The sequence below is a fragment of the Delphinapterus leucas genome, chromosome 13 (genome assembly GCF_059928025.1).
Source record: "Delphinapterus leucas isolate spDelLeu-1000000601 "Yukka" chromosome 13, BTC_Dleu_Yukka2, whole genome shotgun sequence".
Lineage (NCBI taxonomy): Eukaryota > Metazoa > Chordata > Mammalia > Artiodactyla > Monodontidae > Delphinapterus > Delphinapterus leucas.
Genome location: NC_143141.1, coordinates 25,901,210 through 26,045,388, shown reverse-complemented (window position 1 = coordinate 26,045,388; position 144,179 = coordinate 25,901,210). Strand labels below are relative to the sequence as shown.

Below are 144,179 nucleotides of genomic sequence, written 5' to 3'. Positions count from 1 at the left end.
CTGTTCATTATTGACATTAAAGAGGACAGAAGTGAAATCAAGACGAAGGAAGGCCATCTAGGTGCTGAGATCAGGGCCCCAGAGGTGTCAGGCCATTATATTCCTGGTTGGGTCTTTGCTTTTTTTGCCAGAAATTCAGAGACAGTCTCAGAAAAACCAAGTCCAAAGGAGATTTATGCATATGAGCACTCCATACCCCTGCAAGAGTGAAGACCTTGAAGATTGTCCCTGCAGAGGGCTGTGGACAAGGATGAGTGTCAGGTGCAGTCCATTGCCACTGCTGTGGCCCTTGGTCTACCTCTCCTTGGTCTAACTGGGGCTTCCTCTGTCTGAGGTCCCTGGCTGGGCCATTTGAAGAACCTGTGTCTTCTCCTTCATCTCAAGTTTCTGTAGCCAGTGTTGCCTAGGTTTCCTATCAGAATCTACCCTCTGCGCCCCATGCCAAGAATTCCAGATAAACATGCTGCCTAGGGGAAGATGTTCCCAGATATAAAGGGAAAGAAGTGACCTCTGTTCTGTTTAGGACTGTACAATTGATCTGGTGCTCCCTCCTGAGCTTGAGGCCAAGGTTATTGGCAAGTCATCTGCACTTGCTCATGGAATGGGCTCATCAGGCTTTCCCTCTCTGCTAGTCAAGATGCTGACAAGGTGTGGGAGCTTCCTGGTTAGTTGAAGGCGTCTAGTGATTCCTGGATAGGCTTCATGAAAATTATGGTGTTTTGTTCCTTACTTTCCACCCAGTCTTCTCTTGTAACCAAGATCCTTAAGAAAGAAAAGGTGGTGGTGGTGGTGTTCTGCAGTTGCAAAATTCTAGTGGCCAAGACAGCTGAAAACATACAGATCTTCACTAATTCTAGTTTATCTGATCCCACCCAGGCTTGCATGGCCAAGGCCAATGCCCACAGCACAGCACTGGGAGCCATATTATCAAGGGAAATCTCAGGTCTGGCAGTCTCTGTCCTGTTGCTTCTTTTCTTGGGAGCTGGTCCTGGTAGAGGTCAACCATCTGGTGTGGGGCTGAGAGTTGCTCACTATCCAGCTTGCTTCCATCTTCCAAAGAGTCTACCTTGAGGGTACCTGAACCATGTAAACTGGGAGAGCCATGCTGGATATGGCCACAAGTTACAAGTCTTAGTTTCTTGAGTTCACTCTTTATTATTTGTGTGTATGTGTGTGTGTGTGTGTGTGTATATATATATATGTAATATGACATAGTAAATACAGCCTATATATTATATATAATATATACAGTATATATATATATAAAATATATTTGGATAGTGAGGTTGTGAGAGAGGAGGGGAAGAATGCAGGTATACACTGTGTATATGTTATCATCTTATCTGAAATCAAGGATATGTAACTTAATGTTTTTATTTATTTATTTATTAGTTCAAACAAGTATTTATTAAATGCTTGAAAGTGTATAACACTGTGCTAAGAATGAAGGTGGGATACAGGACTTCAAAAGGTAAAAACGACATGTGTCCTGTCTTCAAAAAGCTCAGCATCTATGGGGGAGACAGGCATGTAACTTATCAAATTTTACATCTTACAAAAATTAAGTATCAAAAGAGAGATATAAACTAAATATTGTGGCAGTTTTGATGAGAAAAGGATCAATTCTGTCGATGGGGATTAGGGGCCATGTTCCTGAGGAGGTAACCTTTGAGGTGGCCTTGAGAATATGAATAAAATTTCATTTCAATAGTTATGAAAAGAGTTAGTCTTGGCAGCAACACTCTTAACAACTTGTGTTTATTTAGCAGTTCCCCGCTGACTGAGTAGCCTCACACACTTTGTTGTATTCAATTAGAACAATAACTTTGCAAAGTTAAGTAAGGGGATATTATTATTATTTTAAGGTCAAATTTTGGCTTAGAGAAGTTCTATGACTTGCCTACGAGGACACATTATTTAGTCGGGGTGGGGAAATGTAGATGTGGAACCAATATCTTCTATCTGCAAGTACTGTGAGAGCCCTTCCCCTGCCCACCCCTGCTTTTAGCAGGCTAACTAGAGGTGCATTCCCGGAGTTTACCAACTGTTGGTCATTCACAGCCTTACTAACTAGCCTCAGCAACTACTGATGGTGCACAAAGTGTGGTCGCCAGACAGCAGTATCAACATCACCTGGGAACTTGTTAGAAATATAAATTCTCAGACCCCTTCCATACCTGCTGAATCAGAAATGCCAGCAATGTGTTTTAACAAGCCCCGCAGGTGATTCTGATGCAAGTTTAAGTGTGACCTAAACACTACACATTTGAGGATTCTTTTAACTTAAAATAGATGATATGAAACCATGAGAGCTGACTCTAGAAGAAAAAAAAGCCCAATTAATCCTTACAGTATCTAGAAATTAAATTGTGTTCTCCTTTTCCTTCTGAGGATTGTTATTGAACAGGATGATGTGGCATATAGGGCTGGAATAAATTTGGCATTAAAACTGCATTTACTTCTTTCTCATTGAGAAAACAGATACATTCAAAGCCACAGGGAACATGGGACTCAGCCTGCAAAAGTCAAGGGCTCCAAGAGCTGAAGTACAAGGTCACACATTGCTTCAGAAAACAAAGGGTTAGATTTCTGACAAGGGTTACCCACAAAAGAGAGGCCTTAACCCTGAGACTTCATGAATCTGCTCTTGCGAACATGCAGTTTCCAAAGAAATTCAGCTGAAAATGGGAGATAGGCTGGTGTCATGGCATTTCATTCCTTTGAATAGTTTGTGAGAAAAAGCAAGAGAGATAAAGTTATTCTGTTACCATGACAACTTGGAGAGGCCCAGGCTGGATAATGATACAATGGAGCTGACAAAGCTTGGCATCCTGATTCTAGATGAGAAAAATGGGGCTGTGGAGGCCTGGGGATTATGTAGAATGAATATTCTTTTCTTCCCTTACAGTTCTGCCACATTGCCTGATTTTAAAAAAATAACCCATTAAACAGTGCACATAGTGACTATGACTGATGTACATCTATTCATGTGTTTTCCTGGAAGGCACTTCTCCCCTTTGTCTTGTTTCTATCTATCCTTTGCTGCATAGCTCCAAACGTGCTTCCTTAAGGAGGGTTCCTCATTGACTGGCCCTCAATGAACCACAGCACTGAAAGGCTCAGTCATGCATTTAGTCCCATTTTGCAATTTTTTTTTTTAACACATACAAACTCTTTCAGGGGAGAGAAAGACAATAATGTTACTTCCTTGTGACTTCAGGGTCTAAAAATAGCAAAACTGTCTATAATCATTTTTTTTTCCTCTTTTGTTTACAATAAAAATAGCTAAGAGTTATTGAGTGCTGATTGTATACCATTCCAGTACTACTTAAAGCGTGGTTGAAGACCAGCAGCAATAGCATCACCTGGGAACTTTTAAAAATGGAAATTTGAGGGCTCTACCCCAGAACTGCTCAATCTGAAACTCTAGAGGGTGGGGTCCAGGAATCTTTTTTTAATAAACGTTTAATAAATACCAGGTTTTCAGAATCACTGCATTAGACGCATCTAAGTGCATCATATTTTTTCTCACTTAATTTTCACAACAACCTGGGAATTAGTATCATCTCCCTGTACAGGTGGGGGAACTGAGGCACAGAAAGTATGAGTAAATTGCTCAAGGTCCCTGTAGTGTATTGTTTCCAAAGATTGTGGCAACAATCTCTTCTACTTTTTCAAAGTGACTTTGTCACTTCTATCAAGAGGTGTAGTCTATTTCTCGTTTCCTTAAACTGGACTGGTCTGTGACTTGCTGTGACCAGTAGAATGCAATGAAAGAGATATGGTACAACTTCTTTTTTTTTTTTAATTGAAGTATAGTTGATTTACAATGTTGTGTTAGTTTCAGGTATACACCAAAGCGAATCAGTGATTCACTGTATATATATATTCTTTTTCAGATTCTTTTCCCTTTTAGGTTATTACAAAATATTAAGTAGAGTTCCCTGTGCTATATAGTAGGTCCTTGTTGGTTATCTATTTTGTACACAGTAGTGTATATATGTTAATGCCAAATTCCTAATTTATCCCTCCCCCCATACTTTTGCCTTTGGTAACCGTAAATTTATTTTCTATGTCTGTGGGTCTATTTCTGTTTTGTAAATAGGTTCATTTATATCATCTTTTTTTTAGATTCCACATATAAGCAATATCATATGATATTTGTCTTTGTCTGGCTTACTTCACTCAGTATGATAATCTGTAGGTCAATCCATGTTGCTGCAAATGGCATTATTTCATTCTTTTTTATGGCTGAGTAATATTCCATTGTGTACATGTACCACATCTTCTTTATCCATTCCTCTGTCAATGGACATTTAGGTTTCTTCCATGTCTTGACTATTGTAAATAGTGCTGTAATGAACATTGGAGTACATGTATCTTTTCAAGTTATGGTTTTCTCTGGATATATGCTCGGGAGTGGGATTGCAGAATCATATGGTAGCTCTATTTTTAGTTTTTTAAGGGTCCTCATACTGTTTTCCGTAGTGGTTGCACCGATTTATATTCCCATTGGCAGTGTAGGAGGGTTCCTTTTTCTCCACACCCTCTCCAGCATTTATTATTTGTAGACTTTTTGATGATGGACATTCTGACTCATGTGAGGTGATATCTCATTGTAGTTTTGATTTGCATTTTTCTAATAATTAGTGATGTTGAGCATCTTTTCATGTGCCTCTTGGCCATCTGTATGTCTTGTTTGGAGAAATGTCTGTTTAGATATTCTGCCAATTTTTTGATTGGGTTGTTTTTTTGATATTGATTTGATTTTTTTTTTTTTTGCTATGAGCTGTTTGTATATTTTGGAGATTAATCCCTTGTCAGTCACATACTTTGAAAATATTTTCTCCCATTCTTGTGGTTGCCTTTTCATTTTGTTTATGGTTTCTTTTGGAGGCCTTGCAGAGTCTGTTTTCATTCTCCTACTAACTTGACTCCCATGTAAAGTCCAGGCTGCTGGAGACAGAGGCCATATGATAATAGGGACCATGTGGAGATAGAGACCATGTGGAGGAGAACTAGAGTGTGCTAGCTGACAGCCCCACCTAAGCCTTGTCCTGTGGGTGAAGCCATCTTGGACCTGTTAGCCCAGCCTAGTCACTAGCTGAATGCAGCCACGTGCAGGGACCTTGCTAATGCCACATGGAGTAGAGACTTGCTTGCTGAGCCCTGCCCACATTTCCAACACGAAAAATTGTATGCAATAAAATGGTGGTGTTTTAAGCCACTGACTGTTGGGATAATTTCTTATAGAGCAATAGATAATGGAAATAGTCATATAATTTGTCAACCATAGATCCTGGAGTCTAACCCATGTACCTTTAGTTTTAGAGCTATCCATCTTAACCATTGCTCTTTTCTTTTAATTTAAAATTTTAAATAAATTAATTAATTAATATTTTGGCTGTGTGGGCTCTCTGTTGCTGCATGTGGGCTTTCTCTAGTTGCGGTGAGCAGGGCCTACTCTTCGTTGCACAGGCTTCTTATTGCAGTGGCTTCTCTTGTTGCAGAGCACAGTCTTTAGGCACATGGGCTTCCATAGTTGTGGCATCCGGGGTCAGTAGTTGTGGTGCACAGGCTTAGTTGCTCTGCGGCATGTGAAATCTTCCTGGACCAGGGCTCAAACCTGTGTCCCCTGCATTGGCAGGTGGATTCTTAACCACTGCACCACCAGAGAAGTCCTTAACCATTGGTCTTTGCTTTGTTTCATTTTTTAAAAATTAGAATTGCTATTTTATTAACATATCAGGTTTTAAACTCACGTTCCAGGGCAGACAATCTGGTAAGTTTCTTTCAGTAAACCATGTAGCATATATAACACCCATTTTTACCCTAAGCTAGGTAATAATAATAGCTAACACTTTATGGTATTTGCCATATACCAGGCTAATCATGCTTTGATTATGTTTTAATTTGCTAATTTTTCTCTAACTTTTGAAATACATACTTAGGTAATCAATTTTCAGCCTTTTTTCTAATGCAAGTATTTAAAGGTCTACATTTTCTTCTAAGTACTACTTTAGCTGCACCCTAAAATTTTTGATATGTTATATATTAACTATCATTTCATTTAGAATAATTTTTTTCCATTTAGAATAATTTCTAATTTCCATTGTGATTTTTTTGACCCAGGAGTTTTGTTTTAGAAATATATTGCTTACTTTGGGATTTTTCTTACTGTCTTTTTATTAATTATTTTCTTCCTAAAATAATTCCATTGTGGTTGGAGGATATATATTCTATATGATTTCAAACATTTAAAATTGATTGGTGGACTTTCCAAGATGGCAGAGGAGTAGAAGGACATGGAGTTCATCTCTCCCCACAAATGCGTCAAGAATACAACTACAAATGGAACAATTCTCACAGAGCACCCGCTGAACACTAGCAGAGGACCTCAGACACCTAAAAGGACAAGAAAGATCCCCATGTAACCAGGTAAGATGAAATAAAGAAGAAAGGAAAAGGAAGAGGAGAGGAAGCAGGATGGGACTTGAGCCCCTGGCAGAGAGCTAAAGGTGAGGAGAGGTTCCTGTATCTGTGGAAGCCCCCTCACTGGTTGGGGGATCAACTGGGACAGAAGGGGAGTTTCAGGGGCTTGAGGAGATCCTAGCAACCAGTCTGTGGCAGGCAGGACAGAGTGAGACCTACCCAGATTGTCCATGCCACAGCACTGCACACCCCAGGCTGAGACAGTTGTCTCCCACAGTGCATGGGGGCTGAGTACTGGAACATGGGGTTTGGAGAGCAAACCCAGGGAGGGGACTGCCGTTAGCTGTGAGGAGACAGCCTGAGGGTATGGTAGTGAGGAGCTCCACAAATGAGAATGCTCGTGGAGGAAACCCAGACTGCCACAGAAGAGAAGTGCCATCATTGAGTGATGTACAAAGGGCTGGGCCACCATTGCAGCCTCTTTCCTCACATGCTGGCCCTGCCTCCATGGGCACTAGGGAGGGCTCCCACCAGAGCAGGCTCATGTTCCCCTGCCATTGCCTCCTCTGCCCCCACCTGCCCTGCCTGGGTGACCCACTCACCCTGATTGCCACCTCAGGTCCTTCCTGCCTGTTGGGCTCGTGTGCTCCAGCAACCTCTGGAGCAGACTGTGGTGGGAGGAAGACATGCAGAGGAAGGGCTGAAACCAGGGGTTGGCCATGTGACTAAGGAAGAAGAGCTAGAATCTCTCCTCATGGCTGTGCAAACTGTGGAGTTACACCTCCACTGACGGCTTCCTAAATTCAGCGCCTGAGAAATATTGAAAAGGACAACAAGTGCTCCAGCAGCTGGGATGGGTCTGGCTTTAACAGCTGTGGGCTTTGTGGGCACATACATACAGGGATTGGGCTAAGCCAGAGTCTGAGCTGCCTCCATAGCTCTCACAGCAGGTCCAGATGCACAACTACTGCAGTCCTGGGACCTGATCTCAGTGTATCTGTGCCAGTGGCCTGGTGAAAACAATGCCTGAGAGACACCAGGGCCAATTGCCGGCACACCCACAGTTAAGGTGGGACCAAGAGCAGTGCCAACAACAGTGTAATTTTTGAGCCCACACAGTGGGTGAAAGGGGACACAACAGAGCACATTCACAGGTGAACAGCTACAGAGGAGGAATACTCAGTGGCTTCTTACGCAGTGGAAGTACTGAAATACCACCTACCTCACACGACAGATCAGAAACACAATGAAGACACATATCTGGGGGCCTCTACTCCAATAACCAGAGAGCAGACCCTGACCCTGACAGGGCAGGGACAACCACAGAGCAAAGGGGAGGCCCCACTTAATATCCAGGGCAGACTCTTGTAACCACAATACCAGTCAAACCCTCTATCAAGGGGTTAATGGCATAAGCCTCTGGACCAACCTTACCCACCAGGGGACAGACACCAGAAGCAAGAGGACCTATGATCCTGCAGCCTGTGGAAAGGAGACCACAAGCACAGTAAGTTTGACAAAATGAGATGACAAAGAAATATGTTGCAGATGAAGGAGCAAGGTACAAACCTACAAGAACAACTAAATGAAGAGGAGATAGGCAATCTACCTGAAAAAGAATTCAGAGTAATGATAGTAAAGATGATCCAAGATCTTGGAAAAAAAATGGAGGCACAAATGGGAAAGCTCACTGGTAAAGGATTGAGAAGATACAAGAAACATTTAACAAAGGCCTAGAAGAACTAAAGAACAAACAAATAGAGATGAACAATACAAAAACTGAAACAAAAAATACACTAGAAGGAATCAATATCAGAATTACTGAGGCAGAAGAACAGATAAGTGAGCTTGAAGACAGAAGGGCGTAAATCACTGCCATGGGACAGAATAAAGAAAAAAAGAATGAAAAGAAATGAAAACAGTCCAAGAGACCTCTTGGACAACATTAAATGCACCAACATTTGCATTATAGGGGTCTCAGAAGGAGAAGGGCCTGAAAAAATATTTGAAGAGATAACTGCTAAAAACTTTCCTAACATGGGAAAAGAAACAGTCACCCAAGTCCAGTAAATGCAGAGTCTCAGGCAGGATAAACCCAAGGAGGAACACGTTGAGACACATAGTAATCAAACTGACAAAAAATTAAACACAAAGAAAAAATATTAAAAGCAACAAGGGAAAAATGACAAATAACATACAAGGGAACTCACATAAAGTTATAGGCTGATTTCTCAGCAGAAACTCTGCAGGACAGGATTGGCACAACATATTTAAAGTGATGAAGTGGAAGAACCTTCAACCAAGAATACTCTACCCAATAAGACTCTCATTCAGATTCGACAGAGAAATTAAAAGCTTTACAGACAAGCAAAAGCTAAGAGAATTCAGCACCACCAGACAAGCTTTGCAACAAATGCTAAAGGAACTTCGCTAGAAAGGAAAGAGACCAGCAACTTAAAACAACCCTGTACATATATAGACTGCTATAGCAAAACCTCTTTGGAACAGCAAACCCCAGAACTACAATAGATACACACACAAAAAAGAAAAATCAACACCAACACAACACTAAAGATGGTCATCAAACCACACGAGAAGAGAACAAGAGAGGAAGGGAAGAAAAAAGACCTACGAAAATAAACCCAAAACAATTAAGAAAATGGGAATGGGAACATACATATTAATAATTACCTTAAAACAAATAGATTAAATTCTCCAACCAAAAGACATAGACTGGCTGAATGGATGCAGAAAATAAGACCCATATATATGCTGTCTACAAGAGACCTACTTCAGACACAGGGACACATACAGACTGAAAATGAGGGGATGGAAAAAGGTACAGTAAGTCCCCTACATACAAACATTCAACTTGCAGACTTTCAAAGAGGCAAACGTGTGTTCACATGTCCAATCATGTAAGTTAGTTCATATGTCTGGTGTACATTGTCATGTGTGTGCATCCTCTACAAATGGTTGTGCTTTTGTGTACTTTACTGTACAGTACTGTATAGACTACAATAGTACAGTATCTTTATTTCAAGCCAAGGATGTATGGAAGCAAGTGTAAAAGCAGTGGTGATGTAGTTGGTACTGCTAAGAAGCACCGAGTACCAAGAAAGGATGAGAGAGACAAGAGGAAGAAGAAGTAACTGAAAAAAGAAGAGATTCATGACACAGAAAATGGCAAGGGGATTTTCTTTATTTGAGGAGGCACTGTTAGTTTTTGAGGCACCCAAACATAGAATGGTACACAAAGGTTGCAGCAGCTGTTCAGAATGCAATCCAGTGCTACCATGTCATTATGATGAGACAAAAAGATCTACTACCCAGACATCACTGGATCATTTTTTCAAGAGGGTAGATAGAATTGAATCCAGCAAGGAACCAGAACCTGTGCCATCAACGTCAGGTATGAGTGAAATTTCAGCTTGTCCTCCATCTCCTATTGCTGATGATCCTTCAGCTCTACCACCTCCCACCTCCTCTCCCTTCCAGTCAGTAACTCTTCTTGCCTGTTCACTCGATGCCAGCCCCTGTATGCCAGCTGTTGTACTGTACTAGTCTACTTTTCAAGGTACTGTACTGTAAGATTTTAAATGTTTTCTTTATTTTTATCTGTTTTTTATGTATTATTTTGGTGAAAAGTATTATAAACCTATTACAGTACAGTACTATATAGCTGATTGTGTTAGTTGGATATCTAGGTTAACTTTGAGGACTTATGAACAAATTGGACTCATGAACGTGTTCTCAGAACAGAACTTGTTCATATGCAGGAGACTTACTGTAGTCCATGCAAATGGAAATCAAAGGAAAGCTGGAGTAGCAATACTCATATCAGACAAAATAGACTTTAAAATAAAGAATGTTACAAGAGACAATGAAAGGCACTACATAATGATCAAGGGATCAATCCAAGAAGAAGATAACAATTGTAAATATATATGCAGTCAACACAGGAACACCTCAATATATAAGGCAAATACTAACAGCCATAAAGGGAGAAATCGACAGTGACACAATAATAGTGGGGGACTTTAACACCCCACTTTCATCAATGGACAGATCATCCGGACAGAAAATCAATAAGGAAACACTGCCTTAAATGACATATTAGACCAGATGGACTTAAATGATATTTATAGCGCACTCCAACCAAAAGCAGCAGAATACACATTCTTTTCATGTGCACATGAAACATTCTCCAGGATTGACCACATCCTGGGCCACAAAGTGAGCCTTGGTAAATTTAAGAAAATTGAAATCATATCAAGCATCTTTTCTGACCACACCGCTTTAAGATTAGAAGTAAGCTACAAGGAAAAAAAATGTAAAAAACACAAACACGTAGAGGATAAACAATATGCTATTAAAGAACCAATGGATCACTGGAGAAATCAAAGAGGAAATCAAAAAATACCTAGAGACAAATGAAAATGAGAGCACAATGATCCAAACCTATGGGATGCAGCAAAAGCAGTTCTAAGAGGGAAGTTTATAGCAACACAATCTTACCTCAGGAAACAAGAAAAATCACAAATAAACAACCTAACCTTACACCTAAAGCAACTGGAGAAAGAAAAACCAACAAAACCTAAAATTAGTAGAAGGAAAGAAATCAAGAAATCAGAGCAGAAATAAATGAAATAGACATGAAGAAAACAACAGCAAAGATCAATGAAACTAAAAGCTGGTTCTTTAAAAATATAATATTTATAAACATTTAGCAGGACTCCTCAAGAAAAAAGGGGGAGAACACAAATCAATAACATCAGATATGAAAAAGAAGTTACAATTGACACCACAGAAACACAAAGGATCATAAGAGACAACAAGCAACTGTGTGCCAAAAAGATGGACAACCTGGAAGAAATGGACAAATTCATAGAAAGATACAATCTCCCAAGACTGAACCAGGAAGAAATAGAAAATATGAACAGACCAGTCACAAGTACTGAAATTGAAACTGTGATTTAAAAACTCCCAGCAAACAAAAATCTAAGGCCAGATGGCTTCACAGGTGAATTCTATCAAACATTTAGAGAAGAGCTAACCTTCTGAAACCATCCCAGAAATTTTCAGAGGAAGGAAAACTCCCAAACTCATTCTACGAGGCCACCATCACCCTGATACCAAAACTAACCAAAGATATCACACAAAAAATTATAGGCCAATATCACTGATGAATATAGATGCAAAAATTCTCTACAAAATACTAGCAAACAGAATCCAACAACACATTAAAAGGATCATACACCATGATCAAGTGGGATTTATCCCAGGGATGCAAGGCTTCTTCAACATATGCAAATCAATCAATGTGATATACCATATTAACAAATTGAAGAATAAAAACCATATGATCATCTCAATAGATGCAGAAAAAGCTTTTGCCAAAATTCAACACCTGTTTATGATGAAACTCTCCAGAAAGTAGGCAAAAACGGAACCTACCTCAACATCATAAAGGCCATATATGACAAACCCACAGCAAATATCATTCTCAATGGTGAAAAGCTGAAAGCATTTCATCTAAGATCAGGAACAAGACAAGGATGTCTACTCTTGCCACTTTTATTCAACATAGTTTTGGAAGTGCTAGCCTTGGCAATCAGAGAAGAAAAAGAAGTAAAATGAATCCAAATGGGAATCCAAACTGTCACTGTTTGCAGATGACATGATACTATACATAGAAAATCCTAAAGATGCTACCAGAAAACTACTAGAGATAATCAATGAATTTGGTAAAGTTGCAGGATACAAAATTAATACACATAAATCTCTTCCTATACACTAACAACGAAAGATCAGAAAGAGAAATTAAGAAAGCAATCCCATTTACCATTGCAACAAAAAGAATAAAATACCTAGAAATAAGCCTACCTAAGGAAGTAAAAGAACCATACTCTGAAAACTATAAGACACTGATGAAAGAAATCAAAGATGACACAAACAGATGGAGAGATATACCATGTTCTTGGATTGGAAGAATCAATATTGTGAAAATGTCTATACTACCCAAAACAATCTAAAGATTCAATGCAATCCCTATCAAATTACCAATGGCATTTTTCACAGAATTAGAACAAAAATTTTACAATTTATTTGGAAACACAAAGCACCCAAAATAGCCAAATCAAGCTTGAGAAAGAAAAACGGAGCTGGAGGAATAAGGAATCAGGTTCCCTGACTTCAGACTGTACTACAAAGCTACAGCTATCAAGACAGTATCATACTGGCACAAAAACAGAAATATAGATCAATGGAACAGGATAGAAAGCCCAAAGATAAACCCACACACCTATGGTCACCTAATCTATGACAAAGAAGGCAATAATATACAATGGAGAAAAGAGAGTCTCTTCAGTAAGTGGTGCTGGGAAAACTGGACAGCTACATGTAAAAGAATGAAATTAGAACCCTCCCTAACACCATACACAAAAATAAACTCAAAATAGATTGAAGAGCTAAAAGTGAGACCAGACACTTTAAAACTATTAGAGGAAAACATAAGCAGAAAACTCTCTGACATAAAGCACAGCAAGATGTTTTTTGACCCACCTCCTAGAGTAATAAAAATAAAAACAAACAAAAGGGACCTAATTAAACTTAAAAGCTTTTGCACATTAAAGGAATCCATAAACGAGACAAAAAGAGAGCCCTCAGAATGGGAGAAAATATTTGCAATCAAAGCAACTGACAAGGGATTAATATCTAAAATATAGAAACAGCTCATGCAGCTCAATATTGAAAAAACATACAACCCAATCAAAAAGTGCACAGAAGACCTAAATAGACATTTCTCCAAAGAAGACATACAGATGGCCAAGAGGCACATGAAAAGATGTTCAACGTTGCTAATTATTAGAGAAATGCATATCAAAACTACAATGAGGTGTCACCTCACACCAGTCAGAATGGCTATCATCAAAAAATCCACAAAGAATAAATGTTGGAAAAGGTGTGGAGAGAAGGGAACCCTCAGACACTGTTGGTGGGTATGTAAATTGGTATAGCCACTATGGAAAACAGTATGGAGGGTACTGAAAAAGCTAAAAGTAGAACCACCATATGACCCAACAATCCAACTCCTGGGCATATAACCAGAGCAAACCATAATTCGAAAATATACTTGCACCCCAATGTTCATTGCAGCACTATTTACAATAGCTAGGACATGGAAGCAACCTAAATATCCATCAACAGAGGAAGGGATAAAGAAGATGTGGTACATATATAGAATGGAATATTACTCAGGCATTAAAAAGAATGAAATAATGCCACTTGCAGGAACACGGATGGGCCTAGAGATTGTCATACCGAGTGAAGTAAGTCAGACAGAGAAAGAAATATCATATGATATCGGTTATATGTAGATTCTAATAAAAATGATACAAATGAACTTATATACAAAATAGGAACAGACTCACAGACTTAGAGAAGGAACTTATGGTTACTGGGTGGGGGAAGGTTGGGGGGGAGGGATAGTTATTGAGTTTGGGATTGACATGTACACACTGTTATATTTAAAATGGATAACAAACAAGGACCTACTGTATAACACAAGGAACTCTGCTCAATATTATATAACAACCTAAATGGGAAAAGACTTTGAAAAAGGATAGATACATGTATAACTGAATCACTTTGCTGTACACCTGAAACTAATACAATATTGTTAATTATACTGCTGGGCTTCCCTGGTGGCTCATTGGTTAAGAATCCACCTGCAGAGGGGGAGACCTTCAAGATGGCAGAGGAGTAAGACGTGGAGATTACCTTCCTCCCCACAAATACATCACAAATACATCTACATGCGGAATAGCTCCTACAGAACACCTACTGGACACTGGCAGAAGACCTCAGACTTCCCAAAAGGAAAGAAACTCCCCACGTACCTGGGTAGGGCAAAAGAAAAAAGAGATAAGAGAATAGGGACAGTACCTACACCTCTGGGAGGGAGCTGTGAAGGAGGAAAAGTTTCCACACACTAGGAAGCCCCTTCACTGGCAGAGATGGTGGGTGGGTGGGGGAAAGCTTCGGAGCCAGGGAGGAGAGCACACCAACAGGGGTGCAGAGGGCAAAGCAGAGAGATTCTCTCACAGAGAATCAGTGCTGACCAGCACTCACCAGCCCGAGAGGCTTGTCTGCTCACCCGCCAGGGCGGGTGGGGGCTGGGAGCTGAGGCTCAAGCTTCAGAGGTCAGAGCCCATGGAGAGGACTGGGGTTGGTTGTGTGAACACAGCCTGAAGGGGACTAGTGAGCCACAGCTAGCTGGAAGGGAGTCCGGGAAAAAGTCTGGACCTGCCTAAGAGGCAAGAGACCATTGTTTTGGGGGTGTGAGGAGAGGGGATGCAGAGCACTGCCTAAATGAGCTCCAGAGATGGGCTTGAGCCGTGGCTATCAGCTCAGACCCAGAGATGGGCATGAGATGCTAAGGCTGCTGCTGCAGCCACCAAGAAGCCTGTGTGCAAGCACAGGTCACTATCCACACTTCCCTTCCTGGGAGCCTGTGCAGCCGGCCACTGCTAGCGTCCTGTGATCCATGGAAAATGTTCCCAGGAGACCACACAGCATGCCTCAGGCTGTTGCAACGTCACTCCAGCTTCTGCCATGGCAGGCTCACCCTGCATTCTGTACACCTCCACTCGCCCCACTTCCCCCAGACTGAGTGAGCCCGAGCCCCCTAATCAGAGGCTATTTTTACCCCGTACTGTCTGAATGGGGAACAGATGGCCACAGGCAACCTACACGCAACGGTGGGGCCAAACCCAAGGCGGAACCCCAGGAGCTGTGCGAACAAAGAAGAGAAAGGGATATTTCTCCCAGCAGCCTCAGAAGCAGTGGATTAAATCTCCACAATCAACTTGATGTATGCTGCATCTCTGGAATACCTGAATAGACAACAAATCATCCAAAAACTGAGGTGGTGGACTTTGGGAACAACTTTAGACTTGGGGTTTGCTTTCTGCATCTAATATTTTCTGGTCTTATGTTTATATTAGTTTAGTATTTAGATTAGTATTAGTATTTTAGTATTAGTATTTAGATTTAGTATTAGATTAGATTAGTATTTAGATTAACAAATCATGGGTAGATTTGTTTATTGATTTGGTTGCTCTCTTCCTTTTTTAATATATATATAGATATGTATATATTTTTTTCCTTTTTCTCTTTTTGTGAGTGCATGTGTATGCTTCTTTGTGTGATTTTGTCTGTATAGCTTTGCTTTTACCAATTGTCCTAGGGTTCTGTCTGTCCTTTTTTTTTAGTATAGTTTCTAGTGCTTGTTATCATTGGTGGATTTGTTTTTTGGTTTGAGTGCTCTCTTCTTTCTTTTATTAAATTACTTTTTAGTTTTTTATTTTTAATATTTTTTTATTTTAATAACTTCTTCCTTTCCTTCTTTATTTCCTTCTTTCTTTCTCTTTATTCCTTCCTTCCTTCCTTTCTCTCTCTCTTCTTTCTTTCTTTCTTTCTTTCTTTCTTTCTTTCTTTCTTTCTTTCTTTCTTTCTTTCTTTCTTTCTTTCTTTCTTTCTTTCTTCTTTCTTTCTTTCTTTCTTTCGCTATTTTCTCCTGAGCTGTGTGGCTGACAGGGTCTTCTTGATCCAGCCAGGTGTGAGGCCTGTTCCTCTGAGGTGGGAGAGCCGAGTTCAGGACATTGGTCCACCAGAGACCTCCTGTCTCCATGTAATATCAAGAGGAAAAAGCTCTCCGAGAGATCTCCATCTCAATGCTAAGACCCAGCTCCACTCAACGACCAGCAACCTACAGTGCTGGAAACCCTATGCCAAACAACTAGAAAGACAGGAACACAACACAACCCATTAGCAGAGAGCCTGCCTAAAATCATAATAAGGTCACAGGCACACCAAAATGCACCATAGGACAAGGTCCTGCCCACCAGAAAGACAAGATCCAGCCTCATCCACCAGAACACAGGCACCAGCCCACTCCACCAGGAAGCCTACAACCCACTAAACCAAACTTAGCCACTGGGGGCAGACACCAAAAACAATGGGAACTATGAAGCTGCAGCCTGTGAGAAGCAGACACCAAACACAGTAAGTTAAGAAAAATGAGAAGACAGAGAAACACACAGCAGATGAAGGAGCAAGGTAAAAACTCACCAGACCAAACAAACAAAGAGGGAGTAGGCAGGCTACCTGAAAAAGAATTCAGAGTAATGATAGTAAAGAGGATCCAAAATCTTGGAAATAGAATGGAGAAAATACAACAAACGTTTAACAAGGACCTAGAAGAACAAAAGAGCAAACAACCAATGATGAAAAACACAATAAATGAAATTAAAAATTCTCTAGAAGGGGGCTTCCCTGGTGGCGCAGTGGTTGAGAGTCTGCCTGCCAATGCAGGGGACAAGGGTTCGTGCCCCGGTCCAGGAAGATCCCATGTGCCGTGGAGCGGCTGGGCCTGTGAGCCATGGCTGCTGAGCCTGCTCATCCGGAGCCTGTGCTCCACAATGGGAGAGGCCACGTACAGAAAAAAAAAAATTCTCTAGAAGGAATCAATAGCAGAAATACTGAGGCAGAAGAACGGATAAGTGACCTGGAGGATAAAATAGTGGAAATAACGACCACAGAGCAGAATAAAGAATGAAAAGAATTGAGGACAGTCTCAGAGACCTCTGGGACAACATTAAATACACCAACATTCGAATGATAGAGGTCCCAGAAGAAGAAGAGAAAAAGAAAGGGATGAGAAAATATTTGAAGAGTTTATAGTTGAAAACTTCCCTAATATGGGAAAGGAAAGAGTCAATCAAGTTCAGGAATCACAGAGAGTCCCATACAGGATACATACAAGGAGAAACACGACAAGACACATATTAAGCTAACAAAAATTAAATACGAGGAAAAAATATTAAAAGCAACAAGGGAAATACAAGAAATAACATACAAAGGAAACCCTATAAGGTTAACAGCTGATCTTTCAGCAGAAACTCTGAAAGCCAGAAGGGAGTGGCAGGACATATTTAAAGTGATGAAAGAGAAAAACCTACAACCAACATTACTCTAACCAGCAAAATTCTCATTCAAATTTGACAGAGAAATTAAAACCTTTATGGACAAGCAAAAGCTAAGAGAATTCAGCACCACCAAACCAGCTTTACACAAATGCTAAAGGAAATTCTCTAGGCAGGAAACAAAAGAGAAGGAAAAGACCTACAATAACAAACACAAAACAATTAAGAAAGTGGGAATAGGAATATACATATCGATAATTACCTAAAATGTAAATATATTAAATGCTCCAACCAAAAGACATAGACTGGCTGAATGGATACAAAAGCATGACCCGTGTATATGCTATCTACAAGAGACCCACTTCAGACCTAGGGGCACATAGAGATGGAAACTAAGGGAATGGAAAAAGATATTCCATGCAAATGGAAATCAAAAGAAACCTGGAGTAGCAATTCTCATATCAGACAAAATAGACTTTAAAATACAGACTATTACAAGAGACAAAAAAGGACACTACATAATGATCAAGGGATCATTCCAAGATAATCCAAGATAATCCAAGATATAACAATAGTAAATATTTATGCACCCAATATAGGAGCACCTCAATACATAAGGCAAATGCTAACAGCCATAAAAGGGGAAAATGACAGTAACACAATCATACTAGGGAAATTTTAAAACCACACTTTCACCAATGGACAGATAATTGAAAATGAAAATAAATAAAGAACCACATGCTTGAAATGATACATTAAACAAGATGGACTTAATTGATATTTATAGGACATTCCATCCAAAAACAACAGAATACACTTTCTTTTCAAGTGCTCATGGAACATTCACCAGAATACATCATATCTAGGGTCACAAATCAAGCCTTGATAAATTTAAGAAATTTAAAATCTTATCAAGTATCTTTTCTGACCACAACCCTATGAGACTAGATATCAACTAAAGGAAAAATCTGTAAAAAATAAAAATAGTTGGACGCTAAACAATACAGTACTAAATAACCAAGAGATCACTGATGAAATCAAAGAGGAAATCAAAAAATACCTAGAAACAAATGACAATGAAAACACGATGACCCAAACCTATGGGATGCAGCAAAAGCAGTTCCAAGAGGGAAGTTTACAGCGATACAATCCTACCTCAAGAAACAACTCAAATAAACAACCTAAACTTACACTTCAAGCAATTAGAGAAAGAAGAAAAAAAACAACAACACAGTGTTAGCAGAATGACTGAAATGATAAAGATCAGATCACAAATAAATGAAAGAGAAATGAAGGAAATGATAGCAAAGATCAATAAAACTAAAAGCTGTTTCTTTGAGAAGGTAAACAAAATTGATAAAGCATTAGCCAGACTTATCAAGAAAAAAAGGAAGAAAACTCAAATCAATAGAATTAGAAATGAAAAAGCAGAAGTAAAAACTGACACTGAAGAAATACAAAGGATCATGAGAGGTTAATTCAAGCAACTATATGCCAATAAAATGGACAACCTGGAAGAAATGGACAAATTCTTAGAAGTGCACAACCTTCCGAGACTGAACCAGGAAGAAATAGGAAGTATCAACAGACCAATCACAAGCACTGAAATTGGGACTGTGATTTAAAATCTTCCAACAAAAGCCTAAGAACAGATGGCTTCACAGGCGAATTTTATCAAACATTTAGAGAAGAGCTGCCCCTATCCCTCTCAACTCTTCCAAAATATAGCAGTGAGAGGAAAACTCCCAAACTCATTCTATGAGGCCACCATCACTCTGATGCCAAAACCAGAGAAAGATGTCACAAAGAAAGCAAACTACAGGCCAATATCACTGATGAACATAGATGCAAAAATCCTCAACAATACTACCAAACAGAATCCAACAGCACATTAAAAGGATCATACACTATGATCAAGTGTGGTTTATCCCAGGAATGCAAGGATTCTTCAATATATGCAAATCAATCAATGTAATACACCATATTTACCAACTGAAGGAGAAAAACCATATGATCATCTCAATAGATGCAGAGAGACCTTTCAACAACATTCAACATCCATTTATGATAAAAACCCTCCAGAAAGTAGGCATACAAGGAAATTTCCTCAACATAATATAGGCCATATATGACAAACCCACAGCCAACATCATCCTCAATGGTGAAAAACTGAAAGCATTTCCACTAAGATCAGGAACAAGACAAGGTAGCCTACTCTCACCACTATAATTCAACATAGTATTGGAAGTTTTAGCCACAGCAATTGGAGAAGAAAAATAAATAAAAGGAATCCAAACTGGAAAAGAAGAAGTGAAGATGTCACTGTTTGCAGATGACATGATACTATACATAGAGAATCCTAAAGATGCTACCAGAAAACTACAGACTTAATCAATGAATTTGGTAAAGTAGCAGGATAAAAAATTAATGCACAGAAATCTTGCATTCCTATACACTAAAGATGATAAATCTGAAAGTGAAATTAAGAAAACACTCCCATTTACCATTGCAACAAAAAGAATAAAATATCTAGGAATAAACCTACCTAAAGAGATAAAACACATGTATGCAGAAAATTATAAGACACTGATGAAAGAATTTAAAGATGATACAAATAGATGGAGAGATATACAATGTTCTTGGGTTGGAAGAATCAACATTGTGAAAATGACTCTTCTACCCAAAGCAATCTACAGATTCAATGCAATCCCTAACAAACTACCACTGGCATTTTTCACAGAGCTAGAACAAAATATTTCACAATTTGTATGGAAACAGAAAATACCCCGAATATCCAGAGCAATATTGAGAAAGAAAAATGGAGCTGGAGGAATCAGGCTCCCTGGCTTCAGACTATACTACAAAGCTACAGTAATCAAGACAGTATGGTACTGGCACAGAAACAGAAATATAGATCAATGGAACAGTATAGAAAGCCCAGAGATAAACCCACACACATATGGTCACCTTATCTTTGATAAAGGAGGCAAGAATATACAGTGGAGAAAAGACAGCCTCTTCAGTAAGTGGTGCAGGGAAAACTGGACAGCTACATGTAAAAGAAGGAAAATAGAACACTCCCTAACACCATACACAAAAATAAACTCAAAATGGATTAAAGACCTAAATGTAAGGCCAGACACCATCAAACTCTTAGAGGAAAGCATAGGCAGAACACACTTTGACATAAATCACAGCAAGATCTTTTTTGATCCACCACCTAGGGTAATGTAAATGAAAACAAAAATAATGAAATGAATAATAATAATTATTATTATTACAATTAATATAATATATTATATATTATATATATATAATATATAATATATATAATATTATATATATTATATATATTATATATAATATATAATAATAATATAATAATAATGAAATGTAAATGAAAACAAAAATAAACAAATGGGACCTAATGATACTTAAAAGCTTTTGCACAGCAGAAGGAAACCATAAACAAGACAAAAAAACATAACCCTCAGAATGGAAGAAAATATTTGCAAATGAAGCAACTGACAAAGGATTAATATCCAAAATTACAGGCAGCTCATGCAGCTCAATATCAAAAAAAACAAACAACGCAATCCAAAAATGGGCAGAATACCTAAATAAATATTTCTCCAAAGAAGATATACCGATTGCCAACAGATACATGAAAGAATGGTCAATATCATTAATCATTACAGAAATGCAAACCAAATTACAATGAGATATCATATCACACCAGTCAGAATGACCATTATCAAAAAATCTACAAACAATAAATGCTGGAGAGGGTGTGGAGAAAAGGGAACCCTCTTGCACTGTGGGTGGGAGTGTAAATTGATACAGCCATGATGGAGAACAGTATGGAGGTTCCTTAAAAAACTAAAAACAGAACTACCATATGACCCAGCAATCTCACTACTGGGCATATACCCTGAGAAAACCATAATTCAAAAAGAGTCATGTACCAAAATATTCATTGCAGCTCTATTTGCAATAGCCAGGACATGGAAGCAACCAAAGTGTCCATCAACAGATGAATGGATAAAGATGTGACACATATATACAATGGAATATTACCCAGCCATAAAAAGGAACAAAACTGAGTTATTTGTAGAGAGGTGGATGGACTTAGTGACTGTCATACAGAGTGAAGTAAGTCAGAAAGAGAAGAGCAAATACCATATGCTAACACATATATATGGTACCAAAAAAAAAAAAAAAAGGTCCTGAAGAACCTAGACAAGACAGGAAAAATGATGCAGACCTACTGGAGAGTGGACTTGAGGATACAGGGAGGGGAAAGGGTATGCTGTGACAAAGTGAGAGAGTGGCATGGTCATATATACAGTACCAAGCGTAAAATAGCTAGCTAGTGGGAAGCAGCCAATAGCAGAGGGAGATCACCTCATTGCTTTGTGATCACTTAAAGTGGTGGGATATGGAGGGTGGGAGGGAGGGGCCGGCAAGAGGGAAGAGATATGGGAACATATGTATATGTATACCTGATTCACTTTGTTATAAAGCAGAAACTAACACACCATTGTAAAGCAATTATACTCCAATAAAGATGTTAAAAAAAAGAAATAAATGAAAAAGAAATGAAGGAAATAATAGCAAAGATCAATAAAACTAAAAGCTGGTTCTTTGAGAAGATAAACAAAATTGATAAACCATTAGCCAGACCCATCAAGAAAAAAAGGGAGAAGACTCAAATCAATAGAATTTGAAATGCAAAAGGAGAAGTAACAACTGACACTGCAGAAATAAAACGATCATGAGAGATTACTACAGGCAATTCTATGCCAATAAAATGGCCAACCTGGAAGACATGGGCAAATTCTTAGAAAAGCACAACCTCCTGAGACTGAACCAGGAAGAAATAGAAAATATAAACAGACCAATCACAAGCACTGAAATTGAGATTGTGATTAAAAATCATCCAACAAACAAAAGCCCACGACCAGATGGATTCACAGGTGAATTCTATCAAATATTTAGAGAAGAGTTAACACCTATCCTTTTCAAACTCTTCCAAAATATAGCAGGCGGAGGAACACCCTCAATTCATTCTATGAGACCACCATCACCCTGATACCAAAACCAGACAAAGATGTCACATAGAAAGAAATCTACAGAACAATATCACTATGAACATAGATGCAAAAATCTTCAAAAAAAATACTAGCAAACAGAATCCAACAGCACATTAAAAGAATCGTACACCATGATCAAGTGGGGTTTATCCCAGGAATGCAAGGATTCTTCAATATATGTAAATCAATCAATGTGATAAACCACGTTAACAAATTGAAGGATAAAAACCATGTGATCATCTGAATAGATGCAGAAAAAGCTTTGACAAAATTCAACATCCATGTATGATAAAAAAAACTCCAGAAAGTGGGCATAGAGTGAACCTAGCTCACCATAATAAAGGCCATAGATGACAAACCACAGCAAATATCATTCTCAATGGTGAAAAACTGAAAGCATTTCCTCAAAAATCAGGAACAAGACAAGGATGCCCATTCTTGCCAATATTATTCAACATAGTTTTGGAAGTCCTAGCCATGGCAATTAGAGAAGAAAAGAAATAAAAGTAATACAAATTGGAAAAGAAGAATTAAAACTGTCACTGTTTACAGATGACATGATCCTATATAGAGAATCTAAAAGATGCTACCAGAAAACTACTAGAGCTAATCAATGAATCTGGTAAAGGTCCAGGATACAAAATTAAAGCACAGAAATCTCTTACATTCCTATACACTAACAATGAAAGATCACAAAGAGAAATTAAGGAAACAATCCCATTCACTACTGCAACAAAAAGAGTAAAATACCTAGGAATAAACCTACCTAAGGAGGTAAAAGACCTGTACTCAGAAAACTGTAACAATGATAAAAGAAATCAAAGATGACACAAACAGATGGAGAGATATACCATGTCCCTGGATTGGAAGAATCAATATTGTGAAAATGCCTATACTACCCAAAGAATCTACAGATTCAGTCCAATCCCTATCATATTACCAATGCCATTTTTTACAGAACTAGAATGAAAAATCTTAAAATTTGCATGGAGACACAAAAGATCCCAAATAGCCAAAGCAATCTTGAGGGAAAAAAACAGAGCTTGAGGAATCAGATGCCCTGACTTCAGACTATACTATAAAGCTGCAGTTATGAAGACATATGATACTGGCAAAAAAACCAAAATATAGATCAGTGGAACAGGATACAAAGCCCAGAGATCAACCCACACACCTATGGTCAACTAATCTATGACAAAGGAGACTAGTATATACAATGGAGAAAAGACAGTCTCTTCAATAAGTGGTGCTGGGAAAACTGGACAGCTACATGTAAAAGAATGAAATTAGAACCCTCCCTAACACCATACACAAAAATAAACTCAAAACGGATTAAAGACCTAAATGTAAGACTGGACACTACAAAACTGTTAGAGGAAAACATAGGCAGAACAGTCTTCGACATAAATCACAGCAAGATGTATTTTGATCCATCTCCTAGAGTAACAAAAATAAAAACAAATATAAACAAATTGGACCTAATGAAACTTAAAAGCTTTTGCACAGCAAAGGAAACCACAAACAAGACAAAAAGACAACCCTCAGAATGGGAGAAAATATTTGCATAGGAATCAATGGACAAAGGATTGCTCTCTAAAATATATAAACAGCTCATGCAGCTCAATATTAAAAAAACAAACAACCCAAAGATAAAGTGGGCAGAAGACCTAAATAGACATTTCTGCAAAGAAGACATACAGATGGCCAAGAGGCACATGAAAAGCTGTTCAACACCACTAATTATTAGAGAAATGCAATCAAAACTACAATGAGGTAGTTTTGAATGGGCATCATCAAAAATCTAGAAACAATAAATGCTGGAGAGGGTGTGGAGAAAAGGGAACCCTCTTGCACTGTTGGTGGGTATGTAAATTGATACAGCCACTATGGAGAACAGTATGGAGGTTCCTTAAAAAACTAAAAACAGAATTGCCATATGACCCAGCAATCCCTCTACTGGACTTATACCCAGTGAAAACCATAATTCAAAAAACACATACACCCCAATGTTCATTACAGCACTGTTTACAATAGCCTGGTCATGGAAGCAACCTAAATGCCCATTGACAGACGAATGGATAAAGAAGATATAAATGGAATATTACTGAACCATAAAAAGGAACAAAATTGCGTCATTTGTAGAGACGTGGATGGACCTAGAGAGTGTCATACAGAGTGAAGTAAGTCAGAAAGAGGAAAATAAATATCGTATTTTAACGCATATATGTGGAACCTAGAAAAATGGTACAGATATACCAGTTTTCAGGGCAGAAATAGAGACACAGATGTAGAGGACAAATGTATGGACACCAAGGGGGGAAAGCGGGATGGGGCATGGTGGTGGTAATGGGATGAATTAGGAGATTGGGATTGACGTATATACACTAATATGTATAAAATAGAGAACTAATAAGAGCCTGCTGTATAAAAAAATTAAAGAAGGGTGAAAATAGCAAAATAAAAGAAAAAAAAAAGAAAAGGTAGAGTATCTTATTAGACAAGAAATTGTTTAAACCAGATACACATTGTTAGACCCTAATCAAGCATCCTGAGCAGAGTTTTAAGAGGCGGTAAATTGGAAAAATCAGGTTTAAAATAAAACTCACAAATTCATGACAAATTGGACTGATCAGTTGAAGCATAAACTTTCAAGGGAAGAATCAGAGCTCCTTTGACCTGAAAATCTGAAATCAATTTTCAGAATGCAAGCACCATTATGGAGAATGGTTAGAGCCTTTAGAGTGATCACAGATTTGATGTCATACAGAATTCTAGAAGTCCTGCCCCTAAGCACAGTATGAACCGGCTAAGGAAAATCTAAAGGAGTCACAGGTTTCAAAGTCTTTCTCTCCATTTGTGTTAAATGTTTTTTTCTGGTGAAATTTGGATAGTAATTGACATTTCTGATAAAACATTAAACTATCTCTCCCAAGGAATTTTTAGAGTCTTAACGAGGGGAAGGACATATTTCTGTGGTCACCACAGCTGCTAAAATGAAACAACTGAGGTAAACTGACAATACCAAACCTCTTTTAGATGAAAGGAAAGGGTTGTAGTATGCCTATTTTGTTCTGAATGCATTATTCTTTTTGGATTTTTCTCATATGTTGAATCTCATGGATAGCTGTACTCATTTGCCAGAGGAATCAGAATACAGTTGTTACCATGACCCCTGGGCAACACATGCATATTTAAGTTCAAGTTATTTTATAAATTAAAAAGATTCTTTTAATTACATACTCCTATTAGAGTAAGAGGCACATAATAGATGCTTATGTATAGCTGCTTCAAGAGTGGTTTCTATAATAGAGGATTCTTCCATTCTCTTTAAAGACCTCTAATGTTCTCACCAAAGATTTTTTCATAGATTTCAGGGCTCTCCCTGGGTAGGAATCCAATAACTCCATTCTCCTTAAAACATATGAACATCCACCATATCCTGGAAGGTCCAGGAAAAGATATTTGGCTTCCAGAATTGTTTAAATGTTATCCCAAGTTGTGGGGTTTTTGCTCTCAATCTCCATTCACCGATTCCTCAGACAGTGCTCTCAGCATAAACTCAAAGTATGTATTTTTTTTGTTTGTTTAATTAAACTTATGTCTACTTTTCCTCTTTCCAAAAAGTTTTGAAGCAATTAGTAGCAACAAAGCAAATAAAACGGAAATGGAAAGTGTTGACTGGAAGAAAAAGGCACAATGTGAGTGTTGTGAATAAAGGTTTATTCAGGGTCTTATTGAGGACCATAAACTGGGAGATAGCCTCTCAGATGGCTCTGAGGAACTGCTCCAAAGATGTAGGGGGGAAGCTAGTTTCTATGTGATTTTTGTTAGGGAGTACATGCAGTTGAATATACATCTTGGTGAAAAATTACTGAGAGTCACAAAGAACAGATATCTCAAGTTAATGATTATAGTGCTTTTCTATGTATGGCAAGATGCAAGAAGTGAGGTTCATTAAAATTCTTCTTGAAAAGCATCTAACGATCTAAGGCCTGTTTGTCCAAAGCACAGAACATCCTGTTATCACCTTTAATTTCTTCTCTCTGAATCACAGAGTGCTTCATCCTGTTATTGCCTTAATCTCTTTTTCTGAAGCACTGAGTATATTGTCAGTCAGTGACTGCAGCAGGTTAATATTTGTAGACTTGGATAGTGAGTGAAAAGCTCTTTGCTTTTCTTTTGTTTGTAGTTCCCCCATTTTGGTCATAAATTCAGCCAAAGTTTGGGAGGCATTTCATGACAAATTTGTCCCATGGCCCTAGGAAGGCTAATTCCTAGGTCAAGAGAGTACTTCATTGATAGACCACTCGATGTGCTATGACTGAACTGGGCCCTGTTAATTGTAAATGTCTCTGGACCACCTGTCTTACTAGTCTGTTATGGTCCAGGAAATGATTCTCCCTTGTTGCTTCTTCCCCTATCTAGAGTTTACACTATTACAATCAATCTTTTACTGTTATATAGAATTATATAGCTGGACAATTGTTTCAATTCACTTAGTCATCATTATTTTTGTCACAGATTCAGTTGCACATTGTGTAATACAAGAAAAACAGTGTTGAGAGGAGGGGAAGATGGAGGAGGAGTAAGACGCGGAGATCACCTTCCTCCCCACAGATACACCAGAAAAACATCTACACGGGGAGCAACTCCTACAGAACACCTACTGAACACTGGCAGAAGACCTCAGACCTCCCAAAAGGCAAGAAACTGCCCACGTAACTGGGTAGGGCAAAAGAAAAAAGAATAAAGAGAGACAAGGGGATAGGGATGGGACCTGCACCAGTGAGAGGGAGCTGTGAAGGAGGAAAGGTTTCCACACACGAGGAAGCCCCTTCACGGGTGGAGGCTGCGGGTGGCGGAGGGGAAAGCTTCGGAGCCGCGGAGGAGAGCGCAACAACAGGAGTGGGGAGGGCAAAGCGGAGAGATTCCCGCACAGAGGATCGGTGCCGACCGGCACTCACCAGCCCGAGAGGCTTGTCTGCTCACCCGCTGGGGCCGGCGGGGCTGGGACCTGAGGCTCGGGTTTCAGTCGGAGCACAGGGAGAGGACTAGGGTTGGTGGTGGGAACACAGCCTGCAGGGTGTTAGTGCACCACTGCTAGCTGGGAGGGAGTCTGGGGAAAAGTCTGGAGCTGCCAAAGAGGCAAGAGACTTTTTCTTCCCTCTTTGTTTCCTGGTGCGCGAGGAGAGGGGATTAAGAGCGCTGCTTAAAGGAGCTCCAGAGACGGATGCAAACTGCGGCTAAAAGCGCAGACCCTAGAGACGGGCAAGAGACGCTAAAGGCTGCTGTCGCCACCACCAAGAAGCCTGTGTGTGAGCACAGGTCACTATCCACACCCCCATTCCGGGGAGCCTGTGCAGCCCGCCACTGCCAGGGTCCTGGGATCCAGGGACAACTTCCCCAGGAGAACGCACGGCACGCCTCAGGTTGGTGCAACGTTATGCTGGCCTCTGCCGCCGCAGGCTCGCCCCACACTCTGTGCCCCTCCCTCCCCCCCGGCCTGAGTGAGCCAGAGCCCCCAAATCAGCGGCTCCTTTAACCCCGTCCTGTCTGAGCGAAGAACAGATGCTCTCCGGTGGCCTACACACCGAGGCAGGGCCAAATCCAAGGCTGAGCCCCTGGAGGCTGTGAGGACAAAGAAGAGAAAGGGAGATCTCTCCCAGCAGCCTCAGAAGCAGCGAATTAAAGCTCCACAATCAACATGATGTACCCTGCATCTGTGGAATACATGAATAGACAACGAATCATAACCAAATTGAGGAGGTGGACTTTGAGAGCAAGATTTATGATTTTTTCCCCTTTTCCTCTTTTTGTGAATGCGTATGTGTATGCTTCTGTGTGAGATTCTGTCTGTATAGCTTTGCTTCCACCATTTGGCCTAGGGTTCTATCTGTCCGTTTTGGTTTATTTTTAAATATTTTTTCTTAATAATTAATTTTTATTTTAATAACTTTATTTTATTTTACTTTATCTTCTTTCTTTCTTTCCTTCCTTCCCTCCTTTAGAAAATGAATCATCCCAAATTGAGGAGGTGGACTTTGAGAGCAAGATTTATGATTTTTTTCCCCTTTTCCTCTTTTTGTGAGTGTGTATGTGTATCTTCTGTGTGAGATTTTGTCTGTATAGCTTTGCTTCCACCATTTGTCCTAGGGTTCTATCCGTCTTTTTAAAAAATTTTTTTCTTAATAATTACTTTTTATTTTAATAACTTTTTATGTTTTATCTTATTTTATTTTACTATATCTTCTTTCTTGCTTGCTTTTTTTCCTTGCTTCCATCCTTCCTTCCTTCCTTCCTCCCTCCCTCCTTTCTTTCTTTCTTCCTTCCTTTCTTTCTACTTTGACTAATTCTTTCTTTCTACTTTTTCTCCCTTTTATTCTGAGCCATTTGGATGAAAGGCTCTTGGTGCTGCAGCCAGGGGTCAGTGCTGTACCTCTGAGATGGGAGAGCCAACTTCAGGACACTAGTCCACAAGAGACCTCCCAGCTCCACAGAATATCAAATGGCAAAAATCTCCCAGAGATCTCCATCTCAAAGCCAGCACCCAGCTTCACTCAACGATGAGCAAGTTACAGTGCTGGACACCCTATGCCAAACAACTAGCAAAACAGGAACACAACAACACCCATTAGCAGAGAGGCTGCCTAAAATCATAATAAGTCCACAGACACCCCAAAACACACCACCAGACATGGACCTGCCCACCAGAAAGACAAGATCCAGCCTCATCCACCAGAACACAGGCACTAGTCCCCTCCACCAGGAGGCCTACATAACCCACTGAACCAACCTTAGCCACTGGGGACAGACACCACAAACAACGGGAAGTATGAACCTGCAGCCTGCAAAAAGGAGACCGCGTACACAGTAAGATAAGCAAAATGAGAAGACAGAAAAACACACAGCAGATGAAGGAACAAGGTAAAAACCCACCAGTCCTAACAAATGAAGAGGAAATAGGCAGTCTACCAGAAAAAGAATTCAGAATAATGATAGTAAAGATGATCCAAAATCTTGGAAATAGAATAGAGAAAATGCAAGAAACATTTAACAAGGACCTAGAAGAACTAAAGATGAAACAAGCAATGATGAACAAAAATAACTGAAATTAAAAATACTCTAGAAGGGATCAATAGCAGAATAACTGAGGCAGAAGAACGGATAAGTGACCTGGAAGATAAAATAGTGGAAATAAGTACTGCAGAGGAGAATAAAGAAAAAAGAATGAGAAGAACTGAGGAGAGTCTCAGAGACCTCTGGGACAACATTAAACACACCAACATTCGAATTATAGGGATTCCAGAAGAAGAAGAGAAAAAGAAAGAGACTGAGAAAATATTTGAAGAGATTATAGTTGAAAACTTCCCTAATATGGGAAAGGAAATACTTAATCAAATCCAGGAAGCACAGAGAGTCCCATACAGGATAAATCCAAGGAGAAACATGCCAAGACACATATTAATCAAAGTGTCAAAAGTTAAATACAAAGAAAACAAGTTAAAAGCAGCAAGGGAAAAACAACAAATAATACACAAGAGAATCCCCATAAGATTAACAGCTGATCTATCAGCAGAAACTCTGCAAGCCAGAAGGGACTGGCAGGACATATTGAAAGTGAGGAAGGAGAAAAAGCTACAACCAAGATTACTCTACCCAGCAAGGATCTCATTCAGATTTGATGGAGAAATTAAAATCTTTACAGACAAGCAAAAGCTGAGAGTTCAGCACCACCAAACCAGCTTTACAACAAATGCTAAAGGATCTTCTCTAGGCAAGAAACACAAGAGAAGGAAAAGACCTACAATAACAAACCCAAAACAATTAAGAAAATGGGAATAGGAACATACATATCGATAATTACCTTAAATGTAAATGGATTAAATCCTCCAACCAAAAGACACAGACTGGCTTAAAGGATACAAAAACAAGACCCATATATATGCTGTCTACAAGAAACGCACTTCAGACCTAGAGACACATACAGACTGAAAGTTAGGGGATGGAAAAAGATATTCCGTGCAAATGGAAACAAAAAGAAAGCTGGAGTAGCAATTCTCATATCAGACAAAATAGACATTAAAATAAAGACTATTAGAAGAGACAAAGAAGGACACTACATAATGATGAATGGATCGATCCAAGAAGAAGATATAACATTGCAAATATATATGCACCCAACAAAGGAGCACCTCTATACATAAGGCAAATACTAACAGCCATAAAAGGGGAAATCGACAGTAACATGTTCATGCTAGGGGACTTTAACACCCCACTTTCACCAATGGACAGATCATCCAAAATGAAAATAAATAAGGAAACTCAAGCTTTAAATGATACATTAAACAAGATGGACTTAATTGATATTTATAGGACATTCCATCCAAAAATAACAGAATACACTTTCTTCTCAAGTGCACATGGGACATTCTCCAGGATAGATCATATCTTGGGTCACAAATCAAGCCTTGGTAAATTTAAGAAATTTGAAATTGTATCCAGTATCTTTTCCAACCACAATGCTATGAGACTAGATATCAATTACAGGAAAAGATCTGTAAAAAATACAAACACATGGAGGCTAAACAATACACTACTTAATAACGAAGTGATCACTGAAGAAATCAAAGAGGAAATAAAAAAACACCTAGAAACAAATGACAATGGATACACGATGACCCAAAACCTATGGGATGCAGCTAAAGCAGTTCTAAGAGGGAAGTTTATAGCAATACAAGCCCACCTTAGGAAACAGGAAACATCTCGAATAAACAACCTGAACTTGCACCTAAAGCAATTAGAGAAAGAAGAACAAAAAAACCCCAAAGTTAGCTGAAGGAAAGAAATCATAAAAATCAGATCAGAAATAAATGAAAAAGAAATGAAGGAAACAATAGCAAAGATCAATAAAAGTAAAAGCTGGTTCTTTGAGAAGATAAAAAAATAGATAAACCATTAGCCAGATTCATCAAGAAAAAAAGGGAGAAGACTCAAATCAATAGAATTAGAAATGAAAAAGGAGAAGTAACAACTGACACTGCAGAAATACAAAAGATCATGAGAGATTACTTCAAGCAACTCTATGCCAATAAACTGGACAACCTGGAAGAAATGGAGAAATTCTTAGAAATGCACAACCTGCCAAGACTGAATCAGGAAGAAATAGAAAATATGAACAGACCAAACACAAGCACTGAAATTGAAACTGTGATTAAAAATCTTCCAACAAACAAAAGCCCAGGACCAGACGGCTTCACAGGCGAATTCTATCAAACATTTAGAGAAGAGCTAACACCTATCCTTCTCAAACTCTTCCAAAATATAGCAGAGGGAGGAGCACACCCAAATTCATTCTACGAGGCCACCATCACCTTGATACCAAAACCAGACAAGGATGTCACAAAGAAAGAAAATTACAGGCCAATATCACTGAAGAACATAGATGCAAAAATCCTCAACAAAATACTAGCAAACAGAATCCAACAGCACATTAAAAGGATCATACACCATGATCAAGTGTGGTTTATTCCAGGAATGCAAGGATTCTACAATATATGCAAATCAATCAATGTGATAAAACATATTAACAAATTGAAGGAGAAAAACCATATGATCGTCTCAATTGATGCAGAGAAAGCTTTCGACAAAATTCAACACCCATTTATGATAAAAACCCTGCAGAAAGTAGGCATAGAGGGAACTTTCCTCAACATAATAAAGGCCATGTATGACAAACTCACAGCCAACGTCATCCTCAATGGTGAAAAACTGAAAGCATTTCCACTAAGATCAGGAACAAGACAAGGTTGCCCACTCTCACCACTCTTATTCAACATAGTTTTAGAAGTTTTACCAATAGCAATCAGAGAAGAAAAGGAAATAAAATGAATAATGCACAGTAATCTCTGGCATTCTTTACACTAATGATGAAAAATCTGAAAGTGAAATCAAGAAAACACTCCCATTTACCATTGCAACAAAAAGAATAAAATATCTAGGAATAAACCTACCTAAGGAGACAAAACACCTGTATGCAGAAAATTATAAGACACTGATGAAAGAAATTAAAGATGAAACAAATAGATGGAGAGATATACCATGTTCTTGGATTGGAAGAATTAACATTGTGAAAATGACTCTACTACCCAAAACAATCTACAGATTCAATGCAATCCCTATCAAACTACCACTGGCATTTTTCACAGAACTAGAACAAAAAATTTCACAATTTGTGTGGAAACACAAAAGACCCCGAATAGCCAAAGCAATCTTGAGAACGAAAAACGGAGCTGGAGGAATCAGGCTCCCTGACTTCAGACTATACTACAAAGCTACAGTAATCAAGACAGTATGGTACTGGCACAAAAACAGAAAGATCAATGGAACAGGATAGAAAACCCGGAGATAAACCGAAGCACATATGGTCACCTTATCTTTGATAAAGGAGGCAGGAATGTACAGTGGAGAAATGACAGCCTCTTCAATAAGTGGTGCTGGGAAAACTGGACAGCTACATGTAAAAGTATGAGATTAGATCACTCCCTAACACCATACACAAAAGTAAGCTCAAAATGGATTAAAGACCTAAATGTAAGGCCAGAAACTCTCAATCTCTTAGTGGAAAACATAGGCAGAACACTCTATGATATAAATCACAGCAAGATCCTTTTTGACCCACCTCCTAGAGGAATGGAAATAAAAACAAAAATAAACAAATGGGACCTAATGAAACTTCAAAGCTTTTGCACAGCAAAGGAAACCATAAACAAGACCAAAAAACAACCCTCAGAATGGGAGAAAATATTTGCCAATGAAGCAACTGACAAAGGATTAATTTCCAAAATTTACAAGCAGCTCAGGCAGCTCAATAACAAAAAAACAAACAACCCAATCCAAAAATGGGCAGAAGACCTAAATAGACATTTCTCCACAGAATATATACAGATTGCCAAGAAACACCTGAAAGAATGCTCAACATCACTAATCATTAGAGAATTGCAAATCAAAACTACAATGAGATGTCATCTCACACCAGTCAGAATGTCCATCATCAAAAAATCTAGAAACAATAAATGCTGGAGAGGGTGTGGAGAAAAGGGAACACTCTTGTACTGCTGGTGGGAATGTGAATTGGTACAGCCACTATGGAGAACAGTATGTAGGTTCATTAAAAAACTACAAATAGAACTACCATATGACCCAGCAATCCCACCACTGGGCATATACCCTGAGAAAACCATAATTCAAAAAGCATCATGGACCACAAAGTTCATTGCAGCTCTATTTATAATAGCCAGGACATGGGAACAACCTAAGTGCCCATCATCGGATGAATGGATAAAGAAGATGTGGCACATATATACAATGGAATATTACTCAGCCATAAAAAGAAATGAAATTGTGCTATTTGTAATGAGGTGGATAGATTTAGAGTCTGTCGTACAGAGTGAAGTTAGTCAGAAAGAGAAAGACAAATACCTTATGCTAACACATATATATGGAATTTAAGAAAAAAAATGTCATGAAGAACCTAGGGGTAAGACAGGAATAAAGACACAGACCTACTAGAGAACGGACCTTAGGATATGGAGAGGGGGAAGGGTGAGCTGTGACAAAGCGAGAGAGAGGCATGGACATATATACACTACCAAACGTAAGGTAGATAGCTAGTGGGAAGCAGCCACATAGCACAGGGAGATCAGCTCGATGCTTTGTGACCGCCTGGAGGGGTGGGATAGGGAGGGAGGGAGACATAAGAGGGAAGAGATATGGGAACATGTGTATATGTATAACTGATTCACTTTGTTATAAAGCAGAAACTAACACACCATTGTAAAGCAATTATACTCCAATAAAGATGTTAAAAAAAAAAAAGAAGAGAGGAGGGTTATGAAAAGGCAAGAAGGGAGACTAGAAAAAAAAAACAACAACAATAAACCCAATTGAAAAATCCACAATTGAAAGAGGGTCAAAGAATTTGGAACTTCACAACCTAAAAAAGTAAGGATGTCTATCTGATATGAGAAAACTTAGGAGTTTGTGGAAGTCAGTCAGTGAGACAGGAAAACATTTTCTGTGAGTGATTGTATGTGCGTTGCCACTGAGGAAAACCTTGGGCTTAAGATTTTGTTGTCTTTCGACAACATTTGGTGTGGGAGAACATCAAGGTTTCTTTCCAGCATCTCTACTTTGATATTCCTCCCACTGGACTGTGGTGAAACTGTCTACCCCTCTGGACTGTAAGTGTTTTGAGGGCAGGGACCATGTGCTATTGAAATTTATATTTCCAACCCCCCACAGACTGACTGCTACATCATGGAAAATCTTCAGTGGATGAAGTTGAATTACCAGCTGTCAAGACCTTATAGGTATAAAATAAGCAGAAAAGTGCTGCCTCTCTTTTTGAGATAGTGTTGGGGTTGTCCCCAAATTTCTGAGGTGAACCCAGAATCATGTTCATAATCATCCATAACAACATCTCTTTTTGACTATCTGGACCAGCCCAGGTGGCTGCCATGTTTCAGGAATAGTTATTGTCCCGTAGGACACTTTTGCCAAACCAGGTACTCCTCCAGGCGGTGGTTATGGAACAAGAGGGCAATGGGCATGGGTCAATGAGTCAGAAAAGGGCAGAGGAGCACGGCCAAATCCAGAAGGAGCTTTCTGGGCAGTGAGCATGCACTACCTGGCCTCTTCATGCACTAACATTCTTCTTTAAATTCATGATTGGCATGGTTAGGAGATGACAGCACTGGAACCTGGCATCCCTCTGGAGTCTGCTGTTCTCCCAGCCCAGCCTAGTGGCTGGATCTCTTGCTTCAGCTGCTTCTTTTGAGTGTTGGCACTAATTCAGGAGTCCTGCTCTGAAAATCTTCTTAATTTCAGAAAATGGGTGAGTGGGAGGTGAGGTTAGGGGGTGAAAGAAAAGAGTGGGTGAGTGGGTACATGAAGTGGGCAAGAGGGTACTAGAGATAGGAAACGAGAATTTGTTAGGGATGGTGGGTTTTCACTATTCCACCAAATACGCTCTTTATTAAAATGTGTCCTAAGAAGGCATCCAGAGTAGTGGGATTAAAACCTAGAGATTTCAGCAGGGAGTATGTTAGGAGGAGAGAGTTTCTAGGGATGAAAATAATTTTGGACTGAAGAGTGGAGTACAAAAGGATACTGGACATAAAAAGAAGAGGAAAGAGACAAAGGACATGTGAACACAATGCAGAGGACTTGGGTTTGAATCTGTCTGTGTGAAAATCTCTGAAGCTCGTGAAATAGATGCTAACATGCCAGCAGGCAGTGGTGAGGCAAGGGCAGCACCCCCGGTGGGGCTTATGTCATTGTTGATACACTTTGTCACTTGTTTCTAATTAGCAGCCTTTTCTCCTTGCTAGCTGCACTGCTTGAGAAAGAAGCCAGAACCAAAGGTTGAATTTTATGTTCATGAGATGTGCCCTTCCATGCCTCATTCCACTTCCTCCCTGTTTTCCTAACTGGTAAAGATAAATGAGGGTGTCTCAGAACATTGCCTGTGGAGTTCAGGAAAGCAGTTTCTGCAGTCAAGTGCTCCCTTCACTTCTGAAAATGGAGAGGAACGCTCTCGGTGTGTCCCTACCTTGCCTGCCTCTGTTTGAGGCCTTGACTGAAACCCCCTCTTGGGTTCCAGAGCTGAGGAAATCCATTTACTCATGAAAAGAATCTGAGGCAGCTATGCAGGGAGAATTACCAAAGCCAGACTGGCTCCTAAAGCTAAGCACCTTCAGCGCGTATGAGGTCACATGTGCCTACACAGGACTAAATGAAAACGTGCTTGCATTTCCACAAGAATGTCAATACTCCACAGCTGATATTATTTGTTGACCTGTAACTAAGGTTAGTCTTTCTTCAGCTAACAAATATTCATATTTCCATGGAAGAGTGAGCATACCCCTTAATCATGAATTTGGTGTTTTTACTGCCACAAACATCTATAAGGATGTTCTACAGCTTTAACACATCTGGGCGCCTGAGGTGAATTATGATTTTGTTCCAAAGTTGTTTCAAGTTTCATGGCAGCCACTCTGATTCTCCCAGGGCTCACCTACCTCCCAGTGTGCTCTGAAGGCCTCAGGGCTCCTCACCCCTCTCCCATAAACAAATTATTTTCTCTCCTTCTCTAGAGAGTGGAGGATGAATGATTTCTTCTGAGAAGATTCAGTTTTTGCACCCTTTATTACACACACACACACACACACACACACACACACACACACACATACAGTGTTTTACATATGATTTGTGGAGACCTTGAAGGGAAGTTGTGGATTTCTTGAAGCTTATCCAGGCACCTCAATTTAAGATGCCTTAATTTAAACAGAAACATCTTTATTATTCGTTTCTGATACTCATCGTGTTGCGAAGCTATCTAGATTCTCCTCAAACCTTCCTCTTTTAACGCAGACATAGAGAATGGACTTGAGGACACGCGGAGGGGGAAGGGTAAGCTGGGACGAAGTGAGAGAGTGGCAAGGACATATATACACTACCAAATGTAAAATAGATAGCTAGTGGGAAGCAGCCGCATAGCACAGGGAGATCAGCTCAGTGCTTTGTGTCCACCTAGAGGGGTGGGTTAGGGAGTGTGGGAGGGAGGGAGACGCAAGAGGGAGGCAATATGGGGATATATGTATATGTATAGCTGATTCACTTTCTTATAAAGCAGAAACTAACACACCATTGTAAAGCAATTATACTCCAATAAAGATGTTAAAAAAAAACCCCAAACTCCCTCTTGTAAAGGCTTTACAATCTTTGTCATCGCAAGTTTGCTGACAGCTGCTCATCACTCTTTTGAGGATGCATGCCTGAGGGGTGAGGTGGTACAGGGTGGCCCCTACTTCCTGGGCTTCCGTTCAGGTTTGCTGGGCTTACAGAGATTAACCATTGAAGTTTCTAATACTGCCCAGGGTTTCCTGATATGTGTTTTCAAACAGAGGGGGCTGGACCAAAGCTCTGGTGGAAGCTGTGGAAGTGATGGTACAGATCTCCCTTCAGGAGAGGCCCGGCAGTGGGTGTGCCATCAGCTGCCTGCCTCCAGCTGCTGTGATTTCAGGGATGACCACAGGGTTCAAGAGAAGACCACCCTCTCCCAGGAGAGCTCCCAGTCAGTGACCCAGCATGTTGAGGGTACCAGGCCTGGCCATTTCTGCCCGCTGGGGCTTTTCTCTGGGCACCCTTTGCACACTGGTGGGCCAGCTGAGACTTTCTCAGGGCTGCTCCTCATATGGAAGCTCCTCCTGCCCAATCTTACCCTCCCCCTTTTTTCACAGGTGTCAGATCTGCATAGTGATCTCAAGGCCTCCCCTGCTTACCTTCCTCACCCCTTATCTTTCCCAAGTGTTCCCTCAATACATCTCTTGCACTTCTGACTCTGTCTTGGTGTCTGCTTCTAGGAGGACCTGAACTGACACAGCTCTACTCATAGGTGACACTGTTGGTCACTTCATACATTCCCATATTACCTTCCCAGATTCCCACCTGGAAACAGTTCCCACATCTTGCCAACCCATTTTGTCACAGAGTTAGGAGTTTTCTGGGTGTTGGGTTCCATTCTTTGGTCTTTGCAATTTATTAAGATTCATAGTACCACCCCATTCAGTGTCTTGTAGGTTGCTTAGTTTCCCTGGAGATGAGACAGAGGCATGAGACAGTTAAAAACATACTTTATTTCTATATGGAGATTCTTTCTATGATCTCAGGTTGGAAAACATAGAAACTTCAAGAACCAACCCTCTCCACTTACATGATTCTTCCTGAAACCAGGTCAATAAGGTTAGCTCCCAAGTCCCCTTTTCCAAGGGTTCCTCTCAGTCCTTCCAAGAGAAAGGACATTCCAGTATGTCTTAGCACTCCAGTGGGAGGTGAGGAAGACAAGGACCCCTATCCTTTAGTTCTTGCCATGTAGTGTCCCTCCCCAACCCTCAGTTGCTATGGTACTACTGTGAGTCCATTATATACATCAGCTTCTCTCTGTGAAAGAATGAGGAGGAATCAGCACAATACAAATAGCTCATTGACAGCAACTGGATCCCACATTTTAGAAGTAACATAACAGTGATAGCCCCATGATGCCTTATATTCTATTACTACTGAACAGAATATCAAGGAAAAACACTTAGGAGATAACACAGGATGACAGATTTCTATAAGAATGAGACCAATGCACAGTGCAGATCATGGTGTTTCTCACACATGGGAGGAGACAACAATTTTATAAGTTAAATGGGTATTGGAGAGTGGGTCAGAGGAAGACTTGCTGGGCTCTCTCAGAGGAAACGTTCTGCCATATTTGAAACTGTACACTCCTATTATGTGCAGTGATGATGCTGTCCAAACACACCCCTTCAGTTCCCCTGGATTGGCTGGTGCTCTCTTTGGAATTATCTCAGAGAGCTCTCATCGCAAAAGGCTATCTTAAGGTCTTTGGCCCGATTACCCATGTTGAGTGTGGGTCTTTAGAATCCTGTGGAAAATATGCTTCTCAACTTCCTCCATGCCTGCTGGGCAGCCTAGACCCACTAAGACTGGTGAGTTAACAATGTCCTGTTCGTAGGCTCCTCAAGAACAGAAGGAGCTGTGTGTCCCCAGCTCAGGGCCAAGTCCAGAGCAAGTGCTCAATAAACCTTGTTGAATTCAACTCTAACCTCTTCCATAGAGGGGATGTCCCCTACTCATTAACACTTTCTTCTTAGGTACTTCTCATAATCATGCCAGTTCTTTACATCCCTCTGAAGTGAATAATCCATACATGGCATGATTCTTTATCAGAAGTAAGACTAATGCTTTGGGCACTGACTTTTGTTACCCCTAAATTATGTGTTCCATTCATATATTTGCACTGAGCTGGTTTTCTTAGTTTATTTAATCCTTCTCATGCTGCTTTGGAGGATATCTTTCTGGCTTATACTGTTGCTATATAGCTTCTTCCTGGCCTGTCAATGCCCTGGTAGGGTTAGGGCCAGCACAGCTGGTAACGGCTGTAAACCCTATGTGCAGCACAGTTCTCCCTGAACATGATGGATGCAGAATATGTGCATGCATTCTTCAAACCACGAAGAAGGCATTTATGGTAGTTACATGAGGTTTCTGCTTTCAGCCACATCTGGACAAAGCACAGATCTGGGAGACAGAAAGAAACTGTACACTCACCTGCTATAACCCCAAAACTGTCAGGACACGAAGCTTTAAGTTCATGACTCTCTGTCAACTGACTCTTCTGTAGGGTTGATCAATCATCCCACCTCTTTTAGACAGGAGGCCAGCAAAGCTGGTGGCAGGAAGGGGAGATTCAGAGAGTCTAAAGGGAAGATGCAAGGTGGCCTCTTCCCACAAGTGTTGTTGCAGGGTGCAGCCTCCTCAGTCACTGGGCATCTGAACTCATGCCTTATGCTAGTATAAAGCTAAGAATCTAGGTGAGTGCCCCTGCCCTAAGATACCCAAAAGTCCAGAGCAGGGAGCCTACATGTTTTTCTTCCCTGGTGGCATTCTCCAGCTGGGAGACTTAGCCTGTTAAATCCTTATAGAGAGATGTAGGATTTGACATGAAGTCCTCTGCTCTGTCAAAGGCCAAAATCTTCAGGAGAAGGAAAGTGCTCACAGTTTTAGGATAAATCAGAGAATGTCATATATGGATACTGATACATGGTCTTAGCAGTTGCTACATCTCTAGGTATTAATTTGCTGGACTTACTCCTTCTATTCTTCCTGAGACTACAAATTTTTTGTTGAACAAAAAAAAAAGACATACAATCATTGAACCAATGAATGTTAACATTCAAAAGGACACCTAGATGTAGTTCAGCTCATAGTTTTACAAATAAGGAAAGAGAGGATCAGATAGATTAAGTATTGCACAGTCCTCCTGAGTCTTGGTTCATAACAGACATTAGCTAGTATCAGTGGACATATTCTATCAGCATTGATTGCTCAGGACAGTCACTGGGGACATAATGCAGATAAACTTGAGGCTCTCAATCCCATACTGCACTGAAATATTGAGATGCCAAAAAGGGGCAGAAGTATGCCTTCTTTTCATGGGTCTTTAGAAGAGAGTGTTACATCTTTCATTCAGATTTTATGTGGTTCCTCCTTTTGTTCACCTTATCAAGCAGAGGCTGATGCAGTATGAGCCACCAGCTAAAGGAAAATAATCTAAGCAAGACTGAGAACACCTTTATTGAAATAAGATAGCAGCTCTAGGCAAACAGATCAGTTGGATCTTTTGCTGCATTGCAGGAATTAGCCTGAAATGAGTGCCAACATGCAATTAAAGTTAATTCTAGAATCTTGGAATGGACTGTAGAGAAAATCGAGTCTAACCTTCCCATTGTACAGGCTCAGAGAAGTTCGATGATTTGTTTTGGGTCACACAGTATGTGGGTGGCAAAGACATAGAAGAATGCGGGTTTTTGACTCCAGAATGGAATGTTTTTCCTAAACTATTCTGACCTTTTCACAAGCCGCAAAAGTGTTTCTTGTGGTCTCTATATTGAGGATTTATCCATGCATGAAATGAAGCAAGACAAAGACAAAGGTGACTGCGCCTACTGAACGCCCCATAGTCTAGGAGAGCATGTTGGAGTAGAAGCTGAAGTTCTCCATCGTGGTCTTAGAGTCGCTGCGAGAGGAGTCATTGGAGGTCTTGTCCAAGGATGAGGGCATGGCCTTGGGGCCTTCCTCCAGGTCTTCCTCATGGGCCCCCACCACTGTGGAGACAGTGGTCTCCAGGCGGCTGACTTTATACACACTGCCCTGCGTCTGGAGGTACCTAGTGGATTTCATTTCGAGCCCCTCATAGTCACCAGCACTGATGAAAGGGCAGCACCGAAAGGCTTGCTTGAAGCCCAGACGGAACCTGAAGAGAGAGTAGAAGGAGAGGTAATCCTTGAGTATGGCCTGCTTTCAGAGGGTGTTCCCATCATTGTGGTAGCTCTTTAATACGTGGACATACCCAAATGAGACACTGTGTTATTATTTTTTTTAATTAATTGACAGCTGAAGATGCTAAGGGCAAAAAGATTCAAAGGTCAGTGATCAAGGTTAAATCCAGGACTAGAACCCAAATTCATGTGAAATGCATGTCTGTACTTAGGGTGGCTGTTGAAATATACTGCCTCCACTGGTTCAGGGCCAGCTGATTTTGGGTCAATTCAACATCAGTAAAAACATTCACCAAGTGTTTACTATATGCACAATACTGTGTCAAGACTCAGTCCTTTCCTTCAAGTAACCCACTGACTTTCTGCCAATCATGTCCCTTCAGAATCAGCTTTTGGGAGATTAAACTTAGAAGTGTTTAGGTATGTTGTGAGGCTCCTAGAAGAAAGATAAATCCATGAGTTAGACAAGCAAGACCATTTGGACAAGTCCCAGGGAATATCTGTCCCCAAATTCATAGCACCTGAGTGTCTCATTCAGAGAAGACACATTATAGACTGATAACTGTTGGCTATAAATGTGACAAGCCTTTTTTCCTTCCCCCTCCTTCTCCTGCCTCCTTTTTCACAGAGGTTGAGATGGTGCTCCAGATGAGTGAGCTGCCACCATGGGATACCAGCTGCCTCTTGGGGACTCTGCACACAGTGGTGAATTCCCTATTATTGAACAACATTCTAGATGGCTCTCCCTTCTCTTGCTTGTCTGAGGTTGGCTTCCACTTCAGGGAAGGCTCTCCTGGCCCCTGTGGCCAAGTAAAGGCAGAATCAGGCCTTTGAGGCTCTGACTTCTTTTTGCTTACCCTGTCCTGCTCTAAGTGCTGGAAGAAACTGGACAAAGCTTCCCAGATTTTATGATGGGATGGGAAGAAGAAAATGAGAGACCAGAGAAGGGAAAAGATGCCATGTGGTGGATAATTATTCTCGGGGCATCAATCTCTCTCTTTCTCTCTTGTTCTCTCTCAGTCTCTCTCTCACTATCACTCTCTGACTCTCTCTCTCTCTCTGATTCTCTTTCTCTCTGTCTGCATGGACAACCCTCTGTGCATGGAATCCATAGAGCAGATTGAGAACTTCATGAACTTGATCCAGCTTGCAACCTGCTTTATATACATTAATCACAGAGGTTTTTTTAATCTGCCCCTGCACCCCACCCTCTACTACTGATTTAGTAACAAGTGTTTAAAAGTCAGAAGATTTCACATAAAAACATGGATTTCTGGTTCTCCTCAGGGCTCATATTCCTGCATGGTGACAAGAAGACCATTTGTCTTTGTAGTCCCCAAGTAGCCAACCTAAATGAGGAAAGCCAGCTGTGAGACAAGAGGGAGTGGTAAAGACTACAGAGCACTAATCATCAGTCAGCAGGGCTTGAACAGTGTGATGGTTAGTTTCTTGTCCTGGAGAGAGTATGGGGGATGGGGTTCTTACCTGTCATTGAGGCAGCAGTAGATGATGGGGTTGTACATTGTAGAGCTCATGGCCAGCCACATGATGGCCAGGTAAACCTGCTGAATAAACTTCTCCAGGTAGAGATCAGGGTTGATGTAAGGCAGGAGGAAGAAGATGTGGAAGGGCAGCCAGCAGATGGCAAAGGTGCATACGACAATAATCATCATCTTAACCACCTGGCGAGAGGGTGAGACAGGTGAGACCACCAGCACCTCCTCCCTTTCTCATGGTTATTTTCTCTCTTATCCTGCCCCCTGACTGTGCAGTGTGATATGGAGTGTAAAGTAATTATAATAGCACCTTTCAAGGTGGAGGAAGGACCATTTATATGTAGTACCAAAGGACTTTGGTTATGTCAGTGATTCTCAGAGGGTGGCCCCAGGACCAGCAACATGGCCATAACTTGAGTACTTGTCAGAAATGCAAATTCTTGGACCCCATTCCAGGCTAACTGAATCAAAAAGTTTGAGTGTGGGACCCAGAATTCAGACTTTGACAAGCCCTTCTGATTGTTCTGATGTGCACTCATGTTTGAGAACTTCTGTGTTGTACCATACTTCTGGACAATGACTGGAGAAGCCAAGGGAGACCAGATTAATGAGCAAAGGGGAATGGGTGTTCAGGAGGAAAAGACCCAGGAATGGGGAGGAAGCAGCAGGGGGAAAGGGGCCATGAGCCAGAGCAGGCTTCTAGGTGTGAAGACTCAGGGAGAGGGAAAGAGAAGGGGTGGGATTTGGACAGCTGCAGCCAGGGAGTGTCAGATGTTTAAAGGGGATATTAATAAAATGGTTTTATGAATACTGGGTGATATAACCCATTCCTTTTTATTCCCAAGAAACCTTCAGAGAAAAAATGACCTAAGAGAGGTGTGGCCAAGATAGTGGAGTAGGAAGACACTGAGCTCACCTCCTCCCATGGGCGCACCAACTAGTTACAGAGAAACTATTAATGAGAACGACCTGAAGACTAGCAGAAAAGATTTTCTTGAACTAAAGATATAAATAAGGAATCACAATGAGATGGATAGGAGGGACAGAGATGCAGTATAGTCAAGACCCATAACCCTGGGGAGGTCACCCCCAAATGGAAGGATGATCACAATTGTAGAGGTCCTCCTCAAGGAGCAAGAGGTCTGAGCCCCACATCAGCGGGGTATGCACTGGGAAGACAAACCCTCAGAATCTCTTGCTTTGAAGGCAAGCAGGGCTTGCACACAGGAGGGCTAGAGAGCTGTAGGAAACAGAGATTCTGCTCTTAAAGAGTGCACAAAAAGTCTCACATGCTCTGAGTCTCAGCACAGAGGCAGTGATTTGAGAGGAGCCTGAGCCAGACCCACTTGCTGACCTTGAAGAGCCTCCTGGAGAAGAAGGAGGCAATTGGGAACATCCCTGGGGACAAAAACACCAGTGGCAGCTGTTTTGGGGAGCTCATTCTACCATGAGGACACTGGTTTTGGCAAATGCCATTTTGGAGTTCTTCTTCTAGTCTATTAGCTCTGGGAGGTTACCCACCCATCAGTGGGCTGGTACCAGCCCCAGGGCCCTCATAGACCCACAGCCAGCTGCCCCAGGACCTGGCCCTGTGCACAAGTGCGCCAACAGTCACAAGGTAGAGTCGGCAGTGAACTGGGCTGGGGGCCAGCCCCACCTACCAACATGCCCACAGTAGTCAGTCCCACCACAACAGAACGGCCCACACAGCACACATAGGGGGCACCCCTAGAGCATATAGCTCTGTTGATCAGAGGAGAGTGTGCTGCTGGGCCCCACAGGACAGCTCCAACACAAGGCCACTTCTCCAAGATCAGAACATGTAACCAACTTACCTCATGCATAGAAATAAGCACAGAGAAATAAATACACACAATTTGAGGAGACAGAGGAATATGTTTTCAACAAAGGCACAAGACAAAACCTCAGAAAAAGAACTAAATGAGGTGGAGATAAGCAATCTACTTGAAAAAGATTTCAAAGTAATGATAATAAATATGCTCAATGAACTTGAGAGAAGAATGGATAAACACAATGAGAATTTAAATAAAATTAGAAAATATAAAGAAGAACCAAATTGAGCTGAAGAATACAATAACTGAAATAAAAAATTCACTAGAAGGAATCAACAGTGGATTAGGTGATACAGAGGACTGGATCAGCAAACTGGAAGACACCCAAGCTGAACAAAAAATTAAAAAAGAAAATAATTAACAAAAAAATGAGTGTAGTTTAAGAGACCTCTGGGACAACCAAACTATACAAATATTTGCATCATAGGGGTCCAAGAAGGATAAGAGAGAGAGAAAGCATCAAAGAACTTATTTGAAGGAATAATAGCTGAAAAGTTCCCCAATCTGGGAAAGGGAACAGACATCCATGTCCAAGAAGCACAAAGAGTCCCAAACAAGATGAACCAAAAGCAGTCCACACCAATACACATTATATTAATATGGCATATATTAAAGATAAAGAGAGAATATTAAGAGCAGCAAGAGGAAACAAATAGTTATACACATGGGAACTCCCATAAGACTGTCAGCTGACTTTTCAGTAGAAATTTTGCAGGCCAGAAGGGAGTGGCACCATATATTCAAAGTGATGAAAGGATAAAACATGCAACCAAGAATACTCTATCTGGCAAGACTATCATTCAGATTTGAAGGAGAGATACAAATTTTAAGACAAGCAACAGCTAAAAGAATTCAGCACCACTAAACTGGCTTAACGAGAAATGTTAAAGGGACTTCTCTAAGGGGAAAAGAAAAGACCACAACCAGAAATATGAAAATTATGAGAGGAAAAATCTCATTGGTTAAAGCAAACATACAATAAAGATAGTAGATCAACCACTTATAAAGCTAGTAGGAAGATTAAAGACAAAAGTAGTAAAATCATCTATATCCACAATAAGTAGTTAAGGGATACACAAAACAAAAAGATGTAAAATATGATGTCAAAAACATTAAATGTGAGGGGGGCAAATAAAAATGAAGGGTGGTTAGAATGTGTTCAGACTTAAGTGGTCACCAACTTAAAAATAATCACATGTGGGACTTCCCTTTGGTGCAGTGGTTAAGAATCTGCCTGCCAATGTGGGGGACACAGGTTCGAGCCCTGGTCTGGGAAGATCCCACATGCCACAGAGCCCATGCCCCACAATTACTGAGCCTGCACTCTAGAGCCCGTGAGCCACAACTACTGAGGTTGCATGCCACAACTACTGAAGCCTGCGCACCTAGAGCCCATGATCCACAACAAGAGAAGCCACTGCAGTGAGAAGCCCTCACATCGCAACGAAGAGTAGTCCCCACAACCCACAACTAGAGAAAGTCTGCATGTAGCAATGAAGACCCAACGCAGCCAAAAAAAAAAAAAAAATCACATGTGTATGTATATATAGTTTGCTATATACAAACATCATGGTAACCACAAACCAAAAAAATCTCTAATAGATACACATGAAAAAAGAGAAAGGAATCCAAACATAACATTAAAGGCAGACATTAAACCACAAGGGAAGAGAGCAAAAAAGAGAAGAAAAAAGAACTATAAAAACAACCAGAAAACAACAAAATGGCAATAAGTACATTACAGACCAATATAACTGATGAACATGGATGCAAAATCCTCAACAAAATATTAGCAAACAGAATTCAACAATACCTTAAAAGGATCATACACCATGATTGAGTGGAATTTGTGCCTGGGATGCAAGGATGTTTCAACATCAGCAAATTAGTCAATGTGTTACATCACACTAACAAATTGAAGAATAAAAATCATATGATCATTTTCATAAATATAGAAAAAACTTTTGACAGAATTCAGTATCTTTTTATGACAAAAACTCTCAACAAAGTGGGTATAGAGGGAACATACCTCAACATATAAAGGCCATATGTGACAAACCCATAGCTAACATCATATTCAGTGGTGAAAAGGTGAAAGCATTTCCTCTAAGATCAGGAACAAGAAAAGGTTGCCCACTCTCACCCTTTTTCTTCAATGTAGTATTGGGAGTTCTATTCAAAGCAATCAGACAAGAAAAAGAAATAAAAGATATCCAAATTAGAAAGGTAGAATTCAAACTGTCACTGTTTGCAGATGACAGGATACCATACATTGAATATCCTAAAGAAGCCACCAAAAAACTATTAGAACTAATAAACAAATTCAATAAAGTTTCAGGATACAAAATTAATATACAGAAATCTGTTGCATTTCTATATACTAACACTGAAATATCAGAATGAGAAATTAAGAAAACAGTCCCATTTACAACTGCATCAAAAAGAATAAAATACCTAAGAATAAACCTAACCAAGGAGGTAGACAACTTGTACTTGGAAAACTATAAGGCACTGATAAAATAAATTGAAAGGGACACAAGCAAAAACCAAAATATAGCATGCTCACAGATTGGAAGAATTAATATTGTTAAAATGACCATACTACCCAAGGCAACCTACAGATTCAATGCAATCTATCAAAATACCAAAGGCAATTTCACAGAACTACAACAAAAAATTCTAAAACTTATACAGAAACACAAAAAACCCCAAGTAGCCATAACAATCTTGAGAAAGAAGAACAAAGCTGGAGGCATTATGCTCTTGATTTCAAAAACATACTAAAAGCTACAGTAATCAAAACAATATGGTACTGGCACAAAACAGACACAGAGCTCAAAAGAACAGAATAGAGATCCCAGAAATAAACCCACACCCATATGGTCAATTAATCTATGACAAAGGAGGCAAGAATTATAGTGGGGAAAATACAGCCTCTTCAAAAAACCATGTTGGGAAAAGTTGACTGCTACATGCAAAAAAATAAAACAGGATTACATTCTCACATCATATATAAAAATAAATTCAAACTGGATTAAAAACTTAAATGGAAGACCTGAAACCACAAAACTTCTAGAAGAAAACAGGAAGCACCCTTTTTGACACTGGTATTAGCATTTTTTAAAAAAAATTTGTCTCCTCAGGCAAGGGAAACAAGAGCAAAAATTAACAAATGGGACTACATCAAAGTGAAAAGCTTTTGCACAGTGAAGGAAACTATAAACAAAACAAAAAGGCAGCTTACTGGATATTTGCAAATAATATATCTGATAGGGGATTAATATCTAAAATATACAAAGAACTAATATCACTCAACATCAAAAAAACCAAACAACTGCATTAAAAAATGGTAGGGACCTGAAGAGATGTTTTTCCAAATAAGGCATATAGATGGCCAAAAGGCACATGTAAAGATACCCAACATCACTCATCAAACCAAAACCACAATGAGATATCACTTCACATGTGTCAGAATGGCTATATCACAAAGACAGCAGATAACAAGCATTGGCAAGGATGTGGAGAAAAATGAGCCTTTGTAAACTGTTGGTGGAAATGTAAATTGGTGCAGCCATTCTGGAAAACAGTATGGAGATTCCTCAACAAATTGAAAAGAGAACTACCATACGATCCAGCAACTACACCCCTGGGTATTTATCCAAAGGAAACAAAAACACTTTGAAAAGATACAAGTACCCTGATGTTTATAGGAGCATTATTTACAATAGCCAAGATATGGAAGCAACCTAAGTGTCCATTGATAGAGGAATGGGTATAAAAATATATTTTATGTATATATATACACACACACATACAATGGAATATTACCCAGACATTAAAAAATGAAATCTTGTCATTTGGGACAACATGGATGAATATAGAGGGTATTATCCTAAGAGAAAGTCAAATATCACATCATCTCACTTATATGTGGAATCTAGAAAACAAAACAAAGAAACAAACAAAACAAAAGCAGACTCATAAAGATGTAGAGAATAAAAGGGTGGTTGCCAGAAAGAAGGGGATGTGTAGGTGGGTGAAATGGGTGAAGGGGATTAAGGGGTACAAACCTTAAATAAGTCATGGGGATGTAATAAGCAGCATAAAGAATATGGTCAGTAACATTTTAATAACTTTGTATGGGGACAGATCGTTACTAGAATTATTGTGGTGCTAGTGGATGCAAATGTCAAATCATTATGTAATACACCTGAAATTAATATACTATTGTAAGTCAACTGTATTTCAATAAAAAAGAAAAGCTATCTAGCATCCACACAATGAAATACTATGCAAAGAAGTACCAAAAGAGAAAAATAAAGAATGAGAAATCTCTTTCTATATTGATTTTTGAAGATTTTGTGGATATTGTTAAATTTAAAAATAAGAGGAAGAACAGCGTGTATTTACTATTTGTGTAAGAAAGAAAAGAATATATATTTATTTGGCTTATAAATGCATTACAATATCTGAAAAGATTAACAACAACTGTGGTTATCATACTGTGTGTGTGTGTGTGTGTGTGTGTGTGTGTGCATACACATTTGGGAACTGTGTAGATGGAGGACCTAGAAAGGAGGGAGACCTTTCATGGTAAGACTCAATATATTTTTTGACTTTTAATTTTCGAATAATTTAAGACTCCCAAGAAGTTGCAAAGATAGGTCAGAGAGTTCCCAGGTACCCATCACACAGCTTCTCCCAATGGCATCATCTTACATAACTAGGCCACATGATCAAAGTCAGGAAACTGATGATAGCGCGGTACTATTAACGGACTGCATTTGGATTTTGCCAGTTTTTACATGCATTTTTTTTTTGGTGTATAGTTCTATGAAATTTTATCATATGCAGAGATAAGTGAAAAACCCACAGCAATCAGGATACATAGCTGCTCCATCATCACAAAGAAACTCACTCATGCTGTCCCTTTGTAGACAGACTCTTCCCCCAGTACTAATCCTGGCAACTCCTAGTCTGTTCTCCATCACCATAATTTTGTTTCTTTTAGTACTTTTTGGTGTTTGAACCAAGTAAATGTACTATTTTGTCAAATTTTAATAATAAAAGAGAACTGAATAACTCTTCATGCTTTTGTAGTTAAATATGTGTGTTTGTGTTTTAATGACTTGACAGTTTTCCATTAGCCTTAAGGCGAGAGTGAGGTGGCTTATGCCTGTACAGGCAGGCCTAGGTTACGAAAACATTGAAGAAAGATCTCTTCCCTCCCCTCCCTTCCCCTTTCCTCCACTCCCTTCTATTGTTCCCAGGACCCAGGGATGTTTTGTGCCTGCTGCCTCTGGGTCTCCTGAGGCTCTGGGGCTCATAAGCTTGCCGGTCTGTCACCTATGCCAGGGTGGGTTAAGTGCTGCCTGCCCTTTGCTCACCTTGCGCTTGGCAGAGACTTGCTCGTGGTAACGGTCAGAGGAGTCCCCAGGGATCTCGCTGGCCCACAGTGTGATACCCACTACAGTGTACGCATAGCCTATCACCAGCAGGGGGAGGAAGTAGATCAACACAGTCACACAGATGTGGTACCTGCAACAAGGTGGATGGAAGGGGTCAGTTCAAGAAATAATAGGGTTGGTCAAGCCTTGACGGTTACATTTCTCAGCATTTGCCATTAATAAGCTTTGATGATAAGGCTAGCCACCTGCATTGGATGGATGGGTGATATGTTAATGGATAAAGTAGAGAAAGAAAATCTCTTCAACTTATGTTTTTCTTATGGACTTTTTCCGTAATGGAGATTCCTATTCAGAATGAAAAGAGAAGAAGAAACACTGATCAGAGGGAACTGAATCTGTTGTATACCTACAGCAATTTTAGTTGATGTTAAGTTCAATATTGCTTACCTCTCCCTCCAAAGAGAAAATGAAATCTTAGGCTGCATTAATGGAAGTATATTCTCTAGAATAAAGGAGGTGATTTTACTGCTCAATACATACTTGTCAGATTTAAACTTAGGGTCAATTTTGGTGCAGGGACATAGACCAACTAGTACATTCAGATGAGAACCATCGTCATGGTTAATGAGACAATCTATCGTAAATGACAAATGGCTTCACGGATATAAGCATAATTATCTTGGAGAGAGATAAAACTTATCCTAGAATTAAGATCAGTAGGTGAGAGCCACAAAGTTTAAGATACTTCTAGGCCTGGTCCTTAAATATATATCTCCAGATGGAAGCTGTCTGGGTCTCTGAGTTACCACTTGGAGGACAGATACCAAATGATTTGAGTCTGACTGGAATATGAGAAAGAAACAAACCTTTGCAGTGTTAAACCACAGATTTTGAGGTTTCTTACAACAGCACAACTTATCCTATTCTGTTTAAGATGAAGCTCATTGTAAGTTGGACATTTTAATAAGTTATTTGAATTTGGAGAAAGAGTATTTTTTCTCAGATGGTCCTTGGCATGTCTGGCTAGTTATAGGCCTTTCCCCCTGATGTGAGTTTAATGCAAAGCCTCAGCATTCCTGATAATAAGAATAAGAAGAAGAACAGCTAGTATTTTGAGGGTTTTACTCTAGATCACTGTGTTCATAATAACATTAATGATAGTATTAATAGCTGAACTGGAAGTTAGATTTTATTGAGTGAATAGCACAGTGCCATGCACTTTACTGGCATTATCTTCTTTAATCCTCAAAACAAATGATTAGGTAGATACTATCATAATCCCATTTTGTAGATAAGGAAACCAAAGCTTAGAATTTAATTAACTTTCTGAAATTCACAGCTGGTAAAATGAGGAGCTGAGATTAGAATGCAGGACTGTGACCACAGAGCCAACTTCTTTTCACTGGAGAAAAGTCACCCAGTGATATATATATATTTTAATATTTTAATTTAATTTTATTTATTTTTTTATACAGTAGGTTCTTATTAGTTATCAATTTTATACATATTAGTGTATACATGTCAATCCCAATCTCCCAATTCACCCAACCACCACCATCAGCACCACCACTTTCCCCCCTTGGTGTCCATACGTTTCTTCTCTACACTGTGTCTCTATTTCTGCCCTGCAAACCGGTTCATCTGTACCATTTTTCTAGGCTCCACATATATACATTAATATACGATATTTGTTTTTCTCTTTCTGGCTCACTTCACTCTGTATGACAGTCTCTAGAACCATCCACGTCTCTACCAGTGACCCAATTTCATTCTTTTTTATGGCTGAGTAATATTCCATTGTATATATGTACCACATCTTATTTATCCATTCATCTGTTGATGGGCATTTAGGTTGCTTCCATGACCTGGCTATTGTAAATAGTGCTGCAAGGAACATCAGGGTGCATGTGTCTTTTTGAATTATAGTTTTCTCTAGGTGTATGCCCAGTAGTGGGATTGCTGGGTCACATGGTAATTCTATTTTTAGTTTTCAAAGGAACCTCCATACTGTTCTCCGTAGTGGCTGTATCAATTTATATTCCCACCAACAGTGCAAGAGGGTTCCCTTTACTCCACACCCTCTCCATCATTTGTTGTTTGTAGATTTTCTGATGATGCCCATTCTAACTGGTGTAAGGTAATACCTCATTGTGGTTTTGATTTGCATTTCTCTAATAATTAGTGATGTTGAGCAGCTTTTCGTGTGCTTCTTGCCCATCTGTATGTCTTCTTTGGAGAAATGTCTATTTAGGTCTTCTGCCCATTTTTTGATTGGGTTATTTGTTTTATTAATATTGAGCTGCATGAGCTATTTATATATTTTGGAAATTAATCCTTTGTCCATTGATTCATTTGCAAATACATTCTCCCATTCTGAGGGTTTTCTTTTCATCTTGTTCATTGATTCCTTGGCTGTGCAAAAACTTTTAAGTTTCATTAGGTCCCATTTGTTTATTTTTGTTTTTATTTCCATTACTCTAGGAAGTGGATCAAAAAAGATCTCGCTGTGATTTATGTCAAAGAGTGTTCTGCCTATGTTTTCCTCTAAGATTTTTATAGTGTCTGGTCTTACATTTACATCCATTTTGAGTTTATTTTTGTGTATGGTGTTAGGGAGGGTTCTAATTTCATTCTTTAACATGTAGCTGTCCAGTTTTCCCAACACCACTTATTGAAGAGACTGTCTTTTCTCCATTGTGTATCCTTGCCTCCTTTGCCATAGATTAGTTTACCATAGGTGCGTGGGTTTATCTCTGGCCTTTCTATCCTGTTACATTGATCTGTATTTCTGTTTTTGTGACAGTACCATATTTTCTTGATTACTGTAGCTTTGTAGTATAGTCTGAAGTCAGGGAGTCTGACTCCTCCACCTCTGTTTTTTTTTCCCCTCAAGACTGCTTTGGCTATTCAGGGTTTTTTGTCTCTATACAAATTTTAAGATTTTTTTGTTCTAGTTCTGTAAAAAATGCCACTAGTAATTCAATAGGGATTGAATTGAATGTGTAGATTGCTTTGGGTAGTAGAGTCATTTTCACAATATTGATTCTTCCAATCCAAGAGCATGGTATATCTCTCCATCTGTTTGTGTCATCTTTGATTTCTTTCATCAGTGTCTTATAGTTTTCTGAGTACAGGTCTTTTACCTCCTTAGGTAGGTTTATTCCTAGGTATTTTATTCTTTTTGTTGAAATGGTGAATGGGATTATTTCCTTAATTTCTCTTTCTGATCTTTCATTCTTAGTGTATAGGAATGCAAGAGATTTCTGTGCATTAATTTTGTATCCTGCAACTTTACCAAATTCATTGATTAGCTCTAGTCACCCAGTGATATTTTCTTCCACTATTTATGCTTATTTTCTGCAATATTTTTTTTCCAAAAAGGAAAACCCACTTACTCACAATTTCTCCTTTATCAATAGTTTGTTTTCAATCACTTCTTTGCAAAGCCCCACAGTTTTACCACTTATTCTGCCTCCTCTGAATGCTAAAATTTGAAACTTGAAGAAACTTGAAGAGTTCTTAAAGTAACAAGCCACAGATTCAGCAAAGCAGGGTGTTTAGTGCAAGCTGTTATGTACAGACTGGCTGTTCCATGCAGACAGGCTGTTCTGTGCAGACAGACTGTTCCATGCAGACAGGCTGTTCCAGTCTTACCAGACTTTCAATGTTCACTTTGATTGTCTCCTCTAGAAGACTTCTTGGGAGCCTCAGTTCTCTAGTCACTGCAGCAGTGACTGCATACTTGTTTCCTACCTTATCTCAGTCCCTCTTCCTGATTGCTGTATAGATACTGCTTGAAATCAAAATGTTTGGAGACTATGGTGTCAGGGAGACCCTGGGAAACTGCAGGTTGTACCTACATCTTCTATCTGTAAGAACAGCCCTCCCTTTTGAAGACCAATACTTACTTGGCGATAAAAACATGTTAACTGAGCTTTGTGGGGTCTTTCCCTCAGAGCACTGAGCATCTTTTTGGAGTCAGGGATGTGATGGGAGAACACTGCAGTCAAGTCACAGATGCTTCTTACCTTGGACCAGTGGTTCTCAAACTTAAACCAGCCTCAGAATCACCTAGAGGGCTTGTACAAATATGGAGGACTAGGCCCCACTCTGGGCCCCACCCAGTTTCCAACTTAGCATGTCTGAGGTAAGTCTGAGAATCTGAATTTATAACACGTTCCCAGGTGACGCCGATGCTGGTTCTGGTTCAGACTTTGAGAAACATTTAGACCACTGGTTCTCAAGCTCAGAATCACATGAGAAACATCGGGGGAGATTTTTAAATGATCAGTGTCCAGAGATACTCATGTAATTGGTCATGAGTGTGGGAGCAGAAAACCACAGTTTAGAAAATTCCCCAAGCCATTCTGGAATACAGCTGACATTGAGAATCACCTTTTCAGATCCAAGGCCTACAAGCCTGTTGGAACTACTATATTGTTGTTGGAGATTTAATGACATCACTAAAGTATGTATTAACCATATTTTCTAGTTTCTGTATCTGATGCTTTGACATCTTGGGTCTTGCTGATGAATCTAGGAGGGACTGCTTGTCCAGAGCTAGCTAACTCCTAGAGATAACTCCTGCTAGTGTGACTTCATATTCAAACTAAACAACCCAAGGCCCCTACCTGCCGTCTATCTGCTTTTTCGGGGCTCTTACACTACAGGATACTATCCTCCTGCCCTAATCACCCCAGGGCCACCTCAGACATCTATGGGCAGCCCCTACACTGGAGCCCACTGAAATGATTCAAACAAGAAAATGCTAGGCCTGTTTACCCTGCCTCACTGGTTGCTTCCCTCAAAAACATAGTAAAAGACTTTCCTACAGTTTTCCCATGCTCTCTGCCTGTGACCCTCTGTGGGGTGGTGTGCACCTTCCTCTTGGGAACTATGAGTAATAAACTATATTTTCAATGGAAATCATGTCCTGATCTGTTGGCCTCACTATACGTGAATTAAAAAAATGAAATCTATACTTTAAAACAAAGTGCTCCAGGGAGATCAGCTCGATGCTTTGCGACCACCTAGAGGGGTGGGATAGGGAGGGTGGGAGGGAGACGCAAGAGGGAGGAGATATGGGGATATATGTATATGTATAACTGATTCACTTTGTTATAAAGCAGAAACTAACACACCATTGTAAAGCAATTATACTCCAATAAAGATGTTAAAAACAAAAAAAAACCCCACAAAGTGCTCTTTGGAAAATCACAGATCAGACCATTAGGAAAATGCTAAGCTAAATCAGTAAACATAAATTATCAGCCTCCTTTTTTTTTTAAGAAGGAAAAGTTATTTTGTTATTCATTTGTGAGAAAGAAAAAGTATGGACTTAATTTCAACTAAAATGAGTTATAGACAGGTCCATGCTCTAACAGGGATAATTAAGAATAACAGGAATATGCCCCAGCAATTCCACTTCTAGATACATCCATGCTCTAACAGGGATAATTAAGAATAACAGGAATATGCCCCAGCAATTCCACTTCTAGATACATACCCAAAATTGAATGCAGGGACTCAAACAAATACTTGTACACCAATGTTCATAGCAGCATTATTCACAATAACCAAAGGGTGGAAACAACCTAAATGCCCCTCAGTAGATGAATGGATAATCAAAATGTGGTATATACATAAAATAGAATATTGTTTAGCCTTAAAAAGAATGAAGTTCTGATACATGCTACAACTGGATGAACCTTGCAAACATTATGCTAAGTGAATAAGCCAGACACAAAAGGACAAATATCGTATGACTCCACTTACATGAAATATTTAGAATAGGCAAATTCATAGAGACAGAAAATAGAACAGAGGTTACCAGGAGCTGGGATACCGGGATGGGAGTTACTGTTTAATAGGTACAGAATCTGGGATGATAAAAAGTTCTTGAAATGGATAGTGGTGACAGTTGCATAACATTGTGAATGTAAAATGATAAATTTTACATTATGAATATTTTATCACATATGTAAATGTCATACATACACATATATATTACATAATATAATAAAAAACCATAAGAACATTTAATCTGACCTGGGGTCCCGGGTCTCCAGATTTTCAGCCTTCTATTCCCCTCAGGTACTCCTCAACAACCTCCAAAATAATAAAAATCCTCCACTGTGATCAAAAGGTAAGTAAATCTTGCTCATATAAACCCCTTTCACATGGAAGTTGCAAGTGCTCAATCCAATGTCCAAGTTATCAAAAATTCTAAATGAATTTAGGTCAAATGAATGAAATTTAATCACTAGAAAATATGAAAATAAATATATTTCTTCCATCTTGACACATTCTTGGAGAAGTTTTACCTATTCTTGCAGTTAATTGGAGATAAACCTGCATTTTAATATTTTGCCAAAATCATTATTTTAGAGAACTGGTCAATAGGACCTAGTATAATCTTATTTTGTACAGCTTCATGGGTTTTTTTGGCTCTTGAATCTGATAGCTCTCAGAATTAATATCTGCCTTGGGAGAAGAGATCAGGGATCAGGGATCAGGGATGTGCCAAATGTGAGCCAGGGAAAGAATCAGGAGTGACTGCAATAGACTGTGACTGAAAGGACAGCTTGGTTCCCACATGATGAGATAGATGAGACATGTGCATTGATTTTTTTGTGTTTTTTATTAAGCCTTTTTAAAAACTTAGGCATAGTTGATTTATAAAATTATATGTTTCAGTGCAACATAGTGATTCACAATTTTAGAGGCTATACTCCATTTATAGTTATTATAAAATATTGACTATATCCCCTATTCTGTACAATATATCCTTGTAACTTATTTATTTTATACATAGTAGTTTGTACCTCTTAATCCCATACTCCTATCTTGCCCCTCCACCCTTGCCTCTCACCACTGGTAAGCACTAGTTTGTCACTATATCTATGAATCTGTTTCTCTTTTGTTATATTCACTAGTTTGTTTTATTTTTTAAATTCCACATATAAGTGATAACATACAGTATTTTGTCTTTCTCTGTCTGACCTATTTCACTAAGTACCTTCCAAGTCCATCCATGTTGTTGCAAGTGGCAAAATTTCATTCCTTTTTATGGCTGAGTAATAGTTCATTGTATTAATATTTATATATCACATCTTCTTTAGTCATTCATCTGGTGATGGAAACTTAGGTTGCTTCCATGTCCTGGCTATTGTCAATTATGCTACTATGAACATTGGGATGCATGTATCTTTTTGATTTTTGAATTAGTGTTTTTGTTTTTTTGTATATACATCCAGGAATGGAATTGCTGGGTCATATGGCTAATTCTATTTTTAGTTTTTTGAGGAACCTCCTTTCTGATTTCCATAGTGGCTGCACCAATTTACATTCCCACCAACAGTGTAGGTTTCTTCACATCCCCACCAACATTTGTTATCTGTAGACTTTTTGAAGATAGCCATTCTGACAAGTGTGAGGTGATATCTCATTGTGGTTTTGATTTGCATTTCTCTGATGATTAGTGATACTAAGCATGTTTTCATGTGCCTGTTAACCATCTATATGTCTTCTTTGGAAATATGTCTAATCAGGTCTTCTGTCCATTTTTAATTGGGTTGTTTCTTGATATTGAGCTGTATGAACTGTTCATATATTTTAGATATTAAACCCTTATTGGTTATATCATTTGTAAATATTTTCTCCCATTCAGTAGGTTGTCTTTTCATTTTGTCCATGGTTCCCTTTGCAGTACAAAAGCTTTTAAGTTCAATTAGGTCCCTTTTGTTTATTTTTGATTTTATTTCCTTTGCCTTAGGAGACAGATCCAAAACAATATTGCTATGATTTATGTCAAAGAGTGTTCTGCCTATGTTTTCTTCTAGGAGTTTTATGATTTCAAGCCTTGTATTTAGGTCTTTAACCCTAATATCACTTTCTTATATGTAGTTGTCCAATTTTTCCAGCATCACTTATTGAAGAAACTGTCTTTTTCCAATTGTATATTCTTGCCTCATTTGTCATAGATTAATTGACCATAAGTGCATGGGTTTTTTTCTGGGCTCTCAATTCTGTTCCATTGATCTATGTGTCTGTTTTTGTGCCAGTACCATACTGTTTTTACTATTATAGTTTTGTAGTATAGTCTGATGTCCAGAAGCATGATCCTCCAGCTCTCTTCTTTTTCAAGATTATTTTGGCTATTCAGGGTCTTTTGCGTTTCCATACAAATTTTAAAATTATTTGTTCTAGTTCTGTGAAAAATTACCCCAGCTTTCTTTTGATTTCCATTTGCATGGATTACCTTTTTCCATCCCCTACTTTCAGACTGCGTCTTTAGATCTGAGGTGAGTATCTTGTAGGCAGCATTATATACAGGTCTTGTTTTATATTCTTTCAGCCACTCTATGTCTTTTGATAGGAGAATTTAGTCATTTACATTTAAAGTAATTATTGATATGTACTTTCTTACTGCTATTTTGTTTATTGTTTTTGCGTTGTTTTTGTAGTTCTTTTTGTTTCTTCTTTTTTTCTCTTCTACTGTGATTTTATGTCTATCTTAGTGTTATGTTTGGATTCCTTTCTCTTTTGTGTGTGTATCTATTATAGAGTTTTGGTTTGTGAATACCATAAAGTTTATATATATATAATTATCTATGTCTATATATGATTGTTTTAAGTTGCTGATCTCTTAATTCAAACACACTTTAACAACCCTGCATTTGTACTCTCCTCTCCTCTCGATTACTGTTTTTGACTTCACATTTTACATCTAATTGTTTGGGGTATCCCTTAGCTGCTTATTGTGGATATAGGTGATTTTACTACTTCTGTCTTTTAACCTTCCTACTAGCTTTATGCATGGATCATTTCCTACCTTTATTATATATTTGCCTTTACTAATGAGTTTTTCCTTTCATAATTTTCACGTTTCTAGTTGTGGCCTTTCCTTTTTTTACTTTGAGAAGTCCCTTTAACATTTCTATTAAAGCTGGTGTGGTTGCTGAACTATTTTAGCTTTTGCTTGTCTGTAAAATTTTTGACCCCTTCATCAAATCTGAAGGAGAGCCTTGCTGGGTACTGTGTTTTTGGTTGTAGGCTTCTCCTCTTTTATCACTTTAAATATATCATGCCACTCACTTCTGGCCTGCAGAGTTTCTGCTGAAAAGTCAGCTGATGGCCTTATGGGAGTTTCCTTGTATGTTATTTGTTGCTTTTTCCTTGCTGCTTTTAATATTCTTTCTTTATCTTTAATTTTTGTCACTTTAATTAGAATGTGTCTTGGTGTGTTCCTCTTTGTGTTAATCCTGTATGGGCTCTCTGCACTTCCTGGACTTGGATGACTGTTCCTTTCCCAGGTTAGGGAAGTTTTCAGCTATTATGTTTTCAAATATATTATCAGCCCCTTTCTCTTTCTCTCTTCTCCTGGAATCTCTATAAAGCAAATATTAGTGCACTTGGTGTTTTCCCAGAGGCCTCTTAAACTGTCCTCATTTCTTTACATTCTTTTCTTTTTTTTTCTGTTCAGTGGCAGTGATTTCCACTACCCTGTCTTCCAGCTCACTGATTCATTCCTCTGTATCATTTAGTCTACTTTTGATTCCTTCTAGTGTATTTTTCATTTCAGTTATTGTGTTCTTCATCTCTATTTGGTTATTCTTTATATTTTCTAACTCTTTGTTAAAAACTTATAACTTCTGACTCTGTACATCTATTCTTCTCCCGAGTTCATTACCCTGAACTCTTTCTTGGGTATAGTGCATATCTCCACTTCACTTAGCTCCTCTTCTGGTGTTTTATCTTGTTCCTTCATTTTGAACAAGTTCCTCTGTTGCCTTATTTTTCCCAACTTGCTGTTTTTAATTCCTATGTATCTGGAAGTTTGGTTATATTTCCTGACTGTGGAAAGGTGGCCTTTTATAGGAGATGTCCTGTGTGTCTGGCAGCACACTCCTCTCATCACTAGAGCTATATGCTCCCCTATGTGGGCTTTGTGTGGTCTTCTGTTGTGGCAGGTTGACTACTGTGAGTGGTCTGGTAGGCTTGGTTGGCCCTGGTCTGGTTGGTTGCTAGGCCCTGCCTTGTGTGAAGGTTGCTGGACACTAGTTGGTGAGGCTGGGTTACAAGGCAGTTGGCTTCAGAACCCAAGGAGGACCAAGGGCTAGTGCTGACGCACTGGTGGACGGAGTTGGGGTCCAGGAGACTCCAGCATTGTTACCTGCCCACTGGTGGGTGAAGCCATTTTCTGGGGCTAATGCTGGTCCACTGGCAGGCAGAGTTGGGTCCTGGGATCTATCTTCAAGACCCAGGGGTCCCAGAGCTTGTGTCAGACTGCTGGTGGGTGGGGTCAGTTTCTGACACAGTAGGTTGTTTTGTCGGGTGTGTCCCAAAGTGTCTGTTGGCCTGCTAGTGGGCAGGGCCTGGGTTCAGTCAGACCAAGGGCCTGGGTTCAGTCAGTCCAAGCAGGTGCTGGACTTGTGGTGAGTGAGCTAGGTCTTCAGGCTGTGAGGTTGCAGTTGTCCTATGGCTGGGCTCCACCTGCGGTGGGTTATGCTTGTCCTGAGGAGAACATTCTCACTGGTGGGCAAAGCTGGGGCCCATCTTGTCCCAGGGCAGGACCTGGCCTGCTATTGTGTGGACTGGGTCCTCAAGCTATGGGGCTGTGTATGTTCTGTGGCTCATGTCTACCTGTTAGTGAGTGAGGCTGGTCTCAAGGCTAGAGCAGGGTTGGTGGGGCCAGGGATTCTGGGGAATGGGTCTGCCTACTGGTGGGTGAAGCTGAGTCCTGAGGTCTCTGAGTGCAAGGCCCTGGGGGTCCCAGTTTTCGTTCTTGCACTCTGGTGTGTGGGGCCAGGTCCTGGACATTTTGGTGGGCTGGACTGTGTCCAGTGGTGGCTGTGGGCTCAGGGGGTTTTAAGGCACCCTGTTGTAAGTGGGGTGTTAAAGTCCCCTACTATTATTGTATTGCTGATTTCTTTTTTTAATGTCTCTTAATATTTCCTTTATATATATAAGTGGTCCTGTATAGAGTGCATATATGTTAATGTGTGTAGTACCCTCCTCTTGCATTGATCACTTTATCACTATATAATGCCCTTATTTGTCTTTTGTTATAGAATTTGTTTTAAATTCTATTTTGTCTGATATGAGTATTGCTATCTGCTTCCTTGTCATTTCCATGTGCACGAAATATCTATTTCTATCCCCTTAATTTCATTCTGTGTGTCTTTGGTTCTGCAGTGCATCTCTTGTAAGCAGCATATAGATAGGTCTTGTTTTTTTTCTTTATCCATTCAGCCATTCTATGTCTTTTGGTTGGAGCATTCAGTCCATTGACATTTAAAGTAATTATTGATACATATGCACTTATTGACATTTTATTACTCATTTTCAAGTTGTTTTTGTAGTTTTTCCCTGTTCTTTTCTTTTTCTCTTAGTCTCTGCACTTGTGGTTTGATGATTTCCTTAGTGGTATGCTTGTCTTCCCCTCTCTCTTGTTTTTGAGTATTTACTGTAGCTTTTTGATTTATGGTTACCATGGGGTTCATATATGTTCACTTATAACTATATTTGTTTTAAGCAGGTAGTCCTTTAAGTTCAAACATATTCTAAAAGATCTACATTTTTTATTCCCTTCCCCCATACTTTGTGCTTTTGATGTCACATTTTACACCTTCATATTTATCCCTTTACTGATTATTCTAGTTATACTTGATTTTACACTTTTTTGTCCTTTAATCTTTGGATTAGCTTATTTAAGTTATTGATCCTCAGACTTTCAGCCTTTCTAGTGGGATTTTCCCCTTTCCTACAGAATCTTCGTGTTTTAGCCTTTTCTTTTCCCTTTAGAGAAGACCCTTTAACATTTCTTTTAGGGAAGGTTTAGTATTGATTGACTCTTTTAGTTTTTGCTTATATGAAAATTTCTTTACCTCTCCTTCTATTTTAAATGATAATCTTTCTGGGTAGATTATCCTTGGTTGCAGGCTTTTCCCTTTCAGTACTTTAAATATATCATGCTACTCCCTTCTGGCCTGCATAGTTTCTGCAGAAAAAGCAGCTGTTAACCTTATGGGGGGTTCCCTTGTATATGATTCTTGGTTTTTATTTTGCTACTTTTAGAATTCTCTCTTTAATTTTGCCATTTTAATTATGATATGTCTTGGTGTGGGTCTATTTAAGTTTATCTTGTTTGGGATTCTCTGTGCTTCCTGTACCTAGATATCTGTTTCTCTCTTCAGGCTTGGGAAGTTTTCAGCCATAATTTCATTAAATATATTTTTAACCCCCTTCTCTCACTTTCCTCCTTCTGGGACCCCTATAATGTAAATGTTGGTATGTTTGCTATTGTCCTAAAGATCCCTTAAACTATTCTCATTGAAAAAAAAATTTTTTTTTTTGCTATTTTGATTGGGTGATTTCCATTATTCTATCATCTAGATCACATATGCATTCTTCTGTATCATCAAGTCTGCTGTTCATTCCTCTAGTGTGCTTTTCCTTTCATTTATTGTATTCTTTACTTCTGACTCATTCTTATTGATATATTCTAGTTCCTTGTTAAATTTCTCACTGTGTTCATCTGTTCTTTTTTCTAATTCAGTTAACATTCTTATTACTAATGCTTTGAATTCTTTATCTGGTTTATTTCCATTTTATTAGTTGTTTTTCCATGGATTTTCTCTTGCACTTTCAATTGTGACAAATTCCTCTGTCTTCTCATTTTGCTTATCTTTCTCTGTCTCTATGCAATTAAGTGAAACAGTTACCTATTGTAGTCTTGAAGATGTGTCCTTGTGTGGGAGTGTCCCTATACAGTCTCCCTATGTCCAGTGGCTTTGGTCAGAAAGCTGGATTTCATGTGAACACAAGTCACATCTTCTTCAGGGTGTGCTGGCAGCTATCATCTTGTAAAGAGCTAGGGCTGGAGATGGAAAGACTAGGGCCAGAGCCAAGTGGGAAGCAGGACTTCCCCTATGCTCAATGGCTGTTTCTGCCCTATCAGTTGTGGGGTCAGGTCCCAAGTTGCTGGAGCAGAAGAAGTCCTGAAGGTTGGGTCCGAGCTGGCTCTGTTCCCTATAAGTGTGTGTTCTTCTCCCTCCCAGCTCCTGCACCCAGCATTACTGGTACAAGAGGGACTGTTGAGGGTAGTCAGCAAGGTTTGGGATGTGGGTTGTGGCAGTCTGGCTGCTGTCAGAAATCCAGACTGCCTCTGATGTGCCACCTGTACAATTGCCAATAATGGGTGCCTTTTCCCTGCTCAGACGCTACTTAGGGTTTGAGCTTCTTCAGCATCTCACAGCCCAGCTTTTCCCTTGGTTGTAGCAGTCCTTGCTCCAGTTTGGAGATGCAATGCAAGGCAAGCAGTGTTGGAGCATTTGTTCAGTTCAGGCTGGGGTGCATGCCGGGGAGGTGGCGGAAAACCAGTCAGCCACCAGTGTGATTTAAATTCTCCCTCTCTGCCCTGCTCAGGAGCAAGCAAGTGTTTATGTATTCCTCATGACTGGAGTTCAGGCTTCCCTCCGCTCTCCTGTTAGCGCCACCAGCCCTCCAACCAGCCAAGGGTGTTCATCTTGCTGGCATCAGACTCCAGGGTTGGGGTGGCTAATATGTGGCTCAAACTGCTCACTCCCCAGGGAAGATCTCTGCCTGTGTAATTGCCCTTTTCCTCCTAGTCCCCTCCCGAGGGTACTGACCTGATCGTTTCTCTTCCCTTCTAACCCAATTCCATGTGTATCTTTCTTACAGCTTTGATTGTACAGGAGTCTCTCTGCCAGTTTCCAGTGAGAATTGCTCCACACGTAGATGTATTTTTGATCTGTTTATGGGGGGAAGTAAACTCTGTGTTCCCTTACTATGCAATCTTGATCTCCCTCCCCATATCTGCTTGATTGGATGATATGGTCCTTAGAGGGAGGGCCCAGTGTTATTTCTCTTTAATTCCTTTTACAACACAGGCACCAAGGAAATATTGGGTTGGCCCGAATGAACTTTTTGGCCAACCCAATACTTCACAGAAAGGTATAATCTCAGGCTTCAAAGGACATTAGAATTCTCACCTCATCCATTCCGTACAGCAAGAAATCCCTCCTGATGGTATCCACCACAGGAGGGGATTCATTGTAAGTTGAAATTTTACAATTATGCTATTTAGTTATTGTCATTTCTTTTTTGTGAATTGACCACTTGCATAATTTGCTTAATTTTACATTGGGGTGTTCATATTGTCTTTGCTAATTTGTAAGAACTCTTTATGGATTCTATCATATCATAGTTAAAATGTCTTTTCCATATAAAAATCATGAAAACATTCACTTATGCTTTCTCCTAGCTTATTTATTTATTTGCATTTAACTATTCAGTCTCTCAGGGATCTACTTTGGTATTATGAGAAAAGGCTCCAAATTTGCTTTCTCCAACAATTGTTAATAGTTTCCCAAGTACCACTATTGGATACTCCATCCTTTCCCTGATGATTTAAAATTGCACTTCTGTCTTATACACTCACATGGCTCTGTTTCTGGGCTTTTGCTCTGTTTCCTGGATCTATCCCTCCTTTCTGGTATCAGCTTCACACCATCTCAATTTCTGTGGCTTTGTAGTACATTTTTTTAATCCTATGGCAGTACAAATCTCTTATTATTTTACTAAGTTCCAAAATATAAAGTATCTCCATTCCTGCACATTTCTTAAGAAGAGGGTCAAGGGATGGTTTTAGTTATTTGCAGCCAGGTTTGCAGCTTCACAAAAGATATCATATGGTCAGTTCACTGGCCCACCCCAGCACTGATTCTCATGATGAAGTTCAGTGGTGGATGCTATTGACCTGCCCAGGGCCTTATGTCCTTGTTTCAGATTCTTTCTTGGTCAGCTCTTCCAGGCAAACAGAAAGGTTCTATAAGGATGTGTTGCCAGGAATGGCTCCAGAGTTTGGAAATGCTCTAACAAGAAATATTTAAATACTGGACTCCAGCAGAAATAAACTCAGTTCCCTTATCCACACCCCTCCTCCTTCCAGCCTGCTTAAGGGCAGGGCAGGGATTTGGGTGGAGGCAGGTGGCTAGTAATCCTGCCTGAAATTTTTATTCGGTGGATATGTTAAAGAAAAAAACAAACCATAAATTACAAAGCTTCTGCAGGCTTCATATATCTGAGAAAGAGGAACAAATTAGTAGTTGGTTTGTTGGTTGTTGGTAGTTGGTAGTTGGTTTGGCTGAGGATCTTACTGTGTTTTGCGATAAGAAAAGATAGGCCAATAGCTTAACTTAAGGTGGGGTGAAAAATGCCAAACTACTGTCTGTGAGGAAGAAAAATATCAAGAGTACCAGTAACAAGAAGGAGAGGGAAAAGGAGAGATTAAGAGAGAGAGAGAGAGAGAGAGAGAGAGAAAGACATTGAGACCCCTTGGTTGGTAGCAGGGACTTGTAAAAGGAACATCTAGCAAGAAATTTTCTATGGTAAGGACTGCTCAGTATACTGCAGGAACCGTGGTATCTGAAAGTCAATTCAAGAAAGTACAATCCTGTCCTATACTGTAAATCTCTGATTTCTCTAACCACTCCCAAAATCTTCTGTAAAATATGCCTCACCCAACAACTCTATGTCAGTGGGGCTTCGAGATGTGAATGAGGAGGACTGGTTTCCAGAGTGTAGCCAAGTGGGCTGGCCAGAAATAGTGGTGGCCACAAAGTTCCCATTACCTTGTGTGGGGTAGGAGATGTGGTGGAGAGGAAGTCTCTGTCTCAGGAAGCACGGAGACAGATTTCCTGAATCTGTATTATGCTCCCTGGTCAATCTTCCCAGGCTGGCAGATGACATCAAATCATGTAGATATTCCTTGAATCCCCATGGTAGTTCTGGAAACCCCAACCAGCCACAGGGCTCAGATAATTGACGTCTGAACAGACATCGCCACCACGTGGCGCCAAACTGCAGCTGGCACCTGGACCATTCAGTATTTCATTTAGGTGACTGGTATTTCTGTAACCTATTAATAAAATAGCATGCATTTTATGTGCTTGAATTAATTGTAAACTGCATACCCCTCCTCCCAATCCCTTACCATGTCATGATGTCATTTTCCGGTATGTACCTTGGCCTGGTCTTTACCAACATGGCTTGGGCTTTGCAAACCTCCTCGGATAATTACAAGCCCATTGAGAACAAGATTGAATTTTATCTGTAATTTGTTTTTTCTGAGTGTCAGTGGACATTGATAAATGTTTTGTTTATATAACACCCACTTTCAACCTCTCTAGATAGTGCTTAACTCTATGTGTTTTGCTCACCTCGAGGTTGGCTTCACTGACTATCACTGCAGTGGAATATTCCTTGCTGTATAAGCAAGCAGGGACAGATCTGGGATGAGCTTATGCCTTGGCTGCTGAAGCTTGTGGTGAATGCTGAGCCAAAGAGGACTCAGATACATGTAGCAGAACTGAAGCTTGTACTTTACCATTCTGTTGAGCATTTAAAATACTGTTATTTTTGGTAGGGCATTGTTTAAAATTTGATTGATGCTAACTGGTATTAGTAAACATTCCCTTATATAAGTAAGTTGCCTATAAATGTGGGTGTTTTTATACCCTAGTCCCTGGCATCTGAAAAATACAAAATAATCAAAACAATCGTAGTCACAAGAGCCTGCAACTAATAACCATTCATGTCCCCAGGTCTGGACTAAGTGCTCAGACTCATGGCCCTCATGCTGAGTGCCCACTTTCCTTGCTATGCCCTGATAGTATTTTCTCTCCACAAGGAAAATCTTGGCATAACAACCACTAACAAATGGCCAGGTAGTGGCCATTTTTCTTTTGATAAAGTCTGATGAAATTTAGTTTATCAAGTGTGGTACAACATAAACAGCCATTTGCTTGTAGAAGATGTAGAAATTTTACATTTTCTATGTGCAGTAGTTTCACTGTAAAGGTGTTTCTGAAAAGTGGATTTGACTTCATCTATTACTTCTGGGACTTGGGGTAAGGGACAGATATTGCTAACCCCATTTTAAATTGAAAAATAAAGGTACAAGGAAGATAACTGCTTTGTTCAAGTCACTCAGGGTTGAAATGGGAATAGAAAACAGATATGTTCTTTTCTCATTTCAACCCTTTGCATTTCTATTATTTCTGTTTAGATGAGCTTGAAAGAAGAATGGATAAATGCGTCTTAGAGCAGGGAAAACACAGTTTTCAAGAATAAGCACGTATATTAAGCACAAAAATTATTCACAGCATTTAATAATGCAGATAATTCACTGAAAAATATCATAGCTTAAAATATCAGACACAGAATTCAATTCCATCTACATGGGTGACTTGGAATGTGGCCAAGTCTTGGATTTCAGCTTACATCTGGATTCCTTTTTGTATTTCCACAGCCTTTTCCTGTCTTGAACCCTGAGCCCAAAGACTCTCAGTTGGCTGAAATATGTGGGAAAGACAAACACTTTACTTTCGGTACCTCAGCCAAAATTTCTCAGCATAGACAATAGACCGTTATGCTGTGAACCACACAAGCTGCTAGTCTATAGTTTTCATTAACAAATTGAGCAATGCAATTTGTGTGTTTCACAAGAAATTGTCAAGGAGACTACATTAATCAGTTTGAAGTCTGCCGTGAGTTATATGTGAGAGGACAAACATTTTTAATGAAGGAGTGTTGACAGCTTTTCATACCTCCTCAAGCTGGCCGAAGAGAATCTAGTCAATAGATGCTTTCATGCTTCTGTGGCTGAGGGGAATAGTTGTGACAGAGATCATAGGGCCTTCAAAACCTAAAATATTTACTGCCTGGCCTCTTAAACTTTGCCCACTCTGTTCCACTGTACTGCAAAGAGGCTATTACTAGTACAGAAAAAAAAGGGAGAGTATGCAAATCAATAAAATTAGAAATGAAAAAGGAGAAATCACAACTGATACCACAGAAATACAAAGGATTATAAGAGACTACTACTAACAACAATATGCCAATAAAATGGACAACCTTGAATAAATGGACAAATTCTTGGAAAGGTACAATTTTCCAAGACTGAACCAGGAAGAATTAGAAAATATAAACAGCTCTATCACAAGTAATGTAATTGAAACTGTAATTAAAAATTTTCCAACAAAGTCCAGGACCAGATGGCTTAACAGGCGAATTTTATCAAACATTTAGAGAAGAGCTAACACTGATTCTTCTCAAACTCTTGCAAAAAAATTGCAGAGGGAGGAACACTCCAAAATTCATTTTACGAAGCCAACATCACCCTGATGCCAAAACCAGAAAAAGATATCACAAAAAAAGAAAATTACAAACCAATATCACTGATGAACATGGATGAACAAAATACTAGCAAACTGAATCCAACAACATATTAAAAGGATCATGCACTATGATCAAGTGGGATTTATCCCAGGGATGCAAGGATTTATCAATACCCACAAATGAATCAGTGTGATATACTATATTAACAAATTAAGGAATAAAAACCATATGATCATCTCAATAGATGCAGAAAAAGCTTTTGACAAAATTCAACACCATTTTATGATAAAAAATAAAACTCTTCAGAAAATGGGCACAGAGGGAACCCATCTCAACATAATAAAGGCCATATATGACTAACCCACAGCAAACATCTTTCTCAATGGTGAAAAACTGAAAGCATTTCCACTAAGATCAGGAACAAGACAAGATATCCACTCTCACCAATTTTATTCATCATGGGTTTGGAAGTCCTAGCCACAGCAATCAGAGAAGGAAAAGAAATAAACTGTATACAAATTGGAAAAGAAGAAGTAAAGCTGTCACTGCTTGCAGATGACATGATACTATACATAGAAAATCCTAAAGATGCCACCAGAAAACTACTAGAACTAATCAATGAATTTGGTAAGTTTGCAGGATACAAAATTAATGCACAGAAATCTCTGACATTCATATACATTAACAATGAAAAATCAGAAAAAGAAGTTAAGGAAACAATTCCATTTACCATTGCAACAAAAAGAATAAAGTACCTAGGAATAAACCTGCCTAAGGAGGCGAAAGACTTGTACTCAGAAAACTATAAAACACTGAGGAAAGAAATCAAAGATGACATAAACAGACGGAGAAATATACCATGGTCTTGGATTGGAAGAATCAATATTGTGAAAATGACTAAACTACCCAAAGCAATCTACAGATTCAATGTAATCCCTATCTAACTACCAATGGCATTCTTCACAGAATTAGAACAAACAATTTTACAATTTGTATGGAAACACAAAAGACCTCAAGTAGCCAAAGCAATCTTGAGAAAGAAAAACTGAGCTGGAGGAATCAGGCTTCCCAACTTCAAACTATACTATAAAGCTACAGTAATCAAGACAGTATGGTACTGGCACAAAAACAGAATTATAGATCAATGGTACAGTGGGAGAAAATATTTGCAAATGAAAAAACGGACAAAGGATTAAGGTCCAAAATATACAAATAGCCCATGGAGCTCAATATAAAAAAAAACAAACAACCCAATTAAAAAATGGGTAGAAGACCTTAATAGACATTTCACCAAAGAAGACATACAGATGGCCAAGAGGCACATGAAAAGATGCTCAACATCACTAATTATTAGAGAAATGCAAATCAAAACTACAATGAGGTATCACCTCACACTGGTCAGAATAGCCATTATCAAAAAATCTACAAACAATAAGTGCTGGGGAGGGTGTGGAGAAAAGGGAACCCTCTTGCACTGTTGGTGGGAATGTAATTTGATACAACCACTATGGAGAACAGTATGGAGGCTCCTTAAAAAACTAAAAATAGAAGTACTGTATGACCCAGCAATCCCACTGCTGGGCATATACCCTGAGAAAACCATAATTCAAAAAGAGACATGTACCACAATGTTCATTGCAGCACTATTTACAATAGCCAGGACATGGAAGCAACCCAAATATCCATCAAGAGATGAATGGATAAAGAAGATGTGCAACATATGGAATGGAATGGAATATTTCTCAGCCATAAAAAGAACTGAAATTGAGTTATTTGTAGTGAGGTGAATGGACCTTGAGTCCGTCATACAGAGTGAAATAAGTCAGAAAGAGAAAAACAAATACCATATGCTAATGCATATATATGGAATCTAAAAAAAAAAAAAAAAAAGGTTCTGATGAACCTAGTGGCAGGGCAGGAATAAAGATATAGACATAGAGAATGCACTTAAGGACCCTGGGGGAAGGGGAAGCTGGGGCGAAGTGAGAGTAGCATCGACATATATACACTACCCAATGTAAAATAGATAGCTAGTGGGAAGCAGCCGCATAGCACAGGGAGATTAGCTCGGTGCTTCGTGACCACCTAGAAGGGTGGGATGGGGGGGAGGCTCAAGAGGGTGGGGATATGGGGATATATATATGCATATGGCTGATTCACTTTGTTGTACAACAGAAACTAACACAGTATTGTGAAACAATTGTACTCCAATAAAGATGTATTAAAAAAAAAAAGAAGAAAGTAGTATAGATCAACACTGTGCCTTCACTGGTCTTATTAGTGCTATTGTGATGCTCTCCCTTCTTCTGGCACCAACCCAACTCCTACCTTTCTTCAAGGTCCATCTCCTGATGCTGAGAACTTCTCTGGATGAGTCTAGTCTTCACAATTCCTCCTGTTCCTTTGATCTCCAAGACCACTTAACATCTACTAAGCTTTTGATTACTTGATGCCTTGTACAGTTCTTCATTTCAGGCAGCTTAGCTTTGTCTTCCAAGTTACCTGTAAACTCTGTGAAAGCACAGACCATGGGTATCTTTCTTCTCCCTACATTATCAACCATGGATTAGGTTTTCTACGACTCAGCTCTGATTGTCGATACAAATGTCCTCCCTGTTTAGGCTCCCTATTACCTACCACATTAAGCATGAACTCCTTAGCACAACATTTAAAGCTCTCTATAATCTTCAGCCCCCATTCTTACTTGCTAACCAGTGCCCAGAGTGGCTGCTCAGGAATGGTCTTTTCTGCTTTCCCTTACTTTGCTTTCTCTTATGCTCTTACTTCATTGGAAGAGGCCTGAGAACAGTTCTGGATCTGATAATGATGAGGTCAGTCATGAGCAATTTTAGTGTTAGGATGGGGACAAAAGCCAGAAAGCAGGAACAAAGGAATATGTCAATGAAAAAAATAACTGTAGCAGACATAGTGTAGATGTTTGTGCTGAGAAGGAAGAGGTGGTGAGGCAGCCAGAAGACCAATGTTTAGTCTAGGGTGAGTACTGCATGGATTTGTGGGTGAATGACAGGAGTCAACGGCAATATGAAGAGGAAGTTAGCTAGGAATAGCTCAGAAGGAGCAGAAAGAGGGCTCAATTGCAGAGAGGGAGAGAGAAGAGAAGGGAGGTCCAGTTTCTGTCTTCTCAGTGTGGTTGACATGAGCCATCTACTGAGTCAAATATGCAGGACAGGATTAGAGATCTGAGGAGACTGGCCACAGGAAGGAAGCTGCTGACATCAGTAAGAGAAGATTGCCAAGTAGCATGAATTAATATGGACACAATTAGCCTCATTTCCTGGCTTTTGCTAGCATTCCTGGGAGATCTGAGTCCGATAGGAGAGAAAATATCAGGAGAAAATATAAGGTGGGAGAGTTGAAGTTGGGGATGGCCATAGAAACCATGGAAAACCTTGGGAACAATGCCTAGGTGAACACATTGGGTTGAGCTACCTTTGATTTAGCACCAACTGCGGTCCAGAAAATTACCACGTCTTACCCTGTTTAACCAATCCTGTTAAGATTGGGGTTCATCATCCTAATTTTTCAATTTAATTTGAGGTTCAAAGATGTTCCTTGACTGATGTGGTTTGAGCTGGAACTTTAATCCAGATATTTATTTCTTTTTCCACTCTATCATTGTACCTTCGTACTATAGAAATGGTGTGCCAAGAGGCCCCAGGGTACCACAGATTAGGTGGGGGGGGGTAAGTGAAGCCTTGAATGGTTAAGATTCTTTAGCACCTTCATTTCTATCGAATCACATATCCTTCCTCATTGTGACACCATTCATCTAACCCCTCCTGGTCCACCCAGTCACATGAGTGGTGTTTGTTCTCTGCTGAATTTGTCTGTGAAAAGCAGAGTCCTGAGGGTACCAGTGTCCATCTGGGGGAACCATGGGTAGCACAGGTCACTCCTTGCTTTACCCTCTCTCCAGTAGAAGAAAATCAGGAGTGGGAAGGGGACCAGCAAGGGTCCAACCCCAAGACCCCTTTGCTCTTCACTATGACTCTCCAAGAAAGACCTCTGTTAGGGACTGAATGTCTGTGTTCCCCAAATAGACCTGTTGAAACGCTAACTCCCAGAGGGATGATATTAGGAGACGGGAGTATTTGGGAGGTAATTAGGTCATGAGGGTGGAGCTCTTATAAGAAGAGAGAAATAATCTCTCTTTCTCCGCAATTGAGGATACAGCAAGGTGTCCCTCCACAAACCAGGAAGAGGGTTCTCACCAGGAAAAGAGTGGGCCAGCATCTTGATCTTGAATTTACCAGCCTTCAAAACTGTGAGAAATAAATGTTTGCTGTTTAAGCCACCTAGCCTATGGTATTTTGTTGCAGCAGCCCAAATTAAGATAACCCCAGTTTATTCCAGACTCAGATCTCTGAGTACAATTCTCTGGTGAAAACCTGTTTTGGTGCCATCTTGACAATAACAACAAAAAGTGTTTTTAAAGATAAGAAGGCAGTTTCATGGGTCTAGAAGCAGAAAGACAAGAGACTTTCCCATCGTATTTAAACTCATTTCTTCCATCTTCATGGCAGTTAGTCTCAACAGAATGTTTTAGAAAATATCACTGTGAGCCAGCTTTAAAAATAATGATTTCTGGGCCCTACCCTAGGGATTCTGAGGGAAGTCCTGGGAGCACGAATTTTAACAAGTGCCTCAGTGATTCTGAGGCAGGTAGCTCTTCCTACATGTGAAAAAACGGTGCTCAGAGAGGGACATTGTGTCTGTCGTACACAATGGTGTCTCAGGGGATGGCTGGTTGGCCAGGCACCAAGAGACCCTCAAGGGCATTTTCCTTAATAACTTTTCTCTAGTGCAGGGGCTTGCTCCAGTCTTTGAGCCTCAGAATCCTCATTTGTCAGCATGCATAGCCTCACAGGCATGGACATACTAACCACACTCTCAGGAATCTGATTTGTAAACCATTTTTAAGGGAGAAATATGACCGCTAAGTAAACTGGGTGTTGGTGCTGGCCAAATCAAAAGGCTACAGATCATGTAACCAGATTCAGCACCAGGAGCGTTGGCTGGCTTAACCCAGGGCCTCCCTGGCATCAGACTCTAAGAGCCTGAAAGGCAGGTACACCCCCTTCCACAGTGGGAATCTATTTGTCAGAGGGATGGACACACCTGTTCCTGAGGGGACACCTGCCCTTGCATAGTGCCTGGCACACAGTTGGTGTCCTGAAGGTGACTTAGCAGGGTGAGACCAGCTTCAGAACTCTTTCGTCTAAAATCTCAAGATCTATGGTTCCCAGACTTCTTCATTTCATGGAAAAATTTTAAATAAAATTTGGGAACTGATGTAGGTTTTGTTTTCAGTTTCTTATTGTTCCAAGTAAGGATGGAACAACAAAATTAACCTAAGCTAAACTAAGGTACTGATGATTGTCTTCATCATTCCATTTGGCAAAGTATATTTTAATAACAGCAAAGAAGGGTGGGTACAATTTCAGCATGAAAACCAGACCTTTAAATGAAAAAAACCTCATTACCCACAGGTATACAGACTGGGTATTTGGAAACACCTGACCCTCTGGGCAATCAGTCTCTTTCTTTGCCTGCAGTCACCCTCAAGACAAGCTACAATCGGATTCATTTTATTTCCATCTACTCACAATCACAGTCCAGCCCAACCTCTGAGATCACCCTGATTGGGGTTTTAGGTGTTCTCAAACTGGGCAGCGTCACTTTCACAGACAAGCTCCTGATGTAAAGACAGCTTTGGCATCCTCTGTGTGTGGAAGCTCCCAGTGAAAGTCTCAGAGGGTGATTTTATTTCCAAGAGGAGGCATTTGAGGAGAAGTGTGATGACTGTCTGGCGCTGGTCACCAGGGCTTGGAGCCTGCATCTTCACTCTGATCTCCCTCTTAGGGAGGGTGTGTGATAAGGGGGCCATACGATGTTGGTGTTGGCTGGTAAGACAGTAACTGGTTTGAGTCCAGTTTCTAAGTGGGACCAAGACAGAAGAAATAAAGAAACAAAAAGGAATAAAGGATAAGCACATGGTGGTTGCTCACAGGTGAGAGTGCAGCTTGCGGCTTTCCCTGCCTGGCGTCAGGTGGGCACCCACTGGGGCTGGCCTGGGAGGAGGGAGCAGTCAACCAGTGGGTAACGAGGTTCCTCTGTCTGGAGACCAGTCACGGAGGAAATAGGAGAACAGAGAAAGGAATCTCTCCCACTTCCATTTAATGGAATTTTCCACAGCCTCACATAGGAATGGCCACCTCTTACCAAGAGACATAAGGCCAAATAAAGCAAGGCTCCCCAAACCCACCTGGAGGACCATTTCTGCTGGGCAGAGTGAGACATTTACAGAATAGGTTTCCTCAGCTCAGCTTTGAGGCCCTTTCCTACCCAAGGGCAACTTCACAAGCCCTGAAATAAAGGATACCTGCACCACCCCTCCCATTTTGTGTTCTGCCCAAATCCAAAACACATCTTGGAATTATATGACATGTATAGTGTCCGAGATGAACCACACATATTAGAGTTTATATTAGTGTATATTATTAAGTAGTGTGTTTTTTTAAAAAACACCTACTATGTAATATACTATCTACTAAATGGAAGGAAGTGTCAAAATATTTTCACAACTGGTGCAGCTGTGCCTGTTTGTTTCTGCTGAATGCCAGCCCAGCTCATGAGGAGCACCCAGCTTATCTGCAAGGTAAGAAACGACTGACACAAGTGTTGGCTGGTGCTGTCATAACTTGCTGCAAAGGAAAAAAATTGACAATGGGGGTTTTGTCATTTTTGTTCCCTGAAACTCCAGCCTCTAGCAAGAGCCCTATTAAATCTCTTAACTGTTAAGCCCTGTTAACAGTCCATCAGGAGCTCTTGGGCATACTCTGCCTTGTGGGGGAGGCAAAACTCAAACTTCATGTCCAAGTAACATGGCTCTATAGAATGTGGCTGATTTTTCCAGGTAGACTGGCCCTGGATCCTGCATCATTTTTGAGATGTCTTTCCCCACTATGGAGAAACAAGAATTTTTATAAAAATAGCTACTGAAGAATATACTGACATGAAATGCAATATGATCCAGATTTCTCTTTAAAACTTTTTTTACAGATTTCTCTTTTAAAATGAGAAGTAAAATTATTTTATTCACCTTATTCACTAATAACAACAGTATTTTCAGGCAAGACGGTAGCTTCGAATTGTTGCCTATATGCTGCCATCTGCCATACAGAGGCCAGGCTAATTTGGGGTGTGTGTGCATGAGGATTAGTCTTCCTTCATGGAATAAAATGTTTTAGTCCTAATAGGGTTGGAGAGCATCTATATATGCAGTGTGAGTAGGTGACCAAATTGTCTTGGCTTGCCCGGGATTTTCCTGATTTTAAAATGAAAAGTCCTACATTCAGGGAAACCCCTCAGTTCCAGACAAATCAGTATCGTTGTTTACCCTAGATGTGGGGTTGCTGTGAGCCTGCTCCTCTTCCCAGCTGTCCCCTCTTTCAATGGCTATAATAGGGCTGATTGTACACTATTTAAAATCCATTCTTTTGAGTTAAAACACTGTCCATATTAAAATGTAGGCATCTTTGAGAGGGGTGAACCATTAAACCATTATACCTGGAAGCAGCATTCTATGCAGCTGATCACTCCCTCTTCTTGAAGCAAATATCTTCTCCCTCATAAAGATGCAAATTAAGATCACAACAAGATAGCATTTTACATTTACTATGTAGGCAAAAAATAAAGAAGTCTGGCGACACCAAGTGTTGACAAGGACACAGAACACCAGGAACTCTTATTTACTGCTGGCAGGTATGTAGGTTGGTACACCCACTTTGGAAAACAACCATCATATAGACATTCTCTTATAAAGTTGAACATGTGCGAACTCAAGTTAATTTCACTTTAAGATATATGCCCTAGAGAAACTCTTCTACTTGGGTCTCAGGAATCATACACAAGTATTTCATAGTAGCAAAAAATTGGAAACCACCTAAGTGATGACAAGTAATCCAATGGATAAATGAATTATGGAGTACTTATACAGGAGACAATATGGAGCAGTTAACACTAATGAACCACAGCTACATAATGTCAAGCAAAAATGTTAAACTAATTATGAAAACTAAATGCAGCCATTTCCATAAAGGTGAAAATCAAGAAAATTCCTATTTTTTAGGAATCCATACAGACCACCTATGGGAAGGAAGCAGAGATGGTTTCTATAGCTTAATAATGTTCTAGTTCACAAGATGAGTGTTAGATTCTTATATTATAAATTATTAATATGCCCAATTATTTACATATATGTTACATACATTTATTTGTAAAAATACATAACAAATGTTTGAGGAAAATAAAATGTGGAAATAAATCAAAATATTGTCAATGAATACAATAAACATAGAGACTAAATTCACTGACTAAAAGGCCAGTAAGATTATATTTTAAACAACAACAATTATGAGAAATCCAGGTAAGTGCTCTTTATGAAAGTGACACACAAAACAAAAGAACACAGAAAAATTGACAGTAAAAGGGCAGAAGAAGATATTACAAGCAAGAGGTAACTATGTTAACATCAGACAAATAGACGTTAAGCCAAAATTTAGGAATATCCAATATTAGGAATCGAGTCTCTGTAAAATCACCAGAAAGTTAAAACTTATTTTAATCTGTATAACATAGCTTTACTATGTTAGAAAGGTATAAAGCAATACACAACATAAGTACTAGGAGAAATGGATAAATTCACAACAACACTGGGTGGGAGATTTTAACACAAGTGAATGGGAGATGCAGGTTTGTGCTTCAATCTGCCTCTGCTATTCTGTCCCTACTAATTTTTATGTGACCGTGAGCAAGTCTCTTCCTCTTGTTAAACCTTAGTTTCTCATATCTGAAAAGAAGAGACTGGACCATATGGACAGGAATTCCATGAAATACCCACAATCCTATGCCAGGCAGTGTTTGGAAAAAGACCTTGTCATATGATGGATGCTTTTAAGAATCTACCACATACTCTTTTCCCTGACGATGTCACCTCCCAACACCCCACTGCCTCTCACCCCCATCCCAGGCGGCTGTACAAACACAGAAGCTTATATGTGTTAGCTGAAAGGCTAAGAGAGTGAAAACACAGTCCAGTCGGTCCAGCTTCAGGGAGCTGTACTTGTGGTTTGCCTCTTGAAGCTAATTAGAGTGAGGAAGGCAATCCAAGCCACCTCCACTGGAAGGCTGGCATTAATACAGGACAAATGCACCTGCAAACCTGGAAGCGGCCATCTGTGAAAGTTGGGAGTACGGCTTCCTTCAGTGGCGATTCCAAGTGCAGCATAAAGGGACTAGTTGGACAGTGCTGGTGTGTAATAGAGGTTGGTTTTGCTGGCCTTGACAATCACTGGTGCAACATTGGGCTGACTGCTGCTTATCTCTGTATCTCTTCCTCTTCTCTAAAGTGATTGGACTGGGTTCTAACCTCCAAGGCCTTCCCAGCTCTGGAAGAGACTGAGAACTCTAAGTCTCGGCAAGATAGCTCTTTTGTTAATTGACATTTTTACTCAGTAGGAAAAGGGGAGTGTACTAGCATTTACTAGGTGCTACGAGGTTCCAGATGCTTTACACAAGTAATTTCATATAATTCTCACTATATACCTATTGGTATTTTAGTTTTACTTATGAGAACTGAGGCTCAGAGAAAAAATACAGTAATATTGACAGGATTCAAACTCAGGTCTTTTGACACCACAGAGTGTGATTTTTCTATGCCAACCAACCTACAGTAGCTAATTCATCTCCAGTAAAAGATTGTTCAGATTGTTCTGCTGTGAATTTTTCTTCCTATAAGGTAGAATTCTTCCCGAAGAAGCTAAAAGAAAAGAGAGGTTTTTGGTAAATTGCTGACACAGGACTACAAAAATTCCACAAATATCTGATGATTGACATGGGAGCAACTCAAATACACAAACATTCTGGCAAGGGATGTGTAGGAGGTCATCCTGAGGCAGAGCCTTGTAGTCAACAAGGCAGCACGTACATTCATTCATTCTTACATCCACTTTTCAAATACTTGCTCAGCATTTATTGTGGGACAGGGCTGGAATGCCGAGGGTACGGTGATGAGCAACATAGACCCAGTCCCTGCTCTCTTTAGTTCTGCTAAATTCTCAGTAGCTCAGGTCTACTGAGAATTCAGTCACTGGATAATGCATTTCAATATGGTGTGAAAGTGCTGTGATGGGAGAGTACATGTATCATGGGAGCTTTGGGCTGGTGCCTGCTCCTCCAGACAAGAGGGTTCAGGGAAGGCTCCTAGGAATATAACCCATTAGTGATCTTGTCCCCTTCTCTTTATCCTTCAATCTTCCCGTTTTTCTTGGTCTCAGCTCTGTGCTGTTCTCTCGTTCCTCCAATAATCAAACTCACATCAATTAACTCAGGTTGGAAAGCTCATCCACATCTATTGTGTTGCCCCTTCTGGAGAATCTACATTTTGATTTGGGACTCCTGATATCAAATGAACCAATTCTCTATTGGTGTGACTTCTATTATTAGAGCAGGGAAATATTCCAGATTGGGAGTGAGATGGGCTCCCCTAGATCACCCAGGTAGGGCCTCTGACCACCAGCAGGGAGGAAAGAACAGGGGTTATTCATTTAAAGTGCTTGGCATAGTACCTGGCTCATATAAGAGCTTGACAAAAAATTAATGTCATTCAAAATAATAATTTCATTTCTATTAGTTCCCCTTTGCTTCCATTTTATTATTTCTCCTTTCTATGAAGACCCTCTGCTTCTAGGCAAAATGTCCAATGGCATCTTGGTTTGCTTTTCCACGTTCCACTCTAATATGTTCCAATTACACCATCTATGCCACTTCCAACATCGTGGAGGTAGCACAGAGATGCCACCAGGGTCCTGGAAGTGATATATTCAGAGGAACTAAGGATCCTCTTTGGGCACCAAAAAAGCAAATAGTAACTCTAAGTGGTTTTCAAACCATGCATATTCTTGTCTGCCTTTGTTCCTTTTCTGATAGGAACAAAGTCACACTGTGTGCAAAATGTTTAGCACCATGACTTGTCTCCTATAGGCTCTTAGTAAATGAGAGTTTCTCTTTTTTGGTAGTTCTTCCACTACCCACCATATATATTTTAAAATCTATTTAGTAACAAATCCTGAAGATTCTCAGAATTATTAAGGGGAAAATATGATAAAATAATTCTAAAGTTCATGTAAAGTGAACACAGACATTGAATCATGCACCCACAAGCTCTCTGACAAATGTATTAAAGCATCAAAATCCTGTCTGTGCTTGAGGCCTTACCAGTGTCAGGGAGCTCACACTTCACAAGGCAGTCTATACCATTACTTCTCAGTAGTAATTATTCCCAAAGTTGTCTTTACATGGATGCCACATAACATGCCTTCCTGCCACTTCCATTCATTGGTCCTAATTTGTTCTCTGGAACAACCCAAAGTAAGCCCCATACCTCTTCCATGTAAAAGGGCCGTAGGACTGTAGTGTTGTCCGTCACAGTTGAAGGGGCTATTATAATAAGTCTCCTTAGCATATCTTTCTGTGTCTAGTCTCTCTTCCAGAGAGAGTACATTAGTGCTCCCAGCCCCACCTTATACCTAGGCAAGAGGGGGTCATTATTCCATGTCCTTTGCTATAGGAGCCCCTGTCAGGCACTTTCATGACCAGGACAACCCCATAAAGCAGGGAGTCTGTGCCCTTCCTGGGGTCAAGAAGACATGCCTGTAGGTGACCCCCTCCACCCTCATCATGTTGTACTTGGAACCCTGGAATTCCCTAGACCCTATTTCTAGGGCCTGTGTAAGCCTCTTCCTTTGGGTCAGTCTCCCCAAGGGTAGACAATGCTGCTTGTGTTGCCTGTGGGGTGGCCAAGGGACAACTGCTTATAGGGACTGGATTTAGAAAGAACTTGGATGCAGAGATTGGGGTGTCACTGTGTGAGACCCCATCTCTGGGTAGGGGCAGAAGCAGTGGTGAGAAGGAAAGGAGACCAGTCTGCGAGCTAGAGGCTAGGTTGTCCTGCAAGATCATTTTCTCACAGAGAACGTCAAGGAGTAAAATGTTCAAACCTGGGCTTCAGGTCAACATTAAGGCATATTTTTTTCAAGATAAAGGATAAAGATGTTAATGAATGGTTTATTAGCTTGATTTATAACTTTTAAATATTTAGACATATTATGCGAGATGCACGCTTGTTTTGGCAGGCCTGCGTGCTACAGTAGTTTGGAGAAGGAAGAGACAAACATTTGCCAAGCAGCTACATCACCTGAGGCATCAGAAGATGCAGAGAAGGTCTTCAGAGGCTGGTTTTGAAGCAATTAAGTGGATCTGACCACAGATCACAGCATTAGCGGAAGCAGTTACTCTCCAATTTTGCAAATGGTTGTTACATGTTTATTACTTACACTTCAGGATATTAAGATTGTGAGGAAAGTAATTCTTACTGAAATTAACTGCAAGCATAAGGAAGGACCTCCCCTAGGAGATAAGGTTTGAATTTTGCCTTGCAGTATTTGTCAATATTGGGAAGGAATTCCAAGGCACACAAATTATTGAGCAAAGTCCTGGAGGTAATGAGGGTGACCTGGCTGGAGTCAGTCATTGTTGATTTCTTCCAGCCCCAACCACTCTTTATAGTCCCCCATGTGGCTAAATTCCTGACCTTTCTTCAAATCTTACTGAAGTTCCTCTTCTTCCATGGAGCTTACTTGGATTTCCTCATTTCATAATCACCTTTCTTTTCTGCTTCCATTGGAATACTTTATCTACACCATCAGCATGTACAAGCATTTTTAGAAAATCTACTGTACATGGGCACTACTAGTTGGCACTAACCAGTTTAGAATTTAATTATGAACTAATACTTTTGGGAGTGTTATTTTGGCTCCAAAAACTAGAACTCGTGGGGATCAAGAGCCCTTCAGTTAGAGAATGACAATAAAACTGGTCTGTGGCAAGGTCATTCTGACAGTTCTAAGTTGTTTGGGTTGAGGAGAGGGAAAACGAAGGAGGGGGAGCAATTATCAGTCTTCTCAGACTTTTTGATCAAAGTTGCTTCTTGCAGCAGAGGAACTGGGGACATGTGTATCCTCTGGGGAATCTGAGGGCATAGCCCTAAGCTATGCATGTCAAGCTCAGACATTTATGTATAAAGCCCCTTGCTTTATCTTAAAACTTCATGCAGATTTTATGCCATGATACATTTTTGAATCTGTTAAAATTAAGTTTTAAATTACTTATCACTGAGTAAAACCAACTCTCCTGGAATATTTATCATGCCAGTTTTATAAAACATGAATTATTCTCAGGGCCAAGCACAGCACTTGACACATAGTGAACAATTGATAAATATTTGTTGAATGAATGAATGAATGAATCACATTGGGGAGTCTCATATGCCCAGTCCATTGCACTATATTTCCAGGAGGAAGCATGGCTGCATTTGAGTAGCTGGAGGTTAGCTCACTATTTCAATGGTCCTATCAGGTGTGAACAAAGAATGTTGCCTGCCATTTCAGTAAACAAAAGATGTTGCTGGCCATCAAGCTATCAGCCATTACGGTGCACCCTGAGGGGATTCAGGATGGAGAAAAACAGGATACTGGCCCTTGATAGTTAGGGTGCATATCAAAGGAATAACTTCATTAAGCCCAGACTCTTGCATCTTCCCATACATAGAAAAGTGCTAAATTCATTAACTTGAGATGTCTGGTTTTTCTTTAATCAGCAGTAATGTTTTGATGTTGGCTTACCTGTTTTTGTTTTTGGTTTCTTTGCAAAAATTCCTATATATCCTGTCTCCTCCCTTACCTCGTTGGAAGAGTCCCTCAGAGCTTTTTGAGAGGCTGTATCCCAGGCTTAAGTCCTCAGTAATACCCCAAATAAAACATAATTTTCAACTTTTAGGTTGTGCATTTTTTTCAGTTGACAGTTTTGGCAACCAATGAAGGGACCCAGAGCAGACTTCTCTCCTTTGCCTGAACTCTATGAGGACCTGGAACCTTGGCATTGAGAAATGGAGTATTTCCTGCCATATCAGTAAACAAAGGATGTCACAGTCATCAGGGATTGCAGCCACAGCCTATGGTGAACTGGTGAGCCCTGAGGGAACTCAGGAAGTAAAGAATACCTGCCATCTAGCAACCAACAGACTTCAGCCACTTCCTACGGTGAGCCCTGAGGAAACTCAGGATATGAAAACAAAGGATACTGGCCCCAGATAGCCGAGGTGCCTATCAAAGGAATGATTTCAGTGAGCTGAGACTCTTGCATCTTCCCATACATAGAAAAGTGCTAAATTCCTTAATCTGGCATATCTGGTTTCCTTTAATTAACAGGAATCTTTTGCCCTTTGTTGCAAAGCTCCTGTATATACTAGCTCCCCCTTCGCCTCTTCGGAACAGTTCTCTCAGGGTTACTTGAGATGCTGCCTCCCAGCCTTGAAGTCCTAAAAATTCCTGCCGAATAAAACATAACTCTCAACTTTTAGGTTGTGAATATTTTTTAAGTCGACAGTATCAGCAGAGGCCTCTTGTGCCCATCTGCCTTCTCAGAGAGTCCAGACAAATTTGGGTGAGTCTCTTCCGGTTCTTGGATTTTCAGATTATTGGTAGGTGATCCTGAATTTTATGTGGTGGTGTATAACAGGTACCTGGCTCCCCAGTTGAAAGATACTGCAGGAATCTGGTTGAAAGACACTGGGAGTTGCTCATTTGAGAGACACTGAGCAGTCTGGACTGGGTGATTATTTGAGAGGCTGGCTTAAATGAGGGGCCCCAGAGAGCCAACCTCCAACTAACACTCCAGCTAGATTTATGTATGTACAAAACTTATACTTAACAAGTACTTACTTCATTGGGTGTTAAAGGAAATCTCCCCATGAAAATAGCCAATATGGGGCTCTTTTATTGCATACACATTAAGTTACAGAATCTGTCTTGATGGAACATCTTTTCAGAATTCTGACCTTAAAGAAACAAAAGCCCTTCTGGGGGAACTTGTACTAGGTGGCTACAAAGAACAATTATCATTCACTACACACATTTGATAGGGCTTACTGTTGAGAAAAGCTGTATAAGTGTAAATTCAAATGGAAACTAATTAAAACCCTTGCCTAAAGAAGCCCCGTCAGTCCCAAACAACTTCAAGTAGAGACCTTTGATTAAAGTCACTTTTGTGCTAGTCAGTACTTCTCCAGCTATATCTCCAGGTTGTCACTGATTTCCCCACCCCTTTCCATTTTAAACAAATAATTGGACACCTGTTTATCTCCTTACCATTCCTAATCACTTCTCCCCTGCTGAGACCTGGTCCTTTAAACTAAGTTGTCTGTTCACCTGGAGGAATTGAAGCATTTTTGATACTGTTACCAAGTCTATCTGCAGCTCTAGCAGGGTCAGGATTCTAATTACCTAGTTGCTATTTGTGGTATTTTCATGAGGCAAAGTGCTACATGCAGTTACATAGAGACCTACTCATTGATAAGGAACTTGACCCCCAGGGGCAGGCATTTAGTTATTGTTTTTGGAATCCTTCCAAGGGAAGCTCTCCTCTGTGGCAGAATGAAATTCTCTCATCTGCAGTCCTGCCACACCTGAGTCCTTGCTTGATCCTTGGTTTGATCCTGCAGCCTGAAGTTCCACCTATCCCTTCTGGTGATGGATAAAGACCTAGACCCTCAACTGGCCAGCAATGCATTGTCTGACCTGGCCCTGCCCCTTTCTGCAGCCACTTCTCAAGCCACTCTCCCATGAACCTTGTTCCAGCCATCCTGGCTGGACTTTGTCCTTGTTCTTGATCAGGTCCTACTGCTTTCAGCCTCAGGACCATTCCTTGCAGCCTCTCTGCTTGGAATAAGTCCCCCTACTCTCCTTTTTCATTCACAAACTCCTCAAGGCTTAGCCCCGCTGGGCATCTTCCTCGAAACCTCCAGCCTTTTTATTTGTTCTCAAGGTAGACTGTCTTTCAAATGCTTGTCACAGTTGACGATATTATATTGTTAGATGATTATTTGATGTGTGTCTTTGCCACTTGATATTAAGCACATGGAAGATAGGGATAATCTTTGGTTTGTTCACTGTTGTATATCCAGGGGTAGAGACACAATAAATATTTGCTGAATGAATTCATAAAAGTGTTTGCTTTGTGGCATGGTCATTCTGATAGTTCCGTGTTGTTCAGGTTGAGGAGAGAGAAAACGAAAGCGGGGCGGGAGGCAATTACTGGTCCTCTCAGACTTTTTGATGAAAGTTACTTCTTGCAGCAGAGGAACTGGGGACATGTATCCTCTGGAGAATCTGAGGGCATAGCCCTAAGCTATGCATGTCAAGCTTAGACATTTATGTGAAGCCTCACTTCATCTTAGACTGATGAAATTGCATTGGTGAGAGTGCTAAGGTGCATGAGCACGTGCATGTATGTGCGGTGTGTGTGTGTCTCCTTCCTCTTCCCTTCTTCTTCCATAAGGTGGAGACCCTTGTACTTTAGACAATAGCTACCATGTGTATGGCAATGGTGGGTTACGTGGGTCATTTGCAAGGAACATGGAAGCAAAATGACTTATGGTATCCTCCCAACCCACAAACCTTAAATCACGTCTCCCTTCTTAATTCCCTTGACGTGAGCTACCTATTCTCACTTCCTGAGATTCCTTATCTCTGGATTTCAAATCTTCTCCCTCTTCCCCAAAGCTCTTCTGCTTTAGCTGCTCACAACTCCTTCTCCCCCCTTTCCATGTGCTGCCCCCATCTTCTTGCTAGTCTGATAGATTCCCTTAGAGAATATCAAGCTCTCAGCCTGTGGCAATTTTCCATCTGATTATAGTGGTTTCCAGTTTTAACACACCCACGTAAGATAGCCCAGGCTCAATTAGATGCCATGGAGGCTTATCACATGTTCCTCTCTTTGGCCTAGAACACAGGACTGGGGGCCAGGTACAGAGTTTCAGATGAGGCCACTGGTTAGAGAGTTCTTCATGTTCCAGAGATCACATCTGCCACAATTTTACATAGGAAGTACACATGACTCATCTTTTGCATAAATGTAAGATTTTTCATCAGCAAAATCTACTAGCTCTCCTTTCAAAGATATATCAAGAATCAGACCACTTGTCACCACCTCCACTTGCAGCATTTTGACCTAAGCCACTGCCATCTTTCTCCAGAATTACTGCCATGGTCTCCCTGCTTCTGCCTTAAGTCCCTATTTCAACACTGCATTCTGAGTGATCTTATTGACATTGTAATTCAGTCATGCTGCTCCTCTGCTTAATGTCCTCCAATGGAAGGAAATCCTGCCATTTGAAACAACATGGATGGACTTTGAGCACATATTGCTAGGTGAAATAAGTCAGACAAAGAAAGGCAAATGCTGTATGATCTCACTTATATGTGGAATCTGAATAAAACCAAACTCACAGAGTATAGATTGGTGGTTGCCAGAAATAAGGGATAGAGAGTGGAGAAAATGGGTGAAGGTGGCCAAAAGGTACAAATTTCCAATTGTAACATAACTCCTAGGGACGTGATATACAAAATGTGACTATAGTTAAAAATATTGTAGTGTATTTGAAAGTTGCTTAAAAGTTCTCACCTCAAGAAAAAAAAATTGTAACTGTGTGAAATGATGAATGTTAACTAAACTTACTGTGGTAATCATTTCACAGTATATACATATATCAAACCATTATGTTGTACACCTAGATTCTTTAAATTTCATTTCAGAGAAATGAAATGTATAACCATGTGAACATGTTGGTAGGGGCAGAGGTGTCACTCTCTTAGCTGACAGATTGGGAAAGTGTTGCCGAGAGGCTAAATTCTTAATGTAGAAGCTGGAAGCAGTTAAGGGAGCCTGAGTGGAGACGGCTTGGCTTTGTCACCACCACCACTCCATGTCCTACCTTCCCCCCATCCAACCATAGTGCATCACAAGGGTTTTATCAATACTAAAAGAAATAAATTTCTGGAAATCACAGCATACTGCCTGTCTTAAAATGAATGCACCAAATATGGCAACTCATCATTTCATCAAAATCATTATCAACACCATTCATCTAATTATCTATATTGCACCGTTTTTTCCATAAGTACAGTGTGAGGACTTATCACAGCATCTGTTGAAACAAATATATTATTGCCTCCTCAGGTCTGCTCAAAGATCACTTCTCAATGACATGACCATCCTACTGCAAAGTACAACCCACTCCTTTCCTGTCCTCTGAACTTCCATCTCCACTCTGATTTTATTTTTCCCCCCATATTGCTTTTCACCTTCTAACATGCTATACAATTTACTTATTTTTGCTTATCTATTGCTTAATTTCTCCCCCCACTGCTAGAATGTAAACTAAGCATGGGTATCTGCTCTGCCCATTAGCATTCCACTCTCCCTTCAAGTTCCAGTCAAGTCTCAGCCTTCTTTCCTTGCTCTGGTTTGCACTGATTCTGCCTCCCTTGGTTACTCATGGAGTAAATTTTTTATTTCACATCTCAGTGTTTGACAGAATTCCTTTTTGTAATCTTCTATTTCTTATGTGCTTGGAGGTAAAAAATAATTTCACACTGGGCTATTACTCTTAATTTAGTCATAAGTTAATGATGACCTTGAAAAATTACCCAACCAGTCTAGACCTCATTCTCTCCATTTTACAATAAGGGGCTCAATTAGATGATATTCAAGTTCTCCTCATATTTTATGTTGTAAGACATGATAAGTAGTTTGACAGCAGGGTCCATGGCCAATAATAATAATGACAGTTCTCATTCACAAGTTCCTGCTTGCTACATTGTTTCCAATCCTCTCAATAATCCTATTAGGGGGGTACTATTATATCCATTTTACAGATTAGGAAACTAATACTCAGAACTGTTAAAAAAAACTTACTCAAGTGACTGTTAGTGAGACAGTCACTAACAGCAGTGACTGATAGGCTGGAACTCTATCTTAAGTCTGTCTAACTTCAAAGGCTGTGTCCATTTCCCACTTCTAAATGGCTTCTTGCCTTATATTTCTTTTATATTACTCTTGACCATGGATGACATACCCGGGTACAATAAATGATCTGAGGTGAAATTTGAATTGTATTTCAAAGCTCAAAAAGAGGAATCTGTTTGCATTTTCTTGCGTGGCTCTGACACCTGCCTGCTGTTTGGGCTGGGGCTTACCCTCAGAGGCTCCTTGATCCTGGCAGTTGGACAGAAGGCAGCCCACCTGGTGAAGAAGTTGCTCTCCCACCCACTGATGTATGACTGTGGGCAGGTTACATAAGTTTTATATGCCTCAGTTTACAAATTGTTTTCATTCATTAAATAAGGATAATAACACCTACCTCCTGGGATTTTTAGGAGAAATTTAAATGAGGAATGATTGTAACATCACCATATGATGCTTTAAAGATTTTTTTTTAATTGTGGTAAAATATATATAATATTTACCACCATTTTAAAAATATTTACCATCTTAACCATTTTTAATGTACAGTTCATTGGTATTAAATACATTCATTTTGTTATACAACCACTACCACTCTCCACCTCCAAAACTCTTTTCATCTTGCAAAACTGAAACTCTATATATGGTGGGTTTTTTTTTATTACAACTTAACCTGGATGCAGAACTCAGCACACCTTCCAATTCTCTCAAAAGAATACAGAAACACCAAACATACACTCACATCAATGAGCAGCAAAGACCTCCCTGATAACCTGACGGGGTGATAGGAGGGAGGGTTTTCATCACACACACTGTAGTAAACAATTCCATATTCACATATTCTGAGTCACCTTTCCCGATATGATGCCAATCCTCTGGTTCCCATCCTTCTCATCCCTCCCCCAACTTCAAATGCCTCCTCCATTGATTGTGAAGAATGCAATACCACCAGCTTTCTTTTCCAAATTCATGTTTCCAACTTATTATGGTGCTCAGAAAACAAAGTCCTTGCTAGTTAACATGGCAGTTGTTGGGATTCTAAATAATAAAGATTATTTTCCTTGTACATTATCATCATCACCAACATCATCAAAAACTTCTGTTATGAAGAAGAGACCAAGATGATGGAGGAGTAGGAAGCAGAGTTCACCTTCTTCCACAGAAACATGGAAAATACAAGTGGAACAATTGTATTTGTACAAGTGGAATGATTCACACAGAACAGCTACTGAGTGCTGACAGAAGACCTCAGACATCCAAAAAGGGAAGAAAACCTCCATGTAACTGGGTAGGAAAAAAAGAAAAGGAAAAAGAACGAATCAGGATGGGACCTGTGTCCCATGGAGGGAGCTGTGAAGGAGGAAATGTTCCCGCACCTTGGGAAGTCTCCTCACTGGTGGGGAGATCAGCCTGGAAGGAGGGGGAGCTTCAAAGCCTAAGAGGAAAGAGCAGCAATCAGTTTGTGGAAGGCAAAAGTAAGAGTAACCTGCACAGAGGGTCGGCACCACCACCCTGCGCTCCCCAACCTGAGACATTCCTCTCTCAATGTGGGGGGGTGTCGGAGAATGAAACTCAGGCTCTGAAGGTCAGTCCCAAGGAGAGGACTAGGGTTAGGTGTGGAAACAGCCTTAAGAGGTTGGACAGTGGCAACTGAGGGTGTACTAGGAAGAAACTTTGACCCACCAGAGAGGCAAGTCACAGTTATTGGAAGGCACATGGAGAGGGGTGGGACCACCATAAGAACTTCTTTTCCTGCGAGTGTTCCCAGGCAACAGGACACCACTGACAGGAGCTCTGGGGGCAGGCGCAAGTCGCAGCTGCCATCTTGGGCTCCAGAGGTGGACACTGGCCACCTCTTCCAAACCCATGGGCAGACACCAGGACATGCCCCCGCTGACCCAGAAGGTCAGGGATAGCTTCTGAAACTAGGAAATCTGTCAGTGGGCACTGTGACCCGCCCTGCTCTCCTGAGAGGGCATGGATAGCTCCCCCACCTAAGAAATCTGCCCAGAGGGGGGCTGAAACAACAGCAGAACCACAGGGGCCATATGACTAAGGAAGAAGAGCTGAAGTCTCTCCTCATGGCTTCATGAACTATGGAGTTACAACTCTGGTGACAGCTTCCTAAATGCAGCACTTGTGAAACATCCAAAAGGACAACAAGTGCTCTGGCAGCTGGGATGGGGCTGGATTTAGCAGCTATGGGCTTTGTGGGCATGTACATGTGGGGGTTGGGCAAGGCCAGAGTCTGAGCTGCTTCCATAGCTCCCACAGTGGGTCCAGGTGTATGACAACTGCAGTCGTGGGACCTGATCTCAGTGGATCTGTGCTAGTGGCCTGGTGAAAACGAAAGTCACCAGGGCCAATTACTGGCACATGCACAGTTAAGGTGGGACTGAGAGCAGTGTCAACAAGAGTGTACTTTGTGAGCCCATACAATGGGTGAAAAGTGACACAACAGAATACATTCACAGGTGAACAGCTCCAGAGGAGGAATAGTCAGTGGCTTCTCTCCCAGTGAGGGTGCTACAATTCCATCTACCTCACACCACAGGTCAGAAACACAGCTAAGAAACAGATATGGGGGCCTCTACTCCAACAATGAGGGAGCAGCCACTGGCCCTGAAGGGCAGTGAGAACCACAGAGCAAAGGGGAGACCCTGCTCAATATCTAGGGCAGGCTCTGGTCTCCACACCAGTCAAAACCCATATCAAGGGGATAATGGCACAAGCCTCTGGACCAACCTCACCCAACAGGGGGCAGACACCAGAAGCAAGAAGAACTATGATATTGCAGCCTGTGGAAAGGAGACCACAAACACAGTAAGTTTCACAAAATGAGATGACAAAGAAACATGTTGCAGACAAAGGAGAAAGATAAAAACTTACAAGAAAACTTCTTCCTTTGAAGAGATGGGCAATCTACCTGAAAAAGAATTTAGAGTAATGATATTAAAGATATCCAAGATCTCGAAAAAAGAATGGAGGAACAAATTGAGAAGATATAAGAAATGTTTAACAAGGACCTAGAAGAACTAAAGAACAAACGAACAGAGATGAACAATACAATCACTGAAATGAAAAATACACTAGAAGGAACCAACAGCAGAATAACTGAGGCAGAAGAATGGGTAAGTGAGCTGGAAGACAGAATGATGGAAATCACTGCTGCAGAATAGAACAAAGAAAAAAGAATAAAAAGAAATAAGGACAGTCTCAGAGACACCTGGGACAACATTAAATGCACCAACATTCACATTATAGGGGTCCCAGGAGAGGAAGAGAAAAAGAAAGAGCCTAAGAAAATATTTGAAGAGATTCTAGTTGAAAGCTTACCTAACATGGGAAAGGGAATAGTCACCAAAGTCCAGGAAGTTCAGAGAGTCCCATATAGGATAAACCCAAGGAAGAACACACCAAGACACACATTAATCAAACTAACAAAAATTAAATATAATGAAAAAATATTGAAAGCAACAAGGGAAAAGCAGCAAATAACATACAAGGGAATTCCCAGAAGGTTATCAGCTGATTTTTCAGCAGAAACTCTGCAGGTCAGAAGGGAGTGACACGATAAATTCAAAGTGATGAAAGGGAAAAACCTACAACAAAGAATACTCTGCCCAGCAAGGCTCTCATTCAGATTTGAAGGAGAAATCAAAAGCTTTAGAGACAAGCAAAAGCTAAGAGAATTCAGCACCACCAAACCATCTTTACAACAAATGCCAAAGGATCTTCTCTAATCAAAGGGGTTGGGGAGAGAAGCCACAACTAGAAATAAGAAAATCACAAATGGGAAAGCCCACTGGTAAAGGCAAACATACAATAAAAGCAGAAAATCATCCACACACAAATGTGATATCAAAACCAGTAACCATGATGAGAAGAGAGAACAAAGGTAGGAAATGGGAATTGCATTTGAAATTAAGAGACTAGCAACTTAAACAACCTTGTACATATATAGACTGCTTTATCAAAACATCATGGGAAATGCAAACCAAAAAACTACGATAGCTACACACACAAAAAAGAAAAAGCAACCCAAACACAACACTAAAGATGGTCATCAAACCACAAGAGAAGAGAATAAAAGAGGAAGGGAAGAAAAAAGACCTATGAAAACAAACCCAAAACAATTAATAAAATGGCAATAAGAACATACATATCAGTAATTACCTTAAATGTAAAAGGATTAAATGCTCCAACCAAAAAGCACAGACTGGCTGAATGGGTACAAAAACAAGACCTGTATATATGCCGTCTACAAGAGACCCACTTCAGACCTAGGGAAACATACAGACTGAAAGCAATGGGATGGAAAAATATATTCATGCAAATGGAAATCAAAAGAAAGCTGGAGTAGCAATACTCATATTAGACAAAATAGACTTTAAAATAAAGACTGTTGCAAGAGACAAGGAAGGACACAGCATAATGATCAAGGCATCAATCTAAAAAGAAGATATAACTATTGTAAATATATGTGCACCCAATATAGGAGCACCTCAATATATAAGACAAATGCTAATAGTCATAAAAGGGGAAATTGACAGTAACACAATAATAGTGGGAGACTTTAACACCCCACTTACACCAATGGACAGAAAATCCAGACAGATAATTAATGAGAAAACATAAGCCTTAAATGACAAACTAGACCCGATAAACTTAATTGATGTTTATAAGGACATTCCATCCAAAAACAACAGATTACACTTTCTTTTCAAATGCACACAGAATATTCTCCAGGATAGATCACATCTTGCATCACAAATCAAGCCTCAGTAAATTTAAGCATCTTTTCTGACCACAATGCTATGAGATTAGAAATCAATTACAGGGGAAAAAAACCATAAAAAACACAAACACATGGAGGCTAAACAATATGTAACTAAATAACCAATGGATCACTGAAGAAGTCAAAGAGGAAATCAAAAAGTACCTGGAGATAAATGACAACGATGATCCAAAACCTATGGAATGCAGCAAAAGCAATTCTAAGAGGGAAGTTTACAGCAATACAATCTCACCTCAAGAGAGAGAAAAATCTCAAATAAACAACCTAACCTTACATCTAAAGCAACTAGAGAAGGAAGAACAAACAAAATCAAAAGTTAGTAGAAGGAAAGAAATCATAAAGATCAGAGCAGAAGTAAATGAAATAGAGATGAAGAAAACAATAGCAACAATCAATGAAACTAAAAGCTGGTTCTTTGAGAAGATATAAAAAATTGATATATCTTTAGCCAGACTCATGAAGAAAAAAGAGAGAGGACTCAAATCAATAAAATTTGAAATGAAAAGAAGTAAAAACAGACACCACAGAAATACAAAGGATCATAAGAGACTGCTGTGAAGAACTATGTGCCAATAAAATGGACAACCTGGAAGAAATGGAAAAATTCTTTGAAAGGTACAACCTTCCATGATAGAACCATGAAGAAACAGAAATTATGAAGAGGCCAATCACTAGTACTGAAATTCAAACTGTAATTAAAAATCTTCCAACAAAATAAAGTCCAGGATGAGATGGCTTCACAAGAAAATTCTATCCAACATTTGGAGAAGAGTTAACACCTACCCTTCTGAAACTCCTCAGAAAATTGCAGAGGAAGGAACACTCCCAAGCTCATACTAGGAGGGCACCATCACCCTTATACCAAAACCAGACAAAGATATCACACACAAAAATTACAGACCAATATCATTGATGAACATAGTTGTAAAAATCCTCAACAAAATACCAGCAAACAGAATCCAACAACACATTAAAAGGATTATACACCATGATCAAGTGGGGTTTATTCCAGGGATGCAAGGATACTTCAATATATACAAATCAATCAGTGTGATACACCATATTAACAAATTGAAGAATAAAAACTATATGATCATCTCAATAGATGAAGAAAAAGCTTTTGACAAAATTCAACACCAATTTATGATAAAAAAAAACTCTCCAGAAAGTAGGCATAGAGGGAACCTACCTCAACATAATAAAGGTCATATACGACAAACCCACAGCAAACATCATTTTCAATGGTGCAAAACTGAAAGCATTTCCTCAGAGATCAGAAACAAGAGAAGGATGTCCACTCTCGCCACTTTTATTCAACATAGTTTTGGAAGTCTTAGCCATGGCAATCAGAGAAGAAAAAGAAATAAACTGTATAGAAATTGGAAAGGAAGAAGCTAAAGTGTCACTGTTTGCAGATGACGATACTATACATAAAAAATTCTAAAGATGCTACCAGAAAACTACTACAGCTCATCAATGAATTTGGTAAAGTTGCAGGATACAAAATTAATACAAGAGATATCTCTCATTCTTATACACTAACAACAAAAGATAAGAAAGATAAATTAAGGAAACAATCTCATTTACCATTGGAACAAAAAGTATAAAATACCTAGGATTCAACCTAGCTAAGGAGGCAAAAGACCTGTACTCAGAAAACTATAAGATACTAATGAAATGAATAAAATATGACACAGACAGATGGAGAGATATACCATGTTCTTGGATTGGAAGAATCAACATTGTCAAAATGACTGAACTACCCAAAGAGGTCTACAGATTCAGTGCAATCCCTATCAAATTACCAATAGCAATTTTCACAGAATTAGAACAAAAACCTCCAAATAGCCAAAGCAAACCTGAGGGGAAAAAAAAATCAGAGCCGGAAGAATCAACTCCTTGACTTCAGACCATACTGCAAAGCTACAGTCATCAAAATAGTATGTTACTGACATAAAAACAGAAATAGAGATAAATGGAACAGAATAGAAAGCCCAGAAATAAACCCATGCACCATGATTACCTAATCTATGACAAAGGAGGCAAGAATATACAATGGAGAAAAGGCAGTCTCTTCAATAAGTGGTGCTGGGAAAACAGGACAGCTACATGTAAAAGAATGAAATTAGAACACTCCCTAACACCATACACACAAATAAACTCAAAATGGATTAAAGACCTAAATGTAAGGTCAGACACCATCAAATGGTTAGAGGAAAACATAGGCAGAACACTCTATGACATAAATCACAGCAAGATCTTTTTTGACCCACCTCCTAGAGAAATGGAAATAAAAACAAAAATAAACAAATGGGACCTAATGAAACTTAAAACGTTTGCACAGCAAAGGAAACCATAAACAAGATGAAAAGATAATCCTCAGAATGGGAGAAAATATTTGCAAATGAAGCAACTGACAAAGAATTAATCTCCAAAATATACAAACAGCTCATGCAACTCAATATCAAAAAACAAACAATCCAATCCAAAAATGAGCAGAAGACCTAAATAGACATTTCTTCAAAGAAGATATACAGATTGCCAACAAACACATGAAAGGATGTTCAACGTCACTAATCATTAGAGAAATGCAAATCAAAACTACAATGAGGTAGCACCTCACCCCAGTCAGAATGGCCATCGTCAAAAAATCTACAAACAATAAATGCTGTTGAGGGTGTGGAGAAAAGGGAACCCTCTTGCACTGTTGGTGGGAATGTGAACTGATACAGCCACTATGGAGAACAGTATGGATTTTCCTTAAAAAACTACAAATAGAACAACCATATGGCCCAGCAATCCCACTACTGGGCATATAACCTGAGAAAACCATAACTCAAAAAGAGTCATGTACCAAAATGTTCATTGCAGCTCTATTTACAATAGCCAGCAGATGGAAACAACCTAAGTGTCCATCAACAGATGAATTGATAAAGAAGATGTGGCACATATATACAATGGAATATTACTCAGCCATAAAAGAAACAAAATTGAGCTATTTGTAATGAGGTGGATAGACCTAGAGTCTGTCATACAGAGTGAAATAAGTCAGAGAGAGAAAGACAAATACCGTATGCTAACACATATATATATGGAATTTAAGAAAAAAATGTCATGAAGAACCTAGGGGTAAGACAGGAATAAAGACACAGACCTACTATAGAACAGACTTGAGGATATGGGGAGGGGGAAGGGTAAGTTGTGACAAAGCGAGAGAGAGGCATGGACATATATACACTACCAAACGTAAGGTAGATGGCTAATGGGAAGCAGCTGCATAGCACAGGGAGATCAGCTCGGTTGTTTGTGACTGCCTGGAGGGGTGGTATAGGGAGGGTGGGAGGGAGGGAGACGCAAGAGGGAAGACTTATGGGAACATATGTATATGTTAACTGATTCACTTTGTTATAAAGCAGAAACTAACACACCATTGTAAAGCAATTATACTCCAATAAAGATGTAAAAAAAAAAAGAAGATGTGGCACATATATACAATGGAATATTACTAAACCGTAAAAAGGAATGAAACTGAATTATTTGTAGTGAGGTGGATGGACCTAGAGACTGTCATACAGAGTGAAGTAAGTCAGAAAGAGAAAAACAAATACCATATGCTAACACATATATATGGAATCTAAAAAAAAAAAGAAAATAGAAAATGGTCAGAAGAACCTAGGGGTAAGACTGGAATAAAGATGCAGACCTACTAGAGAATGGGCTTGAGGATATGGGGAGGGGGAAGGGTAAGCTGGGACAAAGTGAGAGCATGGCATGGACATATATACACTACCAAACGTAAAGTAGATAGCTGGTGGGAAATAACTGCATAGCACAGGAGATCAGCTTGGTATATTGTGACCACCTGGAGGGGTGGGATGGGGGGGTGGGAGGGAGGGTGATGCAGGGGGGAAGATATATGGGGACATATGTATATGTATAACTGATTCATTCTGTTATAAAGCAGAAACTGACACACCATTGTAAAGCAATTATACTCTAATGAAGATGTTAAAAAAAAAAAAAAAACCTCAAAATGGGTGAAAGACCTAAACGTAAGACCAGACACCATAAAACTATTTGAGGAAAACATAGGCAGAACACTCTTTGACATAAATCGCAGGAAGATATTTTTTGATTCACCTCCTAGTGTAAAAAAATTAAAAAAAAATAATAAACAAATGGGACCTAATGAAACTTAAAACTTTTACGCAGCAGAGGAAATCACAAACAAAATGAAAAGATGACCCTCAGAATGGCAGAAAATATTTGCAAATGAAGCAGCCGACAAGGACTTTATCTCCAAAATATACAAAGAGCTCATGTAGCTCAATATCAAAAAAACCAAAAAACCCAATCAAAAAATGGGGGGAAGATCTAAATAGACATTTCTCCAAAGAAGACATACAGGTGTCTGAAAAGCACATGAAAAGATCCTCAACATTGCTAATTATTAGAGAAATGTAAATCAAAACTACAATGAGGTATCACCTCACACTGGTGAGAATGGCTATCATCAAGAAATCTACAAACAATAAATGCTGAAGAGGGTGTGGAGAAAAGGGGATCCTCCTCACTGTTGGTGGGAATGTAAATTGGTTCAGCCACTATGGAGAACAGTATGGAGGTTCCTTAAAAATTTAAAAATAGAACTACCATATGACCCAGTAGTCCTACACCTAGGCAGTTACCCAGAGAAAACCATAATTCAAAAAGATATGTGCACCCCAGTGTTCATTGCAGTATTATTTACAATAGCCAGGACATGGAAACAACCTTAATGTCTAACAGAGGAATGGACAAAGAAGATGTGGTACATATATACAATGGAATATTACTCAGCCATAAAAAAGAACTAAATAATGCCTTTTGCATCAACATGGATGGACCTAGAGATTGTCTTTTCTCCATTGCATATCATTGCCTCCTTTGTCATAGATTGGGTGACATATATGTGTGGGTTTATCGCTGGGCTTTGTATCCTGTACTATTGATCTATATTTCTGTTTTTGTGCCAGTACAATACTGTTTTGATTACTGTAGCTTTGTAGTATAGTCTGAAGTCAGGGAGTCTGATTCCTCTAGCTCTGTTTTACTCTCTCCAGATTGTTTTGGCTATTTACAGCTTTTCTGTTTCCACGCAAATTGTAAATTTTTTTTTTGTTCTAATTCTTTGAAAAATGCCATTGGTAATTTGTAGGGATTGCATTGAATCTGTGGATTACTTGGGGTAGTACAGCTATGTTGACAATATTGATTTTTCCCATACATGGTATATCTCTCCATCTGTTTGCATTATCTTTGATTTCTATCATCAGTGTTTTATAGTTTTGTGAGTACAGGTCTTTTGTCTCCTTAGGTAGGTTTATTTCTAGGTATTTTATTCTATTTGTTGCAAGGGTAATTGGGAGTGTTTCCTTAACTTCTCTTTCTGATCTTTCATCATTAGAGTATAGGAATGCAAGAGATTTCTGTGCATTAACTTTATATCCTGCAACTTTACTAAATTCATTGATTAGCTCTAGTAGTTTTCTGGTAGCATCTTTAGGATTTTCTATATATATAGTATTATGTCATCTGTGAACAGTGACTGTTTTACTTCTTCTTTTCCAATTTGTTTTCCTTTTATTTCTTTTTTTTTTTTCTGATTGCCATGGCTAGGACTTCCAAAACTATGTTAAATAAAAGTGGAGAGAGTGGACATCCTTGTCTTTTTCCTCATCTTGGAGGAAAGCTTTCAGTTTATCAACATTATGAATGATGTTTGCTGTGGGTTTGTCATATATGGCCTTTTTTATGTTGAGGTAGATTACCTCTATGCCCACTTTCTGGAGAGTTTTTATCATAAATGGGGGTTGAATTTTGTCAAAAGCTTTTCTTTTGCATCTATTGAGATGATCGTATGCTTTTTATTCTTAATTTGTTAATATGGTGTATCACACTGATTAATTTGTGTGTATTGAAGAATCCTTGCATCCCTGGGATAAATCCAACTTTATCATGGTGTATGACCCTTTTAATGTGTTGCTGGATTCTGTTTGCTATTATTTTTCTGAGGATTTTTGCATCTATATTCTTCAGTGATATTGGTCTGTAATTTTCTTTTTTTGTGATATATTTATCTGGTTTTGGTAACAGCGTGATCGTGGCCTCATAGAATGAGTTCAGGTGTGTTCCTCCCTCTGCAATTTTTTGGAAGAGTTTGAGTAGCAAAGGTGTTAGCTCTTCTCTAAATGTTTGATAGAATTCGCCTGTGAAGCCCTCTGGTCCTGGAGTTTTGTTTACTGAAAAAATTTTTTTTTAATTTATTTTATTTATTTTTGGCTGCATTGGGTTTTTGTTGCTGTGCATGGGCTTTCTCCAATTGTGGTGAGTGGGGGCTAATCTTGGTTACAGTGCACGTGCTTCTCATTGTGGTGGCTTCTCTTTGTTGTTGAGCATGGGCTCTAGGTGTGTGGGCTTCAGTAGTTGCAGCATGCAGGCTCACTGCTTGTGGCTTGCGGGCCCTAGAGCACAGTCCCCATAGTTGCGCCACATGTGCTTAGTTGCTCCGCGGCATGTGAGATCTTCCCAGACCAGGGCTTGAACCTGTGTCCCCTGCATTAGCAGGCAGATTCTTAACCACTGCACCACCAGGGAAGCCCTACTGGAAGATTTTAATTACAGTTTCAATTTCATTACTTGTGATTGGTATGTTCATGTCTTCTAATTCTTCTTGGTTCATTTTTGGAAGGTTGTACATTTCTAAGAATTTTTCCATTTCTTCCACGTTGTCCATTCTATTGGCATAGTGTTGCTTGTGTAGTCTCTTATGATCCTTTGTATTCCTGCATTGTCAGCTATAATTTCTCCATTTCATTTCTAATTTTATTGATTTGAATTCTATCCTTTTTTCTTGATGAGTCTGGTTAAAGGTTTATCAATTTTTTTTATGTTCTCAAGGAATCAACTTTTAGTTTTATTGATCTTTGCTATTGTTTTCTTCATTCCTATTTCATGTATTTCTACTCTGCTCTTTATGATTTCTTTCCTTTTATTAACTTTGGGGGTTTAATTCTTCTTTCTCTAGTTGCTTTAGGTGTAAGGTTAGATTTTTTATTTGAGACTTTTCTGGTTTCTTGAGGTGAGATTGAATTGCTATAAACTTGAATTGCTATAAACTTCCCTCTTAGAACTGCTTTTGCTGTGTCCCATAGGTTTTGGGTTTTCATGTTTTCATTGTCATTTGTTTCTATGTACTTTTTGATTTCTTCTGTGATCTCTTAGCTATTTAGTAGCATAATGTTTAGCCTCCATTTGTTTGTGTTTTTTACAGTTGTTTTCCCTGTAATTGATTTCTAATCTCATAGTGTTGTGGTCAGAAAAGATTCTTGATATGAATCTTTAAATCTACTAAGTCTTGATTTGTGACCCAAGATGTGATATATCCTGGAGAATGTTCCACGTGCACTTGAGAAGAAAGTGTATTCTGCCACTTTCGGGTGGAATGTTCTATAAATATCAATTAAATCTATGTGGTCTATTGTGTCATTTAAAGCTTGTGTTTCTTTGTTTATTTTCTCTCTGGATGATCTGTCTATTGATGTAAGTGGGGTGTTAAAGTCTGCTACTATTATTGTGTTACTGTCGATTTCCCCTTTCATGACTATTAGCATTTGTCTTATATATTGAGATGCTCCTATGTTGGGTGCATGTATATTTAAAATTGTTATATCTTCTTTTTTGATTGATCCCTTGATCATTATGTAATGTCCTTTCTTGTCTCTTGCAACAGTCTTTATTTTAAAGTCTATTTTTTCTGATATGAATATTGCTACTCCATCTTTCTTTTGATTTCCATTTGCATGGAATATCTTTTCCCATCCCCTCGCTTGCTGTCTGTATGTGTCCCTAGGACTGAAATGGGTCTGTTGTAGACAGCTTACATACGGATCTTGTTTTTGTATCCATTCAGCCAATCTGTGTCTTTTGGTTGGAGCACTTAATCTATTTACATTCAAGATAATTATTGATATGTATGTTCCTATTGCTATTTTCTTAATTGTTTTGTGTTTGTTTATGTGGGTCTCTTTCTTCTCTTGAGAAGAGAAGCCACTTAGAGAAGCTCCTTTAGCATTTGTTGGAAAGTTGGTTTGGTGGTGCTGAATTCCCTTAGCTTTTGCTTGTCTGTAAAGCTTTTCATTTCTCTGTTGAATCTGAGTGAAATCCTTGCTGGGTAGAGTAATCTTGGTTGTAGGATTTTCCCTTTCATCACTTTAAATATATCCTGGCACTCCCTTCTATCCTACAGAGTTTCTGCTTAAAAACCAGCTGATAACCTTATGGGAATTCTCTTTTATATTATTTGTTGCTTTTCCCTTGATGCTTTTAATATTTTTTCCTTGAATTTATGTTTTTTACTTTGATTAATATGTGTCTTAGTGTGTTTCTTCTTGGGTTTATGCTGTATGGGACTCTGTGTTTCCTGGACCTGTGTGGCTATTTCCTTTCCCATGTCAGGGAAGTTTTTGACTGTAATCTCTTCAAATATTTTCTCAGACCCTATCTTTTTCTCTTCCTCTTCTGGGACCCCTATAATTCGAATTTTGGTGAATTTAATTTGTCCCAGAGGTCTCTGAGGGTGTCCTCATTTCTTTTCAGTCTTTTTTCTTTATTCCATTCCATGGCAGTTATTTTCAGCATTCTATCCTCCAGTTCACTTATCTGTTCTTCTGCCTCAGTTATTCTGCTATTGATTCCTTCTAGTGTATTTTTCATTTCAGTAACTGTGTTGTTCATCACTGTTTGTTTGTTCTTTAGGTCTTGTATGTCCTTGTTAAACATTTCTTTTATTTTCTCAATCCATGCCTCCATTTCTATTACTATTTGGATCATCTTTACTATTGTTACTCTGAATACTTTTTCAGTTATGTTGCCTATTTCCTCTTCATTTATTTGCTCTTGTAGGTTTTTACCTTAATCCTTCATCTGTAACATATTTTTTGGTCATCTCATTTTTTTGATGGGTGCAGCTGTGTTCCTGTCTTGCTGATTGTTTGGCCTGAGGCATCCACCACTGAAGTTTGCAGGCAGTTGGTTGGAGGCAGGTCTCGTCGCCGAGATGAGGGCCTCTGGGAGAGCTCACACTGACTAATATTCCTGGTACCTGAAGATCTCTGTTAGTCCAGTGGTTTGGACTTGGTGCTCCAACCACAGGTGCTCAGGCCTCCTCTATGTTAATTATGTCAATGGTTTGTCTCATACATTGTAGGTTTTTCCCTCACTTTGTCATTTGCCAAACTCTCTCATGGAGTTTCCTGGCATACAGTATTTAACAAATATATCTATACCTGTATCTATATCTATGTTTATACTCAAACCAACCATCTCTTCATTTTAGTTTTGTCTTGAGTGTTATTTTTTGAAAGTTTTCACTCCTTTCCAATATATTTGGAATTTATATTCATTTTAAGATGTGAGAAAGAAACATATTTTTTTGATTAGTGCAGAGTTTCACCAGAATATATATTATGGACAATATTTCTGTGGGATGTTACCAGGGTTAGTCAAAAGAAGGATTCTATGATCAAGTAAATTTGGGAAACACAAGGTTTAAACAAAACCATCAGGTTTCTTTGCTGAAAAATTATCAAAGTGGAGCCTATTCATTACAATATTATTTGAAATAGCAAAGCACTAGGAGCAACCCAAATATAAATCAATATCATGCCAGATAAATAAGTTATGATTTTTCTATACAAAGTAATACTATGCAGCTGTAAAGAAAAAAATGAGACTATTTGCTTAATACTGAGGGGAAAGAATATCTGAGTTAAACTGTAAGTGGAAAAAACAAGAATATGGTATGTCATATATGACACTTTGTGTTAAGAAAGGAGACAATCAGAATATATAGTAAAACCCTTTTTGATAAGCAGAGAGGAATTTTGGAAAGCTCACAAGAAACTAAGAACAAAACAGATGGAGAGATATACCATGTTCTTGGATTGGAAGAATCAATATTGTGAAAATGACTATACTACCCAAAGCAATCTACAGATTCAATGCAATCCCTATCAAATTACCAATGGCATTTTTTTTTTTTTAAAGAACTAGAACAAAAAATCTTAAAATTTGTATGGAGACAAAAAAGACCCCGAATAGCCAAAGCAGTCTTCAGGGAAACAAACGGAGCTGGAGGAATCAGACTCCCTAACTTCAGACTATACTACAAAGCTACAGTAATCAAGACAATATGGTACTGGCACAAAAAGATAAGCATAGATCAATGAAATAGGATAGAAAGCCCAGAGATAAACCCACGCACATATGGTCAACTAAACTATGAGAAAGGAGGCAAAGATATACAATGGAGAAAAGACAATCTCTTCAATAAGTGGTGCTGGGAAAACTGGACAGCTACATGTAAAAGAATGAAATTACAACCCTCCCTAACACCATACACAAAATTAAACTCAAAATGGATTAGAGACCTAAGTGTAAGACCAGACACTGTAAAACTCTTAGAGGAAAACATAGGCAGAATACTCTTTGACATAAATCACAGCAAAATCCTTTTTGATCCACCTCCTAGACTAATGGAAATAAAAACCAAAATAAACACATGGGACCTAATGAAACTTAAAAGCTTTTGCACAGAAAAGGAAACTACAAACAAGACAAAAAGACAACCCTCAGAATGGGAGAAAATATTTGAAAATGAATCAATGGACACAGGATTAATCTCCAAAATATATAAACAGCTCATGCAGCTCAATATTAAAAAAAACAAATAACCCCCAATCAAAAAATGGGCAGAAGACCTAAATAGACATTTCTCCAAAGAAGACATACAGATGGCCAAGAAACACATGAAAAGCTGCTCAACATCACTAATTATTAGAGAAATGCAAATCAAAATTACAATGAGGTATCACCTCACACCAGTTAGAATGGACATCATCAGAAAATCTAAAAACAAGAAATGCTGGAGAGGGTGTGGGGAAAAGGGAACCCTCTTGCACTGTTGGTGGGAATGTAAAATGATACAGCCACTATGGAGAACAGTATGGAGGTTCCTTTAAAAACTAAAAATAGAATTACCATATGACTCAGCAATCCCACTACTGGGCATATACCCTGAGAAAACCATAACTCAAAAAGACACATGCTCCCCTATGTTCATTGCAGCACTGTTTACAATAGCCAGGTCATAGAACAGCCTAAATGCCCATTGACAGAGGAATGGATAAATAAGATGTGGTACATATATACAATGGAATATTACTCAGCCATAAAAAGGAATGAATTTGGGTCATTTGTAGAAATGTGGATGGATCTAGAGACTGTCATAAAGAGTGAAGTAAGTCAGAAAGAGAAAAACAAATGTCAAATATTAACACATATATGTGGAACCTAGAAAAATGGTACAGATGAACCGGTTTGCAGGGCAGAAATAGAGACACAGATGTAGAGAACAAACATATGGACACCAAGGGGGGAAAGTGGCGGGGTAGGGGTTGTGCTGTGATGAATTGGGAGATTGGGATTGACATATACACATTAATATGTATAAAATGTATAATTAATAAGAACCTGCTGTATAAAAAATTAATTAAAATTTAAAAATTCAAAAGAAACTAAGAACAGTGGTTAGAGGAAGAAATCTTTTTGCTGATTACTTTTGAAACTTACAGGTTTTTAAACCACATGAATATATTATATTAAAAAAGTAAATAAAAAATTAAAAAATGGAAAGCCTCTTAGAGGCTTCAGTATACTAATGTAATTTTGACTCTCTAAGTTGTGGGTAGCTGTGAGTTATGTGGTTACCCACAATGGTTACTTATAAACTCATTCAGGTTACAAAATCCTACAGAATTTGGGGTTCTCACATTTCCAAAAAAATTATGGAAAAATCATTTCAGAATTCACATGTTATCTGTAGCATATAGTATATACAAAGTTTTATATTCTTGGGTTTCTGTGTGTGTGTATGTATGTGTGTGTGTGTGTGTCTGTGTGTGTGATTTCTATTCTGTTTTTTATTGACCAATTCTATCCTCAGTACTGAGTATTTTCATCTCTGAAAGAACAAGCCACTTCTTATATTTCTTTTTTGTTATTTTGCTGATATCAAAATTAATTCTTCTTTTTCAACATTTTCTTGAACTATTTTTATCCATTTATTCTTTCAGATGATTTTCTTTATCAGCCACCTAAACATACTTGTTGGAATAGTTTGAGAAGAACTGATATCTTCATGGAATTACATAAAGACAGAAGAGCGTTTCCACCTTTTTGGCTATTGTGAATAATGTTGCTATGAACATTGGTGTACAAAAAAAAAAAGTATATAGAAGGGAGACTGTTTCCTATATACCCTTAGATACTTTCCAGGTTTTGGATCATGTGAAATGTTTCTCAAGTATTCTGTTATGCCATTCAGTAAAGTCTAAAATAGCATGATTTTTTTGTTTTTCTTCATATAATGCCTATTTCTTAATTTTCTGGGGTTTTCTTTGTTTGTTTCTGTTGTAAAGAAGATGTGTTATTCACTTTATTTTCTCAAGGGTTATTATTGATATAAAATATTTTTTTTCATTAATACATATTACCTTTTAAAAATTTTATTTTTGACATTTATTGAGACAAATATATGCTTCCCTTTGACCAATTCATTTGATAAAATAAAATAACAATTTACTGATAACTTACTAACGTTATTGTTGGAAGAAGTCATGCTCAAAAAATAAAACATTGCTATTTTAATATAATTTTGAATTCTTTTGTGTGGATCTCTTATCTATAGTTGGAAATGGAATTGGCCTAAATGTTTGTTTTTGGAGCTTAGTTTGTCAACTTTTTACATTTAGGTCATACCAAATGCATATAATAAATTAGCAAGTTCTCCATATGGTTCTGAACTCATTAAGAGCTTATAAGGTATTTGAAAGAAATTTTCTGCACAAATTTTGATTCCATTGCCTTTTATAATTGTAACTCTTGAACAGTATTTTCATTCTTTGCCTCTCAAGCTGCATTAATGTGATTTACAGTTTTGTAGAAAATTGTCCATTTAATCTTACATTCAATTACACTTTCAGGCCTGGTTGTGTTTTCTCTTTCAGTAAGGTCAGCTATCTCTGGAAATTTAACAAGACAGCACAAAGGAATCCCAAATTTGGTAGTCCCATCTTTTTCAGGCTTACACTTTCACCTCCAAATTAGGGGTTGCCATATGTATCGCACATGACTTCCCATGGTGGCTACTGCCTCCTCTTTGTCTCTATCTGTGTAATATCTACCAGAAAGGTAGTGAAATTTATGGCATTTTTATGGCAACCTTCCTAGTTTCTGCATTAATGTAGGCTTCTTCTCTTTCTCCTTCTTTTTTTTAAATTTTATTTACTGTAACTTTTTGTCTGAGTGTCAGGGTTAAAGACTTGCTTTTGTGCAACGATTTTCCCCTGAAATATTAATGCACTTTTCATTATCAGTTTAACTGCTTTCCATCAACAGCAGTGACAATACTAGGAGTGCTGGGCTATATAAATGTAGTGGGCGTCAGGGAGGAGATTAATCACACAAGCTAGCATAAACAGTCCTGGAACCACTAATATGCTGACACCCTTTTGGCAAAGCCTGGAGCAGCTTGGTAAAGGATCCACACTTGTTTTTTATTTGCGAAATAATCAAGAATGTGGAAAATTGGGGAAGTAAACTGCAGGTACTTTTTCTAATATTCTTTTTTCCTTCTTATTCTCCACCAATTAGTTGATTTTTAATTTTCATTATTATTAATGAAACTAAAGGATATGTATAAATGTAAATATTTCAGCTAAGATGACGGGATATGACATACAAAAGACAAAATGCTATAAATAAAGACAGTCTTCTGTTACAATTGGTACTAATAAAGGATTATATTAGAGGACCTTCCTGGTGGTGCAGTGGTTAAAAATCCACCTGCCAGACGTAGAGAATGGACTTGAGGACACAAGGAGGGGGAAGGGTAAGCTGGGACGAAGTGAGAGAGTGGCAGTGACATATATACACTATGAAATGTAAAATAGATAACTAGTGGGAAGCAGCTGCATAGCACAGGGATATCAGCTCAGTGCTTTGTGACCACCTATAGGGGTGGGATAGGGAAGATGGGAGGGAGACGCAAGAGGGAAGGGATATGGGGATATACGTATATGTATAGCTGATTCACTTTGCTATACAGCAGAAACTAACACAACATTGTAAAACAATTTAATAAAGATGTTTTAAAAAAAAAAGAATCTGCCTGCCGATGCAGGGGACTAGGGCTTGGAGCCCTAGTCTTGGAAGATCCCACATGCCACAGAGCAACTAAGCCCGTGTGCCACAACTACTGAGCCTGCATGCCAAAACTACTGAAGCCCATGCACCTAGAGCCCATGCTCTGCAAGAAGAGAAGCTACCACAATGAGAAGCCCGTGCACTGCAGCGAAGAGTAGCCCCCAGTCGCCACAACTAGAGAAAGCCCGAGGGCAGCAACGAAGACCCAATACAGCCAAAAATAAATAAATAAAATGAATAAATTTATAAAAAATAAAAGAATTATATTAGAGTTAATATATCCACATTCATGTACACTTTCACAAAATCTCCAGGTAATTATAGTCATGAGTGATGCTGTTTTCTGACATAGTTTCCTTTCCCAAGACTATTGGTAATATTTGTAATTCAGATATGCACATCCTACTTCATGCTAAAACTTTACCCCAAAGTTATGTACAAAGAAGTTTAATTAACAGAAAATGACATATGACCAATATTAATAAATGATTCAGGGAAGCTGAAATTCCCCAGGCTGCCTAAATCTCATTCTTTGGGATGTATTTCTCATTTTTCATCCTTATTACAGACTTTTTCTTGGCCATATTGGTGAGCCCTCTGATAAAGAAATATTGACTCATTCATCTTCCTTGCCCTCAGGGGTATTACCCCATAACCTTCCAGGGCCACGGCAACTTGACACCCTGGATAGCATCCTCAAGAGTGGGCTTGGATCCAAATAATTTTGAAAGCTACTGAATTTGCATTTTGCAAAGCCAAATATTTCTTCTTTATACTTTAATTTTTCTTTTACTGTGCTTTTTTTCTCCATCGGGAAGAGTTACTTTTGGTTACCCGTACCCGTGAAATTTTTCTTCCTCACCAGTCAATCACTCTACCATTATAGGACTTCCTAGGTAGTGTCACAGTTTCACAAGAGCAGTCACAGCTGCCAAGTTGTTAAAATTATGGCAGGACTCAATCACAAACTATGACAATACTATATTAATAATGAACTCAAGTCTCCAGTTGCATGAATAATTTTAGAATAACATTCCATAACTGCAGATTGTAGACATAAACAGTGGATGACAGAAGATATTGAACCTGTCCCTGCAGAGATCTAGGGATGTAGCTAGAAGCAGCCTGCTTATGAAGTTTGCTGTTTTATCTTACTAGTCAGCTAAGGGAAATCACTAATCAATTTTCAAAGAAGGAGATTAGTTAAAAAAACTATTATTTACATATGCATACACACATATATGTTCACATCAAATTGTACAAACATGTTTAATGACATAAGAAATTCTTTATGATACGGTAAATGGCAGATTATAAAATGTAAATACAAATGATTCAAACTATGAAAAAAATTCAACCCCATTCCAATAAGAGAAATGCATTTTTAACTTTAGTGGGTAAAAATCTAAAATCTTGACAATACCGTCTGTTGACGAGGCTGTGGAGAAACAGAGACTTTCACACATTTCTGGTGGGAATGTAAGTTAATATGGAGGGCAAATATAAAAATTTGACCCAGCAATTCCATTTTGGGGATTTTTATGCTCCACATAGCCTTACATGATAAACGTAAAGATTATTCATGACAGCAATCCAATAGCAAAAGGCTGGAGACAATCCCAAGTCCACTAAAAGTGACTGGTTAAATAATATTGTACATTTATAACATGGAGTACTGTGTAGCTGAAAAAAAGAATAGAGAAGCTCTTCATGAACTGATATGAAAAGATCTCTAAGACGTATTAAGTTAAATAAAAAGCAGAACAATGTGCATAATAAGCTACATTTTGTGTTACAAAAAGGGAAACAATCTATATTTGTGTTGACCTGTAGGTACACAAGACACTTCAAAAGAAACTAAGAACAATATTTCCCTGGATGGAAATTCATCAAAATGTTAGAGCCTTTGTAAATGATGGGAATATGGGTGATTAAAGAAATTATAAGAACTTTCATTATACCCCATAATTTATTTATATTTTTAAATGCAAAATGAAGTTTTAAATGGTTTTCCAGGAAGATGAACCAAGTCTATCTGTAGCATTTTGTAGCCCAGATGTACGTGCTTATGAATAATAGCAGTAAGGGATGAGTGCTGTGGAGAGTCTATGGGCTTTTTCTCTGGTTAACATTTGTCACATCCTTCCAGGGACAATAATTTGTCCTAAACCCCCTTAGACCAATTGGAAAAATTCCAAATGGGCTGACACATAGGAGTTAGCAAGGTAAAATGCAAGTAAACATGAGAATGAAACGGGGCCCATCCATACTTCGGCTAATTCAGAGATGAGTACTTATGAATGTCACCCCAGGCACAGCCCACACTTCAGAAGATAATTTCTTATTTGGGGTTATCCCAATGGAAGCAGTATCTTGAGAGCTTGCAAAAGCAAAAACCTTTGGATAGCATTTAATTTTAAGTTAAATAAAAATGAAACATAAATTCCAGAAAAAGTGCATAAGTCAAACTACTTGGTATTATGAGTAATTTTAAAGCAAACACTCATGCTACTACCATTGTGCTGGAGAAATATAATGCCATATCCTCAGAAGCAACTCCTAGTGTCCCTTCTTGATCACATCCCTTTCTCTCCCTTGAAAGATAATCACAGTCTTCACTTTCATGGTAACTACTTCTTTGCTTGCAGTTGTAGTATTACCACCTTTCATTTTGCTTGTTTTAAAACCTTATTTACAAGAGCCATTTATGCTGCATGGAGCTACATTTTGTTCATTCGGCCAACTACATAATATTCCATTGCATGCTTGTACCACATTTAAAATATCCATCTAACTGAAGATGGGCATTTGGAATATCTCCAGTTTAGGGCTTTAAGAATGATGCTGATATAAACAATATCTAGATGTATGTGGGTTCATAGCATGAGTTTTTCTAGGGTAATTAATTACCCCTGAGTGAAATTGCAGGGTTATGAATAGTTTCTTCTTTTCTAGATACTACAAAATGTTTTCGAATGTGGTTTTATCAATGTATACTTTTAGCAGTCTACTAAGGTTCTTCACCAAAAGTTCTAAATGCTTAGTTTAGTCAGACTTCTGAACATTTGCTAGTCTAATAGGTAGATAGTAAGATCTCATTATGGTTTTAATTTTCATTTCACTGTTGATGAATGAAGTTGTGTGCCTCCTTATATATTAATTGGCCATCTAATATATAAGGATATCTTTTGCCTGTCCTTTTATTGGATTGCGTTTCTTTAAAAGTGTTTACTTTAATACATGTATTAATAAGAATCTAAATGATAAATGATCAGGGTTAGAGGTTAACCATGTAGCCAGAAGGCAAATGCCAGATTTTCAAAGATTTTCAAAAGACCCAGATTTTCACAAAACCCAGATTTTCACAAAACCTTTTAGTGTAATTATCTGGCATAAATTATTCATCAGACGAATTGGGCCTAAGCATTTGCCCATCTCACTCCCTGCTGCCAGTTTTCTGCCCATGTACCCAGATCAATGAACGATGCTAACAACAGTAGGTAACATTCACTAGATTCTTTCCAATGTGCGTGGCACTGAGCTAAGCAAGTACCTTATTTACTTCTCTCAACACCTCTGTATGGACTGTACTATTAGACTTAGGAGCTTGAATAACTTGACTATTAGGACTCAACTAGAGAGAGATGTAGCTGGGAGTTGATCACTCATTTAACTCTCAAGCCTATGCTCTTACCCTGTCTCAAAATAAAATTTCCTTATGGTTTCAAATTTGGAATTACTGTGTACTGTGGAAATGGCAATCATTAGTTCTAATAAAAGAGAATATAGTAAAGTACTTAGTTTAGAACTGATGGAATTTAAATTCCCTAAAAAACATATCATGATGCATTATGACAGATACTGACAAAAATAAAATAGGTTTGCATAAAGCTTACACTTATGTTTGTATCACAGACAATATGTGAATGGCAAATGTGGACGCTTTCAACTTACTACTGCATCTATAAACATTTTATACATCTTGAATAGATAAAATCAGGAGCTCTTATTCCAGGCCCATTTTTTTTTAGGTTAAAATCATGAAATAAACAATAATGGCAAACCTAACCATGCATCCAGTAGCAGTTACCCAAAATTCTTTAAAGGTAACTTGAAAGGACAGTCCAAAACATTGAGTCTCAAAGGGACTTTCTAATCATTAGTAAGCATAAAATAGAAAAATGTTTAAAAGTAAAACACTACTGTTTCTTGCATGAGATCCCAGAGATCTGTGAGAAAATAAACCTTTATTTCCAAGTTAAAATTTGAATTTGTTGGAAGATAAAAGAACTGTGCTTATTTGAAGCAAAAAGTTGCAGAAAGGTGATCGGACTTTGAAAAGCTCACAAGAACTAAGAACTGAGCTAAGGTCCATGAAGTTGACGGCAGTTTCTGAAGCAGTTTATATAATGAACTTTAATTCAGAGGGTTTTTTTTTCCCCCCTTTTGAGGGAAGCTTCTGGCTTGAACATGTTCATGGGTCCCATACAGCTTGTAAATCTATGTTCTTTCTCCCGCTATGACTCTGCTCAGGCTTGTAGTTTCACTTGAAAGAAAAATGTTCAACATCTCCTAGGCTAAGCATTAATCCTCCCACTGCCTGATCAATTAAATCCCGCTGTCTGTGTCTGGAAGGCAAAGTCTGAGCTTTATGTATTGCTTTCTGACAAGCTCCATTTCCATGCTCCATGGAACAGATGCAGCAGTGTAACTCTGTGTGCAACAGGATTTTGGACCCTCAAATCTAGAGGGCCAACAGGTACGGTGTTTCATTTTACCATTTAATAAGTTCAAAGGTCTATAATGATTATATTATACTATCTAATGAATTTAGTTCAATAACAGTATCTTATCTTTCGTATGGCATTTAATAGCTTACAAGGTGAGAATACATTATCTTGTTTGCTCTTCAAAACAGTTTTTTATGTGAGGCAGTGCTTTATCATATTCCATTTAACAACGAGGAGAGACTGTGCTCTTGCCCAGGGTCACATAGCTAGAAACTGGCAATCTTGTAATTAACACCCAGATCTTGTGATTCTAATACAAGTGGTCTTTCTTTTACAATTCACTTAATAAACCCAAGATTGGAAAATTATAGAGGACTTTCAAAAGGAGCCATATTATCAATGTGCTTTGAATCCAGAAAACTGATGATAATATAAATGTCAAATTGCTGCTCACTTGAATAGAACAAAACAAAGAATAAGCCATTTTAATGTTGCCTCTAAGATAAGAAATTTTGGAAAATGTGCCAAGATAGCTTTAAAAAGCCCTAAATGTGATCGGTCAGGCCGCTGGAAGAGAAACAGGCTTGTCCTGTGGGGGACCTGTTACTCATAAGGTCTCAATGTTCTGGCCTTGCCTTCCCATGCATTTCACATGTATAGGTATTTTTCCAGCTGCAAAATCCTAGAAGGTAGGTGTTTTGGTTTAGCTTTCCCCAGAGACACATCCTGAGATAAAGATTCAGGTGCAAATGACTTATTTGGAAGGAGAAAGAAACACCAGTAGGGAGTGGGGCTAACAAAGCGTGTGTCATTGAGCTAGCTGCTACCAGGGTGACTGGAGATTAATCCCAAGAGGAAACCCTGAACACAGTAAAACACACACCTCAGAGACCTCCCACCTGAAGGGGGAGGGAGCTGGGGTGTTCATATGCCAACTCCCATCAGTTTGTGTGTGTTTTTTTTTTGGTTGAGTTGGATCATTGTTGCTGTGTGCAGGCTCTCTCTGGTTGCGGCGAGCGGGGGCTACTGTTCATTGCAGTGCGCAGGCTTCTCATTGTGGTGGCATCACTTGCGGAGCACAGGCTCTAGGCGTGTGGGTTTCAATAGATGTGGCTCGCAGGCTTTAGAGCACAAGCTCAGTAGTTGTGGTGCACTGGCTTAGTTGCTCAATGGTATGTGGGACCTTCCCAGACCAGGGCTTGAACCCCTGTCCCCTGCATTGGCAGGTGGATTCTTAACCACTGCACCACCAGGGAAGTTCCCCCATCAGTTGTTTTTGAGAGCTGCTGGGAGTGTGGAGGGAAGGATAATTCCCTTACCCTCTGGCATGCTGTGCAAGAGGGCAAAATGGCATTCTATAGAGTAGGAAAAAGTTCCCAGGCAAAGAAATGCAGACACTGGCAGGGCAAAGTCACTGGTAAGAGGGACACGATAGTGTGCCCAAATGGTATGCTATATCAGGATCCAGGTCTTATATATTAAAACTTTTCATTCAAAGTCCAGAATAGTATTTGGGACATAATAGTCTCCTGATAATTATGGACACATCAACCTGACACAGTGGTTGTGAGAAATGTTTACAAATTAAATCCTAACCACCAGAAGAACAAAAGAAAGAAGGAACAAGAAAGGGCAAAGAAGGCACTGAAATTCATCTCCACTCACACTTTCTCATAAATCTTGTTGGGATGCTCCGGCCATTCGATCATGCACACCACTCGGTTGGGCATGGTCTCAGTGGTTGAGTAGTAGCCCTGGGGGAAGGCCAGGAGGAGAGCCAGGACCCAGATGACACAGATGACCACCTTGGTGGCTGTGGCCGACAGTCGGGGCTGGAGGGGGTGGATGATGGCCATGTACCTGGAACAGAGAAGAAAGGACAAAAATTCCAATTTGGTCACCAAAATCTGCATTAGTGATTATGCATTGTTCCTGCCCAGTGAAAAATTCTCCAGAAGCCCTTTGAGTCCTGGTGATTTTTACAATTATTTTCTTTTTCATATTCTATCCTTAAGTTTTATGACTTTTATGACATAAATGCTAAACTCAGCCATATATTTTTAATATTTTAGAACTCATCTAGCAACATTCCAGGAGAGAAATTTTCATCCTTGTCCTTATGCTAGGGACATGATGCCTAAGTATATGTCAGTGGCTTACAGTGAAATAAGAAAAATAAGAACAACTTTGTGAATTTAGCCAATGTAAAGCCTATCTTTACCTTTTTTGGATTAAGGAATAATGGTGATAGAAATAGTAGTTTTTAAAGTCCTGGTGTGGCAATTTAAAAGGCTAGCAATCCTGTACAGGTCCATACAATTTGAAGGGAAGTGAATGTGTACGAATGAGAAAGCAGTGGCCTAAAGCCAGCAAAAAACCAATAGCTCCTGGAGAAATCTTCACCAATTCTTTGAACATCTAGAAGTCAGTGTATGGCTAACAAAGTATGCTTCATGAAGAGAAAGAGACTCTCCACCTCCTGAGACAGACACACTTGAGCATATCAAAGCCCAGGGTAGATGAAACCTCTCTGCAGGAAGAGGGAAGCAAAGTGAATGATGACTTTAGGTCTGGAGCCATTTCTCCATCTCTTACTTGGGATCAAGCACTGAGTGGTGTCATCTGAATGAGTGTCCACGTCTGAATTTGTGTATAGACTTTGAGATTCAGCAGAGATTTTAGAATTAACAAATATTCCAGTCAGCATTTAATATCAGTTATAGTCACATCAATTCTGCCTCCTGCCTTGAAAAAATCATCTACCTTTTAAAGGGATAGGTTTAGCCCAGTTCCCTAACACCCCTGCCCCAAGCTTTTGAGGTGTGTGGTGGACAGGAACAAAGCAGCTTGGGACGGAACACAGCTCACGCCCCTTCTAGGGTACTGCTCCCTTCCCCCATGTTGTGAGGACCCCTCCTGCCTGGAATCTTGTTCTCCAGTGGATGCTGGACTCAAAGTGGCTGAAGTCAAGTACTCCCACCTCACTGGCCTGGTTACAGGGTCCTCACTTGGGGAAGGGGAGCCATGCCAACCTCTTTTCCCATCCCTTTGTTACTATTTTGCACTCTTAACACCTGCCAGTAAATATTGTCTACACTGAAAACAATTATTTTTTGCAGAGTTCATGGATCCATCCCTTAAAGTATGCATTTTTTTTTCACAGTAGGAATTATGTCTTATACCGCCTTTGGGGTTTAAGTATCTGACAAAATCTCCGAATCATGCATTTGATTCTCTGACAGGCAGGTGCTTCTGGCTTCCATGGGACTGAATAGTCAATGGAGACTTCAGAAATGAGCAGACAAATAGAACAGCTGTCAGCTGGCTCCAAATAATTCCACATAATTCTTTTTTACAGTCTTTGGACTCTAGGATCTCTAGGCTGGAACTGGGGCCAGGCTTACAAGGAAAGTAATTTCATTCAGTATGTGCACTGCAAATTCACACTGTGCACCTGCCACACGCAGAGCACTGTGTTTCCTTGTGAACTCCGAGCTTCTAATTTCTCCAAGGAGAAAACGCATATAAATAAACAGCCACAAAACATGACAGTAGGATATGTGACCTCAAGCGGTAATCTGATAAATACCTCAGAGCCTTAGGGAGGCTGCAGATTCGGAATGGCAGGTGGATTATTGAAGAGGCTTAAAGGGGTGTGCTTTGCTGGATTTGGGGTGAGCCTGCTGAGCATCTGGCTTGAAGGGCAAGAAGCATTCAGAGACTTCCTCCCTTCTCCATGTTATGATTAGTTAGATCTTCCCTGTCTGAGAAGCTTGATGGCTCAGTTTTCATGAAGGCTTCCCTGATTGTCCTTTTATAGAATACCTTTTAGAATACCTTTTCCTAGATTTTCTTGCTAGGGACTTAGGCTTTCCTTCTCTGGTCTGTAAGAGCGATGGCACTGACAGTGTTCAGTATATGAAAGTACATTAGGATGCCTCAGGTCAGCTTTTACACATGTAATCAGAACTGATGATAGCTCCCCGGAAGGAAATCCCCAGGATCTTTTCCTTCTCCCTCTTTTGGAAAGTGGTTAGGTAGTCTTTTTTAAAATTTATTTTATTCAAGTATTGTTGATTTATAATATAGTGTTAGTTTCTACTGTACACCAAAGTGGTTTATATATATATATATATATATATACATTCTAAGGGTTGATAGTAATTTTTTTCCTTGTGATGAGAGCTCTTAGGATTTATTCTCTTAACAACTTTCATATATAACATACAGCAGTGTCAATTATATTTATCATGTTGTACATTACATCCTTAGTACTTTTTTATCTTATAATGAAAAGTTTGTACCTTTTGGCTACTTTTACCCAATTCCCACTCCCCCAACCCCCACCTCTGAAAACCACAAATCTGATCTTCTTCTTCTATGAGTTTGTTTGTTTTTGAAGTATAACACTATGTTAGTTCCTGGTATACAGCATAGTGATTGGATATTTCTATGCAGTTCAAAATGATCACCATAAGAAGTCTGGTTATGATCTGTCACCATAAAAAGATATTACATAATTATTGACTTCCCACACTGTACATTTCATACCCATGTCTCTACTCTTATTTGAATATTTTAGTCATGACATATCAGCAAGTCACTGTGCCCCTCCTTTGTCAAACACACAAAAGTGTCAGCATGACTCTGAAAATGTTATCACCTATTTGGGAAATATAATTATGCTTTAACAAAAAGACACTAAGTGTAGGTAGTCTTGAAGTCAGGAGAGAGCGGAATTAGGAATAGACTTGCAAAAGATATTGTGGTGGAGGTGAGTAGTAATCTATAAATCTCTGGGCAAATTTCCCTGGTTGATTTGGTGGCTATAAAGTCTGTTACTCAACTACCATCTACAGAGCATTGAAAGGGCAAAGACAGGGATTTCCCTGGTGGCACAGTGGTTAAGAATCTGCCTGCCAATGCAGGGGACACGGGTTTGAGCCTTGGTTCGGGAAGATGCCACATGCCACGGGGCAACTAAACCCGTGCATCACAACTACTGAGCCTGTGCTCTAGAGCCCGTGAACCACAAATACTGAGCCCACACGCCACAACTACTGAAGCCCGCGTGCCTAGAGCCCATGCTCCGCAACAAGAGAAGCCACTGTAATAAGCCCACGCACCCCAACGAAGAGTAGCCTCCGCCTGCCGCAACTAGAGAATGCCCGCACGCAACAAGGAAGACCCAACGCAGCCAAAAATAAATTTATATATAAAAAAGAAAGGACAGGGCTTCCCTGGTGGCGCAGTGGTTCAGCGTCCGCCTGCTGATGCAGGGGACACAGGTTCGTGCCCCGGTCCGGGAAGATCCCACATGCCGCGGAGCAGCTGGGCCCGTGAGCCATGGCCGCTGAGCCTGCGCGTCCAGAGCCTGTGCTCCGCGGCGGGAGAGGCCACAATAGCGAGAGGCCCGCGTACCGCAAAAAAATAAAGAAAGAAAGAAAGAAAGAGCAAAGACAACTCTCAACCTGCAGTGAATCAAGCATTGTCTGGCTACTTCCAACGGAGGTCCAGTATACTGCAGACCTGATGACCTTCTATACTTGGGGTGGTATCCTGAAAAGAATCCTGAGAAGTCTTGATTTCCCTCTTGATTCTGCCTCTTTCCTGCTGCCTGGCAGCAATGAAACCTTTGTTTCCTCTTTAGTCATGGGGTGGTTGTGGCAATCCTAGAATCAGAGCCAGTGGATGTGGATTTGTGCAATCACTATTGTCTTCTTTCCAATTTGCTGAAGGGCTGGACCTGGTTGGTCATGACTAGAGTCTCTTTTGAGTGTTTGTATTAAAATTGTAGAATTGCTTACTGAAGCATTTCCCAGAGACAAGATCTTTCCCCTACAAAGCTGGACATGCAGCCGTGAAGATGCCTGTCTCAGCTTCAGCACCTCCCAGGCTCCTGCTTTCACTGTGTTTGTGCATTCTCAGACTTCACAGGAGCTTAGAGAGGATGCACAAGGGAGAATGTGGTGATTACACTGTCCCTTTTGGATATTATTTCAAATGCAAATTTTTAATTTACTTTTAACTCAGAATAAATGTTCAGACTTTAATAAATTTAACCTAACAGTCATCCTCATGGCCGAATTGGTGATACATGGCTCAGAATCTAATGTGACTGGGGCTTAAGGGGGAATCGCATAAGCATATCAGTGCTGTAGCTCCAAATGGGTGGCAGAAAGCCATATTTTATTTTTATTGCAAAAATTGTAATTTGGAAGCCCATTTCAGTTAACTCTGCCATTTCCTGAGTGTAGGAGCTATTTCAGTGACAAAAGTATTGTACACATAAAGCCAGAGACACTAAAAAAGATTGACTTTAAAAACGTATATATTTTCATTTGTATGAAATAGAGCCATTTATAAATCTCCTTCCTCCCTTTTTCTCTTTCTTCTTTCTCTCTCTTGCAATTCTCACTTCTGGGGCTTGTGTAATGCACTTCTTTCTTATTTACCCTAAATCTAGTACCACTTGGATGACTTGTCTGCAGAAGGATACATATTTCCTTTCCTACTGTCCATTTGTATTTTGGATTCCATTAACATACATTTATATATTTATTTGTAACCACCGTGAACAATTCTTGCTTATTCGCTTGTAAGTTATCACAGAGTAAGTGCTGCAAGCCCCAGGAAATTACATTCAATAAATATTTATTGACTACATTGTGCTCATGGGACTAGAAGGCAGTCAATGAAATGTCTTTCTAGTTTGTGCATTAATCATCAGGCTACCGGAGAGACTGTCTGGAGGCTGTGTGGGATGTAGATTATGTTCTCCACTTCAGGTTGTTTCAGTCCCATGGTGGGCCATGAGTTCTGATTTGAATTGTATGTGGCCTCTCTGATGAAAACTTGAGGCGCTGTCTTCCTCCTGCATAATTTTGCTTTATATAATGAACTCTCCATATAGTGCTTTAAGTCTGGCAAAATATAAGCCTGCACATTTTTAAAAACACAGAGTGAAACAATCCTATTGTGAGAAAGAATTCCAATCTCCTGACAAGCTGCAGTATTCTCATAACTTTCACCTATACCAGCCCTAAGTCATTTGGCAAACAGAATGTCTTTCCTCTACTAGGAGATCTGTCTTACCACATCCTTCTTCTACACTTTCCCTTCCAATTCCAGTCCTTGCTCTCCCTTATCCACACTCACTTCTTCCTGTGATGGTACAAGTTTCCTTTGAGGGACTGCATCTCCCTGGGTTCAAATGACCAGGAGGGGTGACAGCTGAGAGCATGGCTATCTCTTCTCTCTTTATCCTCCACAGATTCTTTGAGGATGGTAGTTGCTGTGACTTATTCATGCTGGTATCCTTGGCTTCCTCAGTGCCTAGGATATAGTAAATACTCAATGAAAGCTTAATTTAATACATGAATATACAAATTTCTTGGCACATGGCAGGGGCTCTGTAAATGGTTGTTGAATAAAAATACATGCAGCAGGAGAAGTACATGCATATTATATCTTTGTTTCTCCCAGTCTGAACATATGTGAGAATAATTATTGCTCAGTGTTTTCTGTTGTACAGACATCCAGGATCATCCTGCAGGAGTGATCTCACTGGACCCAGGTCTTCAGAATTTCCTAGATCTTGACATTAAGCCCTTAAATTCTCAATAAGTATTTGTCAAATAAATTCTGCATTGACCAGCATGTTGGGAACTGTACAAAACAAAACTCAGTCTTTCTACATGGCATCACCCTTTGGCTCTTCCTCTGAACAAGAGGTCACTTCATCCTTTCTCCTACTACCCTTCCTTCCATTATAAGGAGCACATAGTCTTTCTACATGAGGTCACTAACATTTCATCAGTTGGGGTTTTCTTCCAGGACATTTCCTTAATCATCAAAATTCAGGGAACTTATTTAGCCAGATCATTTGACCAGCAGCTTTATCTACTCAACTAAGACAAATCTCACAACTTATAACCAAAGAGGTCTTTGAGCAGCCAATAGAGATGACACAGAGTCATCTACTAAATCATTGCGGTAATGGCAGAGCCTCTCACATTCTCACTGCTGTTATGTACAACTCTAAATAGCATGAATTTTTTGCCTCCAAGCCCAAGTAGATTCATAACACTGTTGGTGGACTCATTTCAAAAAGTACCAAATAACAACAAGATTTCAGTAAACAAGACCATAAGAAATGGGTACAAAGACAGATGAAACCAAGAGCCTGTGACAATTTAGAGTGAATTGAAGGAGGGGATGTGGCTGACTGTTGTCCAAGTTGTCCTATTCAGGTGGACCTGTGTGGTTCAAATATGATTCAGATGTAGAGTCTCCAGCCAGGGTTACCATAAAAGTATACATGACTAAAGACTGAAATGGACTATGGGTAAAATGCAGTAAAGGTCTACACCAAATATAATATCCTGAGTGTTTTGAGGAACAGCCAAGATGACAGAGTAGGAAGACCCTGAGCTCGACTCCTCCCATGGACACACCAAAATTAGTGAGAATGACATGAAGCTGAACCAAAAAGATTTTCCACATCTAAATATATAAAGAAGGAACCACAAGGAGACAGGTGGGATAGGGGGCAAAGACATGGTGTAGTCAAGACCCACAATCCTGGCGAGGTGACCAACAAATAGGAGGATAGTCACAATTGAAGAAGTTTTTCCCAAGGAGTGAGGGGTCCAAGCCCCACAGAGGGCTCCCAATCCCAGAGGTCCTTTACTTGGAAGGTGAGTCCCCAAACATCGGGGTTTGAAGGCTAACCAAGTTTGCATATGGGAGAGCTGGAGGCCTTTGGGAAAGAGACTCTGGGCTTGAAGGGTACATGCAAAATTTCACACTCTCTGAGACCCACTGCAGAAGCAGTAATTTGAAAGGAGACCAGGTCAGACCCACTTGCTGATCTTAGAGAGCCCCTCAGAGAGGCAAGAGGGAAATGGGACTCCCACTGGAGACATAGACAATCAAGGCAGCCATTTTTAAAAAAATGGGCAAAGATGTTTATTCCATATTAAAAACAAACAAATAAAAGGAAAGGCAAACAAGTTAAAACCACACACCACCTGATGTCAGTAGGGATGCTGGTATTTTAATCTACCAATCTGTTTGTAATGAAGGCTTTTAAACAATCCCACTTTCTATAATGGAAGCTTTCAAAGGAGCTGGGCTAGCTGGTATGTGTAGGTTAACATTTAATAGGCTCTGGATCATTCACATCCAGATATCAATCTCTGTGGTTTTTTTTTTTTTAATTTTTATTTTACTCTATTGGAGCATAGTTGATTAACAATGTTTTGTTAGTTTCAGGTGTATAGCAAAGTGATTCAGTTATACATATTCATGTGTCTATTCTTTTTTAAAATTCTTTTCCCATTTACATTATTACAGAGCATTAAGCAGAGTTCCCTGTGCTATACAGTAGGTACTTGTTGGTTATCCATTTCAAATACAAGAGTAGTGTGTACTCCAAACTCCCAGTCTATCCCTCCCACCCACCCTTCACCTCTGGTAACCATAAGGTCCTTCTTTGTTTCTGTTTTGTAAATAAGTTCATTTGTATCATTTTTTAAAGATTCTGCATATAAGCGATATCATATGGTATTTGTCTTTCCCTGTCTGACTTCACTTACTATGATAATCTCCAGGTCCATCCATGTTTTTGCAAATCACATTATTTCATTCTTTGTAATGACTGAATAATATTCCATTTCATATATACTACATCTTCTTTATGTATTCATTTGTTGATGGACATTTAGGTTGCTTCCATGTCCTGGCTATTGTAAACAGTGCTACAATGAACATTGGGGTGCATGTATCTTTTTGAACCATGTTTTTCTCTGGATATATGCCGAAGAGTGGGATTACTGGATCATATGGTAGCTCTATTTTTAGTTCCTTAAGGAACCTCCATACTGTTCTCCACAGTGGCTGTACCAATTTACATTCCCACCAACAGTGTAGGAGGGTTCCCTTTTCTCCACACCGTCTCCAGTATTTACTGTTTGTAGATTTTTTGATGATGGCCATACTGACAAGTGTGAGATGATATCTCATTGTAGTTTTGATTTTTATTTCTCTAATACTTAGTGATATTGAACATCTTTTCATGTGCCTCTTGGACATCTGTATGTCCTCTTTGGAGAAATGTCTGTTTAGGTCTTCAGCCCATTTTTTGATTGGGTTGTTTGTTTTTTTCATATTGAGTTACATGAGCTGGTTGTAAATTTTGGAGACTGATCCCTTGTCATTGCATTGTTTGCAAATACTTTCTCCCATTCTATGGGTTGTCTTTTTGTTTTGTCCATGGTTTTCTTTGCTGTGCAAAAGGTTTTGAGTTTAATTAGGTCCCATTTGTTTATTTTTGATCTGTCTAGGAGACATATCAAAAAAGATATTGCTGTGATTTATGTCAAAGTATGTTCTGCCTAATTTTCCTCTAAGAGTTTTATAGTAACCAGTCTTACATTTAGGCTTTAATCCATTTTGAGTTTGTTTTTGTATATGGTGTTAAAGAATGTTCTAAGTTCATTTTTTTTACATGTGGATGTCCAGTTTTCCCAGCATCATTTATTGAAGAGACTGTCTTTCTTCCATTGTATAGTCTTGCTTCCATTGTCAGAGATTAATTGACCATAGGTGCATGGGTTTACTTCTGGGCTTTCTATCCTATCCCATTGATCTATATTTCTGGTTTTGTGCCAGTACCATACTGTTTTGATGACTGTAGTTTCATAGTATAGTCTAAAGTCAAGGAGGCTAATTCCTCTAGCTCTGCTTTTTTCCTCAAGATTGCTTTGGCTATTCGGTGTCTTTTGTGCCTCCATACAAATTTTAACATACTTTGTTCTAGTTCTGTGAAAAATGCCATTGGTAATTTGATAGGGATGGCATTGACTCTGTAGATTGCCTTTGGTAGTAGTCTTTTTGACATTATTGATTCTTTCAATCCAGAACATGGTATCTCTTTCCATTTGTTTGTGCCACCTTCAATTACTTTCATCAGCATCTTACAGTTTTTGGAGTACAGGTCCTTTGTATCCTTAGGTAGTTATATTCCTAGGTATTTTATTCTTTTTGATGTGATGGTAAATGGGATTGTTTCTTTAATTTCTCTTTCTGATCTTTTGTTGTTGTTACTGTAGAGAAGTGCAAGAGATTTCTGTGTATTAATTTTGTATCCTGAAACGTTACCAAATTCATTGATGAGCTCTAGTATTTTACTGGTGGCATCTTTAGGATTATCTACGTATAGTATCGTGTCATCTGCAAACTGTGAGAGTTTTACTTCTTCCTTTCCAGTTTGCATTTATCTTATTCTTTTTCTGCTTTAATGCCATGGCAAGGACTTCCAAAACTATGTTGAATAAAAGTGGTGAGATTGGACATTCTTGTCTTGTTCCCAATCTTAGAGGAAATGCTTTCAGCTTTTCACCAGTGAGCATGATGTTAGTGGTAGGTTTGTCATATATGGCCTTTATTATGTTGAGGTAAGTTCCCTCTATGCCTACTTTCTGGAGTGTTTTTTTTTTTTTTATCATAAATGGGTGTTGAATTTGTCAAAAGGTTTTCTGTATCTATTTAGATGATCATATGGGTTTTATTCCTCAATTTGTTATGTGGTGTATCACACTGATTGATTTGTGGATATTGAAAAATCCTTGCATCCCTGGGATAAATCTCACTTGATCATGGAGTACATCATAATGTATTGTTGGATTTGGATTGCTAGTATTTTCTTGAGGATTTTTTACATCCATGTTAATCAGTGATATTGGCCTATAATTTTCTTTTTCTGTGGTATCTTTGTCTGGTTTTGGTATCAGTGTGATGGCGGCCTCATAGAATGAGTTTGCAATTATTCCTTCCTCTGCAAGTTTTTGGAGGAGCTTGAGAGTGATAAGTGTTAACTTGCCTCTAAACTTGTCTAATTCTTCATAGAATTCTCCTGTGAAGCCATTGGGTCCTGGAATTTTGTTTTGGGAGTTTTTAAATCACGGTTTCAATTTCAGTACTTGTGATTTGTCTGTTCATATTTTCTATTGCTTCTGGGTTCAGACTTGGGAGATTGTACCTTTCTAAGAATTTGTCCATTTCTTCCAGGCTGTGCATTTTATTGGCACATAGTTGCTTGTAATAGTCTCTTATGATCCTTTGTATTTCTGTGGTGTCCGTTGCAACTTCTCCTTATTCATTTCTAATTTTATTGATTTGAGCTCTCTCCCTTTATTTCTTGATGAGTTTGGATAAAGGTTTATCAATTCTATTTATCTTTGCAAAAACCAGCTTTTGATCTTTTAATTTTTTTAACAATGTTATTGGAGTATAATTGCTTTAAAAAGGTGGTTACATTCTGCTTTATAACAAAGTGAATCAGCTATATATATATACATATATCCCCATATCTCCTCCACCTTGTGTCTTCCTCACACCCTCCTTATCCCACCCCTCTAGGTGGTCACAAAGCACCAAGCTGAACTCCCTGTGCTTTGCAGCTGCATCCCACTAGCTATCTATTTTACATTTGGTAGTATAGAGAAGTCAATGCCACTCTCTCACTTCGTCCCAGGTTACCTTTCCCCCTCCCCATGTCCTCAAATCCATTCTCTACATCTGTGTCTTTATTCCTGTCCTGCCCCTAGGTTCTTCAGAAAAATTTTCTTCTCTTTTTTTAGATTCCATATATATGTGTTACTATACGGTATTTATTTTACTCTTTATGACTTACTTCACTCTGTATGACAGTCTCTATGTCCTTCCACCTCACTACAAATAACTCAGTTTCATTTTATTTTATTGCTGAGTAATATTCCATTGTATATATGTGCCATATCTTCTTATTCCATTCATCTTTTGATGGACACTTAGGTTGCTTCCGTGTCCAAGCTAATGTAAATAGAGCTGCAATGGACATTGTGTTACACGACTCACTTGGAATTATGGTTTTCTCAGGGTATATGCCCAGTAGTGAGATTGCTGGGTCATACGGTAGTTATAATTTTAGTTTCTTAGGGAACATCCATACTGTTCTCCATACTGGCTGTATCAATTTCCATTCCCACCAACAGTGTAAGAGGGTTCCATTTACTCCACACCCTCTCCAGCATTTATTGTTTGTAGATTTTTTGCTGATGGCCATTCTGACTGGTGTGAGGTGATACCTCATTGAAGTTTGATTTGCATTTCTCTGATGATTAGTGATGTTGAGCATCCTTTCATGTTTGTTGGCAATCTGTATATCTTCTTTGGAGAAATGTCTATTTAGGTCTTCTGCACATTTTTGGACAGGGTAGTTTTTTTTTTTTTTTTTGATATTGAGCTGTATGAGCTGCTTGTAAATTTGGAGATTAATCCTTTTTCTGTTGCTTCATTTGCAAATATTTTCTCCAATTATGAGGGTTGTCTTTTTGCCTTGTTTATGGTTTCCTTTGCTGTGTAAAAGCTTTTAAGTTTCATAAGGTCCCATTTGTTTATTTTTGATTTATTTCCATTTCTCTAGGAAGTGGGTCCAAAAGCATCTCGCTGTGATTCATGTCATAGAGTGTTCTGACTATGTTTTCCTCTAAGAGTTTTATAGTGTCTGGCCTTACATTTAGGTCTTTAATCCATTTTGAGTTTATTTTTGTGTATAGTGTTAAGGAGTGTTCTAATTTCATTCTTTTACAGGTAGCTGTCCAGTTTTCCCAGCACCACTTACTGAAGAGACAGTCTTTTCTCCATTGTATACTCTTGTTTTCTTTATTAAAAATAAGGTGAACATATATACATGGGTTTATCTCTGTGCTTACTATCCTGTTCCATTGATCTATATTTCTGGTTTTGTGCCAGTACCATACTCTCCTGATTACTGTAGCTTTGTAGTATAATCTGAAGCCTGGGAGCCTGTTTGCCCCAGCTCCGCTTTTTCCTCAAGTTGTCTTTTGCTATTTGGGGTCTTTTGCATTTGCATACAAATTGTGAAATTTTTTGTTCTAGTTCTGTGAAAAATGCCATTGGTAGTTTGATAGGGATTGCACTGAATCTGTAGATTGCTATGGGTAGTATAGTCATTTTCACAACATTGACTCTTCCAATCCAATAACATGGTATATTTCTTCATCTATTTGTATCATCTTTAATTTCTTTCATCAGTGTCTTATAGTTTACTGCATACAGATCTTTTGTCTCCTTAGGTAGGTTTATTCCTAGGTATTTTATTCCTTTTGTTGCAATGGTAAATGAGACTGTTTCCTTAATTTCTCTTTCACATTTTTCACTCATTAGTGTGTAGGAATGCAGGAGATTTCTGTGCATTAATTTGTATCCTGCTACTTTACCAAATTCATTGATTAGCTCTAGTAGTTTTCTGGTAGCATCTTTAGGATTGTCTATATATAGTATCATGTCATCTGCAAAGAATGATAGCTTTACTTCATTTTTTCCTATTTGGATTCCTTTTATTTCTTTTTCTTCTCTGACTGCTGTGGCTAAAACTTCCAATACTATGTTGAATAATAGTGGTGAGAGTGGACAACCTTGTCTTTTTCCTCATCTTAGAGGAAATGGTTTCAGTTTTCCACCATTGAGAATGATGTTAGCTGTGTGTTTGTCATATATGGCCTTTATTGTGTTGAGGTAAGTTCCCTCTATGCCTACTTTCTGGAGGATTTTTTATCATAAAGGCGTATTGAACTTTGTCGAAAGATTTTTCTTTATCTATTGAGATGATCATATGGTTTTCTCCTTCAATCTGCTAATATTGTTTATCACATTGATTCATCTGCGTGTATTCAAGAATCCTTGCATTCCTGGGATAAATCTCACTTGATCATGCTGTATGATCATTTTAATGTGCTGTTGGATTCTGTTTGCTAGCATTTTGTTCAGGATTTTTCATCTATGTTCATCAGTGATATTGACCTGTAGTTTTCTTTCTTTGTGACATCTTTGTCTGTTTTTGTTATCATGGTGATGGTGACCTCAGAGAATGAGTTTGGGAGTGTTCCTCCTGCTGCTATATTTTAGAAGATTTTTAGAAGGATAGGTGTTAGCTCTTCTCTAAATATTTGAGAGAATTCTCCCGTGAAGCCTTCTGGTCCTGGGCTGTTGTTTGTTGGAAGATTTTTAATCACAGTCTCAATTTCAGTGCTTGTGATTTGTCTGGTTATATTTTCTATTTCTTCCTGGTTCAGTCTTGGAAGGTTGTGCTTTTCTAAGAACTTGTCCATTTCTTCCATGTTTTCCATTTTATTGGCATATAGGTGCTTGTAGTAATCCCTCATGATCCTTTGTATTTCTGCACTGTCAGTTGTTACTTCTTCTAATTCTATTGATTTGAGTCTTCTCCCTTCTTTTCTTGATGAGTCTGGCTAATGGTTTATCAATTTTGTTTATCTTCTCAATGAACCAGCTTTCAGTTTTACTGATCTCTGCTATTGTTTCCTTCATTTCTTTTTCATTTATGTCTGATCTGATCTTTATGATTTCTTTCTTTCTGCTAACTTTGGTTTTTTTGTTCTTATTTCTCTAATTGCTTTAGTTGTAAGTTTATGTTGTTTAATTGAGATGTTTCTTATTTCTTAAGGTAGGATTGTATTGCTATAAACTTCCATCTTAGAGCAGCTTTTGCTGCATTCAATAGGTTTTGGTGTTTTCATTGTCATTTGTTTCTAGGTATTTTTTGATTTACTCTTTGATTTCTTCAATGATATCTTGGTTATTAAATAGTGTATTGTTTACCATCCATGTGTTTGTATTTTTATAGATTTTTTTCCTGTAATTGATTTCTAGTCTCATAGCACTGTGGTTGGAAAAGATACTTGATACAATTTCAATTTTCTTAAATTAACCAAAGCTTGATTTATGACCCAATGTATGATCTATCATGGAGAATATTCCATGAGCCCTTGAGAAGAAAGTGTATTCTGTTGTTTTTGGATGGAATGTCCTATAAATGTCAGTTAGTCCATCTTGTTTAAAGTATCATTTAAAGCTTCTGTTTCCCTATTTATTTTCATTTTTGATGATCTGTCCATTGGTGAAAGTGGGGTGTTAGAAGCCCCCACTATGATTGTGTTACTGTTGATTTCCCCTTTTATAGCTGCTAGTATTTTCCTTAGGTATTGAAGTTCACCTATGGTGGGTGCGTAAATATTTACAATTGTTATATCTTCTTCTTGGATTGATCCCTTGATCATTTTGTAGTGTCCTTCTTTGTTTCTTCTAATAGTCTTTATTTTAAAGTCTATTTTGTCTGATATGAAAATTGTTACTCCAGCTTTCTTTGTTTTCCATTTGAATGGAATAACTTTTTCCATGACGTCACTTTCAGTGTTGTGTCCCTAGGTCTGAAGTGGGTCTCTTGTGGACAGCATTTATATGGGTCTTGTTTTTGTATCCATTCAGCCAGTCTATGTCTTTCGGTGGGAACATCTAATCCATTTACATTTAAGGTAATTATCGATATGTATATTTCTATTACCATTTCCTGAATTGTTTTGGGTTTGTTATTTTAGGTCTTTTCCTGTCTGCTGGTGGGTGGAGCTGGGTCTTGTCCCTCTGGTGTCAGGGATGTGCTCAGGAAGACTTTAAGCAGACTGTCTGCTGATGGGCTGGGCTGTTTTCCTGCCCTGTTGGTTGTTTGGCCTGTTGCATCCCAGCACCAGAGCCTAAAGTCTGTTGGGTGGGGCTAGGTCTTGGGGGAAAATGGTGGCCTCCAGAAGGGCTAATATCAATAAATACTCACCAGTGCTTCTGCTGCCAGTGTTTTTCTCCCTGCAGTGAGCCACAGCCACCCCCTGCCTCTGCAGGAGACCCTCTAATACTAGCAAGTAGCTCTGGCCCAGTCTCTTATGATGTCACTGCTTTTTTCCCTGGGCCTTCCTGCACAATAGACCTTGGGTGACCCCTCCAAGAATAGAGCTTCTGTTTCTTCCAGTCCTGTGGAATTCCTGCAATCAAAGCCAGATTCTCTGGGACTCCTCCTCCCGTTGCCAGACCCCCAGGCTGGGAACCTGATGTGGGGCTCAGGACTTTCACTTCTGTGGGAGAACTTCTGTGGTATAATTGTTTTCTGGTTTGTTGGCCACCCACTTGGCGGGTATGGGATTTGCTTTTATTGCAATTGCACCCCTCCTACTATCTCATTGTGGCTTCTTTTTTGTCTTTGGACTTAAGGTATCTTTTTTGGTAGGTTCCAGCGTTTTATTTTTTTAGATGTTTTTTCAGCAGTTAGTTTTGATTTTGATGCTTTTGTAGGAAGGGATAAGCTCTCATCCTTCTACTCTGCCATCTTGCTGGCAAGTCTCTAAAGGCAGCTATTTTTGAGAGCTCACTCTACCACAAGGACACTGGTTCTGGCAAGGACAATTTTGACATCTTCCCTCTAGCCTATTAACACTGGAGCCAGGTCCCATGCACCAGTAGTCCAGAACCAGCTCTGGGACTCCCTGGGCTATGCAGTCAACTATGCCAGGAACCAGCAATGCCCACCAGTACGATAGGATCAGCCCAGTGACTTCCTGGGCCACATAATCAACCATGCTGGACCCTATACCACCCACCCATGTACTAGGAACAGCCTCATGGCCTCCTGGCACACACAGCCATGCTGGAATTTAGCACTACTCACCAGCAGTACTTCAGTAGCTCCAGGACACCCAAGGCCCTAGCCCTGTCCACTAGTGGGCCAGTATCAGGGCTGGGACCCCCTAGCACATGCAGTCAGCTATCCCAGGACCAGGATGTGCCCATCAGTGACTGGGAGCATACACACAAGGCAGGACTGGCAGCCAGCTGGGCTGGGAAATAGCCCTGCCAACCAGCACACTCACAGTAGTTGGTCCCACCACAACAGATGGGCCCATTCAGCCCACACAGAAGGCACACCAAGATAATATATCTCTAGTGTCCAAAGGGGAATGTGCTACTGGTACCCAATGGAATCTGCTACATAAGTTCTTTTCTCCAACACTGGAAAAAATAACTGACCTAACTAATATATACAAATAAACACAGAGTCTTGGGCAAAATGAGACAACAAAGAAATATATTCCAAATGAGGGAACAAGATAAAACTCCAAGTGAAGGACTAAGTGAAGTGGAGAAGAGCAAAGCACTGAATAAAGGACTGATACTTATACAATAATAGAAGGGGACCTTAACACCCCACTTATATTAATGGATGATCTTTGAGACACAAATCAACAGGAAAACACTGGAAACAATGCATTAGAGAAACAACACATTAGATCAGATGAACTTAATAGACATATATAGAACATTCCATCCAAAAGTAGCAGAACACACATTCTTTTCAAGGGCACATGGAACATTCTCTAAAAATAGATCACATACTGATCCACAAAACAATCAATAAATTTAGAAAAATTGAAAACATATCAAGAGTCTATTCTTTTTTAATATTTTATTTATTTATTTATTTATTTGGCTGCATCAGGTCTTAGTTGCAGCATGCAGGATCTTTGTTGTGACATATGGGATCTTTAGTTGTGGTGTGTGGTCTCTTTGTTGCAGCACATGAGCTTCTCTATTTGCAGCATGTGGGTTTCTCTCTAGCTGTGGCTCACGGGCTCCAGAGTATGCAGGCTCAGTACTTGTGGCATGGGGGCTTAGTTGCGCTGCAGCATGTGGGATATAAGTTCCCCAACCAGGGACTAAACCTGTGTCCCTGCATTGGAAGGTGAATTCTTAATCACTGGACCACCAGGGAAGTTCCTAAGCATCTACTCTGACCACAATCAGACTAGAAATCAACTACAAGAAAAAAACCGCAAAAACTGCAAAAACACAAACACATGGAGTCTAAACAATATGCTAGAAAACAACCAATGGGTCACTGAAGAAATCAAAGAAGAAATAAAAAATACCTGGAGAGAAATTGAAAGTGGATCCAAAATCTATGGTGTGCAGCAAAAACATTTACAAGAGGGAAGTTTATACAAGTGTACATCAGGAAACAAGAAAAATCTCGAACAAATAATTTAACCTTAAACCTAAAGGAACTAGAAAAAGAAACAAAATCCAAAGTAGTGGAAGGAAAAAAATAAAAAATATCAGAACAGAAATAAATGAAATAGAGACTGAAAAAACAATAGGAAAGATCAATGAAACTAAGAGCTGGTTCTTTGAAAAGATAAACAAAATTGATAAATCTTTAGCCAGGCTCATCAAGAGAAAAAGAGAGAGGACCTAAATAAACAAAATCAGAAATGAAAAAGGAGAAGTTACAGATCAATACTTCAGAAATACAAAGGATAATAAGAGATTACTATGAAAAATATACACCAATAAAATGGACAACTTAGAAGAAATGGAAAATTCTTAGAAATGCACGATCTCCCAAGACTGAATCAGGAAGAAATAAAAAAATATGAATAGACAAATTAACAGTAAAGAAGCTGAATCAGTAATTTAAAAACTCCCAACTAACAAAAGTGAAGAATCAGGCAGCTTCACAGGTGAACTTTACAAAACATTTAAAGAAGAGTTAACATCTAACCTTCTCAAATTATTCCAAAATACTCAAGAGGAAGGAACACTTCCAAATTCATTATATGAAGCCAGCATCACCCTGATACCAACATCAAAGATACCACAAAAAAGTAAAGTACAGGTCAATATCACTGATGAAGATTCATGCAAAAATCCTGAACAAAATGCTAGCAAACCGAATTAGACAATACATTAATAGTACCACTCATTATGAGCTAATGGAATCTATCACAGGGATGAAAGGGTGGTTCAATATCAGCAAATCAGCCAATGTGACACCCAAGTTAACAAATGAAGAATAAAAATTATAAGTTCATTCATTAGATGTAGAAAAAATTTTGGCAAAATTTAACATCCATTTATGATAAAAACTCTCAACAAGTGGATATAGAGGGAATGTACCTCAACATATAAAGGCCATATATGAAAAGCCCACCACTAACATCATACTTAATGGTGAAATGCTGAAAGCATTTCCTCTAAGATCAGGAACAAGGCAAGGATGTCCACTTTTGTCCCTTTTATTCAACATAGTATTAGAAGTCCTAGTCACAGCAATTAAACAAGAAAAATAAATAAAAGGAATCAAAAATGGAAAGGAACAAGTAAAGTTGTCACTGTTTGCTGATGACATGATATTATCCATAGAGAATCCTAAAGACACCACCAATAAATATTCAAATTAATAAATTAATTCAGTAAAGGTGCAGCCTCCAAATTAATATACAATAATCTGTTCTGTTTCTATGTTATAGCAATGAACTATCACAAAGAGAAATTGAGAAAACAATCCTATTTAAAATCACATCAAAAAGAATAAAATCCCTAAGAATAAAGCTAACTAAGACAGTTTTGTACTCCAAAAACTAGAAAACTCTGATGAAGTAACTTTAAGATGACACAAACAGATGGAAAGATATACCATGATCACAAATTGGAAAAATTAATATTGTTATAATGATCATACTATCCAAGGAAATCTACAGATTAAATGCAATTTCTATTAAAATACCAACGGCATTTTTAAAAAATTTTATTTCATTTTACCCAGTAATTCTACTTCTGGGAAATCTACCCTAAAGAAATAATCAAGAAAGCAAAATAAAATTATCATACAGAAATGTTTATTAGTACCTTAATCATAATGGCAAAAAAATCTAGACATCACCTAGGCTCCCAGCAGTAGGGAGATGGTTAAAGTAATAATGGCACATTCATAAAATGGAATAATAGGAAGCCACTATGATTATGTGACTGAAGACACTTTAATAACATGGGAAAATATTATTAATGTTTTTCTTTAATATCAATGGAGAAATGTAAGCTACAAAATTATCTAGAATCTGACTTCAATTATGTAGTGTAATAGTCATAAAAGAAATTCAACTGTTAACAGGTGTTACTTTTACATTGTGAATTAGTGGTTGATTTGTATTTTTGTTTCTATGTCCTTCATGAAAAAGGTTTAATTTTATAATCTGGAAAACCACCTTGCTTTCATTTTTAATATGATTCAAAGATTATCTGTTAAAAATTCAAGGAGCATACAAAAAGATAATTTAACATTTTCTCAAAGTCTGCATTGTCATGGTAGAGAAAGAAGCAATCATTCATATGGAAAGAGCTCGAGGTCTCTTCCTTTCTAAAGCATTCTTGGGAGAGAGTGGATGACCATGCCTGTGGTGGAGCTAGATTCATCAAAGGGCCTGAGGAGATTAATTTACTCAGCTCATGGGGCTGAGCAAGGAAAAACAGAAGGAGCACTTGGAGGACTTGGAGACACAGCCTTGAGGCATCATCCCTAACTCTATCTTGAACTCTAACCCTGAGCATGCCATTGATAATCTGCACATCAGGCACAGATGACATTTCTTGTTGTCATTGCTCTCAGCTCTGATACCAGAGATCCTCTGACCTCACTGAGCAGGTGTCATGAAGGGTCAGGGTCTATGGTTTGCCTGGAAAGAAGCAGTGGAGCCTGTGATGCCAGAGTCAAGGCAGCCAAAATCTGGCTCCTTGCCCAACCCACTGAAGAGTTTGACCCTGAATCTTGCCCCTAACCTTCTAAGTTCAAAGGGAAAGAGAAGGGCTGTGGAACATGTCATTTCTGTGTAAGCCAAAGCAAGAGAGCTGTCCTCTGGTGTTCCATCAGCTACTGAATGCTTGGGCTCCTGCTGACTGTCAGGTCTCCCTTGAGCTCACACAAGTACCTGATGCAGTAAAAATACCAACATCCCCTCTAATTTAGGGATAATCAAGACAGCGTGTGTAAGGCCGAAAAGGCACCAGGTTTCACTGCACATATAATCAGCTATAGATCATGCTGTGAGTTTTCTAAGTTTAAGAGGACTGATGTGAAGTTAAAAGAGCAAGTCAGTGCAGAAAGATTACAGGTGCCTCACTTTCAGCAAACCAAATATCTGAAAACCAGAATAGCATAAGAGATAAATTTACAGAAGAATTCATTTCACTACCACTTTGAGTAATTGGTTTCCCTTCTACATTTAAAATATAAATTGATTCACCACAACTTATTTTACACACAACATATTAAGCACTTAAGAGTTGCATAAAGGGAACTTAAAAATTAGCATTTGGACATCACTGCAAAGAAAACATAGTTTTCTCTGATTTTAAAAGTGATCATTGACTACAGAACCTGCAAAACACCTCAAATCAATTGCAAATCTCTATACAAAAGAATTCAGGAATTTGGGAATGATTTTTTTGGAAGTTTTTCTCTTAGCTCCTTCTTTGGGCTTCTCATATTCATTTATCTCAGCAAGGCCATCAAAAGAACCCATTTTAAAATCACAGTGGTAGGAGTTTTAAACATACCTCCACATCCTAGGTAAACATTTAACACTTGTACACCCAGAGATATACACGTTAGAGACCTAGGACACCCACAAAAAAGTCAATACAAATAGAGCTGTGCTCTAATGATCAATTTTCCATCATGCCACCTGAGGACACTTTCATTCCAGAACTGTAGCTCCAATGTGTGAAAATGCCAACACTTTCACTTTTAATCAGCTTCTGAAACCTTAGCCTGTTGGGTGCAGGAAAGAAAGAGCTTTCAATTGCCTTTAATTGCCTTTGCCAAACATGTTTATCTGTAGATGTAGAGAGGCTAAAAACATTGACCTCACATGGCCAGAGAAGTTTAGAAAAACTCTTGGATCCTTAAGAACAGCATAGCTGCCTCTCATTTCTGAATGAGAACCCCTAGCAGCATAGAGAGAGCTGAATTAGAATCCTGAGTATTTTATGATTCTAATAAAATGCTTTTCACATCCAAATAATATTGGAGAGTTGTGTTGGGAGCAGAAAGTTCCTGAATATTCAGGAAAGATTGAAGATGAGAAAGTTGTCCTATGTGTACTTAAAACTGGAAGGTATCAAAAGGCTGTATAGCTGAATAGCAGGCCTGCAAGGATTCACAAAGCCCTAGCCAGGGGTTGGCCCCTTGGCCACATCCTGGGTATCCCCTTCAGGCTTTAAAGGCAAAAGAGAGAAGGAATATATGGAAAGAAGCAAAGTAGGAGTTGAATGGAAAATGTCAGGAAGATGAGTGGAGAAGGGAAAAATAAAAGAGAGAAATGAAGAAAAAAGGTAGGATGTATACATAAAGGAAGGGAGGCTGGTGATGGGTGAAAAAGAGTAAAAAAAGAAATAGAAAAGAAAATCGTGAGATAAGATAAAATCCCCCATCAACAACTGACTTAGCTAACTGTCAGTATAAATCCAGGGGTTCAGGTGGCCAGTCTCCACCTTGAACCAGGCACTATCCAAGCCTGGAGCTGCATAGCAATGCTATCTTCCTTTAAGGATTTTTTTCCCTTTTCCACAAAGGGCAAGCTCACCTATCGAAGGCCACGGCTGTCATGGAGTAGATACTGGCAAAGACAGCAGCAATGGGGAAGAAGTTGTGGAATTTGCAGTAGAACAGGCCATAGTACCACTCGTTGTGGACAGCATAAGTGAAGTTCACCACTGTATTGAATGCAGCCATGGAGGCCTCTGCGAAGGCCAGGTTTACCAGGAAATAGTTAGTAACTGTCCTCATTCTCTTGTGAGCCAAGATGATCCACATCACCACCACGTTGCCCACCACGGAGGTCACCACAATGACTGTGTAGGCAGCTGCCCAAAGGACAATTTGCCAGGCTGGCTGCACAAACTGGTTGGGCTCCGAGGTGTTGGTGGAGATGTTTGGGAAGAGGTCTGAGTCCACAGGGAGGACGTTATCCATTCTTCTGCTAAGCGATTAAGCCTTCCTCTCTGTACACACACACAAATCCTTTGCAGCAGGGTCCTGAGCCAGCGCCTGGGGTCAGAGTCCTGTTTAACCAAGACAGGAGGGCTGCAGGCTCTTTCTAGACAGAACTCTTTCCTTGTAAGCAGAAGACTTGACGCTAAGATAAAAGCTTCTAGATGTGCTGTATGCCCTTGGTGGCTTTGAATTCCTCCACTTTCGAGCTTCAGAAAGCACTTGAGTTCTGTAATCTGGAGACAGCGTCTCTCCTGCGTTGAGCTGGAAAAGAGAAAGAAATTCCACGGGTCGCGGTTCCAGTAAGCAGAGATCCTCCACCTTACTGCACCTGCTGCTGCTTGCAACTGCTATTCCTCCTATCTGCAGCGGGAAAGGCAAAGCCCTGTGCTGCGTGAGGACTTCGGGGCGAAGGTGGGGGTGGGAGGTATTAGTCACAGCACGACCTGTTAAAGTTCAGAGCCTGTGGCAGGAATTCTGGGGCCCTGCGTCCAGCTGGAGATTTTTTCCTTTGCTTTCACTACAGCCGCCGCCGCCGCCGCCGCCACCGTCTGCAGCTTTGCAGGCGCCTCTTGGCTCGGGTCCTGCTCGGCTCGGGAGTTAGCAGAACCTTGGCAGGCTGCGCGTGAGGTCTTTATAACCCACTGTAAAGACGTCACTGGGAAGGGGCAGTACCTGGCTACGTGCTCGCCAGTCCCCTTGCGCAGAGCTGCAGCTGCATCATCTGTTAACAACTGTCTCACTGCACCATCTCAGCCACCAAGCCTTTTGCTGCTACCTGCTGTGAGAGTCTGCAAGCCGGGTTCCCCACGCACTCCTCGAGGGGGCGCTAGCTAGGTCCCCTCGGAGTAACTGCGCCAGATGGGGTCCGCAGCTGGAACCGCAGATGAACCAAGGAGAAAGGAAGGATTCGCGAAAGAGCTGTAGCGATGGACGCTCAACATCCAGGGAGGTCAGGAATGCTGCCATAGCTCTGCAGAGGCCCCTGCTTCTGGAGGTCGGAGTTGGCCAAGTGTGGGGGCGACGTGCCAGCGCTCGCTCCGGGCCTCGCTCCAGCCCGAAACGCTCCCAAAATACCTAGTTCCTTTCCCTAGCAGGCCGATCCCCCTGGGAAGCAGTGATAGGTTCTAAGCTTTGGGGACACCTTCCCCAGCCACCCTAGTCCCGTGAAAAGCTCCAGTAGCGCTCTCCAGATGAGGCCCCCGCGCAGGCGGTGGGGACTGGGCTGAGCTCCCTGCGAAGGGGTATGTCTCCCAGGCACGCATCTCTGGGCTCTCTGCCAGCAACCACTGCGGCCTCGCGTTGGCCGTCCCGAGACCAGCAGCCTCTGTCTCCGCGCCTCTCCGGCCTGTGGGCCAGAGCCGGTCCCGGGGTGGCGTCGGGGGCTCTTCCTCCTCTCCCCACCCGGCTGCCAGGTTTGCATAAATACTGGAGGGCATGTCTGCTCGTCTTATCTCCCCACCCCAGACCCGCCCCTGGCGGGCTTCGAGGCCTCGTCCCCTAGTCCAAGACCATTTCAAATGGCCAAGCTGGTACAGGGCGCTGGGAGAAGCTGGGAGGGGCTCGCCAGTAGGTGCCAACCGCTTCGCAGAAACCGAGGTGGACTGAGATTCTGAGGGCGTTCCAGCCAGACGCCCTGGGAGATGAGGTTCCGTGGGCACTCGAATCTTCCGAGCCTTTCTGGGGGCCATCTACCCCTCTGCCCGATCCCACACCTTTCACTGCGGGGACTCGGAACTGTGGGATGTGGGCTGAGATGGGCGCGGAAGCTCGGGTTTGAGTAAGCCGGCACTCTACTGGGAGCCGAGTTTATGCACTCGTTCTGCCTGGTTGAGCGCTTCTCCTGCGAGGGAGCAAAGTATCTCCCGGGAAGCGCTTTAATGTTCAGAAAGGTTTTGTTTGTTTGTTTGTTTGTTTTAACATCTTTATTGGAGTATAATTGCTCCACAATGGTGTGTTAGTTTCTGCTTTACAACAAAGTGAATCAGTTATACATATACACATGTTCCCACACCTCTTCCCTCCTGCGTCTCCCCTCCTGCCACCCTCCCTATCCCACCCCTCCAGGCGGTCACAAAGCACCGAGCTGATCTCCCTGTGCTATGCGGCTGCTTCCCACTAGCTATCTACCTTACGTTTGGTAGTGTATATATGTCCATGCCACTCTCTCGCTTTGTCACAGCTTACCCTCCCCCCTTCCCATATTCTCAAGTCCATTCTCTAGTAGGTCTGTGTCTTTATTCCTGTCTTGGATTTAAGCCGGGCTAAAATCCGTTACTTTCGGGGAATCTGCTAGTTCACTCTGCTTTTGTTGAATCCTGGAATTTCAGCGTTTATATGAATCGCATGTTGCACTGCCTGGTCCTCCAAGCACCCTTAAACCCTGAAAAGAAAACTCCAGTGATACCTTGAAGAGAACAGTGCTCACCCTGCCCCATCTCACCCCACCCCACCCCATTTAGAGAGGCAGCAAAGGAGAGCCTTCCTGTGGAAGGGAACACCTTCTCTTCCACTCTGGATCTCTCACTTCTGCTTCCACCACCTCGCAGAGCTGACAGAGAGTGTGAGTATGTATGTGTGTGTCCACCTTTAATTTTTCCTCCCAAGCTGTCTTAAGGCTATCTTTCCCTCTTTCTCCCTGTCTGGTGGAGACAGCCTGACTTTTTCTAAAGGAATTTTACTCAATGCTTGGGGGTGGGGTGGGGAGAAAGAGAATAAATCCTAAGTAAATAATAAAAGCTAAATATAAATAAATTTAAAATAAATGCTAAAAAGTCAGGATTTATCTATTAATCCTCCATTAGTGGGGCAAGATGATAATTTGAACCAGGTACTACTGTGCTGTGGATATAGCCTAGAAAACATTTACAGTATAGTGACAGAGAAAGAGACAATTACCTACACAAAATGGGCAGTATTATGATGAGCAAAGGTATTTAGGCCTGATAAGAGAAGAGGGAGGCATTAATCTATACAATGAGGGGAACCAGGGAAGAGTGTAGAAAATCATATCTGTGGATTTGAATGTTAAGCCTGAAGAATGTTAAGGATGAGAGGAGGCTGAGTGTGAAAGGGAGGAGAATATCCCATATATACATTTCATATGTCAAATCATGTCACCCTGCTTAAAGTCCCACAAGGTCCAGCTAACTCAGAAGAACACCTACATTTCTTTGGTCTTCAAGAGTCTGCATTCCTGGCCCCGAAGAGTAGGTGAGGCTGGCTTTGGTGGCTCCTTCCTCTTCCTGGATCCTCATGGCTGGTAGCCATGTCCTAAGTATGTATGACTTGCTGAAGTTAATTTCTTTCCCACAAAAAAAACAAAGCATATTCATGATAGTTTCACATTAATAAAATGACTCAGCCATATAGTAGCAAAAGTTGTCCTTAATTCACACACACACACGCACGCACACACACACGCACGCACACACACACCTTATAAGCAGGGACTTGCTCTGGCATCACTCCTTCCCCACACAGGGAATAACTTTGTTTGCAAAATTTTATCAGTAAGATCCTATATATGCTTTTTTTCTCCAAGAGTTGATATTTGTTTCCTTAGCTCTCCTTTCTACTGAACTTCCTCCTTGGCACACAACACAGACCCACCAGGCTCAGAGAAAATTCTGACAACCTAGTATAAATTCTTTCTTATTTGTCCAGGTCCTTTAATAGTATAGGCAGAAATACAAACACAATAGCCATACATTTACACATATAGGATTTTCACTATCATCTGAATTTTGTTTTTCTCACTCAAAATATTGTTTGGATGCTTCAGAGACAACAGGTAGATTTAACTCATTCTTTTCAATGGCTAAGTATTATTCTTGTGGTATAGATGTATCATAATTTATACACTCTCTTCCCTATTTGTATTAAAATTCACTTTGCTTCCAGTTTTTCCTGCTAAAGACAATGCTACTATAAACATTTTTATGTCTCCACAGTCTGATGCTTTATTTCAATGGGATAGATTCCAAGTGGAATTGCTAGGTAATGGATTGTATTTATATTCATATGCATATATGTATATGTGTTGTATGTTTCTATTTTATGTTACCAGATTGCCTTCTAAAAGGGTATAACACTATAACATTTCACTAGTGATTACCGTTTTCCCCACATCACCTACAGTAATAGATATTAAGGTTTTTTTAGTTTTGTCAGTCTAAAATATGTAAAATATGTTAACATTATTAATACATAGTTTTTATTTTCCTGACAACTAGAGAATTTGGACTTCTTTTAATATCTTTTGGCTATGTGGATTTTCCCTTCTATAAATTGTCTATTCATACCCCTTTGTCCCTTTTTCTGTTGGATTGCTTTCTGGTCATTTTTTTCTAGGTGCTCTTTGTATGTTATAGGTATAAACACTTTGCATGTCATAAATATTTCAAATATTTTTTCTAGTGTTATTATTTATCTCTTGAATTTATGTATTTTCCATAAAAATGTAAACAATTTTAAAGTAGTCTGTATTTGCTTTAATAGCTTTTGGGGTTTTTAAGTTCTGGTTTAAAAGAACCTCTCCAAATCCTGGCTTTTTTCACATTGTTTCCTAGATTTTCTTTTCAGTTTTTTACTGTTTCTTTTTTTTTTACATTTAGGTCTTTAATTCACCTCGAGTTTGCTATTTTATATTATGTAAAATACTTTTTTCATATAGTTTGCTCATTTTCACAGCTCTATCCACTTTCATAGTGAGTTAAATCATTATCCTTGTCATAGAATAAATTTTTGAATATATGTGATTTAATATTTATATTCTCCAGTCTTTCCCACTGATCTATTTATCTATTTCTATAGCAACATTATACATATAATTCATATGAGCTCCTACTTTTCCTAGCCCACTTGCAATGAGGCAGAGCCAACTAATTCAGCCAACAGGATGTTAGTGGAAATGAAATGATATGTATCACTTCCAGGCTAAAGCATAGAAGTGTGTGTGGGGGGGCAGGGGAGGGAGTAAAAGAAAGAGAGTGAGAGAGAGAGAGACTTCTCCGTATATTGTCTCCTGCCAAGTCCCAAATGATGCAGCTACAAGAGGCCAGGTCCCAATCATCTGGAATTCCGGAGTGACTGCATAACACAGGCCCCTGCCAAATCATTATGGACATGTAGCATGAGCAAGAAATGAATTCTTCTTGTGTTAAAGCAGTAGGGGGGCTTCCCTGGTGGCGCAGTGGTTGGGAGTCCGCCTGCCGATGCAGGGGACGCAGGTTTGTGCCCTGGTCCGGGAGGATCCTGCATGCCGCGGAGCGGCTGGGCCCGTGGGCCATGGCTGCTGGGCCTGTGTGTCCGGATCCTGTGCTCCACTGCGGGAGAGGCCACAGCGGTGAGGGGCCCGCATACCGCAAAAAAAAAAAAAAAAAAAAAAAGCACTAGGGTTTGGGATTAATTTGTTACTCGCTGTGATATAGTAGCTTATCCTGACTAACACAGAAATAAAATATTCTGATACTGGTAAGGCAAGTTCACATAAGTGCTCACTTCATGATTTTCTTATCTATTTTGGGACTTTAAATTTTAGTATTTTTAATTCAATTTTAAAAATTCCAAACAAAATAGACTGCAGTACTATTCTAATTGGAACTGCCTGTAATTTATTTAATTTTGACAGAATTGACATTTTTGATACTAGATTTTTTCTTCCAAGAACATGGTATGCCTTTCCATTTCTTCAAGTCTTGTTTTATGCCTTTCAAAATGATTTTATAATTTTGGTTAAAATAGATCCAGTCTTTTGATTAAATGTATTTCCATGTGTTTTGTTTCTATTGTAAATGAAACATTTTCCTTTTTTACCTTAGATCAAAGAAAGCCTATTGACTTCTGTGTATATGTATTTGTTTATATGTGTCTGTGTGAGTGTGTGTGTGACCTAGCCATCCTACTAAATTTCTTATTCAAGAAAATTCTAGGGTTTTCCACTTGAGTTTCTGTAGTTTTCAATCACATCTTTAGCATTTTCTTGTCTCATTGAATTTCCTTTACCTTTCAAAACAAAGTTGAATTCAAAACAGTGATAGCAGGTATTTCCATACAGTTTCTGAAGTTAATTAGGATGGCTTTGGTTTTTTACCATTTAGGATAATATTTGTTGTTAAATTTGCTAAACAGTCTTTTATGTTTAAATAGCTTCCTTCTGTTATATTTTGCCTTGAAGTTTTCATTGGAATGTCATATCATTTCTTTTTATTAATGCCTTTTTCGGGAGTTGATATGAATGTGCAATTTTTTTCACTAACTTGTTGACACAATGGATTAAATGGATAGACTTCCCAACACTGACCCAAACACTGACCTACCCTAACCTTCCTGGCACGAATTCTGCTTGGCCAGAGGCTATATCTTTCCTTTGATACATTGCTGGAATCAAATTGCTCGTGTTTTATTTAACATTTTTGCATCTATTTGCCTAAGCGAGATTGATGTCTGGCTTATTTTCCTCTTTTCCTTTTCTATCTTTTTTTTTCATGGTTTTATCTCATTTATTTACAGAAATAAATATATTTATTTACAGTAACAGAAAGATGTTCAGGAAAACAGGCAAATTGCAATATAAGGTTTTGGTATCAATGTTATGTATCAAAAAGTGAACTGCGAAGCATCTAATCTTTAACTATGGCCAAAGTATTACTCCTGGTCCCTGAACCAGCAGCACTGGCATCACCCGGAAGCTACTTGGGCATGTAAGTGCTTGGGCCAATGCAGAACTATCAAACTAGGTAGGCATTTTAATAAGACTGTAGGTCTTATTACACAGTGTTCCTTGCAGCACTATTTACAATAGCCAGAACATGGAAGCAACCTAAGTGTCCATCAACAGATGAATGGATAAAGAAGATGTGGCACATATATACAATGGAATGTTACTCAGCCATAAAAAGAAACCAAACTGAGTTATTGGCAGTGAGGTGGATGGACCTAGAGTCTGTCATACAGAGTGAAGTACGTCAGAAAGAGAAAAACAAATACCGTATGCTAACACATATATATGGTATCTAAAATAAAAAAAAAAGGTTCTGATGAACCTAGGGGCAGGACAGGAATAAAAATGCAGATGTAGAGAATGGACTTGAGGACACGGGGAGGGAGAAGGGTAAAGTGGGATGAAGTGAGAGAGTAGCACTGACATATATACATCACCAAATGTAAAACAGGTAGCTAGTGGGAAGCAGCTGCATAGCACAGTACTTTGAGACCACCTAGAGGGGTGGGATAGAGAGGGTGGGAGGGAGACGCAAGAGGGGATATGGGGACGTATGCATACATATAGCTGATTCACTTTGTTATACAGCAGAAACTAACACAACACTGTAAAGCAATTATACTCCAATAAAGATGTTTAAAAAGAAAGACTGTAGGTGACTCGTATGCACATTAAAGTGTGGGGAGCTTAAAAGAGGTCTAAGTGTTTTCCAAATTTCTCAGATGATAAGAATATCTTGAGTTGCTTGTTAAATAAACATGTTATCATTTTCCCCTAAAAATTCTAATTTGGTAGGACTGGATTGAGGCTCAGTGATCTGTGCTTTTATCAAGTACTTTGGGTCAGTCTTCTCTTCAAGCAAGTTTTGGAAATAAAGGGGTCTGTTATTTAAAATGAAGCATGAAACTAGATGATTCCTTTCTTCATCTCAAGAAAATTTTCTTCTAGTATTTTTTGAAATTATTACCTCTTTTCCATTAATCCTTTTTTCTCCTTTTGGGACTCTTATTTTTGGCATGCTATGTCTCTTGTATTACATTCTGTGAATGTTTTAAAAACTACGCTTCACCCCTTGGTGGTAACTAGTATCTAAAAGATGAAATAACAGAATAGAAAATGTCAGAGTGCATAACACATAGAGTAAGGGTAAGTATTGTTTTGTGAAATTTTTATTTCCATTACAGCCTTGTGTGAATTGCAGTAAAAAAAAAATTTGAACGTGATTCTGAAAGTTTCTTTAAAATTTCCTCATGGTTTCCATCTTTTTTATATTTCTGATTTGTGATCAAATATATTTCTTGCACTTGATTTTTCTCAACCTTTCTCTTGGGTCTTTTAATACAGATGTAGAGAATTTTAGCCAAAATGTTTTTGTTTAGTTTCTTGAATCTCCTTAAGGATACTTACTGTTATTGTAATGTTTTATTCAGGTGTTCATGTAACTCCTTCAGCAGCTGTCTTACCTGAACATGTTTTCTGGTCGTCTAGCTTCATTCTTTTTCTGACTGCTAGGTACCATTGCATAGATTGCTCTTTTCTTCCTTACATTACCAGGACTCAGGTGGAAGCATTCTAAACAGTGGACATTTAGTGATTACCCAGGTCATGAAAGAAGTTGTGGGATTAGGGTTAGGGTTGTCCACTCCCTCCCCCAACATACAAGCTATCAAAGTCCTGCTGTGATGCCAGGGAGCATACCTGCCTTCATTCTCTTAGCCTTTTTCTGCCCCAGGGGCAGGGAGACCTACCTCTTCCTTCCTATTTCCTCTAGACATTTTGAGCATCATGGAGACTCCCTGGTACACCAACCCAGGGCAGACACTTGCCCCTATTTTAAGATCTGAGTGCCCAGTTTCCTCTGTTTTGGTTCTCCTCCAAGTTTTCACTCTGATCTCCCAACAAAGCCCAGTCTGCTAGAGGAAGCTCTGCCGGATTCTATCGTTCTCTTAGTTCAACCCCCAACAGAGTCCCAGGAATCACTTTATGTCCAGCTGCCCTTAAGGCCTGAAGCCACTTGGATGTTGAGAGAGGATACTGGAGTTGGCTGAGAAAGGGAGGGAAGCTACATTCCAGTCCCCATAAACCCTGGTCCCCTGGAACCACTGGTGTGGAAGCAACTCCTTCCCTGCTTCAAGTGTTGATGTGTTACTTAGTCACTGGCTCCCTTCCTCAGCCATCCTTTCACAAGACAGACTGTCTGGTGTGCATTATACCTCATTCAAATTAGATTGTTAGCTCTCTGAAGGCAAGAAAAATGTTATTTGTTAGCACTCCCTTCCATACAGTGTTCTTCCCAGAGTGAGTGATCAATACATATGTATTAAATTGGATTGAATTACACAAAAATGGTTGAATTTAGAAAGGCAAGGAGGCAGCAACAGATCAGAAATCATTAAACTGTAAATCTTCCAAACAAAAAAGCAACAATAAAAAATAATAATAACAGGAGGCAGGGGCAGGAAGAGGAGGATCCCTGGCACTTAAACAGTGATTACTACGTGCCAGGCACTATTCTATGTGCTTTACATATAATAACTTTATTTTATCTTGTGTCAGCACTTC

General features: G+C 39.4%; 1 protein-coding gene across 1 annotated transcript; it reads right to left on the bottom strand.

Moving 5' to 3' along the window:
• Positions 1-41,066: 41,066 nt before the first annotated feature.
• TACR1 (tachykinin receptor 1) lies at positions 41,067-135,324 on the bottom strand. Its single transcript, XM_022563069.2, has 5 exons — positions 134,487-135,324; positions 112,825-113,019; positions 50,161-50,311; positions 42,910-43,106; positions 41,067-41,399 (listed from the first exon to the last, which is right to left on the bottom strand). The coding sequence occupies exons 1-5, from the start codon at positions 134,873-134,875 to the stop codon at positions 41,108-41,110; spliced, it is 1,224 nt and encodes a 407-aa protein (XP_022418777.1). The 5' UTR covers positions 134,876-135,324; the 3' UTR covers positions 41,067-41,107.
• Between the last annotated feature and the right edge of the window lie 8,855 nt (positions 135,325-144,179).

What these genes read in the sequence shown, in the direction of transcription:
- TACR1 (XM_022563069.2), bottom strand. Translation starts at nt 134,875, where the DNA reads ATGGATAACGTCCTCCCTGTGGACTCAGACCTCTTCCCAAACATCTCC. An exon ending in ACAGCCGTGGCCTTCGATAG is followed by an intron (nt 113,020 to 134,486) that starts GTGAGCTTGCCC and finishes TCTCTGTTCCAG; the next exon opens with GTACATGGCCATCATCCACC. An exon ending in TACTGCTGCCTCAATGACAG is followed by an intron (nt 41,400 to 42,909) that starts GTAAGAACCCCA and finishes CTCTCTCTTCAG; the next exon opens with GTTCCGTCTGGGCTTCAAGC.